General features: G+C 39.5%; 4 protein-coding genes and 7 long non-coding RNA genes across 17 annotated transcripts; 8 read left to right on the top strand and 3 right to left on the bottom strand.

Moving 5' to 3' along the window:
- Nucleotides 1-38,282: 38,282 nt before the first annotated feature.
- Nucleotides 38,283-89,148, top strand: LOC145442095 (uncharacterized). Of its 3 annotated transcripts, none has more exons than XM_080320079.1 (5): nucleotides 38,283-39,036; nucleotides 80,035-80,124; nucleotides 86,424-86,567; nucleotides 87,949-88,051; nucleotides 88,798-89,148. In XM_080320079.1, exons 1-5 carry the CDS (start codon nucleotides 39,018-39,020, stop codon nucleotides 89,054-89,056), a joined length of 615 nt encoding a protein of 204 aa, XP_080176205.1. In that variant the 5' UTR covers nucleotides 38,283-39,017; the 3' UTR covers nucleotides 89,057-89,148. The 3 variants fall into 3 exon arrangements, with proteins under 3 accessions (XP_080176205.1, XP_080176207.1, XP_080176206.1); XM_080320080.1 differs by having other exon boundaries at nucleotides 38,286-39,036; nucleotides 86,433-86,567; XM_080320081.1 differs by lacking the exon at nucleotides 80,035-80,124 and having other exon boundaries at nucleotides 38,284-39,036; nucleotides 86,433-86,567.
- Nucleotides 44,750-68,413, top strand: LOC145442042 (uncharacterized). The gene is made up of 10 exons (XM_080320038.1): nucleotides 44,750-44,875; nucleotides 48,011-48,111; nucleotides 57,352-57,498; nucleotides 57,557-57,622; nucleotides 57,719-57,985; nucleotides 58,048-58,156; nucleotides 58,218-58,414; nucleotides 58,653-58,766; nucleotides 59,857-59,961; nucleotides 67,079-68,413. The coding sequence occupies exons 1-10, from the start codon at nucleotides 44,818-44,820 to the stop codon at nucleotides 67,406-67,408; spliced, it is 1,494 nt and encodes a 497-aa protein (XP_080176164.1). The 5' UTR covers nucleotides 44,750-44,817; the 3' UTR covers nucleotides 67,409-68,413.
- Nucleotides 48,150-50,136, top strand: LOC145442263 (uncharacterized). The gene is made up of 2 exons (XR_013915997.1): nucleotides 48,150-48,556; nucleotides 49,748-50,136. It is a non-coding gene; the product is annotated as an uncharacterized LOC145442263 (long non-coding RNA).
- LOC145442236 (uncharacterized) lies at nucleotides 53,648-57,139 on the top strand. Its single transcript, XR_013915990.1, has 3 exons — nucleotides 53,648-53,809; nucleotides 55,355-55,470; nucleotides 56,672-57,139. It is a non-coding gene; the product is annotated as an uncharacterized LOC145442236 (long non-coding RNA).
- LOC145441129 (uncharacterized) lies at nucleotides 60,521-62,526 on the top strand. The gene is made up of 3 exons (XR_013915749.1): nucleotides 60,521-60,736; nucleotides 61,287-61,346; nucleotides 62,279-62,526. It is a non-coding gene; the product is annotated as an uncharacterized LOC145441129 (long non-coding RNA).
- On the bottom strand, nucleotides 68,649-72,409 carry LOC145442248 (uncharacterized). Its single transcript, XR_013915995.1, has 3 exons — nucleotides 72,336-72,409; nucleotides 71,373-71,479; nucleotides 68,649-69,372 (listed from the first exon to the last, which is right to left on the bottom strand). It is a non-coding gene; the product is annotated as an uncharacterized LOC145442248 (long non-coding RNA).
- LOC145442274 (uncharacterized) lies at nucleotides 72,665-74,338 on the bottom strand. Of its 2 annotated transcripts, none has more exons than XR_013916005.1 (3): nucleotides 74,105-74,338; nucleotides 73,454-73,562; nucleotides 72,665-73,393 (listed from the first exon to the last, which is right to left on the bottom strand). It is a non-coding gene; the product is annotated as an uncharacterized LOC145442274 (long non-coding RNA). The 2 variants fall into 2 exon arrangements; XR_013915998.1 differs by having other exon boundaries at nucleotides 72,667-73,411; nucleotides 73,471-73,562; nucleotides 74,105-74,337.
- A 3,599-nt stretch (nucleotides 89,149-92,747) lies between the features above and the next one.
- LOC145441106 (uncharacterized) lies at nucleotides 92,748-95,395 on the top strand. Of its 4 annotated transcripts, XR_013915740.1 has the most exons (5): nucleotides 92,748-92,940; nucleotides 93,007-93,220; nucleotides 93,302-94,059; nucleotides 94,357-94,689; nucleotides 94,758-95,395. XR_013915740.1 is itself a non-coding variant. In XM_080318912.1 (3 exons), the coding sequence occupies exons 1-3, from the start codon at nucleotides 92,775-92,777 to the stop codon at nucleotides 93,636-93,638; spliced, it is 717 nt and encodes a 238-aa protein (XP_080175038.1). In that variant the 5' UTR covers nucleotides 92,748-92,774; the 3' UTR covers nucleotides 93,639-94,346. The 4 variants fall into 4 exon arrangements, 3 of the variants coding, with proteins under 3 accessions (XP_080175038.1, XP_080175053.1, XP_080175045.1); XM_080318912.1 differs by lacking the exons at nucleotides 94,357-94,689; nucleotides 94,758-95,395 and having other exon boundaries at nucleotides 93,302-94,346; XM_080318927.1 differs by lacking the exons at nucleotides 93,007-93,220; nucleotides 93,302-94,059 and having other exon boundaries at nucleotides 92,753-92,940; nucleotides 94,621-94,689.
- Nucleotides 95,396-98,068: 2,673 nt separating this feature from the next.
- Nucleotides 98,069-112,818, top strand: LOC145438697 (uncharacterized). Its single transcript, XM_080316047.1, has 4 exons — nucleotides 98,069-98,135; nucleotides 101,751-101,903; nucleotides 104,832-104,939; nucleotides 111,359-112,818. Exons 1-4 carry the CDS (start codon nucleotides 98,069-98,071, stop codon nucleotides 112,816-112,818), a joined length of 1,788 nt encoding a protein of 595 aa, XP_080172173.1.
- A 5,553-nt stretch (nucleotides 112,819-118,371) lies between these two features.
- On the top strand, nucleotides 118,372-120,267 carry LOC145441101 (uncharacterized). Its single transcript, XR_013915733.1, has 2 exons — nucleotides 118,372-119,082; nucleotides 119,821-120,267. It is a non-coding gene; the product is annotated as an uncharacterized LOC145441101 (long non-coding RNA).
- On the bottom strand, nucleotides 119,612-122,973 carry LOC145441096 (uncharacterized). The gene is made up of 3 exons (XR_013915732.1): nucleotides 121,194-122,973; nucleotides 120,961-121,119; nucleotides 119,612-119,787 (listed from the first exon to the last, which is right to left on the bottom strand). It is a non-coding gene; the product is annotated as an uncharacterized LOC145441096 (long non-coding RNA).
- Nucleotides 122,974-144,179: the final 21,206 nt, after the last annotated feature.

Below are 144,179 nucleotides of genomic sequence, written 5' to 3'. Positions count from 1 at the left end.
AAATAATAAGTTCTACATAGGTGCATGAATATGAGAGTGAGTATTTTATTTTATAAATGTCAGTAATGGACTTTCAGAAAAAGTCATTAGATGTGATGATGGACTGGCTAATTGGAGACAAATTTGTGGAGTCTGTTGGACGCTTCATTGCAAAATCCGGTTTCGAAGAATTGGTTATTATCGATCTTAATTCACTTTATCCCGATACTATCGCTTGGCTTGGTAAAGGACTCGGACGATATCAGGTATATATGTATTGACCATGTGATAACTCATTTAAGTTCTTGTTTTCCGTTCCTACTAACTGGTTCGTTCTATTGACTTAGATCGAGCGAGTGGCTGTTGCTACATATTCCATTGAGGCGTTATTGCATTTGGTGACATTTATTCGAATGAGAAATATTTACGTCGAAGAATCCTGCGATATTGTTACAAAAGGAATTTTGCGGCAGGGTGCCAAAGTACACATCTTGTCTCAGGCGGACTGGAAAATGGAATTTACAAATAATTGATTCAAACGATGTTTTGGAAGCTATTACTGTTAATATTACTATCACTTTACCCATGGAAGTTTATTTACAATCTGTAGCATTGGAGCCTCTGCTAAATTCCTAAGCTCTTGTTGATAAGTATATATTAGTCGTAATATGTCGAATCATTATGAATCTGCATATCCTAATATACTCATTTGCATATCGCTGTCATGTAGCCTACGTGTTCAGGGTTGTAATGACTCGAGTCATCACTCGACTCCAGTCACGATTTTTTTGTGAATCGACTTCACTCGAGTCATTTTCTTGAAATGGGAAAATGACTCGACCACAGTCAGTGACTTGGCTTCTTTTATATGACTCGAAGACGAAGAAATTTGCGAATCGTAATGGCTAGATCAACGCATCTGACGAATTCTGCCGACATCGCTATTTGTCACCACTGCTTTCGTTGCACTAGTCTAGATAGGTCGCCGTAAAAACAACAGACAATGGTGCATAGTAGCAATCATTGTAAAAAATCATCCAGTGATTGAAGAGGTAATAAATTCTCCGCAATCAAAGTACCGTGCTCAAGACTTTTCAATTATACAAGCAAAGTGTTATGTTCTTGATCTTGTTTGAACAATAACTCAATACGACGAGGTTGCAATACAGAATCAGTATATTATCAGCAGAATAACTTTACGGCAGCGACACGATCCAGAGTGCAGTTAAATGAAAATACGACGAGACAACAGAACACAGGGTATAAATACAAAGCACGACACATGAGGAAATAATGATTGGCGGTAATTACTAATCCTGGACAAATACGAAACAAACGATACCAACGTAAAATGCACGAACATAACAGTCCTCCCCTGCAAGTTAGGAGTACAAGGTAATTTAGGTTGGCCGAATAGAAATCAGTTTGGGTTCTAATTCTAAGCGGATAACGTCTGCCCGACGTTCGAGCAGGACTAGCTGCAGGGCGTTGTGCCCTATTCCTGACCAATGGTTGCTCAGCTTGGGACTGTTGAGGGTGAGCAACTTCCTGTGTGGCTTTATCGTGACCAGTGGAAATCAAGCGTGGTTGGAGTTGGTTTTTGTGCCTCGTCCAATACCCATGATCTGTTTTTATAATGTACACAACACGCCCCAGTATTTCCGTCACTACGCCAGCAACCCACTTTGGTCCGCTTCGGTAACTGCGAGCGTAAACCGAGGAACCAATCTCAAAATGAGTGACTGATTGTCCAGACGTAACGGGTTTCGATTTGTCGAAGGGCGAGCACAAACTTAACAAATTGCGCGGCTGTCGACCATGTAAGATCTCGGTAGGCGTTTTCCAGTCTATGCCCGGGTGCGGTGCACATCGGTACGTAGCGAGAAGTGTTTGGAGCGCGAAGTTGAGATCTTTTCCCCCGTCGCAATTTTTTATCAATCCAGCTTTTAAAGTCTGGACGAAACGCTCCGCTTCCCCGTTCGAGGCAGGGTGAAAAGACGGTGATACGATATGGCTGATTGCCATATGCGAACAAAACGTATCGAATTCATTGGATGTGAATTGCGGCCCACCATCCGTGACAATTGTTACGGGCAAGCCTTCGATAGACAAGACTTCCCTCAAAGCGTCGACCACACACAAGGTTGTGGTAGCTCCGACATTCATTACTTTAACGAAAGGATATTTCGAATGCGCATCGACGAGGACAAGAAACATTTTATTGTTTATTGGACCTGCGAAATCCAAGTGAATTCGGAGCATTCAGAAGTTTTAGTCCATTCGCGATACTGACGATCAGGCGCTTTCATTACCTTACGGCAAGCGTCGCAACTCTTCACGAGATTTTCAATGTCGCGAATAATGGAAGGCCATGCGATGTAACGTCGAGCCATCTGCTTCATTTTCGCGATACCCCAATGTCCTTCGTGCAACAATGATAAGACTCGCGAGCGAAGTGACTGCGGAATTACTACGCGCTGAAAACCAACAATATTGAGCATGACTATGTCTTCGTGCAGAGAAAGCGAATGTTTGCGAGTCGTAAACCAAGAAAAATCATCAATGTGCGTCTTTGGATTCCAATTACCATGAGTGACAGATAATTTTACTAGTTTCATGGTTTTGTCCTTCAGCGTCGCGTCGCGAATTTCATTGCGAGTTAACGGTAAGTTATCGAATGCCATATTAATAGCGTGAACGATCTCCGCGTTTTCACGAATTTCCAGTTCGTCAAACTCAGGGTCTGGACCCTTTGGTAGGCGAGATAAACCGTCGGCGTTTCCGTGATGATTAGTCGGTTTATAGCGAATATCGTATTGGTAAGCCATGAGCGTTAGTGCCCATCGCTGTAATCACGGGAATTTTCTTGTCTGGCGAGAAAATAGCTAAAAGCGGTTTGTGGTCCGTTACGAGCGTAAATTTTCTACCATACAAGAATTGACGAAATTTAGTGACTCCGTAAATGATTGACAGAGCTTCCTTCTCTATTTGAGAGTAGGATTTTTGCGAATCGGAAAGCGTTTTCGATGCGTGCGCGATCGGTCTCTCTTCGCCATTGTGCTCGATTGAGAGGACAGCGCCGATTCCGAATTGAGAGGCATCCGTTGACAAAATGAGATGCTTGTTTATATCATAATGAGCTAACTGCGTAGCGTCGATTACGTCGTTTTTGAGAATGCGAAAAGCTGCGTCACAGTCGTATTCCAAATGAATTTCGCGTCTCTTTGAAGAAGGCGATACAAGGCAGCGGCTTTATTCGTGAAATTAGGAATAAACGCGCGATAATAATTGACTTTGCCCAGGAATGCCTGTAGCTGGCGAACATCCTGAGGCTTAGGCAACTGTTTGATTGCTTCAACGGATTTGTTAGACGGGCGTTTGCCATCTTTGTCAATTATGTGACCAAGATACTCGATACTACTTTTGAAAAATTCACATTTCGCGAAGTTGACGGTGAAACCGTATTCGGTGAGGCGCTCAAAGAGTAGCGATAAGTTGCGAAAATGATCGCGTGCATCAATGCCAGTAACGATTATGTCATCGATAAAACTAGCAACACCGGGTAAGCCGGCGATCATGGCATCAATACAACGTTGAAAATTTGCGGGGCTAGATGCGACTCCGAAACACATCCGTCGATAACGGAATAGACCGAATTGCGTGTTGATGACACACAAATTCTTCGCATCATCATCTAATTCTAGCTGGAAATAAGCGTCGGCAAGATCAATTTTCGAGAAAATACAACCACCCTGTAACTTGTGAAGGATTTCATCTAAGGAGGGCAGGGGATGTTGATCTATTTGAATTTGTTGATTCAATGCTTTGAAGTCACCACAAATGCGTACTGATCCATTTGATTTAGTGACGGCAACAATTGGTGCTGCCCAATCACTGTAATTGATTGGTTCGAGGATACCTTGATTGACTAATCTATCCAATTCGGTTTGAACAGCGATTTGCCTTGCGAAAGGCAAAGGGCGTGGCTTGTTGAATACGGGCTTGGCATTAGGTTTCAAGTGAATTGTCACCTTTGTCTTGGTGCATCGTCCTAACACATTAGAGAAAACAGAGGGAAATTTGGACTGAAAAGATACCAATTTGTCGTTCGAATCACAAATGTCAACAGTATTACATGATTGCGATTTGACCATCTGCGAGGAAATTTCATCCAAAGCAGACGTTCCCTTAGCGGTCATGGAGAAAGCATCGCTCCAATCGAGACCAAAAATGTTTTGCCCATGGTGTTCGTCGAGAACCACCAATTTTAAGCCAACTCGAACTTCGCAACCCAGCTGCACGGTGACGGTGCAAATACCTTTCACTTTCAGTGGCTTGTCGCCATACGCTACGAAAGAGCAATGGTATGCCGAAAGTTTCGGAGAGCCCAAAGTTTTGTACCCAGTCAATCCCACCATGGCGGAGGGTGCACCAGTGTCCCACTGTGTCGGCAACGGAATGCCGTTGATGCTGGAGTTGATCCAGAGCTGGTTTCCTACGTGTCGATATAGTTGATCGATGTCGAAGGAGAGGAGCGGCACTGAGCAGAAATTGACGGATGTGACCTGTTGCGTGATACTAGGTTTGGTAGACATGCACACAGGTTTGATATGACCTTTACGACCACATTTCTGACATACTGAATGTCGATATTGACAGTCTTTTCTCTGGTGATCGATGAAACAGCGGCTGCAGGATTTCAGTCTTTCCGGGAAGTTGCCTTGGTTGGATTTGGAAGGTTTTCTCCCCATCTGATAACTTCCCGTCATTTCGTTGACGATGGAAGTGTCTTTAGCGTTACTCTCGCCCTGGATAACCCTATCGGTTTCCAGCGTTCTCACGTATGTTGCGGCTACTTTGAGAACGTCGTCAAGGGATGGATTGGTTTGTGTTAGACAATGCCGTCTCACATCCGCGTGCGGCGTTTCTTTAATGATGAGATCGCGCATTAGCTCATCAACGTAGCTCTGATCACAGCCATCTCTTGAGCATATGAAGTTGCAATCCTTGGAGATTCCGCGTAGAGTAGCGATCCAATCGGCGTACGATTGTCCCGGCTGCATTTTGCAATTGTAAAATTCGTACCTGGCTGCTTGCACATGAATGGAGTCCTTGAAGTGTGTAGACAACTTCTCGGTCAACGCGTCGAAGGTTTGTGCACTGACATCAGCAGCACCGAACAAATTACGTAGGAGCGAGTACGTTTCAGGTCCAACCCATGAGAGTAGACACGCTCTTTTCTTCTCCATATTGGAAATGCCGTAAATTGCAAGGTGGTGGTTGAATCGTTGCAGATATTGGTCCCATTTCTCCTTTGATTTGATGAACGAATCAAACTTGGGAGCGGTAGCTTCAGATGTTGACGCACCGGGACTCAACCTCTGCGCTGATTGCGATATGGCTTGCTCATGCTGCAGCTTTTGCTGTGCCATATCTTCTTTATGCTGTGCGCGTTGTTGGTCCAAATCTTCCCTGTGCCGAGCATTTTGCTGCTCCATATCTTCTTTACGCTGTGCATTTTGATTTGCCATTGTTTCTTTACGCTGCTTTTGTTGCTTCGCCATCATTTCTTGCTGCTTCTCTAGAAGCTTCAATATACTTGCTTCTATGATATATGTTCGTCGCAGAAACAACTATGAATCCGACTTCTGACACCAATTGTTATGTTCTTGATCTTGTTTGAACAATAACTCAATACGACGAGGTTGCAATAAGAAATCAGTATATTATCAGCAGAATAACTTTAAGGCTGCGACACGATCCGGAGTGCAGTTAAATGAAAAGACGACGAGTCAACAGAACACAGGGTATAAATACAAAGCACGACACACGAGGAAATAATGATTGGCGGTAATTACTAATCCTAGACAAATACGAAACAAACGATACCAACGTAAAATGCACGAACATAACACAAAGAATCGAAGCAAAGTTCAATTAGAGCCAATGTAATGACTCAGGTGGTCAAGTACTTGGAAGAGACTTATAAGCTCATGTGTAGATTTGAAGGCGATGATTATTTGCAATTTTGGGCGACTAGAAAGAATGAGTATCCAACGCTCTTCAGTGAAGTTCAAAAATGCTTGTCAATTCCTGCATCTAGTGCACCAGTGGAAAGTGAGTAGACGTGGATTTATTCCAAGGACATGCCGCTTTAATATATCTTAGGATTTTCTCTCCACTTTGGTATTTTTGAAGTGTAACTCATCATTCATTTGATCTGCCGTCTGTGAAAACACACCATACCCTCCGCCCTTTTGACGTTTTATTAGGTATGTGCATTGTGCACGTTAGTAATAATGAATGGCTAATGTTGTGTGATGTTTGTACAGTAGGGCTATTCAAAAATAACTTCTTTTTTTATTTTACTTGATGGCTACTTGGTAAAATTGTTATGTTGCGCTAAAAGAACACTGAATCTGGTTAAATTTTAAAAAGTAGAATCAATGATATGAGAAGAGAAAATTTTGGATTTGAAAATTAATGGATTGTTTTTAGTGAGAAATTCTTTCATATAATATAATTACATACTAGTGGTAAGCCGACTATTTTTTCATATCCAAAATATCCTACTCTAATAACTTCGCTTCTCCTTGTTGGAATTGAACAATCTAACAATATCATGAGGTAGCCAGTAAAATTAGAAAATCTGTATTCGTAATGAATCCAAAATTTTCTCCCAGAGCATTACTTTCTACCGGTCGGAATTGAGCCAAATTTGAGCTTTTTTTCAGGCAATCTAACAATTCTAAGAAGTAGCCGGAAAATTGGAAAAATTGTTTTTTAACAGCCCCAATTATTTCTCCAATGCTGTAACTGCGATGTAGTCTGTAATGCAATTGGGAAAACCTTTAGTTATATCAAAAGGTATCTGTTTTTTGTCACTGGGCATAGCTGCATGCACCCTTTTACAGCATGCTGGCCTGGTGAAAATACCCGTACACAAACATGCATCTGTTGATTCTCTATCAGCTGGTATCTAGACGTGAATTCGTTGGTTCTCTATCAGCTATTTGTGAGCTGTCGTCGATGTGCTCGTAATAAAAACTGAATGCTTGTATTTGTAATGTATCAGACTGACAAGACAGATAATTGATTTTAAGTTTTAGGATTAGTAAAGTTATCAGATTGGCGGCCTGTCTCGTCTATCTGTAGCATCGGTAAATGAGACCAGGAACTGACCGTTATCTGCCTAAATAAGCATGTACCATGACTCTGATAGGGACAAAATGAGCATGTTTGGCAAGCAAGGAATTCGATATCATCCAAGCAGGATTGAAAATATGAGTTGAATATGATTTCAATACTGTGACTTGGACTCGGACTCGAGTCATAACTAGGGCCATTTTTATATGACCGTAAATTCAATTATATGACTTTATTTTATGGAAAATATGACTTTATATGACTTTATGAAAAAATAGTGAAATTTTACATGTAACCAACGTCACTCATGTAACTGACGAGTAACACATACACTACGTAACAGTAATACGCATCCATTTTTATTTTAAACCACTGTTGTAGTTCAGTTTCATATAGTGTGGAATGTTGGAGTCTTTAAAGTGACAATTTGGACGTAAAAATGACTTTAGTAAGGAAAATGAGCGCTTCACAGATGCTGATGTGGGTTGACACTTCTGCAGTTTTGCATTCAGCGCTGGTGGAATGTCTTGCCTTTGTAGCTCCATAATTTGTTTAACATCGTTTTTGTCCAATCGCTTCAACCGAATGGCATCGGCTGCAATTTTCGAAAAATTTTACTTCAATTTTCAAAATCGAAAAACTGTACCTTAATGGGATTGGAGCACGGTAAACAAGGTAGCGTTCGATTCAGAATTTCAACGCGGATCCGATTGCGCCACTCAAATCATTTTGAGCTCTGTGTCTGGCCACTTATATCAACAGCAAGCCGAGAAAACGTTGGTTGGGAACAGACATGCTAAATTGCGTACTTTATGAACCTTGGTATAGGTATTCGACGACGATACAGTCTGGTGTATTATATAGGCTTAGAATTCATCGTTCTAGAGAGCCCTGAGTCGACGGTCTACGTCTAGCAGGCGCTAATTTCTAATCAAAACTATGCCGACCGTTTTAGTCAGCTCGCGGCAGACCGCCGAGAGAGTGAGTCATGGTTCGTGATGCGCGCGCGTATGGTAAGTTCTAAGGCTTATAACTCAAACTGTTGTGACCCCATATTAGTCATTTTAGTGTTCGTAGACGGATATTTACAGTCCTTACCATAATGATTTACTGCAAATGCTTATCATTACTACAACGTAAGATATATATCGATGTACGACAGCTCTTTGTATACCCAGACGCAAGTAGTGAGGGTATCGACCTTATAGACCGTCCAATCAGAGAGCGCCACGTCATCCTAATTGCCACACCCATTTTCATGCCCTGAGGGTACATTCATCTGCTACGTCATCTGTGCCACATCATCAAGCGCCACGCCTATAGTGCCACATCATCCATCCATTGCTATATCATCGCTGCATTGATTGCCGCATCTTGATACTTTTCTCAGATATTGTATTATGTGTATTTAGGACTAATATCATCCGTCCATATTTTTTAAACTTTATTTTATGTGTACAAGTTACGGTTTCTGCAGTTTCCACATTTTACGACTTATGATTGCCGCGTCAAATCTTACCTTGGCTAGAATCGACAGATTTTCTATTATGTGTATTTAGGACTATGTATTTAAATTCCTATTCAGATTATACATAAATGCGAAAACTATGATGTCTATGCAAGGCTATATTCTCCGGATAATATTATTAATATCAAAATTCTACACATCATCACTAATTACTTAATATAAAATGCGATTTTGAGCGCTGCGACTTGATAATATGAATCCCTACGCTTCTGATGCATGATTTTTTGTGATAAGGACCTAGGTAACATTCAGAGTCTGCAACGATTGTTTGGATATACATTATAGCAATACCCCACTAAACTATAGGCGGTTATATTACTCTATTGGTCAGAGATAACTCATCCGTCCATATTTTTAAACTTGATTTTATGTATACAAGTTACGGTCTCTGCAGCCTCCACATTTTACGACTTATTTTCATTAGACGCAGGCAAGCGATTCTCCAGTTCGTAGCTACGGAAACAAATCACTCGCATGTGCGCGTTCCGAATAGTCTTGTAGAATTTTCTAAAGTCGTAACAGCTTAGCAGCAATACGCGAATCCCCAGGCGAAAATAATCGAACGAACTATAGCCGCAGGCGTGCGATTCGCGGGGCTTTAATTATATAAACACTTTCGATACCTGTACGCGAACCCCAGCGTTATAACGATTAGGTCTAATTAGCACGTTCTGAAGCCGTAAATTTAGTCAACATCATTGAGATAGCCATGAATTAAAGATGGTAATCGAGTGTGACAATAGCACTCGTCAAGGTTAGACAAACATAACCTTAAACTACTCTCTACTTCACAAAATATAAAGTTATAAAAGTAAGCAGATTTCTATGAAAACCCGTTATCGTTACGTAGAAGTGGGGTTAGTCTACGAACATAACCACTTACTTACTTTGAAATCTCTACTTGTATTCGAGCGGAATTGCGACCGATGCATTAATGACTTTAATACTCTATATTTTAAATTATCATCGCAAAGTGCACGAATTTCCATGTTGATCAAATAATACGAACTTTGCTTGCTTTCAGAGTAGAGCTTTGTAAAGTAGATCTTTTTGGTGTTGGACTCAAGTTCCAATGAACAAGTGTTCACGTAGCTTCGAGGTCTGAATGAGTCTTTTAAAGTAGATAAAAACGACAAAAACTAACCGAAAGAATTTACGAAGTTTGGATGCGCCATATTTAGGTTTTTAAAAATTATTCATACCCATGATTCGAAATATTGTTAACTAACTTATGTTTTCGACATAAGATAAGCGTCAAGTGTACAAATTTCGATGTTGCGCAAATACCACAAACTTTGCTTGCTTTCAGAGCCGGCAACTAAATGCAAGACAGACTTTACGCAAAAAGTTGATATTCTGAACATTTTATCAAGTTAATAGTTTAAAAACTTATACTTGAGCACTACGAAATGTACAAGTACTTTACCTTTACACGACGTTTTTTGTAAAATGAATACTAATTTTATTAAGAAAACTATGGGAATGAGGTATTAGAAAATACCAATTCGAGAGGTTCTCTACTAGATAGTGCATAGCTTTCTCCATCGCCTATACCTGATGCTGTCGGATAAGTTTATGACACTGACACCTCTCATCCAGAGCAATGAAAAAAGTACATTCCAACATTTTATTATCACTAAATTTCTACTAAAGTACAGGAAGTGCAGATCTCCAACAAGTGAAAAAGTACGTATTAAAGGTATAGTTTGCCAGATAACTGAAAATAATAAATAAAATTAAAAAATTAAAAAGCGCGAAATATTACATTTTATCCCGGAACGCAACAAGAAAAATCGTATGAGTTTTGTAAAGTAAATAGAAAACTATGCCTGATAACTGAAAATAATAAAAAATAAAATTAAAAAGCGCGAAAATTACATTTTATCCCGGAACGCAACACGAAAAATCGTATGACTTTTTTAAAGTAGAAAGAAAACTACACTATTCCGATGCACTAAAGACTTTCACACTCCGGATTTTGTATAGTATATAATAATTTTACATTGCGGGGTATTCAGTAAACTTTAATCCAGTGATCCTCCGTCTATTTTCAATCACGCTCCTCTTATTAGTATAGGTTTCGAACCACACATCCAGTACGTTTTATGGGGATTAATATTTTTAGACTCAAATACATTTCCAATGTACCAAAGTCTTACAGTACAGATTTTGTAGAGTAGTTAGAAAACTACCTTTTGAGTCGATAGCGAAGTACTTGCTCATTTTAGAGTACTCAAGTATTGGTTTGGCCTTGGTAGCAATGTACTCAATCAAGTGATTATCTATTTACAGCGCACTAAAAATTTACTGATACTAAAATGTTAAAATGTACTTTTTCAATGCCCTCGATGAGCAGCGCCAGTTTCAACTATATCCTATCATGCATTTTCGCGCTGCAGAATGACTTATCGCAACGAAAAATAGCAAAAATACATCGAGAATCTGCAAACTCTCACTGCGAAATATTTGACTTTTGCGAATTATCCTTCAAAGTGAGCTTACATATTGGATATTATCAAAACCTTCTCCATATCGAAATAATTGTACATTTGGAGTACTTAAGTATAGGTTTTGCCTGCTTGCGCTATACTTAATCAAGTGATTATCTATTTAGACTTCATCTACTTCTATTTATATTTCAGAGTTTTCAGTTATCAGACAAATAATACATTCAATACTTACTTTTTTACTCGCTCGGAAATCAGCACTTCATGTACTTCAGAAGAAATTTACTGGTAATAGAATGTTGAAATGTACTTTTCCATTGGCCTTGATTAGCGGGCCCAGTTTCATCTATATTGTACAATGCATTTTCACACTTCAGAATGACTTATCGCAATGAAAAATAGCACAAATACATCGAGAATTCTCGAACCATCACTATACGATAATTGAGTTTTACAAATTACCCGTCAAAGTGAACCTACATGTTGGGTATTATCCAAAACCTCGTGGAATTTTGCTCCGAGCGACAAATCCTTTGAATTAAGGTGGAAGTACCTATTTCCGACTAAGTAAAACGTCAGTATTCCAGGTCTATTTCTGCTCAATTCTGAAACTATAACGGATTTGAAGCAGTACAATATCATAAACACTTGAGAGTATTTGTTGCATGTAGGCAAAAAACGTACTTGAGTACTCGGAAGAAGTCAATGCTTACTTGTTTAGCCGCTCGGACATCGTCACTTCTTGTACTTTAATAGAAATTTACTGCTGATAAATGAGTAATCGACTTTACTCGATATTCGCGTACCATGAAACTGAAGAATGAATAGACGCGTTTTCAAACTATAGAATGATATAGTCTCTGCAAAATGTTTTTGATATCACGATAACTTTTTACATGAATGGTCACGTATCCTAATATTCAAATAACCCAACACAGAGCTCGTACTTACAGGAATATCGTAGTTCTTGTAACAAAGTTGTATGTGCACAATATATATTTAAGGTAAGTCCTACAATTCATGATTTCGTCCGATGAATAGACGCGTTTTCAAACTATAGAATGATATAGTCTCTGCAAAATGTTTTTGATATCAAGATAACTTTTTACATGAATGGTCACGTATCCTAATATTCAAATAACCCAACACAGAGCTCGTACTTACAGGAATATCGTAGTTCTTGTAACAAAGTTGTATGTGCACAATATATGTTTAAGGTAAGTCCTACACTTCATGATTTCGTCCGAGTTTGTATTTTAGAAAATATTATACAACAATTTACTTTACTAACGAGAAGTGTCGAGTTATCGAATGATTTTCCCTTCCGTCAAAACAAATAGAATGTGAAACTATATTGCTAACGTTTCTAACCCTTTGCACACCAGTGGTAAATCACACAAGCAACAAGTTTCGAGAATCGAGTTATTGAATGACGTGAAAGCGTTTTTCCAGTGTCAAGTCGTTATGTTGATTAAAGCGTATATTTTAATACCCCGAAGTGAGACTTCGAAACTATCGTCAGTTCTCCAAGAGCAAATATCGTGCTCTACAAGTGTTAAGTTGTTGTATTATGTAGCTGGTAATTGATGCACGTAAGCCAAGCATCGAACCAACTTGTGTTAACTTGCGTTATTATGTACCTAGTAATTGGTGCGAGTAATCCCGCAACTGCTGCTGTTCAATGGCTTTACCGCGTTCTTACCAAGTACCTTAATAAGGATAGACAGCCCCAAGCAGATAATGTAAGTATGTATGTATTTATGAATGATGGGTCTTATGGTGCTTGATGATAGAAGCTGGTCTTCTATTCTATATTCCGAAATAATCAAGCTGGTGGTTTTACCAGCAGCGCGCCACATAGAAACTTTAGTAGAATCACTTATTATAACTCCTCACGTTCACTCAAGTAAATCTAATTTGATACTCGAGTACTGAACCTTAATTTTCCAGCAGTGTGATAAACGCCGTCAGATGGTACTCAACATCGCGCAATTCCGCTCGAATACAAGTAAAAGTACAGATTTCGAAGTAAGTAAGTACGTGAGTAACTGGTTATGTTTGTAGACTATATCTCCACTTCTATCGTTCAGAGATGTTGCGCAGAGAAGTACATGTATTTCTTCAAAGTACTCAAGTGATTTTTTTTCCTACATGCACCAACTACTCAAGTGTTTATGATATAGGCCTGCTTCAAATTCAAGACAGTTTCAGTATTAAACAAAAATGGACCTTGAATATTAACTTTTACAATGTGAAATTTTATATGCATAAACTAAGAAACGTCACTTTTACAATCGTTCGGTATGATTTCTATATTATTCCACTCTCGTTATTGGACCGCGGTGTGACGCCGAGCTATATCTCGATGCCTAGGCTTCCGCATTTATTGTTTTTTCGATTTATTCTGCCCTATGTAGATTTAACATAAGGAAGGTTATTTCACTCATAAAATTCGGAATACGTATTTGCTCGAGTTAAAGCCATAACGTTTGGAGTGAAATTTTACGTGGTTTTCGTTGATATCCAACTGGGCTAATTTCGAAATGTAAATTGAAAAACTCAAATATCGCATAGTAGGACTTCCCAAATTTTCGGTATATTTTTACTATTTTTTCACGTTGATGATAAGTCGTTCAGGACAGCGAAATGCATTATAGGAAATAGATGAAACTGGTACAATTCATCGAGACCCCTGAAAAAAAAAGTACATTTCATTTCAACATTTTATTAGCAGGTAATCGAAATACCACAAACTGTGCTAACCTTTGGAGTTGTTAAGTAAAGAAGTACTCGTACTTTTTCAGAGTATACCAAGTAGGTTTTTTGCCTACATGCACCAAATACTCTCAAGTCCTTATGATATCGGAGTGCTTCAACTTCATGATAATTATAGTATTAAGCAGAAATATATCTGGAGTACTAACGTTTTACTTACTCGGAAATGACTACTTCTATCTTATTTTGAAGGATTCCTCGCTCGACGCGTAATTTTATGAGGTTTTGAATAATATCCAACATATAGGCTCACTTTGAAGGGTACTTCGTAAAACTCAAATATTGCACAGTGAGAGTTCGCAAACTCTCGATGTATTTTCGGTATTTTTATTGCGGTAAGTCATTCTGCGGCGCGATAATGCATCGTAGGATATAGATGAAACTGACACCGCTCACCAAGGCCACTGAAAAGAAGTACATTTCAACATTTTAGTAGCAGTAAATTCCTAGTAAAGGACAAGAAGTGATGATTTCCGAGTGAGGTAAAAAGTAAGTATTGAAGGTATAGTTTGCTCGAAAAACCGACAACTCTGAAATAGAAGTAGATGCAGTGTAAATAGTTAATCACTTGATTAAGTATAGCACAAGCAGGCCAAACCTATACTTGAGTACTCCAAAATGTGCAAGTACTTCGCTATCGACTCACTCCACGTAAAAAGTGACTTGGTTTTAGAGTACTTTATCAGTTCTTGACAGTTTCAGTTTTAGACAAAATTTGGAATAAAAAACTAGCTCATTCACCCATTCGGAAATCTTTTCTTTAACCTGTACTTGAGTGTAGCAAGTAAATCTCATTTATTATTAATTCTACATGTACTTGTACACTTGACCATGTGGTATGACTTACATAATGACTTTTCGCTATATTTGAAGTCTGTCAAATAGCAGTATATGTTACGGTGAGCTTCTATTCGTTCTGTATGATCATCTTGACTAACGATATTCATTCGACGAGCTCTTCAGTGATAGTCCTGGGACTTGGAACAGTGTTATATGACATCATACCGATACGAAGTTACGACAGTTTAAAATTATCTACCAGGACACCAAATTTCGTTAGTTCATCTCCACCTTCAAATATCGTGTTATACAAATATTGTGTATACGGGATAAATACATATATGGCTATGTTGTTGCAATCTTCAAAAAAGTACCTCCCTCAGTAAGCAATTGCTCGTAGGCTATGCATACATATGAGGACAGTTACATTAACGAGTGGTAACTTGTTGTATTTTGTAGCTAGTAATTAGTGCAAGTAAGTCCGCAACTACTGTTCAAGGCCTTTTCCTCGTTTTTACCAAGCATCCTCGTAAGGATAGACAGCCCCAATCAGCTAATGTAAGTGTGTACTGTGTATGTAGGCCTATGTATGAGGGGTCTTATGCCGCTTGACAAATGAAGTTGATCGTCTATTCTATTCCGAAATAATCAAGTTAGTGGTTTTTGACAGGACCTCACCTCGTAGAAACTCCAGTAGAATAACTTATAACTCCTCACGTTTACTCAAGTAAATCTAATTTGATAATCAAGTAGGCATACTGAATCTTATTTTTCCAACGAGTTCAAATTTAGCTCTAACTTATGAGAATAAATATAATAACTTTTCACGTTGCAGTGTAATTTACAGCGTGAGCCAAGTGATTTCATAATTAACACAAGATAAATAAATGAATTACTAGAGTATTATAAGATAATCGTGTCATCCGCCTTCGTATATCATAAAAGAATACCTACTGCAGGCGATTTGTAATTATTTGCGCTGTGTTTGATTAATTCAATCATGTTGCAGTGTTTTTTAATAGCGAAACTCAGCATAATCCAAGTAATTTCATGATAAACACAAGCTAATTGAATGAATTAACATTAAAGTAGCTTGAACTTACGTTTGTATCACCTTGACAAGTGGCATTATCAGACATGAAAATGATATTATCACCTAATACCAGAAGTTAACACACGTCAATGTGGTTCGGAATTCACGAGAAATTGGTTACTAAGAGAAGTATATTCTTGTATACACAATAGCGGAGAGAATCTTTAAAATGTAGTAAGCAGACCGATGGGTATTTGAGTTGTACAAGCATAAAAAACATTCCCGCGCGCTCATAAACCTAATTTTTTCTAACCCTACCACCTAATCCTAAGACGCGCGCGGGAATGTTCAACTTCATTTGTCAAGCGGCATAAGACCCCTCATACATAGGCCTACATACACAGTACACACTTACATTAGCTGATTGGGGCTGTCTATCCTTACGAGGATGCTTGGTAAAAACGAGGAAAAGGCCTTGAACAGTAGTTGCGGACTTACTTGCACTAATTACTAGCTACATAATACAACAAGTTACCACTCGTTAATGTAACTGTCCTCATGTGTATGCATAGCCTACGAGCAATTGCTTACTGAGGGAGGTACTTTTTTGAAGATTGCAACAACATAGCCATATATGTATTTATCCCGTATACACAATATTTGTATAACACGATATTTGAAGGTGGAGATGAACTAACGAAATTTGGTGTCCTGGTAGATAATTTTAAACTGTCGTAACTTCGTATCGCTATGATGTCATATAACACTGTTCCAAGTCCCAGGACTATCACTGAAGAGCTCGTCGAATGAATATCGTTAGTCAAGATGATCATACAGAACGAATAGAAGCTCACCGTAACATATACTGCTATTTGACAGACTTCAAATATAGCGAAAAGTCATTATGTAAGTCATACCACATGGTCAAGTGTACAAGTACATGTAGAATTAATAATAAATGAGATTTACTTGCTACACTCAAGTACAGGTTAAAGAAAAGATTTCCGAATGGGTGAATGAGCTAGTTTTTTATTCCAAATTTTGTCTAAAACTGAAACTGTCAAGAACTGATAAAGTACTCTAAAACCAAGTCACTTTTTACGTGGAGTGAGTCGATAGCGAAGTACTTGCACATTTTGGAGTACTCAAGTATAGGTTTGGCCTGCTTGCGCTATACTTAATCAAGTGATTAACTATTTACACTGCATCTACTTCTATTTCAGAGTTGTCGGTTTTTCGAGCAAACTATACCTTCAATACTTACTTTTTACCTCACTCGGAAATCATCACTTCTTGTCCTTTACTAGGAATTTACTGCTACTAAAATGTTGAAATGTACTTCTTTTCAGTGGCCTTGGTGAGCGGTGTCAGTTTCATCTATATCCTACGATGCATTATCGCGCCGCAGAATGACTTACCGCAATAAAAATACCGAAAATACATCTAGAGTTTGCGAACTCTCACTGTGCAATATTTGAGTTTTACGAAGTACCCTTCAAAGTGAGCCTATATGTTGGATATTATTCAAAACCTCATAAAATTACGCGTCGAGCGAGGAATCCTTCAAAATAAGATAGAAGTAGTCATTTCCGAGTAAGTAAAACGTTAGTACTCCAGATATATTTCTGCTTAATACTATAATTATCATGAAGTTGAAGCACTCCGATATCATAAGGACTTGAGAGTATTTGGTGCATGTAGGCAAAAAACCTACTTGGTATACTCTGAAAAAGTACGAGTACTTCTTTACTTAACAACTCCAAAGGTTAGCACAGTTTGTGGTATTTCGATTACCTGCTAATAAAATGTTGAAATGAAATGTACTTTTTTTTTCAGGGGTCTCGATGAATTGTACCAGTTTCATCTATTTCCTATAATGCATTTCGCTGTCCTGAACGACTTATCATCAACGTGAAAAAATAGTAAAAATATACCGAAAATTTGGGAAGTCCTACTATGCGATATTTGAGTTTTTCAATTTACATTTCGAAATTAGCCCAGTTGGATATCAACGAAAACCACGTAAAATTTCACTCCAAACGTTATGGCTTTAACTCGAGCAAATACGTATTCCGAATTTTATGAGTGAAATAACCTTCCTTATGTTAAATCTACATAGGGCAGAATAAATCGAAAAAACAATAAATGCGGAAGCCTAGGCATCGAGATATAGCTCGGCGTCACACCGCGGTCCAATAACGAGAGTGGAATAATATAGAAATCATACCGAACGATTGTAAAAGTGACGTTTCTTAGTTTATGCATATAAAATTTCACATTGTAAAAGTTAATATTCAAGGTCCATTTTTGTTTAATACTGAAACTGTCTTGAATTTGAAGCAGGCCTATATCATAAACACTTGAGTAGTTGGTGCATGTAGGCAAAAAAATCACTTGAGTACTTTGAAGAAATACATGTACTTCTCTGCGCAACATCTCTGAACGATAGAAGTGGAGATATAGTCTACAAACATAACCAGTTACTCACGTACTTACTTACTTCGAAATCTGTACTTTTACTTGTATTCGAGCGGAATTGCGCGATGTTGAGTACCATCTGACGGCGTTTATCACACTGCTGGAAAATTAAGGTTCAGTACTCGAGTATCAAATTAGATTTACTTGAGTGAACGTGAGGAGTTATAATAAGTGATTCTACTAAAGTTTCTATGTGGCGCGCTGCTGGTAAAACCACCAGCTTGATTATTTCGGAATATAGAATAGAAGACCAGCTTCTATCATCAAGCACCATAAGACCCATCATTCATAAATACATACATACTTACATTATCTGCTTGGGGCTGTCTATCCTTATTAAGGTACTTGGTAAGAACGCGGTAAAGCCATTGAACAGCAGCAGTTGCGGGATTACTCGCACCAATTACTAGGTACATAATAACGCAAGTTAACACAAGTTGGTTCGATGCTTGGCTTACGTGCATCAATTACCAGCTACATAATACAACAACTTAACACTTGTAGAGCACGATATTTGCTCTTGGAGAACTGACGATAGTTTCGAAGTCTCACTTCGGGGTATTAAAATAAACGCTTTAATCAACATAACGACTTGACACTGGAAAAACGCTTTCACGTTATTCAATAACTCGATTCTCGAAACTTGTTGCTTGTGTGATTTACCACTGGTGTGCAAAGGGTTAGAAACGTTAGCAATATAGTTTCACATTCTATTTGTTTTGACGGAAGGGAAAATCATTCGATAACTCGACACTTCTCGTTAGTAAAGTAAATTGTTGTATAATATTTTCTAAAATACAAACTCGGACGAAATCATGAAGTGTAGGACTTACCTTAAACATATATTGTGCACATACAACTTTGTTACAAGAACTACGATATTCCTGTAAGTACGAGCTCTGTGTTGGGTTATTTGAATATTAGGATACGTGACCATTCATGTAAAAAGTTATCTTGATATCAAAAACATTTTGCAGAGACTATATCATTCTATAGTTTGAAAACGCGTCTATTCATCGGACGAAATCATGAATTGTAGGACTTACCTTAAATATATATTGTGCACATACAACTTTGTTACAAGAACTACGATATTCCTGTAAGTACGAGCTCTGTGTTGGGTTATTTGAATATTAGGATACGTGACCATTCATGTAAAAAGTTATCGTGATATCAAAAACATTTTGCAGAGACTATATCATTCTATAGTTTGAAAACGCGTCTATTCATTCTTCAGTTTCATGGTACGCGAATATCGAGTAAAGTCGATTACTCATTTATCAGCAGTAAATTTCCATTAAAGTACAAGAAGTGACGATGTCCGAGCGGCTAAACAAGTAAGCATTGACTTCTTCCGAGTACTCAAGTACGTTTTTTGCCTACATGCAACAAATACTCTCAAGTGTTTATGATATTGTACTGCTTCAAATCCGTTATAGTTTCAGAATTGAGCAGAAATAGACCTGGAATACTGACGTTTTACTTAGTCGGAAATAGGTACTTCCACCTTAATTCAAAGGATTTGTCGCTCGGAGCAAAATTCCACGAGGTTTTGGATAATACCCAACATGTAGGTTCACTTTGACGGGTAATTTGTAAAACTCAATTATCGTATAGTGATGGTTCGAGAATTCTCGATGTATTTGTGCTATTTTTCATTGCGATAAGTCATTCTGAAGTGTGAAAATGCATTGTACAATATAGATGAAACTGGGCCCGCTCATCAAGGCCAATGGAAAAGTACATTTCAACATTCTATTACCAGTAAATTTCTTCTGAAGTACATGAAGTGCTGATTTCCGAGCGAGTAAAAAAGTAAGTATTGAATGTATTATTTGTCTGATAACTGAAAACTCTGAAATATAAATAGAAGTAGATGAAGTCTAAATAGATAATCACTTGATTAAGTATAGCGCAAGCAGGCAAAACCTATACTTAAGTACTCCAAATGTACAATTATTTCGATATGGAGAGGGTTTTGATAATATCCAATATGTAAGCTCACTTTGAAGGATAATTCGCAAAAGTCAAATATTTCGCAGTGAGAGTTTGCAGATTCTCGATGTATTTTTGCTATTTTTCGTTGCGATAAGTCATTCTGCAGCGCGAAAATGCATGATAGGATATAGTTGAAACTGGCGCTGCTCATCGAGGGCATTGAAAAAGTACATTTTAACATTTTAGTATCAGTAAATTTTTAGTGCGCTGTAAATAGATAATCACTTGATTGAGTACATTGCTACCAAGGCCAAACCAATACTTGAGTACTCTAAAATGAGCAAGTACTTCGCTATCGACTCAAAAGGTAGTTTTCTAACTACTCTACAAAATCTGTACTGTAAGACTTTGGTACATTGGAAATGTATTTGAGTCTAAAAATATTAATCCCCATAAAACGTACTGGATGTGTGGTTCGAAACCTATACTAATAAGAGGAGCGTGATTGAAAATAGACGGAGGATCACTGGATTAAAGTTTACTGAATACCCCGCAATGTAAAATTATTATATACTATACAAAATCCGGAGTGTGAAAGTCTTTAGTGCATCGGAATAGTGTAGTTTTCTTTCTACTTTAAAAAAGTCATACGATTTTTCGTGTTGCGTTCCGGGATAAAATGTAATTTTCGCGCTTTTTAATTTTATTTTTTATTATTTTCAGTTATCAGGCATAGTTTTCTATTTACTTTACAAAACTCATACGATTTTTCTTGTTGCGTTCCGGGATAAAATGTAATATTTCGCGCTTTTTAATTTTTTAATTTTATTTATTATTTTCAGTTATCTGGCAAACTATACCTTTAATACGTACTTTTTCACTTGTTGGAGATCTGCACTTCCTGTACTTTAGTAGAAATTTAGTGATAATAAAATGTTGGAATGTACTTTTTTCATTGCTCTGGATGAGAGGTGTCAGTGTCATAAACTTATCCGACAGCATCAGGTATAGGCGATGGAGAAAGCTATGCACTATCTAGTAGAGAACCTCTCGAATTGGTATTTTCTAATACCTCATTCCCATAGTTTTCTTAATAAAATTAGTATTCATTTTACAAAAAACGTCGTGTAAAGGTAAAGTACTTGTACATTTCGTAGTGCTCAAGTATAAGTTTTTAAACTATTAACTTGATAAAATGTTCAGAATATCAACTTTTTGCGTAAAGTCTGTCTTGCATTTAGTTGCCGGCTCTGAAAGCAAGCAAAGTTTGTGGTATTTGCGCAACATCGAAATTTGTACACTTGACGCTTATCTTATGTCGAAAACATAAGTTAGTTAACAATATTTCGAATCATGGGTATGAATAATTTTTAAAAACCTAAATATGGCGCATCCAAACTTCGTAAATTCTTTCGGTTAGTTTTTGTCGTTTTTATCTACTTTAAAAGACTCATTCAGACCTCGAAGCTACGTGAACACTTGTTCATTGGAACTTGAGTCCAACACCAAAAAGATCTACTTTACAAAGCTCTACTCTGAAAGCAAGCAAAGTTCGTATTATTTGATCAACATGGAAATTCGTGCACTTTGCGATGATAATTTAAAATATAGAGTATTAAAGTCATTAATGCATCGGTCGCAATTCCGCTCGAATACAAGTAGAGATTTCAAAGTAAGTAAGTGGTTATGTTCGTAGACTAACCCCACTTCTACGTAACGATAACGGGTTTTCATAGAAATCTGCTTACTTTTATAACTTTATATTTTGTGAAGTAGAGAGTAGTTTAAGGTTATGTTTGTCTAACCTTGACGAGTGCTATTGTCACACTCGATTACCATCTTTAATTCATGGCTATCTCAATGATGTTGACTAAATTTACGGCTTCAGAACGTGCTAATTAGACCTAATCGTTATAACGCTGGGGTTCGCGTACAGGTATCGAAAGTGTTTATATAATTAAAGCCCCGCGAATCGCACGCCTGCGGCTATAGTTCGTTCGATTATTTTCGCCTGGGGATTCGCGTATTGCTGCTAAGCTGTTACGACTTTAGAAAATTCTACAAGACTATTCGGAACGCGCACATGCGAGTGATTTGTTTCCGTAGCTACGAACTGGAGAATCGCTTGCCTGCGTCTAATGAAAATAAGTCGTAAAATGTGGAGGCTGCAGAGACCGTAACTTGTATACATAAAATCAAGTTTAAAAATATGGACGGATGAGTTATCTCTGACCAATAGAGTAATATAACCGCCTATAGTTTAGTGGGGTATTGCTATAATGTATATCCAAACAATCGTTGCAGACTCTGAATGTTACCTAGGTCCTTATCACAAAAAATCATGCATCAGAAGCGTAGGGATTCATATTATCAAGTCGCAGCGCTCAAAATCGCATTTTATATTAAGTAATTAGTGATGATGTGTAGAATTTTGATATTAATAATATTATCCGGAGAATATAGCCTTGCATAGACATCATAGTTTTCGCATTTATGTATAATCTGAATAGGAATTTAAATACATAGTCCTAAATACACATAATAGAAAATCTGTCGATTCTAGCCAAGGTAAGATTTGACGCGGCAATCATAAGTCGTAAAATGTGGAAACTGCAGAAACCGTAACTTGTACACATAAAATAAAGTTTAAAAAATATGGACGGATGATATTAGTCCTAAATACACATAATACAATATCTGAGAAAAGTATCAAGATGCGGCAATCAATGCAGCGATGATATAGCAATGGATGGATGATGTGGCACTATAGGCGTGGCGCTTGATGATGTGGCACAGATGACGTAGCAGATGAATGTACCCTCAGGGCATGAAAATGGGTGTGGCAATTAGGATGACGTGGCGCTCTCTGATTGGACGGTCTATAAGGTCGAAACCCTCACTACTGACGCACGCTTTTGCGTAGGTATTATCGCTGAGTAATATTGTATGTATTCCGAATTATACTTTATCATTAGCCGTTATTTAGAATCATATAGGCTACAACAATTCACAGACACAATCTATGAATGTTTATGGCTATCAGAACACGATATATTTCACGGTATGTGACGGGTATTCAGCCATGTGCTTGAAGCTGGTACGGTAGTCTGACGGAATTCGCTTCCCGGTTTTCAAATGAAACCTTGAGCGGTATAGAACTAACTAGTATAGTTGCTTTAGCAAAATATAAACAGAAACTGACAATCGCTATTCATTGCAACAAACTACAGCTGGTTATGACGAATAAAACCAACTAAACGACAGTGTATATGGCGGGTATGAGGAACGCGCGTGTCTGCGAAATGATGCGTCGGCGGATATTTTTGTCACGCGGCCTATCACATAGCTTTTGATCAGCTTAGGTGTAACTAATATCAGATATGAAGATACGTGTGGACTTGTATGGACACTAGCTATTCACATAATGAAACAACTATGCCCGAAGACGGCTAGAACGAAACATACAGAACGTTATATGAGAGTGGTCAATGACGCGCAAATTGCCGACACAGTGTATTTTGCAACATATTTATCTACGGCGTTTGATATACGATTTTGACGTCTTCGATATAATAAATATCAAATTACAAGGTATCAATGAACTTGTACGAACAATATCTATTCACAGAAATGAACAGCAACGACCTAGAACGATTAATATGTAATATATCGTGGTTTCAATTACGGTACTCTTCTCTCGTACCGGCATGTCGAAAAATAGACACGCCGGTGCGAAACGGTTAAATAAAATTTTTCAGCTCAAGCGGATTTTTTTTCTGAAATCAAGGGCATTTAGATCAGCATTAGCCTCTCTGATGGTGTACTTACAACTTTCCATTTTCAGTATCAAGTTTGAAATATTGTTGTAGTGGAGGCATATTTCGGTGACCAATTCTTCAATTATTTATTATAGCAGTGCCCACCGTAAATACTATTTTATTCAAATCCGAATGTATTTGTATATAAGTAGACCAAGATAGTGCCTGTTAGCCTGTCTACCCACTGACTGAACTTCAAATGACGTCCTACTTCAGTGCACAGAAGTACAACAGATTGTATAGCAACACAATGCAATGTGTGACCTCATAGGTCTGTGACTGTGGTGCTATGTAGGCTAACCTTAAAGCTTGCCTTCGTTCAATCAGAAATTGCCCTACTTTCTTAGTGCTTTAGTGCTTAATTGCTTCACCGCTTAAATTGGCACTTTTTATTTAAAGTATACAACAATATGACTTTATAACTCAAATATGACATAACCAAGAAAATATGACTTTATATGACTTTATAACTTTCTTAATATAACCCATAGGGACGTGGTTTTCGCGTTAAAATTGATTTCACGACTTACTGATGCATAGAAAAAAATATGAATTTAATGACTTTAAATGGCCCTAGTCATAACACTATGACTCGGACCTGACCCTTTAAACGATGACTTGGACTCGGACTCGACGATGAATTGAAAGTGACTCGACTTGACTCGAGTCAAAGCCACAAAAGTAAGATTGACTCGTGACTCGGAACCATGTGATTTGGTTACAACCCTGTACGTCAGGGGTTCTCAACTTTCCTAGCATAACGGGCCGCATCTTAACAGCAAAAGACGCTGCGGGCCGCAGAATATTATTACCATATATTTGTGGACTGCTAGGCTAACCAGTCGTAAATGTGTATTTTAGTACATTTGTATGCATTCTACAGCATTAAGGGACAGCGTTCGTGAGCTTTCCGTTGCTGTTTCTAGTGGGATTATGTCATCCTCCGACGGAAGTAAATCCCTTCATGAAGCGTGCATTGCATTCGTTCCTAAGACGGGTGCACCTTCAAAACCTTGCAGCAGAGAACTGAACTTTTTGTTTCAATGCGTGAGCGAGCAAGTACAAAATTACGGTACCTATTCGTTACAGAGGCCATTGTCACTTTGAGCTCTCAGTGATATGAGAAGAAGTCTCATGTTCGGGATAATTTCTGAGCAAACCAATCAACCCTTCTCCTTTCCTTTCCTGGCTTATGCCCTGCACCAGTAGTTACAGAAGCCAGCTTTGTCAAGTTGATGTCGTTTGCTAGTCCCCTCTCCCCACGTTTACCCGGCCAGCATTACCTCTACAAATATATCCACTCCGATAGAATACTCCAATACAATTAGCGTTGCAATGTCCGTGGATTCTGTCCAATGCTTAGGTTAAAGTAGTCTACGCGGCAACGTGTTTCAAAGCGTGCGACAAAAGATCAATTGACATTGCTGTTACTCTTCTTGTCACGGTTGAATCAGACAACTGCAGCTTCGAAATTTGTTAGGTGAAGTTGTCATTGCTGCTAAATTCCGGAAAAAGCGGAGATTCGCACAGTATAGTAACGTTTTGTTGAAAACACACCTTATCTAGCAGATTTCGTGGGCTTAGCGATATAACAAGCAATTTTGAACCATGCGTCTTTAACGTCGTCGGCAATCTCAACAATGCCTCAAAATAAGGATTGCTGGACCTGAGACCTAGCTAGCAACGCTTTTTTCTAAGATCAGGTGATATGTATAACTCCAGATGGAACTATCCGAAGACCTATTCAAAACAATGAGAATCTAAACCCCACCATATATCAAGAAACCAGAAGAGATTGAAGAATGAGAATAAATCAAACGAAACAGAGACGGTGCGATAAGAGAGCTTAAGTAGCTTGCGATCATATCGAAATATCTCGCGGGCCACAGAATAAGCGTCTGCGGGCCGCATGCGGCCCGCGGGCCGCGGGTTGAGAACCCCTGCTGTACGTGTTATATTGCTTTGATTGCAATGACAATCATGTGGGCGTGAGTCGTTTGTTTTGATCAGAAAGAGCCATTATCTTTCTATATGAATACGCGATAGCTTGTCAGGATATCATTCAATGAAATATGAAATACTATGTGCGAGATCTATAGGTGAATCCTTCATGGTAACTTATTTTCTTTCATTATTAGTAAATACCCTTACCCTCATACCGTCAAAGTACGTACCTTTACATTGTGAAAGGATTTTCTTTGTTACGACAAATTGAATCTCGAACGACACCTTATAGTTTAACATCGTCTTCCATCTAGTAATATCACCCAGGCTACTTTGATGCGGATTGAGACTACACCGTTGCAATATTATAATCGATGCAAGTTTGTAGGCTATAGACCAGGGGCCGGAAACAACTCCAGTCAGTGGGCCGGATATGAGAAAATGAAGTATTTGGCGGGCCCGCTCGATTCCTGAATCGACACATTAATCGTATGTTCATCCACCTGTACAAGCAGTAAATCGTATTTAATGTAAAGTTCAAGTTTAAAGCAGACCATATATATACCAACAGTATTTAATGAATTTATTGACGCAATGTACTTCAATAGCTGTTGAAGGCAAAGAGACATCTGTTATCGGTCAAAGTCGTCAACAAGTTCTTTTACCTCTGGCTCCATGTCGGGCGTATAGAAACCGTTAGTAAAGACTGCGCGTAAACATCACGCTCAAAAGTTTTTCGTAAATCGACATAAACAATATTATTTTTAAGCAGATTTATGCTATTCAAAACTCTTCTTCGCGCCGCGCGCGAGGTAATGCATCGTATAATGATATTAGTATGGGCATCAGGCACCACCCTCGTCAAAAATGCAATCAAAATAAATAACCATCATTTACTGAAATAAGTCTGAGTGTAATCGCAATTGTAAGCTAACGGTTTACTCCTAGAGTTGGTTAAGGCCGATTGGATGCTTCAGTCACAGACAGTGATGGTTCCAAATCTTGAGGTCGTTTGCCTTTATCTGGGGATCCCGAAGACTTTGGACGTAATCAGCTTGCTAGGCCTTAAGTTTAGGCAAGCTGAACATTCTTTAGTAATCAGCTTATCAAGCTTCGAGCTTTGCCACGAAACATTGTCAAGTTGGAAATGAGGACGCGACCACGAAAGGTTGGAAATCACCGGATGTGCAACCTGCTGGTGCATTTTATAATAGCCTAATATATGGAAGAATACACATTATTGACAGAATTCAAACATAAAGTTCAACAGTCAATTGCATATAGTAAGTAGGGCTGGGCAAAATCGAGTACCTGAGTGATTCGATTCTGAATCACGTTAAATGCTTCGAGTCGAGTCGAGTAATCGAGTATCACTCATTATGACGTCATAACAGAATGTAAGTTGTCAAAGTTCAAATACATATCTTTTATGCGACCACAAAAAATATAATGCCTGTTATCCATTACATTAAACATACCTTGGTATTTTTTCGACGACAGCGATTTCATTGCAATTGGTGACAATGCTGTGGGAAGATCATGACTTCGAAAATGTGCTATTTCCAGTAGCGTTCGTAGCTTTGTACTATATGTTTCGTATGCTACGATGCGGCCAATCAAGGTTTCAAGGCATCAATAGCGAAAATTAGTATTGAAAATACAATTCTCTTTGAAAAATTACCTTTCAGTGGCAAGGAGCGTATAATACTCGAAAAAAATCGTGTTTTAGTACTCGACTCGAATCATTAAAATTAATACTCGAATCAGATTCGAGTACTCGAATCATTGTGCCCAGCCCTAATAGTAAGCACACGACACGTTACATCGACTACCCTATGGTGGCCAAAGATCAGTGCTCTTTTGGGCGGAAGGGGTCAGAAAAAACGTTGTTTCGGACCTGAATAAAACACATAAACAGATAGTCGCACCGACCTAACAGTATAGCAGGGCTGTCAAACAGAATCCTGACAGGCCAGACACGGTCCGCCCGACGATTTCATCCGGCCCGTGGAAGAAATCTATTGCAGATCTTAGCAAGTAGCAATCACCAAAGCTCACATTACAGATGGTCCAATTCAAACAGTCGATGGGCAATGCTTTGCTATTGTGACGTCATATTGACGGACAATATGTTACAACTCATTTTAAAATCCGCTAGTGGGTGCTAAAGAGTGTCCGGAATTGACTTCGCAAAAATATGATGATCCTAGTTTAGGATCAAATCAAGGTGGGCCCGTGTGAGAGTAGTAAAAGGTGGATGTTGTAAGTACACCATGATTAGATTCCAGTTATATGTAGGAATTGCGTAGGATCGAGTCGACAAGGATTAGCCCGTATCTATTACCATCGCGCCCGCCGGTATCGTAGCTTATCTAACAATATGGAACAGCTTTAGTGTGTCTCTAGTCTGAACCTTGATATTGCGAAAAAGTAAAGACTTCATAAGCATCTTACACTCGTTAGATAGCCTGAACTTAGGACTAAAAGTCACCTGCCATCAAATTCGTAACCAAGTCACAAGGCTCCGAGTCACAAGTCAATCTCACTTCAATGGTTTTGACTCGAGTCAAGTCGAGTCGAGTCGAGTCACTTTCAATTCAACCCCGAGTCAAATCCGAGTCCAAGTCAGCGAGCAGAGGGTCAAGTCCGAGTCATGGCATTATGACGCGAGTCCGAGTCCAAGTCATTGTGTTGACTGCTCAGTTTCCAGTTGAAGTCTTGTTAAGCCGACTTATTATAACTCTGTTTGGTTATATCGAATGGTTCGCATTTATGATAAAGTATTTTCTTCACTTTAAGCGTTTTCAAGTACCAGTACCAACAGACGAAATCTCAATAGTGTGGTTACTATCCTTTGAAATTACAATGAAATGTCGGTCTTGGCCGTCTGAGTCTCGAGTCATATGACTTGGTTCGAGTCATGCGCCCAGAAAATGTCATGAGCCAGTTAGTCTATACTAGGGTTACCATATTCTTGTGAAGCAAATTCCGGACACCCTTTAGCGCCCACTAGCGGATTTGAAAATGAGGTGACATATTGTCTGTCAATATGACGTCACACTAGCAAAGCATTGGCCATCGACTGTATACAGCAGTGGTAATGTTACGCGAAGGTCTTCGAGGTGGTACGCGAGTAGATTCTGTTTTTTTCGACCGAAGGGAGTTATTGGTTAAAGTCGGGTTGATTTTGAGTTTTCGAAGCCGCCGTCGTCGTGGTAAGGTCGTCGTCGTTGGTAGGGGCTATCGCGCAAGTGACGGCCTACGGCGAAGAGATCTAGTCGTAAAGCATTGGGTTTCTTACCTAACCAAATTTCGTTTTAGTATATTTGACCACAATAATTTGAAATGGATCCACTACAGAAATCATCTACTGCGCCTTAAAATGCACCTCAACACGGTGGAAACATTTTTACCACATTCGGCGCGCTTATCTTATGTAGGTGGTACGCGAGCACTGCATAAAAACTCGAAATGGTACTTGGTATACAGGAATGGAGAGGAACATTTGTCATGAATTGGGCCATCTGTAATGCGGGCTCTGGTGATTGCTACTGGCTAGGGTCTGCAATAGATTTCTCCACGGTTCGGATGAAATCGTCTGGCGGGCCGCGTCTGGCCTTTCGGGATTGTGTTTGGCAGCCCTGCTATGCTGTTAGGTCGGTGCCGCTATCTGGGTATGTGTTTTAATCAGGTCCGAAACAACATTTTTTCTGCCCCCTTACGCCGTAAAAAGAACACTGATCTTGGGCCCCACATACGGTAGTCGATGTAACTTCTTGGGCTCTTACAATATGCATTTTGCTGCTGCATTTTTTGAATGACTTCTATCAATATTATTGATTATTCCATATATTAGGCTACTATAAAATGCACTAGCAGGTAGCACATCCGGTGATTTCCAACTTTTTATGGTCGCGACCTCATTTCCAACTTCAAAATGTTCCGTGGCCCAGCTCCAAACTTGATAAGCTGATTACTAAAAAAATCAGCTTGCCCAAAGTTACGGCATAGGAAGTTGATTATACGTCCAAAATCATCGCGATCTCCAGATAAAGGAAAACGACCTCAAGATTCGGAACCACTGTCTGTGACTGAAGCATCCAATCGGCCTTGTAACCAACTCTAGTAATTTACCGTTAGCTTATAATTGCGATTACAATCAGACTTATTTCAGTATATGATGGTTATTTATATTTATTTTCATTGCTAATTTGGGAGGGTGGTGCCTGGTGTCCATACTAATATCAATATATGTTACATTAACTCGCGCGCTGCGCGAAGAAAGAATTTTGAATAGCATAAATCTGCTTAAAAATGATATTGTTTATGTTAGCCTTCAAAATTCCGGACATTTAGGCATATTTTAGAAATTCCTCCCGGACGCAGATTTTTCAGTGAAATTCCGGACATGTCCGGGAAATTCCGAACGTATGGCAACCCTAGTCTATACTAGCCAGTCTATAAACATCCCTTCGTAATAAATTGAAAACCATTGTCTCTTGGTATTGTTCAATCCACCCGTCCATCTTAAGGGATATCAAGTAGAAAGCAGTGTTTGGATCAAGTCACTACCTTCGAGTCACGAGTCATTTCGAGTCATTGCACATTTTGACTCGAGTCAAGTCAAGTCAATCGATTTTCGAAGGTGACTCGAGTCAAGTCAAGTCACTCGATTTTTGGAGGTGACTCTAGTCAAGTCGAGTCAAGTCAAGTCAAGTCAAGTCACGAGTCAAGTCATAATTCAAGTCAAGTTGCCTTTTCGAAGTACAAGGCATGCTTACGTCATTGCATTTTGCTAGCTGTCAGAAATAAAGATTGGGTGGTCATTGATTCTGGACTCATGAACGAATATAGAGTTAAATATAAACGCAAGAAGACGCTTTATTGCTCACATATACGTAGAAATGCTAAACTACATAAGTAGTAGCATAGCCTCGGATTATAGTTACCAGCCAAAATCGAGAATAGAGAAACAATACATTACCCAGTTACAGATTGATATGATAAAATTCGGGCCTGCGCTAATGGCTGAGGACTATAGAAACTATATTGGAATTCAATTTCAATAAAACAAGAGGTTTGGTTAAGTTAAGAACAGAGAACAGAAATAGACATTTTGCTATCAAATTACTTTACTATACTAGTGTACAACAGCGTAAGCTGTAAGCTTCGATCACTTCGTTTCCGATCAATTTATATGTGTGAGAATAATGGAGGTTCCAGTAAAAAGCACGACCATTGAATGATTGGTCGCTTTCACGGGCTACACCAGCGTTTCGCGTACAATCCGAACATATGCAAGACACAATGATTTTTATCGATGTCGATTGCTTGATGACTCGAAATTGACTCGTGAATTTTGCTCCGAGTCACGAGTCAATCCGTTTTTCTGATACGCCGAGTCAAGTCAAGTCAAGTCAAGTCATTTTAGCAAAGTGACTCGAGTCAAGTCAAGTCATACGAAAAAGGTGACTCGAGTCTGACTCGAGTCAAGTCATGACTCGAGTCATCCCAACACTGGTAGAAAGTAGTTTGTTGAAAGGTTTGCATCCCTGTCTCGCGTAAACGTGCCATAACAACTAGGACATGCAGACCCACAATTAAGCTATCTCACCCATCCCCAGCGTTAGTCACGAAGATGCTTGAGGTAATTTGAATTGTGTCATTACTGCAGCAAACAATATGTTCATGTTTCCAAATTTATTCCACTCGAAGCTTTTCGACTGACTCTCTTCAGGAATGAACGCCATTGAATGAGGCCAAGTTCGAAATATAGAAATAATTTTGTCGTTGTGACGCAATAATGGCAAGTACACTGAGTCGCGAACAGCAGTAAACAACGCATGGTTACGGTACAACACACACACAAAATCAGCTGTAAAACAGCCGAATGACAAAACAGCACTGATGGAAGTTTCCCAGCGGGTAGAGATGTTCCTTCTGACGACAGAGGATCGAATTTTGCAGCTTTAAATGGTTGATTCAAGGACCTTTAAATGAAAAAGAGAACGACCACGAGAAACTATGGAAAACTGATTGTTATTGTTATGTTTCGCACACTCTGGGTGTTTCAAGAGGTGCTGTCCGATGGCAGAATTAGCCTACACGCTGTTACTTGGTCATAATCACGCATGGTAAGTAGGGACTGTGATGATGAAGAATACATGTCTTCACCCTGCGAATTCCTTATTTGACGTGGGACGTGTTGACAAACTCGTAGCTGCAAGCGCTGAGATGTGCGACCAACATACCGACTGTCGAATCGGCACGTGTATTGGTAGATTATGCTACTCTGATCAATCGCAGGAAGCACATGCTTACGCGTTGCTGGTAGAAAAGATTTCGTAGTAAATATGACACCAGGTTCCACTTGTGGAAAACAATGACTCACGGAGGACTTGATCTGTTTTTCAAACCTGTTACAAGCTGTGCCTATCCACGGCAACATGAACCTGTTACAAGCTGCGCCTATCCACGGCAACATGAACGTATTGTTTGCTGCAATATTGAAGTTCCGTACTTCGAAAAGCCTAATTGTATCATTGCTGATATACTGATACATGCCTGCGATGACTTTCTATACTGCTTACCCGGACTACATAGGCCATACCTGAGTATGAGTACTTTCTTGTTTTTTATCCGCCCGGTAGAGTTTATGCATACTTTAAAAGTCACCACATCCACTTCTAACTAGGTATGGATTTTCAACATTACTTCTACTTCTATACAATTTCAAAAGTTACCTTCGGAATGGCAAAATCACTAAAACAAACAAATATATATCCTAATTTAAGTTAAGTCGCTCTCGACTTTCGAAACTCTCTCGGCATACCACTGTACCACGGACCACTGATTGCAGAGCACATACTCGAGAGGACTCCACCACCACCTTCGACCAAATTATCTAATACTTTTTCTCCTTGTTCGACTTCCCGATCTTGTGACGAGCCCTAAACTGGTATTGCAGAGGCCTCTGTGAACCAGCATCGTTCGAAGATTTGTTCAAACGAGTACGTTCGTATTAGTAGGGAATCAAACATCATACAATGTATATTGACGCAGAACAGCAATATCGACTCTTATTATGTTAAAGGACACGAAGACATATAGAACGATAATCACGACACTACACAGTCTGGTCAATGGGAATTCACATCAATTATCAGAAGTAGTCACTTGGTGATAGCTTCAATTGGTTTATTTGCGTCGGTTGGTAATTCGCTTATACTCCTAGCAACCTACTTCAAACTACAAACTGCATGAAGGTGCTAACTGTGTTAAAAACAAACAAAACCAGTGCAAACAAGGACAAGAAGGGATTGTTCTTTCGCACAAGGCTCTTGCATTGCGCATATATTATACATGTACATTTTAGTCACGGTATTTTGGCATCGTATTGTCATCATTATTGCACGTCAACAATATGCTCACACGTTATTCAAGCTTATGTACAGTTAATGTTCATTGTATTATTCAATCAAGGTGATGCACCGATCCTCAACGACCCACCTATCCCCAAGAACGTGTTTCGTATCTGCAGAGTACAGACCACTTTCACTCTGTTACACGTTTAATACGTGATTCTGCGTTATATTTCAAGTTGCAAGGTACGAGTTATGAATGAGACACGTATTAGACAGTCACTTTCCAGCTGATCTATTTGTTGCTATGAGCTCCAATACACGACATAAAACGTCATTCAATACATCCTGCCTGGATTCGCTGTCTGTAGAGGAGATACGCCGCTGCCACACCAACGAGTTGCTAGCTTTAACCCGAGTGCATGAGTTGATCATTGAGTCCATAATTTTATCGAACTAAGGATTTAGGCAGACAACCTATCCATGGTAGGGACTAGAGCAGGGGTTCTCGACCTGGGGGGCGTGCTCCGCTTGGGGGGCGCGGGAGGCTCTCAGGGGGGGGCGAGAAATTTTTGTAAATTTTGTCAATGTCTGTATAAATTGTGACTAAACATGTGTTTCACAACCATTCTGAAGAGACGATTATTGAAGATTAAACTTAATTCCTATTGTAGAAAGCTTGCCAAACTTAAACTCTAGCAGTCGCGCTCAACGGAGTATAGGCTGGCTTCAACTTCATTTGAGCAAATTTTGATATTCTTTGAAGATTTAGAGAAATTCCTACGTGCATGTCATTCATTACTTTATAGCTTTGGCAGTAGCCTAAATCTCTGTGCGCTAGGCAGCTGTTGTTGATAGCTGGCGAACTGCACTGCCGAAGACATACTTAGATCCAATATAGGTTGCCCGGCATCAGGACTAGTCTCAGTGCAACCTACCTTGAAATTGATTGATGTCTTTTTCAATGTTTTTTTTGTTATTTTCAAACAAGTTTGGGGAAGTTTGTCGGCAATGCAAAAGACTAAACAACTGGAATGCGGATTCAAAAGTGGCGTATGATATACCTCATGTATACTATTAGATCAGGGGTGGGCAGCGCGTACGGCCGCATGCGGCCGTGGAAGGGAATTTGTGGGGCCGTCGACGCCTAATTCAATTAGTATGTCTTGGCAGCCATAGACATGCAAATTGCAATCATGAATTCACTCCCGAATTTTCGAGAGATTTTATTTAATCTTGAAATTTTCTTCGCGCTCCGCGCAATTCAACAAGACTTCATTTTTCGATTTTATTGCAGTAGCGCCCTTCTTCCTTGGAGTAGGAATGGGAATCCTCAAAAAATAACAATTCATTCGCGGCTCTGAAAAATTTTCGCGCAAAGCGCGACAAATGCACTACCAGCAACTATTCATAACATTGCCACTCGCGATTTCGGTGCGTACAATAGGCCGCTGTGAAAAGTAGAATAGTCCGGAGTTCACCGGGAATGGATATGGACAGTTTACCATAGGTATTTTGCGTCCAGATCGTTCATTGCGGCTATGCCCTGGAATGCGGCCGTAGGCTACATAAGTAATCGAAATGAGGCCATGATTAGCAAGAAGGTTGCCCACCTCTATATTAAATGACGTGCTCTTTTTGACATGACGATAAATGTAAGGCGGGTCATGCGAGGGGGCGCGATTTTTTTGACCATCGCCAAGGGGGGCGCGTGTCGAAAAAGTTTGAGAACCGCTGGACTAGAGGTAAGACTAAAGTTGACATTTTTTACCTGCCGTTGTGCAAATAACTATTTATCCGAAATATACCTGTTGTGAATCCCGAAACCATCTTTAACCTTAGGAATGGTAGCAGAAAAACATCATGGTCCACTTCAGAAAATTAGTCAGCAACAAATTGATTGTTCTTTCATCGTCCAGGATATCACAATGCATATGTAGCTTTGATACTTTATCTCGTGTGTTGGTTGATAGCTATGTATGCTATCAATCGATGCAGCACAGCACATGGTTTGTTTGTTTATGAAATGCATGGTGTTTGTCGATTACTATGGTCATTTACACCAGGTCGATATTGTTCTTTTTTATTTCGTAACTGCCGACTCATAGCACGGTCCACGTCTAGGATTTTTATAAGACACCGCATGCACGGATGAGATGACGAGGAGGAGTCTGGATAAACCTCCAAGACATAGGCAGCAATTCTGGAGTCGACCTCGGTCGGACTCGAACCCGCAACCAATTGGCGTCGCAGCTGTGGATTATGCCATTACGCCAGTGGTTCCCAACATGTGGTACGCGTACCACTAGTGGTACGCAAAGGTCTGCCAGGTGGCACGCGAGTAGATTCTGTTTTTTTTTCGACCGAATGGAGTTATTAGTTCAGGTGGTGTTGAGTTTAAGTTTTTTGTTGTTATTTCATTATGTTGTTCTTTTTGCGACTAGTGACGAAAAAACAATTCCACGCATTCCATCAACCCTGGCTGATCACGCCAAGTTCAGGGCTCGGCAACCTTCCGTATGCAGCTTTCCAAAATGACAAAATATTACGAACTCGCGTGCCAAACATTTTCAATTTTGTCATATTTAGCGTTTTAAGCAAGGAATCTCACCAACCGCTTAATTCCAGCTGGCAACGACATCAGTTACGCCAGTGAATCTTTAAGTATTGGTCGCGAAGGGAATAAATTTTGGTCGCTCCCGCACTATATGTAATATGCCTAATATACGTAATATTTGCATCATTTAGTTTTAGTCGCGTTGTGATCGATTGCCTATTCTGTGGTTGCTTTGATCGTTTCCAAGTCCGCTGTATTCGGTTCCATGTAGCCAATAAATGACAGGCACATCTATGTTGTTACGATGATATGGCCTGATGATGAAAAATGTTCCCACCCCTGTATCATACATGTCGGTTTGATGTCACATTAGGGTTGGTCTGGCTATAGATTTGTCTGCAAAGCTCGAAAGGTTGCGCTAAAGCGGTCAAGGTCGTTGCTCCAGATATATTGGAATCGATAAGACATATCAGACGAAACTAAAAGAATATCTTCTTTCGTGAGACGAACACGATTCCAAATTCGAATTTCGACACCGGACTCATTATTATCGTCGGTGGGCCTCATTTGATACGCGGGGACCAAGCTGGTGCGAATTTACCATTCGGCGCCTGGACAGTGGACACATCAATGTCGAACGTTTGGGCCGGAATGTAGCGGTTATTTTATTCATTATCGCCGCCATTCAATTTGACAGCGCACTAACCGCACGGAGTCGAATGGTCGCATGTTTCCCCGAAACGTTATGTCCAGGTCATGTCTCCTAGCGTGAAAATGCCCAGCGCCGAAATGCCGGTTCATATAGCATACTATAGTCGTGCTCCCGCAGGCTGCACCAACGCGTTCGAACGTTTTCATACGATATGATAAATTGCCGTTCTTTCATAACTGCTAATACGGGTGGACTCATTTCCGTACATTATGCATATTTAAAAAAATATGATAACGAAATCAGGTCCCAGTAAATCACGCAAAGCGCGGAAAATTTTGCTAGATAAATAAAATCTGCCAAAAAGACTCTATTTCATGTAGTTTGCGAAATAATTTGGGGTCGCCTATACGAGCTTTGTACATTTGAAAAACTTTTGTTTCACTTCTTGCAAAACATGGTTATAATATCTTGTTTCCGGTCAAATGATTTGGCGTGCCATGAAAAATCATCTCGCGTGCCACAAATGGCACGCGTGCCGGGGGTGGCCGATCCCTGGCCTATAGTTAAATATAATTTGTAATTACACCTCGCACAGGACAAATACGTGATTATTACGTAATAAATGGCAGAAAAATTTTGACCGGCTTCGGAACGCGTAAGTTATGTAGGTGGTACGCGAGCACTGCATAACACCTCGGAATGGTACGTGGGTGGAAAAAGGTTGGGAGCCACTGCATTACGCTATCTCGCAACATGGTTGTAAATGAAGATAGAAACATCATTTCTTTATCCAAACAAGACTACAGTGAACAATACGAGTATACGAGATCGAATCTGATCACTTCCGATAGCAAGTGGGCTTGCTCTGCACGCATTTATGACCTGATTGTAATATGAGATTTGAATGAAAAATACATCCTTGGTAGCAACAATAGGTATAATAGTATACGTGAATAGGAGGAAGGAAATATGAAGTCGAGAGCAACTTCCGAGTAGACGTGGCAGCACAGAGGTTAGAAAGTCTCTGTCTGGTTATAAATATTTGGTGACGGTGGGCTTGAGACTAGGCTATTGTTCGCGAGTATAATTCCAATTGATGAGATTTTGTGCGTGAACGGGCACTATAGTAGCCTAATAGTTAATATATATATATGGCACATGTCTATTATGCGATATCGACGACAAACTATACAAATTTACGAATATCTCTAGTCTTTCTCAATTTCAATCACTTTCCTCTTTTACTTCCAAGTCAATCAGCAAACAAATCTAGATTAAATATATATGCGGGCCAGCTTTCAGTGATCAGCGACGATAGTTTGAATCCAACTGGTTATCAGCTTATCACTCTTAAAGTTTCAAGATTTCCCGATATCTCTAGATCAGTGGTCTCCAACCTTGTTGACTTCATTCCCCACTTCAGATTTATTCCGAGTCTTCATTCCCCACTACACAAAACTATCCTCGTATTTCCTTTTTTCTGTCATTGCAGAGAAGCTATTTGCTTGTTTGAGAACACAAGACACACAACCACAACAGTACGCAAGACAATCGCTTATAACCGCAACGTAAAACCTATTGTGAACCGATACGAGTAACCCTGAAAATTTAGCGAAAGCGTTATTTCACGTCATACTGGTCGTGCTGGATGCGTTTGTGACGCTATCGTTGACTGTCCAGAGTTGAAAACAAATTTTTGTAAACAACACGCAATATAATTTTCGATACATACGTTCGACAGGCCACAGCAGTCAACTGGTAAAGGTAATCGCGCATGTGTCTCCGTATATAATGTTAAACAGTTACGTCTATTCCTCCACCAGAAACCATTGAATTCCCCACCAGTTGGGAACCACTGCTCTAGTCTAGATCGATCTCCAAATATCGCTCATAGCGAGGAATCATATCGAGCCATGCTATACGCGAGCAGCTCAGGAATCAATCGGTTCACAGTTTCTTCGGTGTCAAGCATATTCGCGAGGAATATCATGCACTGGAAACGATGTAAAAAGCTATTTATAGCTTGTTATTATAGCATATCGCCAATTCCAATACCCACATTGTTAACGCAAATCGTGGATTTCTTCCACCTTAAACCATAGCGGAAAATGCCACGAAATCTTGCTTTCACATGCATTCCAATGAGGTAAAACGGGCCAAATAAACCAATTTTGAAGGAGAAATATCCCAGGAATAGGCTGTGTTCTGATTTTCTATGGCATACCCAGAAGACACAACAAGTTGGTATGCGCACGCGAAAACAGCGCACTACAGCTCTCGAATATATCGCCATAAGGATGTATGTATTTTACTAGTTCACCATTAAAATGGGTATGAAATTAAAATTAGGTACCTGAAAGAGCTTATAGTCTGAATTTAACCAGGAGGTATGGTGAATATCTGGTAGGCCTACATACGCATAATTCCCCCGTGTATATATTATACAGTGCATGGTTTTCATTTAATAAATATTAGATTTGTTATGGCAATATCCAGAATTATGCATCAAACATCTACTACATAACTGACGAAGAGCAATAAGTAATATCGGAATAAAGGCACATACTACTGCCTGGCAAAGATGGGAAGTCTATTATCTGGTAAGTGCTGGCTTTTAATTCTTGTTGATAAACTTCAGTTTCATTTAACTCTATATATGGTACACATAGGGTTATAAAATGTGTTATTCTACACTTGCCATACAATCGAATTTGAATATAGTACGGTATTGACAGCTTAGCTTCACACACTTTGGGTTACTTGCTTATGTGTTGCACCCGGAGGGGGTTCGAAACCCCGCGAATTTAATGCAAAGTCAATGTTCTAAAATAAAAAATGTACATGCTGTGATATCATAGTGCAGATAAATTCGGAGTTTCAGTGCTGCGCTTAACAGTGGCAGTAAAAACTGCGTTGTTTTTTGCGTTTTCGCTGGTAAATGCCGTTCCGAGCAGACATTTCCAGCCTTAGAACGCGTTTCTATATGATGACCGGCCAACACCTAATTCATGCCCAACGGATAAAAGGCTTTATCTATGTGCCGCATTTGTCGTCTGGTCGTGTAACACACTGCAGTTGTGCGAGAAACACTTTTGAGAAGTGGATAATAATGCACAGTATTCCCAGCCTTCTTTAGGACAACTGGTAGCCTACCAGTCAACACCGGGCAATCATTGTTTTGTACCACAAATCTGCATGTTTTTTCGATCATCGATTGACGAAAGAAATCTCTTTCCCTCCCTCGTCAAGACACGGAGCCGTATAGGTTGTCAAATCAGTTCAGAAGCGCAGCAAAACGTGATAAAACTACCGAGCATCGTGTAATAAAAATATCACCATTTGGATTTTGTAGACAGTTCAGTGCTCATGTCATGCGGCATTTGAAAAATCGCTACCACGAAATCGGTAACCCATAGTAATGGGTATGAGTGCGCCGTGGTGATTTATTGGCATACAGTTTTTACCCATTATCATCCGACTCTGAACTGATGGACTTCTGCATGACATCGACTTTACGTACGATTGTCTCTTGCCGCAAAATTGGTAAAATTATCATTTTAAACAAATAGCAATTGACTACCTCTATGGCAAATAATCTTACGTGTCGGCACATCTGCGAATGTCTCACGGTACACTGACTCAAAAGCATTGGACTATATAATATTTGACTTTCAATCTTTTCAGCATGCCGAAAGGTAAAATATCAAAACCTATTTTGCAGACCGGTTCACTCTCAACATTCATAATTAATTCAAGACTGTAAATACAAAATTTTCTGTTGTCTTTTGATATCACATCTGTTATACACTGTAAGCTTAAACGCGTGCATTTATGCACCTAAAAAACACACAATACTCGAATTTTTTTTAGATGCCACGTTGTGTGGTAGCGATGTATGTCATAATAATATGTGTTCTGAAGTGGCATGTCCGTACCTATCGCTGCAGAGCTCGAAATTATGTACCTGAAACACCTCCACATGCTCTTATCGAAAAAATATTTTATTTCAAAAGAATTGGTTGTAGAATGTACAATAATAGAAACAGTGTAAGTTGCCGTTAAATATGACAATACAAATTGAAAACATAACAATTTTTTGACACAGTAAGACAGGATTTTATAGAGTAATAACAAAGCTTCATTGAGGTACAGAACTTCAATACACAATTGAATAGTATATGTTCATATTGAAATGAACCCAAATATTTTCGGATGACACTCGTCAGAGGTAATCGTCAGCAACTAGTGGAGAATTGGAAAGAACATTGTATATCAACAATCGTATCTAAAAATATGTCTTCACCAGCATGAAATTTCGAGAGAGTGAGCGTTCAATGCACTATTCCATTGCAGGTGGTACACGAACTCCTTCTGTTGACAGAGTGTTGGCTGGTGTATTTCTCCCTCGAAATTTCATGCTGGTGACGTCATATTTTGTGATACGATTGTTGATATACAATGTTCTTTCCAATTCTCTACTACACTGTAAATTCATAGCGTTGAATGAGACACAACATTGTGCATAGGTATATACAATATTTGGCTGACACGTATTATTGACTGAGATCTGACATCGAGAATTCGTCATGTTGTGTGCACGTCCACACATCATCAGGGAATGTTATAAGATGTGGGTTAATGCTCATATGATGCGTCTATAAGCTCACATGCATATCAGCAGTCATTCCGGACGAATGTCATGCGGTGTCAAACATTCATACCGGATATCAATTGAGAGGGAGTTTGAGAGATCGCCGGCCAAGCTTCACTCTGAAACTTCGCGAAGTTACTATTGACGTGATATATCATCCCAGGCAGCTTAAAGAGCGTTAATCATGATGCACGTCGAAAAGCCTCGCAAAATGTGATTTGATTGGTATGTCCTAAGCTATAGATTTTTCTTCAGGCTGCAGTGTTTAATTACCAATATTATTACAGATATAACTAACCAAGGTTGTAACCGACGGTGGTACTGGGCTTAAAGCAAATAGGTTGGTGATCAGATATTATTATGGTCGTGCTGTACCAATACCTGGCTGACGATTCGCTGTTTTGAGGTTTGCTCTGATCTGACTTTACATACCTACGATAGTCACGTTACTCCTTATAGTTAATCGCTTGTTTCTCATTTCAGTTTATTATAAACAAATTATCAGATCAACATACCAAGAGATTGCGATCAAATAGGAAGGTGATAATAATATTTTTCTACCGAACTTACTGAAGAAATTTGTGATACAAACATGTATGAAACACCCCGACGTTGAACATTTTACTTGTATTCGGTACCGCTGTCATTGTCATCGAACTACAGTATAGCAATCATTCAGTTATTAATAGTACCCTTTCCATTTTAATATTGATGAAATGAAAAATTGACTTTGTTGCTCTTTTACGCATGACTTACTGAGTCACGTGACTGTATGACGCAATCGGAGCGGTAAACTGAGTCTCGTGACTGTATGACGCAATCCTGAGACGATAGATCGATACCACGCAGGGAGAGAGGGAGAGAGTCTTTTATTTTCATCCAACCAAAATACATAACACACGGCAGTGATGGAGGTACAGAAAATATGCTTGCACAGTATTCGGTATTAGATAGGAATGATCGATAAGACCGTGAAGGTCATCTAGTCCAGTGCTCTTCAACCTTTTTCGACGTGGTACACCCTTTTAACGTTTGCTCAAAACTCGTACACCCCTGTTCATTAGGGGTCTGCAAAAATGACTTTTTTTCTCAAATCGTACTGGCTACTTGATAAAATTGTTAGGTTACCTAACTTAAGCCTACACACCAAATTTGGTTCAATTCCAACCAGTAGCCGCCTTGCTACGGAAGAAGAAAGTTTCTATTTATTATATAAAAATAAATAACGAAAAATTTGAAATATTTCTGTTCACCCCATGAAAGTATTAGGTTGTCTATAAAAACGATGTTCTTCAAATTTGGTTCAATTTCGACCAGTAGAAGCGGAGTTATTGCCGTCAAAATATTAGGATTTGAATAAAATAGTATTTGGTCACAGAGTCTATTCGCAGCCAGTTATGCCCCCCGCCACGCAAATTGGAATTTACTTCGTGTCAGAGCAAAAACAGCATGACATTACGAACGATAATCAACCTAAATATAACAGTATTGGGGAGAGAGTAGGTAAAGCTACTGCTGCAGAAGCGGTAATTCAGATCAGCGATGATAGCAGGCGCACCAGCCTACTGCGTATCAGGCCTGCTCCACACCACACACAGTCGATAGTAGCACATGGGCTGCAAGAGATGTCAGTAACCTCAGATCGTATACCGCTATACACAGTCTGTTGTCGCTGATTTACATCACTAATAACAAAATACTAAATTGCAAATGTACGGCGTAATATTGGACATACAATCGGCATTTTAAAACAAAAGGGTTTCGATTTCAACATGGAAGCTCTTTCGACCCTGGGTGGCTACGTCACTTCATTTATGTGCATTGCGGTATTTATTACCGTCGGCTAGGAAGTGCAGATTCAAAAAGTCTGAGCTATCGCGGCGGTTTCCTCAAAAATCACTAAAAGACAAATGACTAGCTAAACCAGAGGTCTCAAACACGCGGCCCGCGAGAGCATTTTTTGCGGCCCGCGACGGCATTTTGGAATTTCAAGTATATGACAGTATCTTTAAGTGACATATATCTTTTTTAGATATAACAACTTGAAGTTAACCCTAAAACTACTATAAAAATCACTGAAATCTCAACAAACTTCACTATCACATCACTACCATGCGGTAGAAGATCAGCTATTACGTCACATTTCTAGTTCATGATGATAAAACATGACCCGTTGATGATTCGCGACTAAAATTGTGGTTTGGTTTGGTCCGCCCTTTCGCACAATTACTCGATTTCGGATTGACGAGAGGATTAAATATAAATCACTCGAGTTGAGTTAGATCAAACGTTAAAATCAGAGAAGGACTTGCGACTCGGAACGGTTACTTGGAATATTGTATTGAAAATGGACAGAAGCTAGAAATCTTATTAGAAGCGCAAGAGGTGCGATCTCTAAAAACGTTAAGAAAGAATGCTATTACTATGGTCAATGACTATATTTAGATTTGTTATTGATATGTTCAATTATTAAGCGAAGGCAAAATCCAACGCTGATATAATTTGACTTTGGCAAGGACAGTAACAATAGCCTACTTATCACGACTATATCAAAACCCGGATTAGGCTACACTGCTCAAATGCTCTGATATCAGATACATCTTCAGTAGATTTTAAAATATTCTACATCAAATTTGTGGCACGTAAAAAGTCCACTAGCTGAAATATTATAACCCGACAGTTTTACGACTCATGATGCACCCTCTTGCATGATGTCTATAACTCATTATTCTAACAAATTATGCCCGCAACAAAACCAATTTATTCAAACATTGGAAATTATGTGATTTTTTCGTGTCGAGCGTGAATAGTACAATAGTAAATTACATTTTCACGATGTTTGTGGAATGCCTATCGGCAAGGTCCCGTCAAATAAGGCCTATTTTCAAATTCTGCATTGAATATTCCAATCCTTTATGCTGCGGCCCGCGGCGTCTTTAAAAACTAGGAAATTGGCCCGCGAGTAAATTTGAGTTTGAGACCTCTGAGCTAAACACATGTTTGTTAACTGCATACTTGCCAACACCAAAAGGAACCATTGGTCTATTGCCGACGGCTAATATTTGCTTATGACATCACAGTGGTGTACAGCATTACACTTGAGATAACATCGTACCATATTGCTCATCAACCTGTGCGTCAACCTGTACTGACCCGTAAACCTGCCTTTGTGATAGCAAGCCATCGAGTCATTGTAATTCGGATCTGGTACACCCCTGTACACCCCATCCGAGTGGTACACCCTTTGCAAATTTTGGTACACCCTAGGGTGTACGACCACCCCGGTTGAAGAGCACTGATCTAGTCTGATCACACCAGCATCAAACAGGTACACTTGACTCTAAGCAGTCTGGCTGTAAAAAACGTTAGAGTAGTTAAAAAAATAAAATAGAAGAAAAATTAAACGATGGTAGCAAATGATCAATGAAGCAATGTCTGGTCTTATCTGCATTCAAACTTAGTTTGTTTGCTTGCAGCCATCTCGACACTTTTGGGAGTTCCCTATTCACAGATGCATGCAAATCATCGACAGTGTTGGAGGTAATGAAAAGGTGAGTATCATCAGCAAATAGCGTTGTGCGGAATAAAGATGCATTAACAATGTCGGTAATATAAATGAGGAAAAAATTCGGTCCAAGGACTGAGCCTTGTGGCACTCCACAAGTGAGTGAGATATATCGTGAATCTGTCGGTCAATGTTACGTGAATCTAAGTAGCATATAGCGAGGAAATGGAGATATTTTTAGTGCAAAACGGAATTAAGAGGGAGCATATTGATTTACTACAAGGTAATTCGTTTATGTAAATTTTCAACATCATCTGTAAATAATGTCATGTTCATGTTTTCGAGTTTCACACACAGCACCAGCGCCCAGCGGTATGAGTATATATATAGATTATCTATTTTCTATCTAGCAGCTTAATGCGCCATAAGAGCAGACCATGAAAATGGGAGCTAATGCTGTTTAAGTACTTCCTCTGAAGATATCATAATAGACCTAGTGATGAAACCTCACTTGCAGATTAAGTTACGTACATCTTTCTTTGCAGTTGACCAGTTTCAATTACTTGATATGGTTCGGTAGAATGTCTATGTCTAATGGAAAGTGTTGGTTGTGCCCCTTTATCGGAACTACCGATTTGCTGTCAACACATTTATTGAGGCGTCACAATCAACATCCGAGTGTTCTCATGTCATGCAGGATCTGTGGCATAGTGTATTCAAAATATGAAGATATCCGTAGCCATTGTAAAAGGAGACACAAAAATATGAAGACACTGGACTTGTATTGCTATGAAGCACCATCCTCTCTTGACTATGACCTGCTGCCCGAATCCTATTGCAAAATTGGAAATGTTGAGAAATCAAGCCCTTCACCTTGCTCTGAACTTACATCTACTTTACCCATGCAGAATGAAATTGCTCGTGGATCAGGTTATACACCTTGTTCTGAGCTTACCTCCATTTTACCCATGGCAGCTTTATTGCTGAGACTGTAAACATTACATAAATTGAGTGATGCAGGACTTGATGATATAGTCAATTCAAATGGTGGTGGCAATTTTTCTCCTTTGATAGGTACCACTAACACCACCATTGACAGCCCTTGTACATCCTATCATTCGGGAGAACAGGGATTGGGATTTTAACTATTACAAACTAAAGCCGGTAGAAACAAATTCTATCGAGAGCATTTTGGCCTAATTAATCATGAAAAAGTTGTATTAGGAATGCGTTTTGCAAATGAATATCATTGTGGAAAGAACCAGCTGATTGAAAAACCTGCCACAGGTTTTTTTGTTCCTTTTCTCAAGCAGCTTGAAACGTTATTGTGTAGCCTTACTTTGCCATCACCACAATCACCGCGTACAAATGGTATAATGAAAGATGTCACACAAGGAAAATTTCTTGAATCACATATAGGGTTTAATCGTAATGCTGACAGCCTGCTGCTTTCGCTGTATCATGATGAATTTGAAATTGTGAATCCAATCGGTGCCCATCGCAAAAAGCATAAAATGTCTGCATTTTACTGGTCCCTTCTGAATATTCCACCCGAATGCCGTAGTCAGCTTGGTAGCATTCAGCTCTTATGCATTGCAAAATCTATTGATTTGAAGGAATTTTCTTCTCGTAATGAACTTTTGAAGGATTTTTCTGAGGCGATGCAACAAATGGCCAGATGTGTTACTCTCACAGTGAATGGTATAAAAAAACTATACACGGATACGTTCTGTTTTGTGTTGGTGACACCCCTGCCTCCCAACTAATGGCTGGTTTTAAAGAAGGTGTTGGTGGCGCTTATAAGCCATGCCGCACATGTAATGTTGCTAAAACAGATCTCTCAATTTATTCTATCCATGAAAAATGCCCAATTCGGAACAAAAATGAGCATGAAATTTGTCTGCAGTCTCTTGAACAATGTGAGAGTGCTCAAGACCGAATCGCAATGTCACGTCAACTTGGTGTTAACGAGAGAACTTTCCTATCGGAAATCCCTTATTTTGATGTGACCAAATGTATGGTTCATGACGTTATGCATATTCTGCTCGAAGGAATAGTGAAAATGGAGTTTAAGGCATTTTTGCTACGTGAAATTGAACATGGCACATTGTCACTTCCTCGGCTGAACAGTCAGCTTCGGAATTTTGAGTATAGTAAATCTGACCGTAAAGATCAACCTCAAATGATCGAGAGAAAACATTTGCAACCCTCAGCAAATTTTCCACAAACTGCTGCTAACATGCTTGTGTTGTTTCAAGTTCTGCCTTTCATTATTGGACCAGATATTTCTGAAAGTAATGATCATTGGTTGAATTTGCTGAGGTTACTTCAAATAGTTCAGCTGTCACTATCTACTGTAGTATCTGAGGAAACTTGTGTTGATCTCAAATATCTGATTGCTGTTCACAATGCAGAAATTATACGCCTGTACCCCGATATGCCATTCACCCCAAACTACATTATCTTGTCCACTTGCCAGAACAAATGATTCAGTTTGGGCCCTTGCGGATGCAATGTGCGATTAGATACGAAGCAAAAAATGGCTTTTTTAAATCAAAAAGATGGTTCAATTTCAAAAATTTGGCCATGAGTTTAAGCTCATACCATCAACATTGGATGTGCATCTATAGCGTGCTCTGTCGTGAGCGCGCGTTCTTCTTGGTCCGCGGCTCGATAAGTCAAAGTATACAAGTCAGCATTGCTCTTTTAATAAAACAACTAAAACGTGACGATGCTCGTCCGACGAAGACTAGGAGATCGACTGGCTCGGACGGTGACTAAAAGCGACTGGATCAGACGGTGACTAAAGGCGACTGCATAAAAGAGTACATACAACAAGACGTAGCAGTAACATAATCAGTAATCAGCGAGGGTAATTACAGGTTAATCATGGAGCGGTACGCTACACATCCAAATGATTGACAAACAAGGGGAAAAGAAGACTAATTATTTGGAACCCAAAATAAATCTCCATGTGGCATCCAAAGTTCCCATATCTGACGTTCCTGAGATTGAAAGGCATATTTCAAATTCTAACAGTGATTATATTTTTTCTGTTAAAAGTGTGTCTTATCGTAATATCTGCTACAGTTTGGGAGATGTCTTTGTGTATAAGATACCTGACTTCGAATTTATCAATTTCTTTGTAATCACTGATTTGTTTTCTGTTGATGAATGTATCATCTGCCGCTATCAGAAATTAGAAGTGCTCTTTTTCAGCCCAACAATGAACGCATTTGCTGTTAAAGAAACATCATTGTATTGGGTACCGTAATATTCCTGATTTCCAATACCCCTGGCCACAGATCACCCATACGATAAATGGCGTTCAGTATGTTATGACCAGACACATTGGTCAGAGTTGGCCTTTGTAACTTTGTGGTGGTGCTACAAGATATTTTGTTTCTTTTTCTCACAGAAAATGAGATTGATGAGAGTGTCTTCGGGACATTGACTGAAGGCGACTTGCAGAAATTATTCACTGTGGGAACTGCTCGGCGCCTACTGAATTTACAGATGGTAAATTGGTTTATAATTGATTTTCGGGGTAAGTATGGTGATGTACACTCTAAATTCCAAGCGTTAGATTAAAACACGAAATGACTTTTTTCCCTCTCTCGAGTTGCGTGATATCGAAGTAAACACCGTTCAAGCGAGAGAGCGAGGTCTGTTTTCGCGGGAGTGACATATATCGGGCTCATTCCTCATTTTCCTCTTATCTCCTAACATAAACTCACAAACGAAATGCGGTATCACGCGCTCGCTGGTGTGTCAGGCGCGGGAATTCAGAGAGCGTTGATCGCATATTCTGTCGCATTTATCACGAGTGTCGAGTTGCGAGTCTTCTGTGCTAAGTGTCGAGTCGAGTGCGAGTATTATTAGTGATCGTTCGTGATGGATTACGAATTAGCTGAATTCTTATTGGGAGACGGCATAGAACAAAGACATGTCGACGTATTGAAAGGTAAGTGTTAAGAATATCCATTACCTGAATCAAAGCTATAAGACAGTTCATATTTACTACCGATATGCCAAAGTGCTGTCTTCAATTTCAACAAGTCGACTGTTATTCGTTAACGTGCAATAACGCATTTTGGTTCATTGTAAGCTTTCACATGCAGATATAATACAGCACGACAACATAGCAGCACATGACCACGTTTTTGTAGCAATCGGCAGAATGCAAAATTGTACAGTAAAAACTGGCTTAAGTTCCTGGCAAAAACAGTGTAGTATGGTATGATAATCCTTTACATTGGAATATAACATCATGAAAAAATTACTAATATTGATTTTATTTAATATAGAGCCCGCGCAGACAAAGTTCAGCAGCGCCCTATCGAGTCGGTATTCTGGCTCAAGCAGCTTTACTGTTGCGACTAAACTATTCATAAACTGAGTGATTCTGGGCTTACTGATGTTTTGTCATCCAATGTCAACTTGTTTAGTAGCATTTCTGCAGATACACTCATTCATCCTCAGATGCACTGTGCTTGTTGCAAATAAAGGAAGCAAGAAAAACTTCTTATAAGGAACATTTTGGTCTTATTGAACCTGAAAGTGTCGAATTTGGGAGATGGTTTGAAAATATTTTAACTCGAGATGGTTATATGCTCCAGACTGCTTCTGCATACTGCTACTTTGTACTTTTTATGCAGCAGTTGGAAGCACTGTTAATGTCACTGCCGAATCTCTCATTTCAAAGCCTACTCCGTTTCACGGGTGTCATACCATGACAGATGCTTACATGGAGATTATCTTAAAAGTAATCTTGGGATAGCCAGTCACCCTGACTGCCTGCTATTCTCCCTGTATTTTGATGAATTTGAAGTAGTTGATCCAATCGGATCCCACCGTGAAAAACACAAAATATCGGCATACTATTACTGGTCGCTTTAATGTTCTGTATTTTGAGTCCAAATTCAATGCATTTGCTGTAGAAAGTAGTCGCGTTGTTGAGTTTTGTAAAGTTTCCGACTTAACCTATCCACGGCCACAAATTAGTCCCAAAATTGGCGACATTCAGTATATTATAACCAAGTGTGTTGATCAGGTGTGGTGTCTTTACAGGTAGTCCTGCTAAAGCTAGTAGAGTATTTGCTCAACATGCCATACATTTGGAAGTGAAATGTATATTTGTATTTTGTTTTCTCAGAAAATGAAGTATGTAGCATGGTTTTCGGCTTGCTGGCTGATGAGGATTTCGTTAAAATGGATTTCAAAGTTGGCTTGATGTACCGTTTGATTGCCCTGAGAGATGTGAGTACGTTTTTTCCGCATTCGTAGCTATGAATTTCCCATCGTAGAAAGGGAGCGATCTGCATCATCTAATCTTGTCTTGCAAAAGTGGTTGGGGTCGATCAAACACAGTGGGACCGATTTAGTGCCGCATGTACCTGCTCAGAATAATGATTTCGAAAATCCAGTGACATCTACTCCTGATGTGCGTAGAACTTATTAAAGGCAATATTTCATGCACTGTTACATGGAACTATATTTTACAGCAAATTGAACCCATGAAGATGCAAGTAGATTTATTACGAAGGACTCGCCTGCATCAAATACTGACGTTTTGGTATGAACATTTACATCACTATAATCTACCAATCAGTGTTGGATCATTTTGAGTCATTGTACAGTACATTTTGACTCGAGTCAAGTCAAGCTATTCTCGAAGGTGACTCGTGTCAAGTCAAGTCACCCGACTTTTGGACCTCGAGTCATCCCAACACTGCTACCAATACACCTAAATTGAGTATGATATTTCATTTTAGGTCGGATATGTTCAAACGATTCCAGACGACACTGAGCTGGGAATTGCTCCTGTTTCAGACGATAGTGAGCTAGGAATTGCTTCAATTCCAGAAGATTGATAGTCTCCTGGGAATTGCTCCTGCCTAAAAGAGATTTACATTACCGAAATTCAATGCCCGTGTTGCATCCGCATTGCAACATCTGTTTTGACGAGTCATGTTTTTAGTTACTGTTCTTAATTTTCATTCCGTTATTCTCCTCGACAACTCCTAATTGTTTTGTTTGATTTAATGATTGGTTGATTGAATTGTTGCATCGTCCGTTTTCGTTTACCTTTATATTGCTCTGTTGCTGCTATTTCGTTCTCCATTCAACTGTTATCGGACGAGCAAGCAATCTTGCGAATCTCACCATTTACATGTCTTCATTCTGAACAAGCTGTTTCCGTATAATTCGTTTGGACTGCTTGAATTTGAGATCAGAAGAAGATTTGATACGCAACGGTTTGACTATAGTCCGAGCCAGATTTAGTGTGCAGCAGACAGGATCCCGACACCTGATATAGCGCCACTCATTGATTTCAGTGTCGCGTCGGAACAATTCGCAAGAAGCCCATTAAAGCCGATATCTTCGATACGCTCTCAAATTCAGGCACCGCATGGTATCAGTCTACATTCAAGACTCTGCTGTCCAACGAAGATCTATCGACTCTGCTTGGCACTAAATCTGCTACATTTAAATAGTTGTTATATTCAATCGAAAGATGTCGTTTGTGAAGTCTCCATCGGAATCCCCCAAGTCTCCAGCCTTGGCACCGACTTGGAAGCCATTAGCTAAGATGGCGGTCGACGATTTACGACCCGAATTGCAAGAACTTGGCGAAGCTACAAGTGGGAGCGAAGCTGTATTGACGGACCGATTAGGGAAAATCCGAGATTCCGACAAATCTTCACAAAAGAAAGAACTGCAGTCCTCTCCATTGAGCACCACCGGGAGTCCATCTGAACTAGTTATGATTTTTCAGATGATGAAGCATCAGCAAGATCTCGATCGTCAGCAGCACCAATTAGATCGTGAAGCTGATCGCCAGCAGCAGAAATTAGATCGTGAAGCTGATCGCCAGCAGCAGAAATTAGATCGTGAAGCTGCCAACCTCAAGTTTCAGTTGCAGCTCGAAGAGCTAGAGCTGAAGCATGCCCAAGACCGTGAAGAATCCGAAAGACGGTTTCAACTGCAACTGGAAGAAATTCGTCAGAAGTCATTAGAAGACCGACTCAGCTTGCGTGAAATCTTGAAAGACGCTGTCAAGAAGCCCGGAAACCATCCATCGGCAAGCATTGGAGATTCATGTCTACCTGATGTTATTATAAGGAAATTCAGACGCCTGAATGCCGAAGTGGTCGATTCTTTGCAAGCGCTTGAAAATAAATATGAGTATTCCACCTCTGCCGAAGAAATCAACGTCTTCATACGGTCGGTAGAAATGTCAATGACCGATCTCAAGACATTCGTGGATTCGAAAATCGATCAGCTTGACGATGATGATATCAAGACCGAAATCATTGATGGCAAGAGAAGATCAAAAGAGATTTATTTTGTTCACATTCCTCTTGCCAAATCAAAGTCCTCATCACTTAAAGCTGCCGAGGAAGCCGAACACGCCGCTGGATCTCTCCCGAGTGGGATTGTGCCGCCTACATTCAATGGTGACATTTTGACCTTTCCTCAATTCTGGGAGTCGTTCGAGCCGCTGGTTCATAAGAATCCGAAGGTCAGTCACTTCTACAAAATCTCTTATTTAAAGGCGGCTCTTAAAGGATCGTCATCCGGCCTTCTCAATGGTTTCTCATCAACAGCCGTGAATTATGAGCCTGCAGTGAATGCCGTTCTTAAGAGATACGGCAAGAAGCAAGCTATAGTGAGAAATCATATCGAAGACTTGCTGCAAGGTGAGAAAGTGGAATTTAAGATCGACAAAGTCCGACGACTTCTCGATGCCGCTACTGCTAAAAGGGCTATTTTATCGCAGTACGACGTCTCTTGGGACCAACTGTTTACACAGGTACTAGAGTCCCAGTTGCCGGGTACGTTGCATGAGCGTTGGATCAGGAAAACCAGTCCCTTGATCGAAGCCGATGAGGTTCCTGATTCTGATCTTTTGTTTGAGTTTTTAACAACCGAGTTGGCGACGATGGAATCTCTACATAAGTCGCGTGATGGAAGCCGCTCTGCTTGTGATAAGTCGCAGCATAAAGATGAACGGGTTAGTTGTGATACCGAGAAGCCTGATCGATCGTTTTCAGTCCAGTCTCTCGTCGTTCAATCTCGTCCATTATCTTGTGCCTATTGCTCCAAACCTCATCTATTGAAAGATTGCTTCAGATTCGTGAAATTGACTCCAGCCCAGCGATTGGCTGACTTGGTTTTGAAGCCCGGGAAAGTGTGTTTTAGATGCTTAGCACCGAAAGGACACAAAGGCCATCCGAAACACTTTCATCAATGCAAGGAGCGTTGTACCATCACTGGTTGCGGGAAAACCCACCACAAATTGCTACACGTTTCTGCGGAACCATCGATCAACTCCAAGTGTATGGTAGCAACTATTGACGTTTCCACCTCTGCATTGCGGGATTCAGATTCAAACACATTATTGCCTGCTGCGTTGGGACGAATCAACCACAACGGTGATGGTAAACCGGTTAGAATCGCGTTTGACTCTTTTTCCCAGAAGAGCTTTGTAACTCGTGATCTAGGTGGTTCATTGAAGCTATCACCTAATAAAAGCGATTGTCTCGACATTAGCGGGTTCGGCGGTCATTCTACATCTATTCGTTCGTCTTTTGAAGTTGGATAGATTATGAAACATCTGTTGACCGATCATAGTCGGTCAAGTGGGGGAGTGTTTTGACGAGTCATGTTTTTAGTTACTGTTCTTAATTTTCATTCGGTTATTCTCCTCGACAACTCCTAATTGTTTTGTTTGATTTAATGATTGGTTGATTGAATTGTTGCATCGTCCGTTTTCGTTTACCTTTATATTGCTCTGTTGCTGCTATTTCGTTCTCCATTCAACTGTTATCGGACGAGCAAGCAATCTTGCGAATCTCACCATTTACATGTCTTCATTCTGAACAAGCTGTTTCCGTATAATTCGTTTGGACTGCTTGAATTTGAGATCAGAAGAAGATTTGATACGCAACGGTTTGACTATAGTCCGAGCCAGATTTAGTGTGCAGCAGGCAGGATCCCGACACCTGATATAGCGCCACTCATTGATTTCAGTGTCGCGTCGGAACAACATCAAAAGGCTGGACATTTACTAAATGCCGTGGTGGAAGAATGCGCATACCACATCCGATTACATGGTGATATGACATGCAAAAGAGCATATGCCGAATTCTCCAGGCATCTGTGCGAAAAGTATCCATGCCTACGATATGATGGAGTTGGGTGCCCTCACTGGGTAAGTGTTCATTGCATGTTTTTCGGCCTATGATCATGATCATGCAACGACCTTCTCAATTACAGCCATTACATATATCAATACCGGGATTAGGCTACACCGCTCAAATGCTCCGATATCAGATTTATTAAGTAGAGTGTAAAATATACTACGTATAATTGTGGCACGTCAAAGGTCCACTAGCTGCAATATTATAGCCCGACAGTTTTACGATGTCATGATGCATCCTCTCGCACAATGTCTATAACTCATTAATTTGAAAAAATTATGGCCGGCACAAAAACAATTTTATTCAAATATTTGGAAATGTAATTTTTTCCTGTGTCGAGCGTGAATAATACAATAGTAAATCACATTTCGATGAGGTCTGTGGATTGCCTGTCTGCAAGGTCCCGTCAAATAAGATCTACTTTGAAGTTATACATTGAATATCCCTATTATTGATACTGCGGCCCGCGGCATCATTAAAAACTAGGAATTGGCCCGCGAGCACATTTGAGTTGGAGACCAGGGCTCTATAGGGCATGGGTGTCAAACTCAACTGGTGTCTCGGGCCGGATTCAAACCTTCAGATTGCTCGCGGGCTACACCAGATGAATGATTTTTATACGTAGCCGCGAAATTCATGTCATTGTTTTCACGTGTATACTTTATCAAATCATCTAAGCCAGTGGTTCCCAACTTTTCTCGGTGTCAGGCCCAAATTGGCATTGTTCCGATCGATCGACGCCATTGGCCGCGAGCTATAGGACTATATCAGGGTTGTAACCAAGTCACAAGTCAATCTCACTTTTATAGTTCAGACTCGAGTCAAGTCTGAGTCGAAGTCATCGTGCAGAGATTCGTGTCCGAGTCATGGTATTATGACTCGAGTCCAAGTCATTGTGTTGACTGCTCAGTTTCCAGTTAAGTCTTGTCGAACCCACTTTTTATAACCCTGTTTAGGGATATCGAATGGTTCGCATTTATAATATACTAATTTTTCTCACTTTTAGCAGTTTCTGGTCGCATTTTCAAGTACCAGTACCAATAGACGAAATGCCATTCGGGTGGTTACTTCACTATTCTTCGAAATTACAATGAAATGTCGGTCTTGCCGTCTGAGTCTCGAGTCATATGACTTCGTACGAGTTATACCCAAAGATTCGAGTCCAAGTCGAGTCAATACACAGATTGACTCGAGTCGATTTATTATGTATTTTGAGAAAATGACTTGAGTCAATTCGAGTCATCAGAAAATCGACCCGAGTTGTTACAACCCTGACTATATGCTGCTTCTGCCGGTTAAGCAGTACTCATCTTGGCGTATTCAACAGTGAGTCACGTGTTGCACAACTATCGGTAGATTAGTTATCAATACCTATGTCTATCTATAGCTACTGCTCGCTCAACTGGAAAGTTAGAGCACATTGCATTGACACAGCAGTGACGTAACGTTAGCAGTCTACTCTACAACTTTCCTGCAATCCTAAGTTAAAACTCCAGACCTCGAGCCAAGCAAGAGTATTTTATAAATATAAATTTTGTTTGAACAATGTTTTCCAGGGAGAAGATGAAAGCAAAGAAGTCAAAAGTCTGCTATTTCTTCAGAAACAATTGACTGACTTGCGATTAAGATCAAAGTCAACGTTGCTGGGCTGCTGGCTATCGACGCAAAACAGGTATAATTCTATATAGGTCACAGGGGACCAAACAGTTACCCACTATGTGTAGCGGCCACATGTATTCTGCGAGAAGGTTTTGTGTGCATGGCCAGCGAGGTATAATTAGTGATAACATCGGGTGAAATTGTAAGGTCAACCAAAATTTGATCAGCCTGACTGCGAAATTTGGTAATGATTAAAACATCAGTTCTGACGTATTGTTGTACACAGGGCCTGCCTCATTTACCGCAGATCTTGGTATATTCATGTTCATGAAGTAGAATACTTCGTAGCAGATTTATTTTAACTTGAAATTTTTATTAGCGGTTCGCATGATTTATTGTCAATCGATTTATTGCATTCTGGCTTTCATCCCCCTACTTCTCGTTAGCACAACACTGCGCTCACTTGCATGGACCATGTGCATGGTTACCACTAAAGAAGTAACTAGGGTTAGGGTTAGGTTTAGATACAAGGGTTAGGTTTAGATACAAGAAGTATTATGAACATAAACTTCATTTTATTTTGAACTATATATGAGCTGCGTACAATAACGGATCACGTTTTTCAGCGACTAATGAATCGGTATTGGGACTAGTCATGCATGCTAATAGCTCGAAGAATATTCCATCCTAAAGATTGATTATGGGAAAGCCTTAGGCCATTTTCTCGGCGTCTCAGTCTTGGCATCAGTGGTCCAAGTATATAGTCATCGTCAGACTGCCCAGTTTCAGGGTGCATTTTTGCGACTATAACATGCTAGGCATGGATGTGTTCGCAAGAAAATTTGTTCTAAACCCCAACAAAACCTCTCTGATAAGCAATATCAGCAAGCTATTGGAAAATTGACGATTAAAATGGGTTTGCACAGTAGAATATTTCATCTCAGACAGCCATCTGTAAGTTTTAATAATTATGTAGTAAAATTGCTTTGTGAATTCTCTTTGCAAAAAAAAATGATATTAAATTATTATAAATTTTGCAAATTTGGAGGATTCGCAAAACTCTGGATTTGCTTTGTGGATCCCGGTTGAGAACCACTGTTGTATAGAAATGATTGAAACTACTTCGATACAAACGTTATTCTGAGCGTGCCCTTTTGAGCTTTGTGGATTGAAGTTGGAGCTTAGAGTGTTCTTTTTTATTCTTGCTCAGCAGCCCCTTGAACAGTCGTTTGATATGCTGACTATATGATTTATATGCATTCGTATTATTTCAGGCGCATGATGCTGAAGTTGCATGCTTGACATTGGATCCACTACACCTACTGATCGTCTGCCACGAGTCGGGCGTACATCAAGGATGGGCATTGGTTGACAATACCTCTATATCATGCACAAAAGGGCAAGGAATCCTAAGCATGGTCATTGACCTCATGTCTCGTTACTATGCCTGGGACCTTGGATACCCTAAAACGTTCATGGTCCTTGGATTTCTACAAAAGATGATGATCGAGGACGAAAGAAATGGTTTTCACTAGAACTCCAAATATGTTCAATTCGAAAGAAAATACCGCGAAGCGTGTTAGTAAGATTGCCAGAAATGCAATAAGGTTGGTGGTTCACCAACTGGAGGGCATGTGCATCTGAAGGAGGCGCCTGTTGCCTGACATTTGAGCGCGGGACAGTATTTACTGTGCATGCAGCATAATAACCGTATTTTGCAATAAAATTTGTTATCATTTCAAGCTCTGTGTCGTTTTTCAGCATGCCGGCGTAGCTATTTTCATTTTGAGCTCTGCGTCGGTATTTAACGCATGAGCGTTTAATTAAAACGTAAAAGTGTGAGACGTAATATGAGACACAATCGGACAGTTAAAAGGGGCTCACTTTTGGCGTTTAATTTTCCGTCTCATAAACGCTTTTGAAATTTAGAGTGTAGTTATGTATTTTCTTAAAGACTTGGAGTACGCTTCAACAAACTAATGCTGACATGGATATCCCATCGTCTTCGGCTTGTCGAAGCAATAATAATCCTGAAATCGTGGAATTGGATAACTCTAAAGAAATGGATGCGTCTATTCAAGATTTGTCTGCTCTGTCACAAGTACGGTTTTTATTCATGAATCCTTCATTTTTATTTATTAGCCATGCTTATTTTGCAGTCCCCATTACGGAAAAAGGCAGTGACAGGAATGAATGAAAAAGACGCTGCAAAAAAGTCGTCTCATGTAAGTAATTCAATTTAGAGATTTAGTTTCATGCTCGCAGAATAATCGTGTATTTTCAGCCATCATCATTTTGATAACGAAACCGCATCTTTTTAGAATGATGCATGTGAGACGAGCTTCACACCATCTGAATATGCTGAACCGCGTAGAACGATGCCGTTGCCGATGTTCAGTGAGAAAGTTCAAACGGCTCTTCGAGCGAACTCTATTTTCGCTCTAGAAAATAGACTCGTAGAGGAATGTGCTTATCATGTCCTTCGAAATGGAGACATGAAAAACAAAACGGAGTACTTCAGATTTTCTCGGGCCATGTGCGAAAAGTATCCGTGCATTCAGGTCAATATTGACGGGAAACAACCTTCGGTTAGTTTACTGAACTCGATATATTTTGTATTAAAGTGCATTCATGATCAAATGCTTTTCAGTATTACTTCTCCAAAAAGCTGTCGCAAAAGTTGAGGAATCTCAGACAAAAGACAAAGGCATTTGGTACGTCTTCTTGGAGAGCGCCGGCTTTGTGTCTAGGCTCATCAGGTGATTAGGATGATTGTTATTCGTTTTTTTTATTATTTATAAGTTTCATGTTATTCAAAAGGTCACCCTAATATAACGATTGAAGATGCCAGGGTGCAGTTGGAAACAGAGTTCAATAGACCTGGTGTCAATTGGCTGAATGTCATCACTCTCATGAAGTTCACTCATCACGACAGACGCAATCAGTTAAAGGTGCTAGAATTTCGTGGCGTTGCCGAAATTTTGAAGAGCTTTCCAATGCTGCAAGATATTAGACTGGTGAGTTCTTTCATTCCTTACAGATGACTTCAATTTGCAGTCATAACTTCGAAAATCAGTAAATTGAAATTGTTTGTGTGCCTCGGCAAAATAAGCAATTATATTGCATATTTATCTTCCTATTATTTTTTTCGCGTTATTCTGAATAATATGGATGAATTTACTTCAGCTAACCAGTTTGAGTGATGTGCATATTCATGACTAACAGAACTGAGTAACGCATTGTTATTCTCAATAGATCAGACATGAGTTTCAACTGCTTGTTGATAGAAGTGTTGCAGAAATGCATGAGAAGTACATGGAAATGCTTCTCTCTCTTGATAAAGTTTTTGGAAATCAGACTGATCAAGAGGTTGGTATCATGTTTGATAATTAACAGTGCTACAGTCATAGGCGCTGACTTTTATTTTTGCATGTGGTGGCGGCAGGCGCGGAACCAGGGGGTGTCGAAATCCCTCTTTTTGAAACGTTAAACCACGATCTTTTAAAATGGCCATTCTGACTCTAATATTCAGTTGCAATTCAAGAAGTCGTATTATCAAGCGAGATTCGTCTGGTCACGCATATCGCATCGCGCAATGCTACGTAACGCGATTTCCCGCTGAAATATTTTAAACGCGGCTTGCGGCCCTCACCGATGCAAAGAATGCACTTTTATTTGTAGAAGGTATATTTGCTCGTCAAATCACTGACTGAGCCTCCATTGTTCTCTCACTAATAAATTGACCGCAAACGAAGTGATCGAAGCTTGCAGCTTACGTTGTCGTAAACTATAGTAAAATTATTTAATGGCAACATGTCCATTCATGTTTTCTGTTCTCTGTTCTCATGTCAACCAAACCTCTTGTGTTATTGAAATTGAATTCGAATAGTTTATATAGTCCTGAACCATTGGCGCAAGCAGGAATTGTATCATGTCATTTTGTAAATGGGTAGGCCCTAATGTATTGCATCTTATCAATTCGTTTCTCAATTCTCTATTTTGACTGGTAACAATAAACTGAGGCTATGCAATTACTTACGTAGTTTAGCAGTTCTACGTATATGTGACCGATACAGCGACTTCTTGCAATGACGTAATCATACCTCATACTTCGACAAGACAACTTGACTTGCATTGTGACTTGACTCGTGACTTGGCTTGACTCGACTTGACTCGAGTCACCTTCTAAAATCGATTGACTTGACTTGACTCGAGTCAAAATGTGCAATGACTCGAAATGACTCGTGACTCGAAGGTAGTGACTTGATCCCAACACTGACAAGAATTAGTAGCCTTCAGATGATAGCAAACGAGATAGCGCTCATTTAATCAGTAATTCCACAACTTGCGTACAGCCCAAACTTGCCTTTATCTGAAATGGAATGTGATGGATGGAAGAGAAACTTTTGAATTGCAGGAATGTCCCTCACCTGTCTATTATGGCTCTAATTGTTTGCAGGGAAATGAAGACGATGAAATTCATATCCTGCTCGAACTCCAGAAGGCTCTCACAGACAAGAAAATAAAGTCGAACCATGGTTTGAGTGCAATATGTCTTTGTCAGGTAAGATTTGCTACCTGTCTAGTATGGATCTGCTTCAGTTTAGATCAGAGGTCTCAAACACGTGGCCATTTTATGCAGCCCGCGACGGTATTTGGGATTTCGTAGTATTCGACATTATTTAACTGCCAAATATCCCTTTTTACTTTGAAAACTGGGAATTTGCCCCAAAACTACCCCAGAAGCCTGAAACGATCGCTAAATAGACTAAGGGTGGAGGCCAAAAATATAGATCAAATAAAAGATCTGGGGATTTTGCACGTTGCTGGATTTTCTGCGGACCAGAAAGGTAGATTAGTAAGATTCTGCCAGGACCGACTGAGTATAGACTGCTGCTTCTTGATCCTGGTCGCCACAAGGATTAAAGTCTAGATTAAGGTAAACAAGCATATAAATTTGGCGAGGTTTGTAATAGTTATGACATTGTAGATCGAAATTGCTTATCTGAAGCTCATTATAAAGATAGTGAATATTGCATGTTAGCGATATTTTGTTACCGGTACTCAATTGTGCATCTCCTTATTGACTGATGATCATGTTATTACAGAATGTTTGATGATAATTGCATACAAACTATGTAATAAACGAGTTCTGCCGTTGTCTTGTATTTGAAACAATCAACCAAGCCGTGAAATGCCACATCACCAAACATGGCAAAAAACGGAACAGCAATTGAAGGTTGCTTCAAAACAAGAGAAAGTCTCAAAACTGAAAATGACAGAAGGTCTTCAGAACATTCAATGGTATCTGACCCAGTGACGGTGCTATTTATTGCAAGGTAAGTTTGTAGACATTAATTATATCCATAATATGGCGCATATCAGTTAATTAATGGGTAAAGCTGTCATACCAGCACAGGTTCAGCCATTTGAACATCATTTTGAAAGTGATTCCACCATATTGTCTGTAGTTACTGCAGAAAATCAATCATGTAAGTTATTTTGCGAGAGAGTAATGAGAACTTGTTCGATACACTGACCACATCGAGAAATGTTCCCCATGATGAAGATCGGTTCGTGTCAGAGGCAACTCTTCTCGTTATTTTCATAACTACTTTTTGCTAACATATCAATTGTACAAGTGTAGATGTATATTATATCGATTTCTTACCCGGTGGTGTATTGAAGGGAACGCATTCACAATATCAAACGTTCTTGTCATACATTCAGCGATTTTTAATGAGATTATTTGCTCGTCGTCAAATTATCGGTTTCAGTATTTTTCACCATCACTAGCAAATATGCATGTGCAATTGTGCATTGTACATGTGTAAACATACGTAGCCCTATAGCCTCAAATCCTTCTGAAACATTCACATTTTTTTTCAGAAACTAGCTACATGGAATCGCAGTCAACATGCGTGACAAAGACGAGTGATCTGCCACCTGGTATGTAGCTTCTACTCATTTGGATTTCAAGTCGAGTTGATATTTTAAAATATACAATCTTGCAGTTTCGGAGGGTTTGGCAAACTTTTGCTCCACTGCCCCAACCATTGTTATGTAAAAATTTCCCACTTTGTACTTAGTTTTCTAGTGAAGTGTATCTGCGAACGATAGAGTTGGAAATGGTGTTTGACTGCTTGAAAGATTGCTGATTACCAGTGCAATGCACATAGTTACAATCCTGTAACAATGGATATAAGATGGTGTACAATATCACTCTTTGAAAGAATTATTGGTATCGGCCATTGGAAATGAATATATATGGGCAGTTTTCGTGAGGTCACAGCATGGTGATAGGAAGTCCATAAACTATAATCTTTTACCACTAGACTGAGAATATTGATATATTTCACATATATTACACTCTACAGGTGTCCTGATACAGCCTTTCTAGTTTATTTCCTGTCCAAGTATAGCATTGGCTGTAAAGCTGTTCAAATAGATGCCCTGAAGTTTTTCAAATGCGCATTTTAAGGTATTCCACACCATTTGAATATAGGTTATAGTGGTTATCGGTGAAGGAGTTAGATATTGGTTTTATCGGTATCGGCCCAAAACTCCAATATCAGTCGGGCTCTAGTATACAAATACAATACAATGAAAACTACCAATTCTGCACTTTGTGATCAGCTGGTTGCAGAATACAAGTTTTTAATGACTAGAGACTGACCGATTATTGGTTCACCGCTCATATCGAATGGATACCACACTTGGAAACAGATATTGATATCAGGCAGTAGAGGAAAAAATATCAGCCAACAAGTCAAAGAGAATTTCCAAATGATTTCTTTGTGATTGGCTTCCTAATACAAGTTTTAGTTTAATCATAGGTTACTACCTCATCGCAGAGTCAATATGAACTTCTTTTAATTCAGAAAAACAATGAGCTGAGAATTAAACTGATGGTGTCCAAGATTGAGGACCTCAAAGGAAGAAAAGACATGAGAGACGAAGAATGATATTTCAGAAAGCAAGAATTCGAAATGCGTATTGAAGAACATGCAATAAAAATGGAAAAATATAGATTAGAACATGGACAATTGAGGAATTAGTGACATATGTAATGCAATATTTCTTTGTTCAATTATGTCAAGTTATCTAAATAGCCGACTACGCGTTTTCTGAAAAGCAACATTTCTTTATAATATTTCACTGTGCCTGCCTGCCGAGTGTTCCTCGCCTTATAGGCAACTTGGATTTTCTGCGCGCAGAGACCATGTCAGCACTGCGCATTTGCGCACGTGAGTAGCTTAGAGGGAACATTGCTTATAGGTATTATCGACGGTGCACATTTTTTGAAATGCAACATTTCTTCATAATATTTCATTGTGCCTGCCTGCCAAGTGTCAAGTGCCAAGTGTCGACGGTGCACATATTTCGGTACATATTTTTAATTCATATTTGTCAATTTGAATACAAATAATGGGACACCTGCTCTTTGTTTATTATCTACAGTGCAATTGTAGTTGAATCTTTCATTCCACGAAGATATGCACATTTCATTCTCTTTATTATTTTTACACCAGCACGGTTTACTGTGTTCGTTAAAATTTTCAAATAAACATAATTAGTAGAAATATGTGTTGATCTTATTTTCAAGATAGGCTATTGCGTCATTGTATCCAACTTCAGATATTATATCCGTAGCTTCCTCGGGAGTAACTGCAATATCAGGAACTGGCTCATTGGTTTTTGTAGCAAAATTGTGCAAACATATTGTTGCAATGATTGCCAGGATGGTGTTTTCGATTTGCATTCGCATAGGATTTAGCAACATCTGGAAACGCTGTTTGAGAACGCCAAAGCATTGCTCGATCAACACGCGTGTCTTTGAGTGCATATAGCTGTATTTTTTTTCTTGTGCAGCCTGTGGATCTGTTAATGGAGTCATTGTATTTTTTATGGCCGAGCTTGTATATTAATCTGGAATTTGAAAAAGTTCTTGAGTCATGAGTACTCCCTGGCCATCTCACAACAGCATTAGTCACTACCGGTATTCTCTTGGCATTGCAGTCCATTTGACAGTTCGAAGAAAAATATCCTTTCCTGCAACGATAACATTTTCTGGTACAGAGTCACCTGGGGACTTTATTGGGATATGGGTACCATCAATGCAACCGATGACATTTGGAACTCCACCTATGTCAAAGAAATCACTCTTTGTTTGTAACAAGTCATCCAATCGTGGGATAAATTTTCTCTATTCTCTGATAATGCCCGAGAAATGCACTGGATGATTCGGCGTGCAGTTGTCCGGCTGCCACCAATCAAGTCAGCATCTGTTTGTTGAAAATGACCGTAGCAAAAATCGGAGAGCACAGAGTAATTGCATCATGGGGTGCAAAGCTTGGCACCGTACATCCAACCAAGGGCTGTCTTCAATCATGTCCAATAGAATTACCGTAGCTCCCTTGTAAAATCTGTAGCGGTCAACGAATTCATTTTCTGGGTATTTTACAAATGAGTCCGATATGTTTGCCAAGTAATGCCTGGGCATGACAATTGTATTCTAGTCGTCCGAACTGCCATCTACGATGTTCAAAATATCCATACTACAGACAGTAATAACAACAGTACCAGTTTGCAATGCCGTCTTTAGAACTTATAACTGTGAATAAACTATAGAGTAATATGCATTAAAGCTGCAAAGTGGCTTCAAATCAATTTCATAAGTCTACCTAGGAAACGATGGCACTCGTAGCACATGACCAAAATCGACGACATTTCCAATCACTCAATCAGCATTGCCAAAGCATAATATTTACTACCACGAAGTCGATGGGTTGACATGGCAACCTTCCACGGATCACTACATTTTGCGTCATTTTGACGCAATAGCGTCCTACATCCTGGATTTGTAGATCTACTAACTTCGCATGAACATCAAATGTTTTGGCGTGCGGATCATCTACTTCTAAATCGGGAGATCTTGGAACTCGCAGATTAAGCGAAAATCCAGGATGTTTTTACTCAGCTTTTTGGCCTCCACCCTAAGATGCAATGGTATTACTGTGGCTCAATAATGATTATATTCAAGTTGTTATTGATATGTTCCAATAATAATCGAAGGCAAACTCTAACGCTGATTTAATTTGAATCTGGCAATGACAATAACAATAGCCTATATTTATAACGACTTTATCAAAACCAGGATTAGGCTACACCTCTCAAATGCTCTGATATCAGATCAATCTTCAGTATATTGTAAAATATACTACAGAAAATTGTGGCACGTCAAAGGTCCACTAGCTGCATTATTATAACCGACAGTTTTACAATGTCATGATAAATGTTCCCTCGCACGTGCTGCGCACGGTGCTGACACGGTCTCTGGGCACAGATTATCTAAGTTGCGCACAAAAAATCCAAAGTAATGACCTTTTTTTAGTCGTTTCGCACTGTTGTCGTAGGGTCTGCGCACTGAGTTGGTGAGTCTGCGAAGACTCGTCAAAAATTAGAGGGAACATTGGTCATGATGCATCCTCTCGTATTATGTCTATAACTTATTAATTAGAAAAATTGGGCCGGGCACAAAAAAGATTGTTCAAATATTTGAGAATGTGATTTTATTTCGTGAAAAGCATGAAAAATGCAATAGTAAATCACATTTCCACGATGTTTGTGGAATGCCTGTCTGCAAGGACCCGTCAAATAAGGCCTAGTTAGAACCTTTACACTGAATATCCCGATTATTCATGCTGCGGCCCGTGGCGTCATCAAAAACTAGGAAATGGCCCGCGAGCACATTTGAGTTTGAGACCTCTGTGCTATGCTAAACACTGCGCTCGACGTAATGGAGCTGCAGAATTTCGTACTAAGACCAACTGACGTGGCTGCGAGTCATCGATTCTTGACCCGTTGCGAAAATATAGAAGTCACAACGAGTAAAGCGATGGTGAAGTTAACGCACCATAAATTTCGCAATGGGTTAAGAAACGCGGGAGCTCGAGCGTAACGGGTCTTATGCAAAATTCATTTAATTTATATGTTTGTCATATTTTGGAATCGGGAGAGGATTTTCACACTAACAGTACTGGAGTTGCCAAAAAGGAAGACATTTAGGCGTCCTAGGACGACAATTTGAAAAACCTGAAAAAGGAGGACAAATCCTCTTAAAGCAGGTCGTATGTTAACCCTAAGTTAATTGCAGCACCATTACGGTGGCTTTCTGAAGACGATGTCTGTGGCAAATTTTTTTTCAACCTGCGAGGTAATTTGAGACCTCATAATTTTTATAGCGCAGTGCCCCTTTGAGAATAAGCAGCTAACAAGTTATGATCGAACGAGGTCTGTGGTTCATTGGTACCCCTGAAGATTCTGATGATGTTGGTTCATTGGTACCCCTGAAGATTCTGATGATGTAGAGAGAAATTTATGCATCTGAACACAATTGGTGCATAAATCAATGCTTCAATTAATAATCGAATAATATAATAACTTGTAATATATTTTCCCTTTGGAGCTAAGCTTGTTAACGGTGCACTGCACTCTAAAAATTATGTGGTCTCAAATTGAAGGGCGAAACGAGAAAATTTTTTAGGCCGCAGCCATTTTCTTCAGAACACCACTGTAATGGAGCTGTAATTTATTGAATTTTCCACAGGGGAATCATGCTCCAGCAGTCACGCAGAAATCCAACTTCATATAGTTGTCAGCCGATGCTCTATGAAGGAAATATGTCGTACACACCCTAAGTCCCCAAAAAAATAGACTACACTAGGCCCGATTTTGACATAAATCTCCTGACTGAACATCTTCTGTTGCACGGGGTATTTGAACGATTTTTGCTTATACGACATATTTCCTTCATCGGCTGACAACGATATAAAGTTCGATTTCTGTGTGACTGCTGGAGCACGATTCCCCTGTGAAAAATTCAATAAATTGCAGCTCCTTTATGGTGGCGTTCTGAAGAATATGGCTGAGGCATAAAACTTTTTCTCGTTTCGCCCTTCAATTTGAGACGACATCATATTTAGAGAACAGTGCCCCTTTGAACTGTTAGCCGATTCAACTACATTTATATCTTTAGTATGAGAAGCAGGGTCGTAACCAAGTCACAAGGCTCCGAGTCACAACTCAATGTCACTTTTATAGGATTGACTCGAGTCAAGTCGAGTCATTTTCAATTCATCACCGAGTGAAGTCCGATTCTCAGTCAACAAGTAGAGGTTAGAGTCCGATTCATGGTGTTATGACTCAAGTCCGAGTCCAAGTCATTGTGATGACTGCTCAGTTCCCAGTTAAAGTTCTGTTGAACCCATTTTTTATGACTGTCTGGTGATACCGAATTATTCGCATTTATAATACACTGATTTTCCTTTTAGTAGTTTCTGGTAGCATTTTTTAGTGCCAGTACCAATACAAGAAATGCCAATAGTGTGGTTATTTTAGTAGTATTCAAAATCACGGTGGAAATGTCTTTCTTGGCCATCTGAGTCTCGAGTCATGCGCAATGACTCAAGTCGAGTCAATACACAGATTGCTTCGAGTCGTTTTTGTGTTTTGAGAAAATGACTCGAGTCATGTCGAGTCAAGAGAAAGTCATGACTCGAGTCATTACATTATGGGAAGTCTCAAATAAGCATTTCTTGCTGAAGTTGGTCATGTGCTCTGGATTCGCACATGAGTATTTAGCGATATAATTTGAAGCTAACATATTGTTTCAATTCCAGGCACATACAGTCGATTTAACGACATCAAAGTTGACACCTCCACATCTTCTGATTGCACGTCATGAGAATGGAGATGAACAATCGTGGATTGCTGCCAATGGCATCACCATCAAGCGCAGATACGAAAACGAAAGAAGACCGTTTGAGATGATTATTGATCTCGTAGCATGCTATTACGCATGGGATCTTAGTTATCCCAAGGTCTTTCAAATATTGCCATTCATCCAACGTGTCCTTGTTGGCGATAAAAATTCAGGATTCCAGCCGAACAAGTTCGTCAATTTTTGGAAAAAATATCAGAATGCCCAGCAATCGATTAAAAAAATGTAGGCTAATTAATCTCCCTTGCTCCAAGTACTTGGACTGTGAGTAGTGCTTTCTTTTGGTATGGAATGTACCTGTACATAGTGGATTTCGTTATTTTTTGCCTTTGCACAATAATTCGTTTTTTTTTGTGGCTAGACTTTTGCTATGCCTTCAATTAGTTAACTTTTCGTTTTTAGTGGCACTGTACATTAGGGCTGTTTCAAAATAACATACTGTTGAGCCAAAATTGGTTTACTATGGCATTTTGGCAATTCAATCAATCATTTGATCATCAAACCAGTCAATTTGTGAGAAACAATATTTATTGACAACATTACTGTACATACACCTTGCTTTAGTTCCGAATCCAGTTCTTTTATACTGTTATTACTGTTGAATAGTATATTCTTATTGGAATGAACCCGAATATTTTCGGTCGACACTCGTCAGCAAATCTAGTAGAGAATTGGAAAGAACGTTGTATATCAACAATCGTATCACAAAATATGATGTCACCAGCATGAAATTTCGAGAGAGCATTCAATTCGCTATTCCCAGGTGGTACACGAACTCCTGTTGACAGAGTTTCGAATGGTGTATTTTATATCTTATCAAAATACACCATTCGAAACTCTGTCAACAGAAGTTTGTGCACCACCTGCATGGGAATAGTGCATTAAACGCTCACTCTCTCGGAATTTCATGCTGGTGAAGGCCTATTTTGTGATACGATTGTTGATATACAATGTTATTTCCAATTCTCCACCAGTTGCTGACTATTAACTCTGACGAGTGTCATCCGAAAATAATTGGGTTCATTTCAATATGCACAGCACATACTATTCAGTTGTGTATTGCAGTTCTGTACCTGCAAGAATCTCTGTTATTACTGTATAAAATCCTGTCTTACTGCGCCAAAAAATTGTTATGTTTTCAATTTGTATTGTCATATTTAACGGCAACTTACACTGTTTCTTTTATTGTACATTCTACAACCGATTCTTTTAAAATAAAATATTGTTTCGAGAAGAGCCTGTGGATCCACAGTGTGGAGGTATTTCAGGTACATAATTTCGAGCTCTGCAGCGATAGGTACTGACATGCCACTTCAGACCACACAATATTATGACATACATCGCTACCACACAATGTGGCATCTAAAAAAAAAATCGATTATTGTGTGTTTTTTTGGTGCATAAATGCACGCGTTTTAGCTTACAGTGTAGATTTGCTGACGAGTGTAGACTGAAAATATTCGGGTTCATTTCAATATTAATATACTATTCAACAGTAATAACAGTATAAAAGAATTGGATTCGGAACGAAAGCAGGGGGTGTATGTACAGTAATGTCGTCAATAAATATTGTTTCTCACAAATTGACTAGTTTCATGATCAAATGATTGATTGAATTGCCAAAAAACCATAGTAAACCAATTTTGGCTCAACAGTATGTTATTTTGGAACAGTCCTAATGTACAGTGCCACTAAAAACGAAAAGTTTACTGATTGAAAGCATAGCAAAAGTCTAGCCACAAAAAAGACAAATTATTTTGCAAATGCAGAAAATAACAAAATCCACTATGTACAGGTACATTCCATACCAAAAGAAAGCAGTACTCACAGCACAAGTACTTGGAGCAAGGGAGATTAATTGGCCTACATTTTTTCAATCGATTGCTGGGCATTTTGATATTTTTTCCAAGAATTGACGTACTTGTTCGACTGAAATCCCGAATTTTTATCACCAACAAGAACATGTTGAATGAATGGCATTATTTGAAAGACCTTGGGATAACTAAGATACCATGAGTAGTAGCATGCTACGAGATCAGTTATTATCTCAAACGGTCTTCTTTGGTTTTCGGATCTGTGCTTGATGGTGATGCCATTGGCCGCCATCCACGATTGTTCATCTCCATTCTCATGACATGCAATCAAAAGATGAGGAGGAGTCAACTTTAAAGTCGGTAAATCGACTGTATGTGCCTGGAATTAAAACAATATGTTAGCTTTAAATTATTTTGCTAAATATTCACGTGCAAATCCGGAGCACATGACCAACTTCAGCTAGAAATGCTTATAGGAGACTTCTCATCAGGGATGTAATGACTTGAGTATTGACTTTCTCATGACCCGAGTCATTTTCTCAAAACACAAAAATGACTCGTTTCGACACAATCTGTGTATTGACTCGACTTGAGTCATTATACATGACTCGAACCAAGTCTTATGACTCGATACTCAGATGGCCAAAAAGACATTTCATCGTAATTTCGAAGAATACTAAAATAACCACACTATTGGCATTTCTTCTATTGGTACTGGCACTTTAAAATGCTACCAGAAACTACTAAAAAGTAAGGAAAATTAGTGTATTATAAATGCGAACCATTCGATATCAACAAACAGTCATAAAAAGTGGGTTCAACAGGACTTCAACTGGAAACTTGAGCAGTCAACACAATGACTTGGACTTGAGTCATAACACCATGAATCGGACTATAACCTCTACTTGTTGATTTGGACTCGGACTTGACTCGAGTCAATCCTATAAAAAGCGAGATTGAGTTGTGATTTGGACTCGGACTTGACTCGAGTCAATCCTATGAAAAGCGAGATTGAGTTGTGACTCGGAGCCTTGTGACTTGGTTACGACACTGCTTCTCATACTAAAGATTTAAGTGTAGTTGAATCGGCGAATAGTTTAAAGGGGCACTGCACTCTAAAAATCATGTCGTCTCAAATTGAAGGGCGAAAGGAGAAATTTTTTCAGGCCGCAGCCATTTTCTTCAGAACGCCACCGTAAAGAAGCTGCAATTTATTGAATTTTCCACATCGGAATCATGCTCCAGCAGTCACGCAGAAATCGAACTTTATATCGTTGTCAGCCGATGTTATTATGAAGGAAATATGTCGTACACTCAAAGGTGGTTTGGATACCGCGTTCAACGGAAGATGTTCAGTCAGGAGATTTATGTCAAAATCGGGCCTAGTGTATTCTATTTTTTGGGACATAGGGCGTGTACGAAATATTTCCTTCATAGCATCAGCTGACAAATATATAAAGTTCGATTTTTGCGCGACTGCTAGAGTATGATTCCCCTGTGGAAAATTTAATAAATTGCAGCTCCATTACGGTGGCGTTTTGAAGAAAATGGCTGCGGCCTGAAAAATTTTCTCGTTTCGCCCTTGAATTTGAGACCACATAGTTTTTAGAGTGCAGTGCACCGTTAACAAGCTTAGCTCCAAAGGGCAAATTGATTATAAGTTGTTATAGTATTCGATTATAAATTGAAGCATTAATTGATGCACCAATTGTGTTCAGATGCATAAATTTCTCTACAGCATCAGAATCTTAAGGGATACCAATGAACCTCGGACCTCGTTCGATCATAATTTGTTAGCTGCTTAATCTTAGAGGGGCACTGCGCTATAAAAATGTGGTGGTCTCAAATCAAATCGCAGGTCGAAAAAAATTTGCCGTAGACATTGTCTTCAGAAAGTCACCGTAATGGTGCTGCAATTAAATTAGGGTTAACATACGACATCCTTTAGGAGGAGTTGTCCTCCTTTTTCAAGTTTTTGAAATTGTCGTCCTAGGACGCCCAAATGTCTTCCTTTTTGGCAACTCCAATACTGTTAGTGTGAAAATCCTCCTTTCCTGATTCTAAAATATGATAAACATAACTTGAATGAATTTTGCATAAGACCCATAACGCTCGAGCTTCCGCGTTTCTAGTGCGTTAACTTAACCATCGCATATTTTCGCAACGAGTTAAGAATCGATGACGCGCAGCCACGTCAGTTGGTCCTAATACAAAATTTTGCAGCTCCATTACGTCGAGCGCAGTGTTTAGCATAGCATAATATACCTTCGTTTTGGGACGGCTAAAGAATTTCAATCATATATAAAGATTCTATTTGATAGAACTTCTATTTATATCTAAACTGAAGCAGATCCATACTAGACTGGTAGCAAATCTTACCTGACAAAGACATATCGCACTCAAACCATGGTTCGACTTTATTTTCTTGTCTATTCGAGAGTCTTCTGCAGTTCGAGCAGGATATGAATTTCATCGTCTTCATTTCCCTGCGAATAATTGCATTCATAATAGACAGGTGAAGGACTAACAAGAACCATAATAGACAGGCGAGAAGCATTCCTGCAATTCAAAAGTGTCCATTCCAGCCATCACATTCCATTTCAGATAAAGGCAAGTTTGGGCATTAGCGCTGTACGCAAGTTGTGGAATTACTGATTAGATGCGCGCTATCTAGTTTGCTATCATCTGAAGGCTACTAATTCTTGTCTGCTTTATAGACTTGTATTCCCTAGGTGTCACTTGTCAGTGTTTGATTTGTTATTAGTACTGCGCATTCTGCAGTACACGGGGTCGAATTACGTTGTCGAAAATTGATGCAACGGGAGATTCGCGATGGCGCAAATTCTTAATTTATTCGATTAGTTTGAACGACAACATTCTATGCTGATTTCCTAATTAGATGTACAAATTCGACCTCATCGTTAGAAACGTAGATTTCAGCGCGCGCTCTGACAAACACCATCTCCTATCGCGATTTGACGAACAAATACACCTTCTGACCTTCTACAAATTAAAGTGCATTATTTGCATCGATGAGGGCCGCAAGCCGCGTTCAAAATATTTCAGCGGGAAATCGCGTCGCGTAGCATTGTGCCTTGTGCGATATGCGTGCACAGACGAATATTGCTAATTGGTCGCGGCCCCGCGTAACACCGATAATACGACTTGTTGAATTGCAACTGAATATTAGAGTCAGAATGGTCATTTCAAAAGATCGTTGTTTTGCGTTTCAAAAAGAGGGATTTCGACACCCCCTGACTACGCGCCTGCCGCCACCCAATGCAAAAATATAAGTCGGCGCCTATGACTGTAGCACTGTTAATTATCAAACATAATACAAACCTCTCGATCAGTCTGCTCTCCAAAAACTTTATCAAGAGTGAGAAGCATTTCCATGTACTTCTCATGCATTTCTTCTATCAACAAGCAGTTGAAACTCATGTCTGATCTATTGGGAATAACAACGCGCTACTCAGAGCTGTTAGTCATGAATATGCACATCACTTAAACAGGTTAGTTAGAGTAAGTAAATTCATCCATATTATTTATTTTAAAATACATAGTTATTCACTAACTTATCTTGATACGAACATAATTAGATTTTCTTTATTTAATCATCACAATAATTGAATTATTTTCAGCATATGGTATCACGAAATCTCATTAATTTAATTATAACCCAATTAGTTGAATGTTTCCATATTCTTTCAATTCTGATCATATTCATAATTCTTCTGAAAATGTCCAATTGATTATGGTATTTGGTAGTAAGCTAACAAAAATATCCGTCTCGTGCAGCATCACGTCATACTTTTCAGCTATGGTGCACAGACGCTAACCAATCTCATGCTCGTTCCTATGAACTAAGCTTGAATTTGGCTGGATTCCCTTGTCATTCATAATTTCTGTCTATTTTCAAGTTTTTGCAAATTGAGTAATTCTAATTGTAATCTAATTTGGAAAAAACTGCGCTTTAATTCTAATCTAATTCGATTTGGAAGAGCTGAAAATCTACTAGTTGTACAAGGCTGGTACAGTGTACACATGTTGTGTAATAGGAAAACAGTGTATATTAATACAATAGGAAGATACATAGGCAATATAATTGCTTAATTTGCCGAGGCACACAAACAATTTCATTTTACTGATTTTCGAAGTTATGACTGCAAATTGAAGTCATCTGTAAGGAATGAAAGAACTCTCCAGTCTAATATCTTGCAGCATTGGAAAGCTCTTCAAAATTTCAGCAACGCCACCAAATTCTAGCACCTCCAACTGATTACGTCTGTCGTGATGAGTGTACTTCATGAGAGTGATGACACTCAGCCAATTGGCGCCAGGTCTATTGAACTCTGTTTCCAACTGCACCCTGGCATCTTCAATCGTTATATTAGGGTGACCTTTTGAACAATATGAAACTTATAAATGATAAAAAAAAGAATAACAATCATCCCAATCACCTGGTGAGCCTGGACACAAAGCATGCGCTCTTCATGAACACGTACCAGATGCCTTCGTCTTTTGTCTGAGATTCCTCAACTTTTGCGACAGCTTTTTCGAGAAGTAATACTGAAAAGCATTTGATCATGAATGCACTTTAATACAAAATATATTGAATTCGGAGAGGATTCGGGCAGTCTTCATATTTTTGTGTCTCCTTTTACAATGGCTACAGAGATCTTCATATTTGAATACACTATGCCACAGATCCTGCATGACATGATAACATTAGGATGTTGTCTGTGACAATAAATGTGTAGACAGCAAATCGATAGTTGCGATAAAAGGGCACAAATAACACTTTCCATTAGACATTCTACCAAACCATATCAAGTAATTGAAACACACCAAGTGCAAAGAAAGATGTACATAACTTCATCTGCAAATGAGGTTTCATCACTAGGTCTATTATGATATCTTCAGATGAAATTATTAAACAGCACTAGCTCCCATTTTCATGGTCTGCTCTTTTGGCGCATCAAGCTGCTAGATCGAAAATAGGTAATCTAAATCTACTCATACCGCTGGGCGCTGGTGCTGTATGTGAAACTCGATAACATGAACATAACATTATTTACAGATGATGTTGAAAATTTACATAAACGAATTACCTTGCAGTAAATCAATGTGCTCCCACTCAATTCCGTTTTGAACTAAAAACATCTCCATTTCCTCGCTATATGCTATTTAGATTCACGTAACAAAGACCCACAGATTCACGGTATATCTCACTCGCTCTGGTCCTGCATGAGTGCGTGGTAACGATCGATTGTCTCAGGATTGCGTCATACAATCACGTGACTCAGTAAGTCATGCGTAAAGATCAATGATAAAATACAAAGGGGACTACTAATTGTTGTAATGTGAATGATTGATGATTAATTGATTGTGCTAGACAGCAACCTTTAGTGTTGCCCCTTTTCGTTACTGTGCACGTGCTACTATGTAATCTGGATTATTCCTTGTATTCTGCTGCTGTGTGAGGAACTCGCGTTCCTGCCTTGACAATAAACCAGCTCACACTTGGTAGTTGTGGCGTGTCTGCTGTTAGAATGCAACAGGTTATGGGACCAGCACGCTCCCGCTGCGGCAAGTAACGAGTTTGGGGATCCGAAGAAGAGATATTGAGAATATTGGATCGTACGGAGAGCTTACAGTTTCTACAATTTGCGTTGGAGCATAATGACTACTATGGCGTCCGGTGAAGTACAGAAATTCACGGCGGACAAACTGCATAGTGATAACTGGCTGACGTGGAAATACCAGATAACTTGTTTGCTGAAGGCGAAGGAATTATTCCAATATGTTGATGGACCGGAAGTGTTGCCAGGAGGCGCAAATCAACAGCAGACAAGGGAACATCAGAAGAAGTTAGATAAGGCGTTAGCCATCATTACTTTGGCTGTCTCTACGTCGCAACTGTATTTAATAACATCCTGCAATACGCCTGCGGATGCTTGGAATGCCTTGAAGGAACACTTTGAAGGTGACTCCGCCGGTAATAGACTTTTGCTTATGAAGTCGTATTTTCGATGTGAAATGAATCAGTATGACTCAGTCAAGAGTCATTTGAAATATATGAAGAAATTGACTGATCAAATAGCTGCTCTTGGCTCGCCAGTAGAAGAAACACTGCAAGTTGTAGCGTTGCTGGGAAGTTTACCTAAGCCTTCCGCAACCTTGGTCACTGCCCTGGAAACTCATAGCGAACCAGGTCTCAAGTTGAAATTTGTTCAAAGAGCAATTTTGAATGAAGAAGATAAGCTGTATGGCAAGCAAAAAAGGAGTAAACAAAATCGCTATGAACTGGAAGAATCAGCAATGGTGTCGATAAAGAAATTACGATGCTATAACTACGACAAATTTGGTCACCTGTATCACGAATGTCAAGAGTCTGATGACAGTGATGAAGAATACACATTTTCTGTTGGTGGTCAAGAAGTTTGTGATGATGCTGATCCTGATCCAAGCTGGAATGTAGACAGTGGTGCATCAAAGCACATGTCGAAAGTGAAAGAATCAATCTCGGACTACAAAGAATTTGAGGTTCCTCGACCCATTCACTTAGCCGATGGTAGCACCGTTTCAGCCTTTGGAATTGGAAAAGTAAACCTTGAAATGTTTCTTGAAAATAAAGAAAATGTAACTGTGACACTCAAAAAGGTTTTATACGTTCCGAAGCTGGCAAGCAACCTTTTTTCTGTGCGAGCAGCAAGTAAATTTGGTGGCAAAGTTGCATTTATTGGATATGAATGCAGAATCTACAATAAGCATGGAAGGCTTTGTGGAACTGGCTCAGTGGCAGGAAGACTGTACAGACTGTGTTGCCGTCATGTTACATCTGACACAATAAATATTGCCAATGGACATGTTGAACCAGTGGGAGAAATGATATCTGAAAACCACCTTACTAGAAATGGATATAACCAGTATGATGATGTGCCTGATGAATCAACTGATGGGAGGACTGGTACTGAACACACTGCATTTGCAGCTGCTGGAATATGTGAACCTATAATCTTTGATGAGGCTATGAAATCACCACATTCAAGTGAGCGCAAAAATGCTGCTGACAGGGAATACGCTTCTCTGTTGAAGAATGAAACCTGGAGTGTTGTGGAGCAACCACAAGAAACTGCACCAGCTGAATGCCCCTCGGTATTCGAAATAAAATGCGGCATAAATGATAATGAGACATATTCACCAGTTGTCAGATTTGTCTCGAATCGAGCTGTGCTATCTGTAGCACCTGAAAACGATATGTTACATCAGATGGATGTTGATACTGCATTCATGAATTGTCTGCTTGAAGAAGACATCTATATTAATCGAACACCTGGTTATATTGCATTTGGTTCTGAACATTTGGTGTGTTATCAGGCTTTGTATGTATTGAAACAGCCGCAAAGCTGTTGGAACATTGTGCTTAATCAGTACTTTGAGTCGATCGGGTTCAAACACTGTTATTCTGACTCATGCGTTACATGCACTGATAAGAATCTGTTCATTGTTGATGATGTCATTTTGGCTTCGCCGTCTTATGATCGACTAACTGAAGTGAAGTATAACTTCGGCCCTGAATTTTGCATGGCGGGTATCGGTGAATCGCATTACTGCCTTGATGTTTGCATTAAGCAAGAGCACACTGAGAAGTGTATCTATTTGCATCAAAAACGATACATTTGCAATTTGATTGATAGATATGGTTAGTCTGATACCAAAATGTGTTTCCACTATCTGTGACACTTTCTGGAACTAGAAAGGGATAATGGCTCTCGAAATGCTTTAGCATTGAAATATCAATCAAGTGGGAGTGTTGTAATGTGAATGATTGATGATTATTCTGCTGCTGTGTGAGGAACTCGCGTTCCTGCCTTGACAATAAACCAGCTCACACTTGGTAGTTATGGCGTGTCTGCTGTTAGAATTCAACACAAATATAGGCTTACCATACGTCCTCTTTTAAGAGGATTTGTCTTCTTTTTTGACTTTTTTGAAAGTGTCCACGGAGGACGCCCTTTTGTCCTCTTTTTTGAGATTTTGTCCTCTTTTTTGAAAATTTAGGCAGATTTAGAGCAAATTGCGAATGATATGCCGCATATTAGCACAGAAGTGAAGCTCCGGCGGGTATTTCGGAGTGTAAAAACGGTGATTTCAGATGACCTTTTTTTTTTAGTTAAGACCTTTTTTTTTAGTCATCCACCTGGTAATGTGGAGAAAAAAACGGTACTTTGAGCTCTGAGCGGAAGTGATGACCTTTTTTTTTTATTTTTTTTTAGTCAACCGATCACAAAATGGGAAAAATTCACCGGTTTTTGAGAATTCTACTCCGCTTTTGCATCTTGCAAATTTCTGAAAAAGTGTCCTCTTTTTACATTTTCAAAATATGGTAAGCCTAACTAATAGCTGAATGATTGCTACACTGTTGTTCGATGGCAATGACAGCGGTACCGGATACAAGTAAAATGTTCAACGTCGGGGTGTTTCATACATATTTGTATTATAAATTTCTTCAGCATGTTCGGTAGGGAAATAATATGATCACCTTTTTATTTTATCGCAATCTCTTGGTATGTTGATCTGATAATTTGTTTATAATAAACTGAAATGAGAAACAAGCGATTAACTATAAGGATTAACGTGACTATCGCAGGTATGTAAAGTCAGATCAGAGCAAACCTCAAGACAGCTAGTCGTCAGTCAGGTATTGGTACAGCACGACCATAATATCTGATCACCAACCTATTTGCTTAAAGCCCGGTACCGCCGTCGGTTACAACCTTGGTTATTTATAACTGTAATGATATTGTTAATTAAACACTGCAGCCTGAAGAAAAATCTATAGCTTAGGACTTACCGATCAAATCACATTTGGCGAGGCCGCGCTTTAGGCTGCCTGGGATGATATATCACCTCAATAGTAACTTCGTGAAGTTTCAGAGTGAAGATTGGCCAGCGTCCTCTCAAACTCCCTCTCAATTGATATCCGGTATGAATGTTTGACACCGCAGGAAATTCGTCCGGAATGACTATACTGATATGCATGTGAGCTCATAGACACATCATATGAGCATTAACCCATATCTTATGACTAGGGCAATTTTTTTTTGACATGTCAAAAAAAGTCAAAATTAGGTCAAAATTGTAGCGTTAGGTCAAAATTTGTCAAAATTGTTTACAAATTCAAACATTTTTTGACCTCTGCATTTCGTTTGTATCGTAGATTTTGCGCTGTCGGTGAACTTATCATTTGATATTTTACAGCTTGTAGCCTACTTTATAGGCCTACCGTTGTAAACGGACCATTGTCTGCTCATTGTGAATCATAAATGGTCAAATGAAACAAATAGTGACATGGTTTTATGGTCAACGTACCGCAATATCCTAGCTGAAACAAGACTGCTTGGCCATTGCAGGGTTCTTATATCAAGAAGCACAAGCTGAAAAATTGCTTCATGAAGCAACACGGTTTGTCACCAGCAGTGTGCCCACAAGTTGAGTGTTGGCAGCCAACAACTGCTGCTGTTGAACGTTCTTTCTCCGTTCTTGGCAAGATACGTAGTAAGGACAGACACTTTCTACCCGAGAATGTAGGAAAGGATCTTTTGTTGTACTACAACAAATTTTAATTATTTCCACCAGAATACGTAATGTAACTAGTGGAATTCTTCATAGGGCCAGATTTCGTTAAAATACTAGTTTTTCATGTAAAAATCAGTCAGTTTTTGAGCCAAAAACGTTTTTTCAGGCCAATCTACTTTGTAAGGACAGACAGTTCCAACCAGAAATGACGATAAGTAGTACAATTTTAACATTATATGCGAAAACACCTAATTTGCATACGTGAGGTCAAAATTTGGTCAAATTTCAGTTTTTTTAGGTCAAAAAAAGTCAAAATTTAGATTTTTTAGGTCAAAATCTTCCGTTTTTTAGGTCAAAAAAAAAATTGCCCTACTTATGACATTCCCTGATGATGTGTGGACGTGCACACAACATGGCGGATTCTCGATGTCAGATCTCAGCCGATAATATGTGTCAGCCAAATATTGTATATACCTATGCGCAATGTTGTGTCTCATTCAACGCTGTGAATTTACAGTGTACGTGCGGTTCTGTAGTAGCTTTTGCAAGGCCAAGACCTGTCAAAACCATCAACTCTATTTTCACTTTTCGACTGTTTGCTTGATGCTACTACACTGTCAAACGATGCTAAATCGTACCGCCGAATTTTCGAAACTTTTTTAAAAAATCTTCTCGTCTTTCATATAACACTGGTTTTTAATGAATTGCAGGCTACCTTTAAGCCGTATAGGCCTACAACTTGCGGAAATAAAAACTTGGTGAACCATGTACGTCAGAAAGCGTTCTAAATGATGTTCTAAATTTCTAACGCTGTCCCAAATTAGTTGTTTTAGCTATCTAATTAATTGAAAAACCTTCAACCTCTTGCATTTTGCATATGAGAATTACATTGAAATCTATTTGTCGGACTAGCTGAAAACTTGACACAAATCGACGGTTGAAAACCACTGCTGTAGGGTAGGGTATGCTCGTGTGCACAACTATTTGAGTAGTATATTCCGATTCGAGTAATATTTATATTTATCAGAGTCGAAAAGTCGTTGTGACCTATAAATATACGTCCTTTGCCAATAAAAGTTTTAATAACAACGAAAATACAAGTTTCGGTACTTTTTGTCAGTAAGCCAGCATTGCAGCCATCAAAACATGGTACAAAGCTACTCATGTTTGCAGAGTTGACATTTCTGCGAAGTGATCGATCCACAGCGGGTAGGGTACCTCTGATCCTTAGTTCGTTGTTCAGAGAGGTGCCAGCTAAAAAGAGTGTGGGAAACACTGTCATAGAAAATTGTGTTCGGCCCTGTCAACCATCATCATATCGACGCCCGCAATGTTAAACCAATGCCGCTTAAGAATTTGAACTTAATACAAGGATTGAGGTATAGTTAGCAAACTGACAAGACTGCGTCGGTTAGATTATTATTATCAATGGTCACTTCATGCATCAATTATTCAAAAGGTCGAAGGAAAACTACTACAACTACCACCACAACCACTACTGCGCCAACGACGACAATAACAACAACGACGACGATAAAGGAAATACCCGGTATAACCAAACTAGGCCGATCAGATTTCACTGGAATCAACATAAATAGGCTAGAATATAATAGCACTGTTATTGAAAGAAATGGCCAGTATTAAAGTGCACCTATTTCGATTCAAGTATTCATGTAGTTTTTGACAATCCACTATTCATGTAAAATTTCATTGTGCGACCCACAATGAAATATGACCTAACGAAAGAGAACTTAATTCAACGTACAATGCGTCCATAGTGGCCTATTTGGTGTGGACCAGACATGGGGTGGTTACTTCATGAATGTAATCGATTGCGATTACGATTACTTCCGAATGACGCGATTACGATTACGATTACAGCAAAATCAGGAAGTAGCCGATTACGATTACGATTACATTGGAAAAGTAATCACGATTACTCACGATTACATTATTTTGCATCTTAGAAGTTATATTGGAAGACAATATATGGATTGCGCTGAAAAGGCCTAATGAGATTACAAACTTCCTTTAAAAAAGATGCGTCATTTGCTCGTTGCGTCATAATGGAGCCTGCCTATTGCCCATTTTTATAGAGGACGATTTATCGCACCCACCGATTTGCATTCTTGCCAGGTCCATGACTGCCGCTCCCCAAATTTCCTAATAGGGTGAGGAGCGAGATTGAAGATGACTCAAAGTATTTTGTAGAACAACATAAATTATTGAGTATTTTCGAGAGAATAAATTGACTTGAAAATTCTCTCTAGATAAGCTTGATTTGGAAATGCATACGTCTTCCCCTCAACAAAAAAACATAGCCTACATTATTTATAGTAGGGCTGCATTTTTTAAAAATGGTTGTTTAAAACACTTTCTTTAAAATATGTTTCGAACAAAGACTTAAATGTGTTTTTTTAGGTTGTAAAATTATGCCATATTTCTGTAAATACTTTTCGAGAAACATGTTGAATGAGCCTATACGGACAGTAACCATCCGATTTAGCCGACGTACATCGATATGGGATGGTTGGAACCCTCAAAATAGTCGGTTCAACAGTTATACGACAGATATTTCGTCAAAGGAGCTATATTTACCCTATATTTTTTATTGTCAATGTCAATACACATTCGTGACGTCATGGCTTAAAAAAAACATGATTCAAACATGTTTGCTTTAAATTGATTTTTGTTTTAAATGCAACCCTAGTTTATAGTAATAGGAATTTAGGTTCCAGTCAATACCGTGCCACGACACGCCAAAATGCAGTTTCGACCAACACGCGACTTCACGAAGTGTGCTACTAAAGAAAGACCTTGACCGAAACTTAGGGTATGTGTCCATTGCCAATAGCCGCTATGGGTGGGTGTGACTAATAGTCCACAGTTCTTCCAATCTGAGCCCACAATGAAAATGCCACCCGGGCACCCACAGAGCATTAAAGACGTGACAATTTGTGTCTGCGTCTCACGAAAGTTTTTCTTTCAGTCTGCTACGTTTGGGATACAACAATATCTTTTGATTTTATAACAGACCGGAGGTCACGAATTAACAACATACACTAAAGTAAAACAGGATACCAGACGTTATAATTGTGAATTACGTGCCCCCAGCTCTACAGGTAAATCTGAATTTTGGAGCAGAGAAAGGATTAAAAATTAAAAATAATAAAATGCGATTACCAATATTATTGAAGAAATTCAGTCTTCTACTTGAAAATATCACCCTATGAGGGCCAAAGACTAACGTTTGGACTGGGGAACGAGTTGCTGTTTTGGTCCTGATTCTAGCTACAACTCACGCTAACATGATATATAAGCCCATGGCTGTGACGGCAGGTCCCAATGTTGAGTAAAGAATTGTGAAATGAGGATTGGCGCCCGTTTCAAGTAGAGTCATATGAGAATAAGATGCAGAGAACACGAAATTTTGCCTTCAACTTAATACAGATAATGTACTGCAAGCTGCCGTTACGAGAAACGGCGAAAACGGCTCGGTTATGATGCAGCTGTTGATTTTCAATGCTTCGTTGTGGAAACCGTAATGTTTTATTTGACGAGTACAAAATTTCAAATCTTTGTCCGGTGTACGTACGTACTACATAGGCCTACTGCTCGCCAAGCAGCATCGGTCAAACTGCGTTTAACTATAAGCATAACCAAGCATCAATACACAAGTTACTATTTTAAACTAGGCAGAGTGGTGATTAATTAACTGCTGAGAGGTACTGGCGTGTGGAACGTTTTGATAATCTGATATATAGCACGGCGGGTGTTCTTACAATCAGACTAATGTACGTACATCGAATATATCTATTTGCTGTGGATACTTCTTACGCAATGACTAGCAAAGCTAATAGGCTACTTCTGACGTAATAATGAGCAATGGCATTTGAAAATCAGACGTTTGTGATATCACGAGCCTGGTATATTATATCTTCATTGTTCACGAATGCTCAGTTTATGTCATAGTCGTTGTACAAATAAAAAGTAATCGTTCTTTCACAAAGAAATCGATTAGATATGGGAAGTAGTCGATTACGATTACGATTACTTCGGAATTTTTTCGAATGTAATCGATTGCGATTACGATTACTTGAAAATGCTGTAATCGTCGTAATCGATTACGATTAGTAATCGCGAATACCCCATGTCTGGTGTGGACACAAGCAAATCTCACAGAGCAGTGAAATTGGTCTAAGTCACACTTTCAATTTAGTCAAAGGCAATTTGACGGTCAATTTTGACCTGCTTGCCGACCATTAAATTTGACAAAACTGTTATCAATCGGAAGCTAACGCGGTACTGATTGTGAATATATAAATTTTATGCTGCTCGTGGTTCTTGAACCCCCCAAAATCAGCCTCAAATGTTGCATTATAACATAATTTGGTATTGTGATGTAAACTAAGGCCGCCTAAGCAGCTCAAGAGCAAGTGCTCACGATAGTCAGAGTGTGAATGCTCCATCGGTTGCGCAACAAGGGCCAATGCGCTTGCGGTTTGCGCTGTTCTTCACCTGCTCCCAGAGGGAATGGTAGCGTCACAATTCCAAACTGCGTTTCAATGCATTATTCGAGGGAGATTTTGGGAGGCTCCAGGACCACGCGCAGAATAAAATTTATATATTCGCAATCAGTACCGCGTTAGCTTTCGACCAATACCAGTTTTATTAAATTTAATGCTCAGAAAGCCGGTCAAAATTTACCGTCAAATTGCCTTTGCTCAAATGGAAAGTGTGACGTAGACCAATTTCACAGAGCCGTGAATTTGCTTGTGTCTACACCATACAGGACACTATGATGCATCCTGTTATTAACAAGTGAAACTAGACGCAGACAAGTGAAATTGTGCGAAGATTCGGGAATACGAGCAGAGAAGAATTAACACGTAACAGATTATAACGAGAAAGTCCGTATTTAATAACTAATTCGTCTTTTGCGTGGTACACAAATGGTTTTCATTAACTTCGCGTCATTAGTTAACTGATTATATCTATAAACCGGGCTGGATTGCTGCACTTATATTCGAAAATCCTTCTGGAGGAAAGGATGAATTCAAATTATCAGGCATACACAACAACACACTTTCCAACTTCGTGCTCTAATCAACGTCACTGTCACGAAAAGCGGGCTCATAAATTATTGTGAACACGGTAACGCGGCTTTGGGAGCATACGGGAGCAATAAAAATTTAATTTAGAGGATTATGTCTTTGACAAATTGAATAGAAAGCTGCAACATTTATAAATTTTTCGAAAACCACCTGAAATAGCTTCGCGAATCAGTAATTGGGAGCCATTGCGTGCACTATCACCGGTATTTTACTGGTTGTTTTTGCTATATTTTCAGACTTCTTTTCTAGGCACATACTTCCATTTCCATTTGTTATTTTGTAGACTAGAAAGTCATTTTATGATAGCTTTGCATCACATACATGAGTGTCATGGCTATAGCAACTGGGCGATACAAGCCGTATATCACGTTAACCGAAACTATAGTTTCGAGAATTACATCTATTTCTAGTGTTATCGCCCGCTATGCGTTAGTTGCAAAGATGCATCTTGCAATTTAGAAAGTCGCCATCGATTACACTGGTCAACACATATTTTTAGGCAAACAGAGTAAGAGTGGTTTTTGGGGTTCGGAAGAGCACCGATTCCGAATATGACCTTAGTTTTTTTCCAATTGGTTCTTTATCTGGAGATAACGAATTGGGCCATTTTGACCAAAATCTCCTATTTCCGCTGTAATGGCTAGACAGAAAATTGGAACAGACGTACTATAAAGTTTGGAAATTCAATCTACCTTTTATTTTTACACATGGAGGACTCTTTTAAATAAAAGTACAGCAGCAGCACTATATTTAGGGGTATTAGATTTATTATAGTTATAGACTTTCACGGATATCAAGTACATAAATAAACTGCAGTCATGTATATAAGTATTTACCTATACTCAAATAACGTGGCATTAATTCAATCAGCTTTACGTCATCCACCTATTGTAAATGTGAAATAATCAGTTGGAATATATTATTATTAATTTATTTTGAAGCACAATTGTTTTTTTGTACGATTTTCACCTGTACGCAATTTAGTGCAATTTCTCGAAAGGTTCCAGCAATGGTCTGCCATAATATGTTCATCTCATCAGCCCTAATATCTTTCTTTTGTTGTTTTGATGTCTTGTTGGAACCTCACCCCTTGCTAATCGACAAGATGCTCAGGCAATATATTAAGATCACTAGACAGGAAGTGAACTTCTACGCTCGTGTTTGTTCAAGTTTTCCATATGCAGATACGAATTTTCGGACCAACTGTTTGTAGTTGGGTGCATTGTGATCATCGAAAAAGTCTTATTTGCTACATCTGCGGATAAATTCCATGCAGTGAACTCCTTCCTAATATGTATTCGAATCTGAAATCAATCAAAGATGCCAGATTTAAGCTTCTCGTTTGATAGGGATACTATATCGGCTTTTTTGACTCAGCGGGAAATTATTCGTTTACAAGTCAAAAGTGATGCGATGCATTCGAGTATTTTAGTTAAGCTTTTCAAGAACAATGTAGGATGACCAATTGATACAGGATAATGTGTATTTCCGTTGTGCAAAAGTACAATTGTTAGACTTGAGAAACTGCTTTTTTGACAAACAAATACTTCGCATCAGGTGATGTTAAATTGATAGAATAACTGAGAACGACATGAGGGTTTTCATAGTCAATTATCGATATATGCACAGTATAAAATTAAAGAAAACAATGATTTTCTTCATACCAAGTGAAATGTTCAAGGGTAAATACAGTAATTCGTAATTAGCAACCTCGAAAACCCCAGAAACGGCTCTCAGATGTTCTGCTAGATTTTTTTCATTTTGTTGACCAGTGTTATTGACCGCGCTATAAGTACGCGACCCTGTGATCAAATCAACGACATTTCCCTCTTGTCCCAACAACAAGGAAAAACGTAACCAGCGCTCGGTCATCTGTAATTATGTAGCTACAGGTTCGAAATAATTCCCTGACGTCACATCACTGACGAAAATGATGACCCAATTACTTTTCGTTTAGTAATTCAACCCCCGTGGCCGAAGCGCTGGTATACCGACGACTTTTGGCTTTCATGTTACATTCTGCCACTGTTTCTAGTGTAAGTCGACGTCACGAACATGGTAAAAGTCTTTCGAAAATAAGTAGGACATAATCACAAGGTTTTGCATGAAAAAACATTCAATGTTATTTTTGAAGGCTTTTGTTTATGAAGCATTACTTAAACCACGTTTCGAGCAATTTTATCTTAAAACACGATACCTTCTAAATGAGACCGTACCGTTTCAAGAAATCAATTTCTTTATAAGTGTACGGCAAATCATTATTTTGATATGTCAACGGAATGTCTGCAAGCGCAAAGTCATTATCTCTGGAAGTTGCAATATTATTCCTGTTACGGATTGTGTGTTAGAACCGTCATTTGTCGCAGTTAGCCTTCGCTATTAGTGATATTATATATCTATAGGTTATTGTTGCGGATCCTTGTTGAACATTTAGCGGTCCGACAGCTCAATAGCTTTGGAATAGTTTCTTTCTGACTTCGTGATGAGGTTCTAACCATTTCTTCAAACTATGACATATGGATATGGATATGAATTTGATTAGAAGGTTATTAGAAAACGCTTAACGAAACTAGCTAAAAGAATGGCTCAGAATGTGATCATAAATTGAAGTCATGCGAAAGTTCATTCAAATTCGAACATGAATGCTTTCCCTCCCAAGAAGACGAGTTTCGACAGATTTCATGACAAATCAAAACTGAATGGACGTAACTGATATACCTGGTTCTTATACTAGATATTTTAGTGTCTTCTACTTCAGTGGGAGAGAAATCAATTCCGTCCGTGTATTACAATAGTAGCATGCACGTAGACTCAACAAGAACAAGCGTTACCACAGCAAATCATGCCACAAACGGCTTGGATACGACACGGTTACCAGGTTGGTAATGGAGTGATGCTATTTTGAGGAATTAGTTATCATACTTTTGGAAGCAGGTACTTGATGTAATGTATTATTATGACGTATTTCAATGATAGATACCAATACAATAAGAAAAGTCCCGTGCTCAACCATCTGCTACAACTTTAACTCAGACTCCAGACATTATCATTATTCCTACTTAAACTTTTACTCCGACTCCCAAAACTTCAATCGTTAAGACTCGAAATCCAACTCGTACTCCTACCCTCATGATTTTCCCCCTCAGGGTATGCGGTTTCTGCCGCTACATTTATCATTTTGTTTCCGTTTAGTGAGTCAGTTTGTGACGCATGAACTCGCGAAGCCAGAAACATTTCTATTATTCATGATTGAATCGGCCAATATGATCGAGGATTGGATATATATTGCTATCGATTTCTATCCACCCTCTATTCACGTAATCAGATTTACCGGTAGAGCTGAGTGAGATATGTTGGAAAAGTACGTATAGAAGCCCTGAATAATAATTAAACATCTTCGGGCGTACCCGTTAGTAATATAACATCGTTACATGATGCTATTTCTTGACCTCCTATCTGCTATTTCAAAATATTTTGGAATCGCCCAAATGTACTAAACTAAAGGACGTACACGATTTCAAATTGGTATTTCTTTATTGGTAAATAATGTTCCCTGCGGGATGGCATTTGTCTTGTGGGGCTCAGATCACCAGGAGAGTAACATTCGGCGCCAAACATTTAGGCGACTATGGGCAATTTAACACATGTATATCGAAGTTTTCGGTCAGCACAACGGCAGTCCTTTTTGGTTAAGGTCTTCTCGCTGCTGATCGTCCTCGCACAATTCTCGGAGTCGCATGTTAACTGGCCTATAATTTCATTTGTCTTGGTGCGTGATGGCGCGACAATGGCCGGCGCCGAAGTGCCCGTTTCTATAAATCATGTGTATTTTCTGTTGAGGGAAGGGTACCCAAGAATCGATTTTTCTTTAATTGCATTAATTTCCGAAAAAAATAGCTCGGCTCCCTCTAATTGAGGGTTTGGGGTACGGCAGTTGCGGTCCAGCACATAGCCCGCAGACGGTCGCCGATCGGTAGTCTAGAAATCCCAGAAAGTCAATTGTAATACCGAGTTGAGGGAATGCGATCGAACTTAAAGAAATGATCGAAGATTCAGGTTCGAAATATCTAGGTTGAATGGATTCAATCTGACCGGAGAATAAATTTTTTCCGTGGATCTTTGCGCATTTGAATATATAATTATTTGGCGATATCGAGTCTATTGTGATGTCTCTATCGTACACACCGTGAATCAGCTTCCTGTAAGGGGGATCGTCTTGTAAATTTAGAACCTATGCTATGTGTATTGATATATTGCAGACGCGATACCGCAAGACCTCAGAAATATCATTATTATCATTGCATCTACAACAAGCCTGCTGCTGATCATTTTCGTAGCAGTCTCCATAATAATGTGTATTAGGTAAGTGTCGGCAGCAGCTGCCAAAAAGGTTTTGCGAACCCTTGCGACGTGAACTACGTCATCTTCAAAATCAATGAACGCTCATTATTTATGAAAATTACTTACTCATGCATATCATTCGGAATTATGAAACAAAGAATAAGATCATATTGGATTTCGACTGACCCGGTCGGGGAGCGAATGTGAGTAAATGCGGTTGATCAAACTAAAAACGTTGAAAGTGTTTGTCGTTGTGACGTATAAGTGACTAGTAAACAAACCAACGAAGTATATCACCAGTGATGCAAAGGTGGTCCATACTCTTGCAGAAGTGTGAGAATAAGCATTGACGTAAAATTCCACTCAATAAGGATGGATGAAGCAATTTCCAATACATTCCCAAATATACTAAGTAGAAGTAGAGGACTGAGGGTCCGAATATAACTCAAGTGAGTACTTTTGAAAAGTAAGTTTGGTCGAGGTGTCGCATACATTCAGTTGCGAGTCATAAACGGGCTTTATTATCCGCAAAAAAACCCAAATGACGACTACACTAATAAATGACTTGTCGAAAATATATTCTGCTACCATGATACCTGTGTGACAAACGAAAATCACGTTCAATCGCCGCTGTACTGTTTAAATTGTAAAAAGGTGTTCCTAAAAATTGTCAAGTATAGAAGTGGAACTAGTATAAAACATAACCAGTTGAATAAGCAGTACAAGAGGAAAAAATCTCGAAAATGTCTACTTCATTCTTCACTAAGGAATGGACGCAATAAAGACAGAAACCAGCACGCTATCTCACAATTGAAAGAAAATGAAGTATACGAAATGGATGGATCAGGAAAGCGATCGTCGGATGTCACAAGATTGAACGAAAACGACGGGACATGTTCTGAAACGGAATGCGACGCTAACAGTGCAAATGCAACTGCGACCGATTCGACTTACACTTTTGCACAAGCCGACGTCCAAACCTCCGGGTCGGTTCTCAAGGAGAATATTCTGTACGGGACTCGTTGACTTAGTATCAGTATCAGTTTAATAATAATTTTGTCATTTAAAAACATGATTACACTGCGATATTATGAAGGAATAGGAAGGCGTGGAAACGACTTAGAGTAGTTTTTGAAATCAAAGACAAACTGCAGCCCCCATGCCGCATGCGGTCCGTGACAACATTTCATGCGGTCTGGTAAGGCATCGAGTAACGTAATAAAAATATTGATAAATATTGTATTGTAGGCATAATAGCCCGTCCTGGAGGCCAAAGTATTTCGAAACGTTTCGGTTTCTGAGCATCCAAGGAAGTCAAAACAGAAATGACTTATTTCTGATCACAATCTTGATTTTAGTGCAGAACTCATAGTTTCAGTGCTGGAAAACACGGTTCATGAGTGCGTTGTAGATTTGTCCTTTATGCGCAGTTGGGTGCAAATCATTCACTTCGGTCTCAACTCATTCATAATGAGATGTACAAATCAATACAAAAAGCGAAAATTTTTTTGCAGTAATTTTGAAACACCATTTGATTCCGACCATCCAAATTACAGTCACACTTTATCCAATTATAAGATGCAAAATGAATCAACGGAATTAATCAAATGTTTGAGGCAACAGTAAATTATGTCGTATATATATGTCGTCCTTACAAAAGTACGCGAAGTTTACCACGGTAAGCCTTTAACTGAAACGTATTTAAAGGTGATGTGCTGGTTAAGACAGTGTCAACCTTGTGCGTTCTGAAGTTGACCAATAGCAGAAACAGCATACATCAATGCGAGCTGATCGCTTATCCCATATTCAAATTTCCATCCTTTCTTAAAAATCACAACCTGCTTTCGTCCCTAATTTAGACGAATTTATTAAGGATCGCCAGCTTATAAAATCTTGTTCATGTTTCTGACGCATTGTGCGCTCGTAAATCAATGTTTATTTTTTGTGTATTGTGCTCATGTCTTCGGTTACTGTATGCTGGTTACTTACTATATAATCAAATAACAGCTTGCGTCGTGGCTTATAATTCCAATCATACTATAATGCGTCCCGCGAAGGGATACAGACAGGGTTGTAACCAAGTCACATTGTTCCGAGTCACGAGTCAATCTTACTTTTGTGGTTTTGACTCGAGTCAAGTCGAGTCATTTTCAGCTCATCACCGAGTCGAGTCCGAGTCCAAGTCACCGTTTAAAGGGTCAAGTCCGAGTCATAGTGTTATGACTCGAGTCCGAGTCCAAGTCACAGTATTGAAGTCATGTTCAACTCATGTTTTCAATCCTGCTCGGGTGATATCGAATTCCGATGCTACAAATAGACAAATAGCCAATATGATAACTCTACTAATCTTAGAACTTAAAATCGAATATCTGTCTTGTCAGTCCGACAGACATCACAAATACAAGCATTCAGTTTTTATTTCGAGCACATCGACGACAGCTCACAAATAGCTTATAGAGAACCAAAGAATTCACGTCTACGTGCTATCTGATAAAGAACCAACGAATTCGTGTCAGAGCTAATAGAGAATCAACAAATGCATGTTTATGTCTGGAGAGGTATTTTCACCAGGTCAGCATGCTGTAAATCCGTGCATGCAGCTATGTGCAGTAACAAAAAATAGATACCTTTTGATATTACTAAAGGTTTTCCCAATTGCATTACAGACTACATCGCATTTACAGCATTGGAGAAATAATTGTACAACGGGGCTGCTCAAAATCATTTTTTCAAATTTTCCGAATACTTCTTCAAATTGTACATAGTAATTGTACATAGTAAAGTCATGCTCATGTCACATCGATAGGATTATTTATCAGCCTAATGCCTGTGCTCAATGCATCACTGAGCTATATAAACACCGCACACCTGCTGGTTTCCAACCGTTTATGGTCGCGACTCCATTTCCAATATGAAAATGTTCCGTGGCCCAGCTCAAAATTTGATTGGCAGATTACTAATTAAAAGTCGGCACATTTGCCCAGACTTATCTACGGCATATTTGGAAACTGATTTGATTGCATTCAACATCTTCGCGAACCCCAAAATAAAGGCAACCTACCCCCAGGTTTAGAACCTCTATCTTTGAATAACGCATCGAAACGGCGTAAACCGACTCTACGAATATACCGTTATCTTGTAATTGTAATTGCGATTACAATTAGACTTATTTCTGTAAATGAATGTTATTTATATTCATGTTTGATCGCAGTTTTTGCAAGGGTGGTAGTCCCCATATTAATGCCGACATACTAAATCGCGAGTAGCGCGAACAAAAATTTCACGTAGCATAAATCTACCCAAATTTCATATTGTTTATGTTGATTTAGGAAAAACGTATGAGATTACTTCAAAATTCCAGACATTCCGGCATATTTTCGAAATTCCTCTGGGACGCAGTTTTAACAGTGAAATTGCGGACATGTCCGGGAAATTCCTGACGTCTGGCAACCCTACATTAGAATAAACCCTTCTCTACTGAATATACGTTCCACTGGTGCAGTATAGATGCAGGAATGGAAAAGCATTTTTGAACCACACTGAAGAGCATTGGATACTCATTCTTTCTAGTCGCCGAATCATCGCCTTAAAATTTACACAAGAGCTTATCAGTCAAGCTCTTCCAAGCTAGGGTTCTGGTAAATATCAGGTTGATTTAAATCAGTGTGATTTAAATCATGATTTTTCCTTTGATTTTTGATTTTAATTTTACCGTTTTGATATAAATGATTTTTCGGTTTTTATTTTTTATTTTTAAAAAGACGCGTGAATATATTTTTTGGACAACCATTGTATATTGACACAACCCGGACATCGTTTTCGTCACCGGTACCGTCACGGTTTAGCGAATCGAGGGCAAGGCGGGAACACAGTGCTCGCAATAGGCGGTGAGTCGGTGACGGTGATCAGCCAGTTCTTGAGCATTGCTGTGGATTCGGTGTGTCCGTGGTGCTGCTGTTTACAAGGCGATGGTGGGAGGGCGAAAACGAAACTCAATCTGGAGTATATATCGGGAGATTCCCGCATCTCTAATGCCGTAGCGATGCAAAAGAGCTGTTTGCATTTATTGCGTTGCTGATATGATGGGTCAAGTAAGCAGAATGAAAACTCTTACGCAGGTAAGATACCATGTTACTGTATTATGAGTGAATCCAATTCATGTAATCGCTTGAATACTGTATGTGCATGGTGATACGTTGACAGGGTATGGGCACAGCACTGCTACCGACTTCTCTTTGCATATCTAAAAACCCTTGCTTATGCTTGATGTGGTAATATCTGATCTGCAACGCGTCAACCGAAAGATACTTAGCACATAGTCCTAGACAACATCTTTTGAGCCTACTTCCTTATCCACAACTACAAGATTATCAATAGCTAGTGTTCCCCATGAACATGTCTCAGCTTATGGCGTCAATAATTATAGGGTTATGATGTTACGTATCATCATGCAATTATGGCTGGGGTATTGTAGATAGCATAGGTTTGGGGCTAGGCCCTAGGGTAAGGTTTGGTAGTCTTCGGTGCAACGGGTATGGGTGATAAATGATCGCACTATACCGTAGTGATGAATCAATATTAATATCGGCAACCGTGGTTTGTCATGGTCATGCTGTGTATAAGAAAGTACACGCTCCCTTGACGGCTTGAACATTCTCAGTCATGGAGTCTAATAAATCAAGTGTGGAATATTGTATCAGATTTACGTTGAATATATCTTTAGACTTGCAAGAAGACGCGTCAGATGTTGAGGTCAGAGTTCCAAGAATCTGATGAAGGCCCAGGCTCTAGTAATGCGCTGCAGCAAGATTTTTCTGGACAGAAGACTATAACCAACTATGTGACTAGACCCTTGACGAAGAACCAAGAATATTCCAGTTACGAGTCGCTTGTTCTGTCATTTATCTCAGGTATTCATGCATTTGGACATTCATTTTTTAGTGATAATATCCCACATCATGTTTTATGTTACACAGGAAATATACCTTGGAATCAGCTAAACAACGAGCATTTCAGGCGATTTTGTCATTCGTTGCGACCAGATTTTAATTTGCCGAGCGTAGAACAGGCATCCGGCTCCATACTATGTGGTCTCAACTCAAAAGTATCCACTGCAAATGAACAATTTGTCAATAATGCTCATACTCTGACGATTGTTAGTGACACATGGACAAGTAGTTCCAGTCAAAAGTATGTTGCATAATATGCATGCCTGTCTGATAGCAAATCTCATCTAGGTAATATAAAACATGCTCAAATTCTATTTTGCAGCTTTTCAAGTTGGATCATTGTTAATGAGTTGGGTTCAAAGAAACTGTTAGCGGTTGAACCCTCTGATCCAACCAAACGAAGTGAAGACATTGTGCAAGATGTCACTCAAAAAGCAAAAGAACTGCTTGGAATGAAATCCAATGGAAAACTATTGCTCAACTTTGTGTCTGATAGCGCCAGCGCTTATGTGAAAGCGAGACGATTGCTTGTGCAGGTATGTCTGTATCATTTGGTTTTAATAGTAATCATTGTTTTTGGAGTTAGTCTAACCATGAGATTTGTTTTTCAGAATTCTGAATCGTGCATAACCTTGACAGGTGCATGTCTGGCTCACTAGTCGAATCTTCTCGTTAAAGACCTGATGGGCATCAGTCGTGTGTGGAATATAGTTGAAATGGTGATCACTGTTGCATCTTTCATCCGACGATCAGTTGCTCTCCGTAGCTCAATCTCTCGATATATGGGCCGGGAAAAGATCCCCATGTGGTTACCTAGCGAGACAAGATGGTATTCCTTCTCTGAAACATTGAAGCATGTCATAAATGTTGAAACAGCAATTCAAGTAAGTAATTCATAGATTTCTGTGACATTTGCATGAAGTCATCTTATTTTCAAGGTTGTGTTTGTTCAAGAAACGTCGAAACTGCACTTGAATACAGCGAGTGCATGTACTGTCCGAACAATCATCAATGATAAGAAATTTTGGGAAGATACTAAAGCGATCTATGGTCTACTCAAGCCATATTATGTCATTACTGGTTAGTTGCTGAAAAACTTCATATTGAGGCAGTTGAACAACACTCTGAGCAAAAAAGTAACGAGACGACTGTTCGACACTGGCAATCATAACTATGCTACTTCATTCAAATTATATTGTAAATAATTTGCATTCCTTGATGATAAACTGATATTACCGCTACACCACAATACATGATCAATTTGAACATCTTGATTCTTAATGGAAACAACAAGGATTGTAGTTCTTTTTACTCCCCAACATTTAACTAAGAGTTAACAGGTGATGTGTTTGAATCGTAAATCTTGCATTTTTGCAGCCATCTCAGAATTGGACAATACTTCCGCTGGGCTAATCCTATCAGGCTGGATGTGGCTCAAGCTTGAGATAAAAAAGACTACCGCTCTGGATGCTGATGAGAAGAGTCTGATTTTATCAAAGATGCAACGAAGAACAGAAAACTATGTCGAGGACCATCATCTAGTGGCCTGGGTTCTAGATCCCCGAGTTAGAGGCTGTGGCTTGAACATGACTGGCAAAAGGCTTGTTCGGGATCTGGCCAAAAAAATATTTTCAAAAATAGAACCAAGCTTCAATGATGAATCTGCTTCTAACCTCATCAAACACTGGTTCGACTATGATTGTAAAGAAGGTGAGTCTACCAGTGCACACTGCACACCTATCACTGCACGTTTCTGATATTACCCTGATTTTTTTTAGGAGTTTTTGATGCAGAATCCACTATCTGGGTACCGTTTTTTAACGGCACGGCCGGCATTATTCTGGAAGGATTTAGCTGTTGTTTCTCCGGAACTTTCAAAACTCGCCAGGACTGTTCTTTTGTGCGTTCCACATGCTGCGTCTTGTGAGAGGCTTTGGTCATCTGCGGCAGCAACTGCAACCAAGAGTCGCAATCGCCTAACACAAACAAATCTTGAAGTTATGCTTCGAGTGAAAGATCACTTCATGGATACTGACTCTGGAACTGGCAAAGTGGAAAAGGCGATGAGAAAAATCAACGCCTTGCTGGCAGAGACCACTCCAGTCATCAACAGCTATGCTCATAATGAAGATGCTACTGAAGATGCAACCGTTACGGATGCTGCTGATTTGACGCAACATGTCGGATTGATACTAGAACAGATATCGGACAATCCTAGCCACCAACATTTCTCTGCTGGGTTGAATATTTTCCAGTACGCAGATGAAGATTCAGAGCCTCGAATTATTCAGTTGATGAGATTTGCCGCAGCACCTTCATTTAGATGATTTTCAATCGTCTCAAACTCATTGTTGTTGTTGTTTCAGTTGTTCTGTTGTTGTTTCAGTTGTTCTAAGTAAAAATAGTAATAAAAAGCAAAAAAAATCATGGTTTTTATTATGGATTGATTTTATCGCTTCGAATCAGAGGCAAATTGATATTTACCGGAACCCTATTCCAAGCACTTGACAATCTGAGTCATTGCATTGGCTCTAATTGAACTTCGCTTCGATTGTTTGCTTGTATAATCGAAAAGTCGTGTATAATTGAAAAGTCTTGAGTACTTTGATTGCGGAGGATCTATTACACCTTCATTACTGGATCATTTTGTGCAATGCATTGCTAATATGTATCATTGTCTGTTGTTTTTACGACGGCATATCTGATATCAGACAAGTGCATCGGAAGCAGTGGTGACAAATAACGATGGCGGCAGGATTCGTCAGATGCATTGATCTAGCCATTACGAATTGCAAATTTCTTCATCTTCAATATAATAAGCCGAGTCAATGACTTGGGTCGAGTCATGCGTAATGACTCGAGTACAAGTCGAGTCAATCCAAATATTGACTCGAGTCGATTCGAGTCATTTTCTCATTTCAAGAAAATGACTCGAGTCAAGTCGAGTCACAAAAAAATCGTGACTCGAGTCTGACTCGAGTCATTACAACCCTGGATACAGATGATGAATGCGACCCGTGTGCTGAAACGTTTGCCCACCCCTTGCCTAGGCAATGTAAAGAGTAGGCATGCACAATGAATGAAAGCTATAATAAGACAACATAAAAGGACAAGCGATAAATGAGGCAGCATGTGACTGAGGGTGAGATCGATTTGTCAGATCGTGGTCCGGTAATCAATGGCTAACATGTACATTGTCCTGTAATTTGCGTCTGGATATAGAGTAATTTGGATGTCAACTAAAATAATAAATAAATGAAAAAGTAACTCTAAAGAAACTTTCAAAATCTGATGAAAGTACAAAAACGGATTTATCATAAGCAGTTACTTCGTGATGGCATCAGGAGATTTATATGAGCGGTATTTATCGCGTTTATACACTGCTCGAAGTACCCGAGCTGAATTATAAATCATTCCACTATCATTTTTACGGTGGTAAAACAACAATGCCAGTGAAATCAAAACCAATTGTTCTTTCGAACGCACGAAAAGGCTCTTCTGTTGTCAAAGCACAATTTTTACCAGCTATATCTAGATATCCATGAATTGTACGCCATTGGACGGACTTTTGAATTTCAGCCTAGCATAGGGTTGCCATACGTCCGGAATTTCCCGGACATATCCGGAATTTCACCGAAAAATCTGCGTCCGGGAGGAATTTCTAAACTATGCCTAAATGTCCGGAATTTCGGAGGCTTGAAGCAGGCTCCCAAGGCTCCGTAAATCAACATAAACAATGTTATTTTCAAGCAGATTTATGCTATTCAAAATTGTTCTTCGCGCCGCGCGCGAGATAATGCAACGTATAATGATATTAGTATATGGGCTCCAGGCACCACCCTCGCCAAAAAATGCAATCAAAATAAATATAAATAACCATCATTTACTGAAATAAGTCTGATTGTAATCGCAATTATAAGCTAACGGTATATTCCTAGAGTTGGTTAGAGCCGATTGGATGCTTCAATCACATACAGTGGTTCCAAATCTAGGGCTCGACCGCCTTTATCTGGAGATCGCGATGATGTTGGACGTAATCAGCTTCCTAGGCCGTAAGTAAGTTTGTGCAAGCTGAATCTTTTTAGTAATCAGCTTCACAAGTTTTGAGCTTTGTCACGGAACATTTTCTAGTGGTAAACGAGGTCGCGAGCATAAAAGGTTGGAAATCACCGGATGTGCAACCTGCTGGTGTATTTTATAATATAGCCTAATATATCGAAGAATCAATATTATTGACAGAATTCATACATAAAATTCAACAGCCAAATGCATATAGTACGTGCCCAACAAGTTACTTCGACTACCCTATGGTGGCCCAAGATCAGTGCTTTTTGGGCGGAAGGGGGGGGGATGTTGTTTCGGACCTGATTAAAACACATGAGCAGATAGCCGCACCGACCTAACTGTATAGCAGGGCTGTCAAACACAATCCTGACAGGCCAGACACGACCCGCCAGATGATTTCATCCGGCCCGTGGAGGAATCTATTGCAAACCCTAGCAAGTAGCAATCACCAGAGCTAACATTACAGAGGGCTCAATTCATGACCTATGTTCCACTTCATTCCTGTATAGTGTATATAGTCGATGGGCAATGCTTTGCTAGTGTGACGTCATATTGACGGTCGATATGTTACAACTCATTTTAAAATCCGCTAGTGGGCGCTAAAGAGTGTCCGGAATTTGCTTCACAAAAATATGGCAACACTGTCATAGCAGCGTCACCATTTTCGCACGCCACAAGATGCTGTCTCGATCGTTTACCACAGGCTTTCTTGTGATTAATGTACTTTGCATAGTAGCCTACTTAGAATGAACAATATCTTCTTGTCTCAAGGCGATTAAGATTGCCATGACTCACAATGCCGTGGTAACGTACCGCTTATCCACAAGAATTTACTCTTTATGTAGGGCAACTAGGCCTCTTCCGCGCTGCTTCACGCTTGATACGTGTTCGCGCATTATGTTTCAAATTACTGAGTGCGTGTTATGACGGAAGGACACATTAGTAACCCGTTTCCACCAGGTCTATTCGTTGCTATGAGCTCGAATGCACGTCATAAAACGCCAAGTCATATAGTATGACAAGTATGGCTTTGGTGTTCCCAGACGGCATGCGCTGCTGCAACATCGTCAACCATGCAGGCTTGACCACGCGTTGGTTGATGAAAATTCCATACTTTTGACGAGATAAGGCGTTCGGATAGCCTATATACATGGATAAGACCGGAAGTGTTATTCAAAACTTGCCGTTATCCAAACATCTGCTTTCCCACAACTATTTCTGACTGCAGTCGCAGTGACATGAAAAGCCCAGTCACAGTGTGCCGAGTTGTAAGTCGGCAGCAAAAAGAGACGATAATAAAGTGCGCGTGACAGAGACTGCCCGAAAAGAGTGCATGAGAGAGTGCAAGAACGAACATTCAAGATACGAAGAAATGCATATTCATTGTACTGTATAACTTGTAATGCCGTGGAGCACAAAGCCCTAAACAGGCTATAAGCGCCACTGATGTTAATATTAATAATAATAATTTGGCGGGTCATAAGAATTCATCTCGCATGCCACAATTGGCACGCGTGCAAGGGATTGCCGACCCCCGGTTTAGACTGAGGATTGGGTTAGGGTACTGTATAACTTGTAATGCCATGGTGTACAAAGCATTAAACAGGCTATAAGCACCACTGATGTGAATAATAATAATAATAATAATAATTTGGGGGGCCATAAGAATTCATCTCGCATGCCACAATTGGCACGCGTGCTAGGGATTGCCGACCCCCGGTTTAGAGTGAGGATTAGGTTAGGGTTAGGATATATATTAGTGTTGATTTCGGGGTTAGGGTGCGGGTTAGGGTAAGTTTTGGCGTTGTGAAACCGTATGCCAAAGTGACGCATGCTAAAGCGTCACATGCTGATCTATCGTTTTTCATTGTGTCGGATACTCCTAATTCTGGCAACCATTTATTACGAGGTCCGCAAGTATTGATGGCTGTATAGAGAGACGCGGAAATTGTAAATCGATTTCATGCCAGACAGAAATCCGATTGTACCAAAGTAGTAATGTCAACCAGTTATTAACATCAGTACAATATGAATAGCAAGCAAGTTAGGTTTTTGCATTTAGGTTTTATTCAATTACAGTCGGTAAAAGCGAGTATAAAATTCTGGATGTAATTAGGAAAATAATTACCTTTTCAAATTTCACATGGGCAATAAATGGATAATTCAATTTGTGCGAAAATTTATTGACTCGACAGATTTAGCGTTGTTGGGAGAGGCCGTATATTATTTTATTTGTGTACCTTGTAGTCGATTTTTCTCAATACTCACCAACCTTTATACTTTGTGCCGACAGAAGGACTTTGTGTACAATCAAAAAAATAGTATATTGACCGGACCTTGCACGATCTATTCGCCCCGATTATTCAAATTTTACGAGTCTATGATCTCATATTTGCTGATACAATTGTTGTGATATGCAAAGTCCATTTCAATCGTTTAATATAGTTGCTAACGAATACTTCTGACGAGAGTCAACTGAAAATATTCATGTTTATTTCCACATTAAGTATATTATACAATTGTTTATTTATGTTTTGACGATGACGGATTATTATCGCTGAGACATTGTGTTTGAATTTATGATGCCATCGATAGAGGCGAGACCCTACCATTTGTATATGTCTCGTATCGAATACAAGTTTTGGACTCAAATCAAGATTCAATATCAGCGCTCATCTTTCGTCCTGGGTCCGATTTATGCCATCTGCGACATAGCCATACAGCGATATATTTCGTACAAACAGGTGTCGCGTAATTGAGAATGGTAGGACGTCTGGTTCACGTTCGTCCGGCTTGAAAACAGTAGCTGACAGAATTACTGGAAATAGTCTGATAAGTTGACACTGTTGCATATAAATCACATTTCTGTGTAATCAATGCTTTTTCGTTTATACAGTTTGTTCTTTTATACATATATTTACACTACGACCAACACGCCGTCAAAGTTTCCTGTTCATAAAATTATGGATGATTGTGGCAATATATCAGGTACTGCATACAAAATCCCAACATCAAAGGTTAAAAATGATATCAACTGGCATCAAAATAACCACATTTATGACGCAGGAAGAAGTGCGTACCCTTGCGTTTTCGGATGCATATGACAGCAGATTTGGATATCTAGAATATGATTCCCTTTGTGAAATTAGATTAGAATAGGAATTGTGGTTACACTGTTTTTTATATTAGACTAGAATTCTATTAATAGCTGCACAGGATTTTCCAAATTAAAATAGAATTAGAATTACTGAAGTTGCAAAAACATGGAATTGATTAAAGTTCAGTTGGTATCTAATTAAAGTTTATTCTCGTAAGCATGAGAACGGCAAATGTATGTACTTGTACACTGTACAGCAAGTTTGCCGCACTTTGCACTATACAGTTCTCCTGGAGCATTTTCATGAAAACCAGAACTTATATTTGGATTAAAATTAGAGCAAAGAAACATTTCACAGATTAAATCAGACTTAAACTACTGGCATTTCGCTATAATTAGTTTAATTAGATAATTATAATTATCTAGTCGTTCAAGGTTGAATCACAGCGTTCATGGTGATGGGTTGTGACTTCGTTCAGGTGGTGCAGCGTGTGGTATATCTGTGGTAATCACAGGACACGCACAGCGTGATTTGATCCCGATGGTGAGGACATCGGAAATGAATATTATTTAATGAAGCATTTAATTGTGAGCTCAAGAAATATTTCCCGGCTATAGATGTAATATAGACTCATCCATCCATCGACCCACCCACTCAACATTTATTATCGTCTAGGTACGCCCCTGAGCAATATGCAACAAAATTATATTGTCAGGACATTGACAGACATATGAATTTGTCGATTTCCATTCCCGCCAAATTTGGCAGAATTCAGCGGCTATGTACAATAAACATTCTACAGAGTGCCTGTCTAAAGAAAAGGAAGGTCATGATGAGGCGCTAGAAATATGTTGCTTCAAATAGCTGTGTATGCAGATGATTATTACACACATCGTAAAATTGTGATTTACTATTGTAGCGATTCACCCGTGACCCGAAAAAAAATCGCATTTATAAATATTTGAATAAAATTGTTGTTATATTTCTACTTGGTATAGAGTAAACAATCATCAGATATAGACAGCAATCCGGAGGACAAATGCATGATGTCGTCATAAAAGCTTTAGTGTTGTAATTTTGCAGCTAGCACTCTAGCAGGCATTTGACGTGCAACCTCCTACATGGGATGTGATAGTAAATTTCAATGAGTATAGTTTCTGTTTTAAGAGCAATATTTGTGTAAATTGTTACTTTTCAAATCGAAAAAATATACGTGGCACTTGAATAGGCCTATTGTCGAATCCTGAAAATCCGAAAATCCGACTCGGACCGTACAAGATATTGTCGCGGACCGCGTGTAAGTTATGTACCATTGTACCTCCAAGAACCAGCTAGTTCTTTCTTTTTAAGCGCCCCATCATTTACTAGTGTACCAAGTGTATTCAAATAACGTGCCTCGGAATTCCAGCAATCCTGCATATCAGGAGGTATCTACATGGAAATTGAATGAGCCAAAGATACTTATCATTGGCGAATTTCTATTGGATTATCACTTTTGGAGCTGAGATACTTGGTTTCAGCAGCTCCATATATTTTGGCATAAGTGTGTCATTTAAAATATTAATCTGTGGGCAGATCATTTCAGCAGAATTTTTGTCTTATTTAAAGGGTCCGCAGCCCTCGCCGAAGCCGACTATGTCCAACAAAACATTGCGAACGCAACCATCAATGTTGTAGGGGGAAATCAGATCTATGAAACCGCTACTGAGATGGAGCGCACACCTGCAGATGAAAATGCGAGAAGATCGCATAGAGAGGGAGGTATGTTCACCAGAGTTTCCTAGGTGACGTGAGCCCTAAAGATTACTGGGACGCAACAGTCGGTAATGTTATAATTCTGTGTTTATTCAATATCAATTCCCATCACCGGGATGGTGGTCATCCTACCAATAAGCGATTTATTAGGCTGCAGATGTAGCAAAAGAGCTGCGCAAGAAGCAGCAATCACAACGTCGGCACCATGATAGAAGTGTGGCGTAGTTTTCTCTTAGTGTTCACGAGAGTAGGGATCAAGTCACTACCTTCGAGTCTCAAGTCTGTTCGAGTCATTGACCATTTTGATTCGAGTCAAGTCACTCGGTTTTTGGAGGTGGCTCGAGTCAAGTCCCAGAGTCATGTCGAATTTTAGAAGTTCGAGTCATGATTCGAGCCATTACATTTCGCAAGATGATTGGAGTAGCCTACAGATTGATTTTCTCATAATTATGAATTGCCTGACGAAATTGAGTTAATTACATCTTCAATTGGACGTTTCATGGCTCACATATAAGTAGAATAACTAGGCCACCTTGGTAACTGTCCGCCAAATAGATAATAAAAAGTTTGAACAAATCGATATCATGCAACACACTATCCACCTATACCAGGGGTCCCAACCTTTTTATGGTCGCGACTCCAAACTTCGATTTAATAATATGTTGCCTGACCCCACCTCTCAATCTGGCGTTCTGATTACTAAAAAATACAGTCGGCCCCTTCGCCCTAAACTACTTACGATCTCGTCAACCTACTTCAATCAAGAATATAGCAACGTCTTTTAGAATGATTTCTATCTATATCCATTCGAAGTGAAATTCTGCGTCATGTGAAATATAGATAATTATCTACAAGTTATTCGGTCACGCCGAGCGTGTGTGTATGTATAATACTGTTAACACATGTAGCACTAGCTTGAAGGAAAAATTACCGTCCTATTGATTTCAAGAGGTGGTCAGTAACGAAGTACTTCTACTTTTTCGAAGTACTCAAGTAGTTTTCCTCTACTTCTGCTACGTACTCAAGTGGATCCTTTTTTTTCGCTACTTCTACTTTGTAATATTTTGTCAACTACTTACTTACTTTTCGCTACTTTCAGTTTGTCAAGTAGAAGTAGTTTAATCCCCTCAAAAGAAAGATAGCCTAAGGAATTTCGGGGCTGTTTTCACGTGGTACCAACATTTAATTTTCATAAAATCATGTAATTCCCAGAATTTTCGTTGCGCTTCGCGCCAGTTGATATACTTAGACCCTCCCATAGATAAAATACCACTAGTCTACAACAGCGTAAGCCAGGGGTTCTCAACTTCCCCTGTATAACGGGCCGCATTTTAACAGCAAATGACGCTGCGGGCCGCAGAAATTTATTACCATGTATTTGTGGGCTACTATTAAATTAGGCTACTCTAGCCTATTTACCAGTCGTATTCGGGCCGGTATGCACCTTTTAAACCGTTCCAACAGAGAACTGAACTCTCTGTTTCAAAGCGGGAGCTGGAGCGAGCATGTATAAAATCACGGTAACTTTTTCGTGACAAAGGCCACTATCACATTGAGCTCTCAGTGATATCAGAAGAACTTTAGCGTTCGGGGTCATTTCTGAGCAAACCAAACAACCCTTCTACTTTCATTCCATGGCGGAGGCCCTTCACCATCAGTTACAGAAGTTAGCTTTTTCAAGTTGATGTTTTTCGCTGTCCCCCTTCCCACGTTTGCCAAATCAGTATTTTCTATGAAAATATGTCCACTCCGATAAAAGGCTCCCAGATAGATAGCTATGCAATGTCTGTTGTGTCGGTGAATTCCTCCAATGCTAGGATAATGTAGTCTACGAGACAACGTGTTTCAGAACATTCTATAAATGATCGACTGACATTGCTGTTACTCTTTTTGGCCTAGGTTGAACCAAACAACTGTAGCTTCGACATATGTCAGGTAATGTTGTCATTGCTGCTAAGTTGCTGCGGCAAATACTCGCAGAGTTTTATTGAAGTCACACCTTCTCTAGCAGATTTTGTGGGTTTAACCCTGCAATTTTGAACGATGTGTATGTAACATCGTCAGCAATTTTACAATGCCTCGAAATATAGATTGCTTGACACCTAGTTAACATTTGTTTAACTGTCGCGGTATCGTTTTAAGCTTCTACGCTTCGTTACGACTTAGAAAAACTGTTTTTCGTCAAGTATGACGCATCAGATTTCCATTTATATCTGAAAATGCAAATTAATTGTTCCACGCAGAGTTACAAACTCAGTTCTCGCCGTTTAATTTCCCTTTCCTTGTTCTTGTTTCCGTCCATACCAATCTAAACTCGAGCATATGTCAAAAAAACAGAACACAACAAAAATGAGTAATCAAATGAAATAGAGACGGTGCGATATGAGATCTAAGCAGCTCAATTAATGTGCAAAAATACCGTGTCACTCAGTAATAATTGCGCTCATAATGAAAGACCTCACGGGCCGCAAAATAAACGTCTGCGGGGCGCATGCGGCCCGCGGGCCGCGGGTTGAGAATCCCTGGCGTAAGCTATAATCAATACTTTTGCGGTCAATTTATTTGCGGCTTAGCGACAGAGGCTGAGTGAAACAAGGCTGTGCAGTGTGCACTGTGTAGTGTGCAATCGTGGAATGGCTGGCTGCTCGCGCACATCACATCAGGGTGTCGAAAACATGTACGTAAGGTAGAGCGAACTAGTTGACACCGATTACTGGATGACTCGAAAAATTTTGAGACGCCGAGACAAGTCAAGTCATTTTTTCAAACTGACTCGAGTCAAGTCATCTGAAAAAGTGGACTCGAATCTGATTCGATTAAAGTCATGACTCGAGTCGTCCCCACACTGGTGTCATCACCACCTTGAGAACACGCTAGTTTCAATGTAAACACGAGTGATTGTAAATTGTAATATTATAATATACTTCATGAAAGGTACAGGCGCGTTGGCACAAGGCCACCACGTGAATCAGGAATTCGTCAACGCAAACGTTAACGTGGTTGCTGGAAATCAGTTTAATTACACTATTCACCAGACTCCAGGTATGTGATATGAATTTACGATATTGTTGGGATTCGTCGATACGTTACGATCAGAGATCGGATTCAGCCGGTTCATACCGGATCTATAGAACCGTCTCACTGAATTTTATGCGACCTGCGAACCGGATAGCATTACTGGTAGGGATGGTTTGAACTTGAGGTTCAGGTTCGCGTTCTGGGTGAGAACCTTAGAAAGTTAGAGGTTCACGTTCACAAACGAACCTTGGTAGGTTCTGCACTGTGAACCTTTTTCATGTATTACATTTTTTCACGTCATTATATCATTATTGACTTAAATTCTTTGCTTTTAAACTTCGGACCACTGCATGCAAGGCGATGACAGCATAAAAATATTAAGAATGAAAGAGCATTCACCTTGCCAATGTCAAAAGTTTAATTGCTTTGTTACAAAGGTTTGCTCGAAATATTCAGCTTTCGTATTGCGAATATTTAGTGACTCTCTGCTGTGAGCTTCACCCGCAATCACACAACATCGCGAACGAAATACACTACATGTAGGTACTAGGTAGTCAGCGAATGATGCTTATTCAACCGATCATTGAAATTAATATAAAGAGTCCGTCGATGTCTAAGGTAAAAGAATCCAGTGGGCGTACGGGATCCAACTAGATTTAATATGTTTATTGTTCCATGAAGACCAAATATGTGCGATTGGGGTGTTGGCTACTGTATAACTTGTTTATGGGGTAACACCGGTAGCAAGTATAGAAACCCGTCTTATGCTGTGCTCAATATCGATGTAGCAATAGTCAGACGTCGAATACATTGTTCGGTCTGGATTCGACCGTTCATGCGTAAGCTTATATTCCCTTGCAAGTTCTGGTCGAAATGGTTGGCAAAGCGACCAAAGATTTTGATTTTATGGGATTATTATAGCCTTTGCTTCAGTTGATACATTTGGTGACGTTTAAAATCTCAGCATGTAGCCTACTTCAGCATTGTGGCATAATGCGGTCTGAGCCGTCGCGAGGTCTCGTGTACATTAATATTAAATTAAAATATTATTGAAATGTGTGGTTGGAATCAGGACCGTAACTGCCGCACCCCAAACCCCCAAATAGTGGGAGGGGAAGCTCGAAGGGGGCCCAAAATTATTTCGTGAATTAACATGAATTATAGAGTATTTTTTATTAAATTTATGCAACTTTTTCAAAAAATTTTCGCATTGCGCGCGATTTAATCTTCCTGATTTGTTGATTGTTGGGTACCCTTTCTCAAGAAAAAATACGCATGATTTATAGAAATGGGCATTTCGGCGTCGGCCATTATCGCGCCGCGACGCAACAAGACATATGAAGTTTTAGACCCGGTAACATGCGAGAAGTGGGTCAGAACGATCGGCAGCGAGAAACCTTGGCCGAAAAGGACTGCCCTTATGCTGACTGAAAACTTCGATATAAATACATATATGTTTAATTGTCCATATAGGCGCTAAATGGCTGGCGCCGAATGTTCCCATTCCAAGCAATCTGAACCCCACAAGACAAATGCCATCCCGCAGGGAACAATTAGTTGCCCGTGAAGAAATACCAATTTGAAATCGGGTGCTTCTTTTTGTTTAACGTAAGGCCTTGGTAGCTTTTACACTCTATTTAACGTCCACTTGGGACTGAATAATAACTTTATTAGTTATTAGTTTAGTCAAAGTGCGTTTCGGTGATTTCAACGACGAAGTGCTGTTACGGTCCTGGTTGGAATTACCGTGAAGTCATGAGGTTCACGTTTGCGTTCACACAGAACCTTTCAAAAAGGATACAGTTCAGACAAACCCGAAACTTTCAGGGGTTCACACCATCCCTAATTTCTGGTTACTTTATCAACAACTTTTTCCAACAGAACCGGCTGAAAACCGTGACATTCGTGATAGAACGAACTGATAATCTGAATCCGATGGCTGGTAGCGTTTATACAATCGTAACAGAGATATCTGTTCAAATACATTTCTATAGCACTATCTTTCATATTTCTTCATCGCTGAATGATACTGTCCTTAGGAACTACTTCGTTACATTTATGATCCATCGACGACGGATTTTAACGTATTGGCTTACGATTTATTGTTATTTATTCCGACAAAACACATTGGTATCTCATAAACAGTGAAGCCGTGCCTATTTATTCAGACGCAACTCTAGAAACTGATCATACCTCTAAGGTTGATATGCACAATAAAAAGAAACTACTTTCCCTGTTGCCCTACCTCGCCCAGACATTGCTTCATTGATCATTTGCTACCATCGTTTAATTTTTATTCTATTTTCCTATTTTAACTAAACATTTTTTGCAGCCAGACTGTTCAAAGTCAAGTGTACCTGTTTGATGCTGGTGTGATCAGACTAGATGACCTTCACGGTCTTATCGATCATTCCTATCTAATACCGAATACTGTGCATGCATATTTTCTGTACCACCATCACTGCCGTTTGTTATGTATTTTGGTTGGATGAAAATAAAGACTCTCTCTCTCTTGGAGCCGTTAATTCATCGGTACTCGGTCCCAAGAACAGTCCCTGGACAGTTAAGTTGATGGAGAAAATGACAGGTATGGATTTCGCGTTCCTTCGCAGCTGTGCAACGACTGAAAAGTCACAATATTATATTCTCAAATCAATGTATTGACTTTTATCGAATGAGAATAAAAATCAAAATGTAATATAACGAATCTCCCGACGACCAACTTTTATAGATAAAGCCCAACAAACGCAATATTAATTATTGCTTTATTATTACCCGATGACGATGACTAAATTGCTAGCAGGCGGTTAAACGAGTTGGCTAGATATCTTATCTAAAACGGCCATTCTGCTAAAGTTTTATCAGTTATGAAGCGAGATTGCTTCACATCATCAATCCTCAGAGCTGACAAAATCCCAAAGTAGACTGTTATCAGTCATGTTGCAAATTTAGAGGTTTCGCGGATCGCTTGAAATGATTCGTGGGCCCCCGTTCAGAATCTCTGCGTTAGGCCGTGGTCCGGTAGTCTCCTTATCGTCATATCCCAAAATACAACCAGAATGCTGGCAATCCCGATGGATAGATTGATGACATGGAAATTCATCATGACTGATGATGAGAGAATTCTCTACTATGGAATTCGGACTATACGCTGAGCAATAACTATGAACTGTAGGCAAATCGCGCAGAGGGCTAATGTTTTTTTTTCAGTTGACCACAGCTTCGCGCCCTCTTCAGATGCTTTCACGCCCCCAAGGGGGACGCGCCCCCAGTTTGTGAACCGCTGTCTTAGGGGAATCAACTACTATATAAATAGTTGCCAGGAATCGCCAACCCGGAGTACACATCAAGCTGCACTGTTTCAAAAGGAATGTAACGTGAATGTATTCTCTGCCTTCAAGCCAATGGCTGAACCGGCAAAAATGTTTCTTAGAATCGCGCCTAATATGGAATGGTAACGGTTTGTCGGTAGCTGCAGAAAGTTCGGAGTGCCGTATCAGCGGTAAAGTTACCATTTTATTCACTTGAAATGGTGAAAGGCTCAAACAATTACAACTTCGCTAGAGTGGTTGTGCAATGCGTACGTCTGCATATCGATTCATCTTCATGACAGCATCATATACGCTGTGTTGTACCCTTTGATAGAACTCAATACGATGGGCTCCTAGGCTTTTAATAACATAAAAGTAAGGTTGTGTATCTGAGTTAACGTATGTACAACGAACAGAAGCGACACCGCAGAATAGTCCCGACGTGAAGGTAATCAGAGGCGATCAGTATAAACACCCACTAGTGGTCAAAAGGAACTGAATCACCACACGCTGTGTCGAGTTCCAGTGATGGCATACCTATGAATCGTTCAGTTACACGTTCCGCAGCACCACTTGTAGGTAGCTCTTACATAGTTACTGTTGGAAACTGCTTTCATCCATTCTAGTTCTTGAAAAGCTCATGCGGACGGGCCATATTTCAATATTTTCACGACACCTCGTAATACTGCATTAAAAAAAGCAATTCCAAACACGCTCTGTACTTTTAGATTAAGTAACTCGCCACTAGTAATCAATTTCCAAAACCCTACTTCGATTCCTCATTTATTTCCGCGATTCGAACTCGCCGCACACATTCATGTTTCTAACCGAGAAAACTTGCATGACTATAAATAAATAAATAAATCGGACACAGACTTACTTGCTCAAGCTTGGCGAAATAGGGTTGTCCAAAATTTGGAAAATCTTAAAAAGTCCCTGTGATTGTTTCTCATTCTATAGATTATTGATAAAAAACAACAATTAGCCCGAAAGAAGCTCACAGGAAAGCCGTTAAGATTTCGGGCAAAGCGTTTGAAAGTAGAATGGGCGTGCCACCGACCATAGAACGGCTAGAAGACTAGTAATCACATAACCACGGCTCTTGATTGGCTAATCGACTATGCTTCAATGATCACGGCTGCAACAGCTTGCTGATTAAGTGTCCAAGCATTCTGCTACCGGCCGGGGTTCTACAAGCTCATTGTTGGTAGGTTCGCAGATGATGATTTAAGAGTAATTCAGAACATGTTGAGGTATGAAATACACGATGAACAAACAGCAGTGTCTCACAAAACCTTTTACAGCATGACTGCTTTATTGTGAAGTAAGCAGCTGTAGCCTACATGCCGTGTTTTCATCACGGAAAAGCCAAGGCGCTTATGCAAGTGGTGAACGAATTCCCCGTTTAAGAAGGATCCATCATCAGTGAATACAAATATAAAGCTTGACTATAACACTATACTATATGTGATCTTATTGGACCCAAGTTGTAGTATATAGTTGAAGTTTTGAAGGTTCTAGGGATCGACTGAATCGGCCGGTTATGCTGGGCAGTTATACTTACAGCAAATTGAATTCACTTATAAGAGTTGTCAAAGTCCTTAATGATGCTGCAGAAAAGAGGTGTAAGGTAAGCACAGGCTATGCTGGATATGATATCCAAACTGTGCTGGATACTATATGCAGCATAGTCTGTGCTTTTCTTTACACCTCTTTTCTGCGCTGTCATTAAGGACTTTAACAACGCAACAAGTGCATTCAATTTGCTGTAAGCATCTGATAAGTGCCAAGCATAACCGGCTGATTCCGCCGATCCACAGAGCATTCAAAACGTCACCTATATACTACAGCTTCAGCCCAATAAGATAACACAAAGTATAGTGTCATTGTTAAGCTTTATATATTTGTATTCACTGATGGTGGATCCGTACTGAAACGGAGAATTCGCTCAACACTTGCAGAAGCGCCTTTGCTTTTTCTCGATGAAAACACGACATGTAGCCTTCAGCCGTTTCCTTCACAATACATCAGTCATGCTGTAAAAGCTTTTGTGAAGCAGGTGTTGTTTGTTCATCATGTATTTCGTAACTCAACATGTCCTGAATTAAACTTAAATCATCCCCTGCCAAACTACGACATATGAGCATGGATTAGGATTAGGATTTGTAAAAACAGGATTTGTGTTAAATAATGTCGGATTTGGATTGGATTAGGATTAGAGATTTTTTTCTGAACGGATTAGGATGGATTTACCGATTTTCTAGGAGATTGATATGACGTGTGGCGAATGGCGACAAACTTTAGTCATATCAGTTAATAATGTACTTATGGAACACTACACTATGGTATACTCGGTGTCGATGAGCAATTGAGCATGTGAGGTACAGCCCTATGCCAAGCTATCTTAAATCAAGAGGACTGTTGGTTTTGAAAGAGAATTTCCTTGCATAAATTAGCATTTTTTCTGAATTAATAATTGGAATCGGATTAGGATTGGACATGGAGTTGAATATACAAAAGTTCTGGATTAGGTTTTGTATTAGGATTTGAAGTTTCGGATTTTGATTGGATTAGGACATAGAAATTCCAAATCCGCTCATCTCTGCAAACTACTAACAATGCGGACTCAGAATCCCCGAAGGTAGCAGACTACTTGAAAACCTAACCAGCAAGCTGCTGCAGCCGTGATCATTGAAGCATAGCCGATTAGCCAATCAAGAGCCGTGGTTATTTGATTACTAGTCTTCTCGCCGTTCTATGGTCGGTGGCACGCCCATTCTTGAGCAGCTACTTTCAAACGCTTTGTCCGAAATCTTAACGGCTTTCCTGTAAGCTTCTTTCGGGCTAATTGTTTTTTTTTTATCAATAATCTATAGAATGAGACACAATCACGGAGACTATTTGAGATTTTCCAAATTTTGGACAAACCTAGGCGACATATATCAACTTTTATAACGGGATCAAATCGTCCTTTACAAACTGACTTAGGCAAGTGACTCACTTGTCTTAGCCCCGCCCCTCCGCCGCCATTAGGCTAACCTTTTTTAATCCCACCTTAAGACCTGACCGCAAGCTCAATGCTTAAAACTTTATTTCGATCTGTGTGATTCGCAAAAATATGTTAATGTTTAGGCAAATATCTCGCTGCATTTACGGAGAAAATCAAGCATCTCTCGTGGAATAATGTGCAGGGTCAAGTTTTGGAATCGTATGAAGCTTTATCAGAACCAGACGTGGAATTTTATCCCCAATTGAAAACAGGATTCGAATTATACAAAGGCGAATATTTGCCACAAGAAGGATTCAGCGCTCACTGCAAACCGAAAAGTGGAAGTTTTATAGATTACAAAGCTTGTCTACAGCGCATCCAAGAAAATCGCGCGGGTCCGTCCGCTATTATAGGACAACCGGGAAGTGGCAAGACCGTCATGATGAAAAGATTAGCAAAGGAGTTGATCATTGCAAATAACCTTCAAAGTCAAAAACGTTCTACATGGAAGAAATTTGTTAAAGTGTTCCGAAATGAAACTACATTTACACAATATCATGTCGTAATGCACATGAATATCAGAGATATTCCAAACCAGGAGAGTATTACATTAGCTAATGTTATATTCAGTCCGATCGTAACTAAGTTGTCAGTACATGAACTAGCATATGGTTTGAAGGCTATAATTGACGGGGCAATCAAAATTATTATGTTCTTCGATGGATTGGATCAAGCCACATGGGATCCAATATGCGACAGAAAAATTGAGCCATGGGAAGTTTCAAACACGCCTACGATATTTGGTAACATTCTGGCAGGGAATCTGCTACCTAACGTTCCTATCATCATATCATCTAGAGAACATTCAGTAGCCGGCCTGACTAAAGAGATGCGACCTAAGTTTATAGCGGCCTTGGTAGGATTCAGTGAAGATGAAGCAGAGAAAATGTATTGCGAATTGATGGGACGTCATTCAAAAGAGGATTGGCATGAAATGAAGTTATCCAACCCAGCTATGCACTACATGTGTCTGACACCATTGTTTCTGGTATTTTACATGATAACAAGAAAACAGGCTTCATCGAGCCCCCCTAATTGCGCTTCCGGGGTGATGGTTGCCATAATACAAATTTTATTGGAATGTGAGAATACAAGAAACCTCAACGACGCCATTGAAGTATTCGATGTCATCAACAAGTTGAAGGTAATGGCATTCAACGGTACCATGAACCAGAAGGTCACATTCACCAATGAAGATCTATCCAACTATAGCCTTAAATACAGCGATATCAGTGATATTATCATCAAAATTCCGGGACTGATGATTCTTGGCCAGAAAATACTTGCTGGAATGTATAGATATTTTTTCAGTCATCAAACTCTTCAAGAAGTGTTAGCGGCATTTTTCGTGGTGGAAATGAGACTGGATGATTTCAAGCGAATTGTGGATTGTGAATTCTGCAAACCCTACTGGGCCGTTGTTCGCAATTTCACGGCTGGTATTCTGAAAAATGAGAGCGTGAGAACAAATATGATCGCTCAAATTCTCAAGAAAGGTCAGTACAATTTTTTGGACTTAAAAGATGTTGATGTGGCTGAATGAGCTAAACCAGTGATTCCCAACCGCGGCTGTCAGAGCCGCATGTGGCTCCAAGCTAGACTTTTAGCGGCTCTGATTGACCTCCGAATATAGCACAAAAATATATTAGACAGTTGTTGTTTGTTTCCATGAATAGTTATAGTCAATTTCTGTATATGAATGCTAAAATAGCCGCCAAAGGTCGCTTCTAAAAACAGGGAAAGAGAATTCTTGCAGACTAGAGTCAACAGATGGATGAATACCTGTGAGACAAGGATATATCTTGCCTTCTGCTGGTCATAGACCTTTATAGATCGTCTCTGTGATGAGTAAATTTCGACACGATTTCACTGATAGTAAAGTGCTGACGGCTCATAGTCAAGTGTAAAATTGCAACATTCTATTACTGATACTACTCAGCGTATAATTCCCCTCAAACTTGTAGGGCCTACATTAAGTGCTGGAATGTATGAAAACTGAAGAGCTATCACTACGGCGTTTTTTCTTATCTAAAAAACGAAAGATTTTGACCTAAAAAATCAAAATCTTGACATTGTTTGACCCTAAAAATCTTAGTTTCGTCCAAATTTGATCTAACGTATGCAAATTAGGTGTTTACCCACATAATGTTAGAATCGTACTACATATCTTGATTTCTAGTTGAAAGTGTCTGTCCTTACAAAGTAGTTTAACCTGAAAAAAACACCTTTTTTGCCTCAAAAACTGACAAATTTTTACATGGAAAAACTTCATTTTACCGAAATCTGGCACAATGAAGAATTCCAGTAGTTACATTACGCATTATGGGTGAAATAAAAAAGAATTGCACTACAACTAAAGATACTTTCCTACGTTCTCTAGTAGAAAGTGTCTGTCCCTACTAAGTAGCCTGTAGTAGCAGTTGTTAGCTGACAACATTGAAGTTGTGTGTAGGCCCACGCTGCTGGTGACAAACAGTGTTGCTTCATTCTGGCAATGGTGTCTACATCACAATTGTTCACCATGCGCTTCTTGATATAAGAACCATGCAATGCCCACGCACTCATGCTCCAGTTGAGATATTGCGATACGCTTGCCGGATCCAGATAAATCCGATTTTACCAGACGCGTCTCTTCAAGCCGCATATGACGGTACCCGAACGGTGATACAGGGACCAGTGAAACGGATTCTATACCCCGGTTACTCATATCTCCGTAAGGAAGCGTTGCAGAACTCTGAGAATAGCGTTTTCGAAATGTGCACTGAGTCTGGCAACCATTGAAAATAGGTCGAAATTTCGCGTTTTTTTGAACGCCGACACCGACACCACATCTAATCGTATCGGGTCGTATCGTAAATCGGCGTAAGCGGCGCGTTAAGACGAGCGCGACGGTATCAATAGCACAGGGGTGAGCAATTATTTTTCTCCGCGGCCAAATGAGAAGCAGAAATATGTTGGCGGGCCAAGTCAGAAATTCTAGAATATCAAGCGTATTGATTTTATTTCTCAATTGGGAGCAGTGATTTACACGAATTTGTGCTCAGTGGATGTGTTGATATTGGGGAATGACAAAGTGACGGTTAATTACTAGGGCCATTTAAAGTCAATAAAGTCATATTTTTTTCTATGCATCAGTAAGTCGTGAAATCAATTTTAACGCGAAAACCGCATCCCTATGGGGTATATTAAGAAAGTTATAAAGTCATATAAAGTCATATTTTGCTGGTTAGGTCATAAAAAGTTATAAAGTCATATTTTTAGTATAGTTTAAATAAAAAGTAACAATTTAAGGGGTGAAGCAATCAAGCACTAAGAAACTAAGGCAGTTACTCGTTGGGGTAGCTGGTCGAATGCTGCTCAATATTATGCCGAGACGTAGGAAGGTGAAGTTATTGTAAAGAGCATCAAAAATTCAGTCAACTATCCAAAGTTGACTATTCAGTCAATTTGCCTCCAATATAACAATATTTCAAACTTAATACTGAAAATGGAAAATTATAGCCTACGAGCGAGATAGTGTCCGGCTTATCGAGCGGTAGGTCGTGGGTTCGATCCCCGGTCGGGTCATACCAAAGACTCGAAAAATGGTATCCGCAGCTATCCTGCTAGGCGCTCAGCAATCACGGATAGCATGGAGGAGAAAAAAAAACGGGGGCGCAGACTAGATGACCTCATGGGGCCGTATCGCAACTCCGTCGCCATAGCATCTCGATGGTGCATATCTCTCTCTCTCTCTCTCGTACACCGTCAACCTGATGTGATGTTGTAATGGAAAGGTATAGCTTACGACTCTACGTACACGCCCATGCTGATCTAAATGCCCTTGATTTCGGAAAAGATCCGCTTGAGCTCAAAAATTACATAAGAAGCAAATGGACAAAAACGATGTGAAAAAAATTATGGAGCTACAAAGACGAAACATTTCACCATCGCTTTATGCAAAACTACAGAGGTGTCAACCCACATCAGCGTCTGTGGAGCGCTCATTTTCCTTACTAAAGTCATTTTACGTCCAAATCGTAACTTCAAAGACTCTAACATTCCGCATTACATGAAACTATACTACGACAATGGCTGCAAATAAAAATGGATGTGTTATGTTGCGATTGCTTTACTCCTTAGTTCCGTGAGTGACGTTGTTCGCATGTAAAAATACACGATTTTCACATAAAGTCATATAAAGTCATATTTTCCGAAAAATAAAGTCATATTATGGATTTTTTAAGGTTATATAAAAATGGCCCTATTAATTACCCAAAAAAATATTTGTTTGCCGTAATATTTTGAAACTATGTTAAACATGATACATTTTAAAGTCTCTTTAAACCCCTATCCGCGTTTTTCTATCAATACATTAAAATGTATTTGGAATGGCGGAAACAACCCGTCGTCATCCCCCCAAACGTTGGTCTTGCCCCCTCCATAGAGTTCTAAACCAAGCTCCTGGGGGCTTCACCCCAAGATCAGCCCCCATCAAGATGCACGATGCACGTGATGTCTTGTATACAGTACACTAATTGGCAAGGGTAATGCCCTAATCGCGAGAAGCGCAGAATTTTTATCATGTTTCATGATTCAATTGATTAATAATATTGGTCATTGCATATATATTGCAATATTTTTTAACCTCTCTCAACCCACGTAGTGGCCTACTTAGTTTTACCGCTGGAGCTGAGTGAGGTACTGTCTTGGAAATATTCGCGAGGTCCCGTTGGTATAATTACTTTGTTACATGTTGTTATTTCGTGACCTCCCGTCTGCTACGAGAAAAGATATTGAAATCACAAAAGAGTACCAATCTAAAAAAAGCACCCGATTCCCGATTGGTATTTCTTCACCGGCAAATATTGCCTATGGACAATTGGACTTCGTGGTTTTCGGTCAACGTAAGGGCAGTCCTTTTCGGCCAAGGTTTTCTCGCTGTCGAGCGTTTTTTCCCTTTACTTAGTTAATTTGATCAGCAGTTGCAATTACAGTGCCTTCTAACGCCGAAATGTCCAATTCTAAAAACAATTTACCTCTAAATCGCGCCTAGCGCCAGAAAAAATTGAATGAAGTTGCATAAATTTTCAAAAAAAATATCCAATAATTTATGATCATTCATGAAATAATTTTTGGCGCCCGTCGAGCTCGCCATCTAATTGGAGGGTTTGGGGTGCGTGAGTTACGGTCCTGAGGATAATATATAGCTTATTGTCTTGGTAGCTGGTTTCCGAGACGTGTGCACTGTTCAGCTTGCCGAAATAGCCTCGTCGTTTAGCCAAGGTTGCAGTTATTAACCATCTTTTAATTTCAACTTCCGACTTTCTTTTTTGACATCATTTGTGGGTGGTGATATATTCATAGAAATGATGAGCACTGATTCACTTGTTTTACGAATTATGGATTTGGAAACACATCATGTAACAATTTGAAACACAGAACTTGTAATGCGTAATGTGACAATGGCAACAAAGAAGGTTTGGTGACTTATTGTGGCTTTAATTCTAATGGTATAATTTGGTACATTGACTTTACTTTGAATCTGGATTAGGTGAGCTACGTATAGGCTGCGTAATCACGGTATGTTAATGAACAGGCTTAATAGTAAACGAATTTCCGGTTCAGTTTATACTTCCTATGGTTTTAGTCCACGCAGCAACGTTAAAAAGTAGGTTTTATATTTTAAATTTCAAGCAACCTTTGATGGGCGGCATAGAATCGCTCCGCGGGCCGCACTTTGCACAGGCCTGCAACAGCATCTCGATTGGGCTTGTGGTCGAGAAATTATTAACGAAGAACCACCCTATTGCTTGTGGGGGAAATGTAGATGGTTTTCTACTATGGCAAATCGCATACGGGCCTTTACTATCCCGAATCGCACAATGGCTTCTACTATGGCAAATCGCATATGGGATTTTACCCCGAGGAATCGCGTGAAAATAGGTTAATTGGTATTTAAAAAGCGACACATCAACAATGTATTCAGCTATACATGCATGTATCTATTTATGCAACGAAGGCATGTTATGCCTATGTTCAGATCGTGTGTAGGTGCACCTCGGCCTTGCCACTTTCGGTGTCAATTCTCAGGCATTAATATTTCGACACAGTGATGGGATCAAGTCACTAACTTCGAGTCACGAGTTATCTCGAGTCATTGAACATTTTATGAAGTATGAGTGAGGATTCAAAGCCATTACATTTTGCTAGATAAAGACAGATTGATTGGTCATATATCTTGAATAAGAAAACGAGTAGAAAGTCAAAAAAGGCGTTGTATCGCTCACGCAGACGTAGAGCTGGCTGCTAATAAAATACGTGAGCTAAAATACAGGATCGAATACGAAGCGTCGAAAAGTTGAAACAAATTGATATGGTATAATACACTACCCATCAACACATCATTGATAATATAAAAGCATAAACTATATTTGTTCGATTCAAATCATGTAGGAGGGTTGTTTAAGATGAGCATTGCACGATGTAAGCACTGAGCCGTCTAAGAAACAGAGATGCGTTGCTATGAGATTATTCTACTGCTAGTACATAAACGTGAGCTGTCATCACTTCAATAGCTGGTTTGTGGTACAGAACTTGAATATAGCTCTCAATACAACATCCATTGTAGCAGTATATTTATTAAACTCGAAGACTTTTCGGGTGACTCTTTTCAAGAGTTATCGGCACACTAAAGGGATTTAAACAGATTTAAAAGCAAAACCGAAAAGGCAAAGTATGACGCAACAATCAAAATCACAGACCATGAAATTCGCATTGTTCCAATGGCAACAATAACAAACTATGAAGTATACGGACACACATACGTTAACACGCTTGTAGTGTACACGACGAAACCCTTGTTACCAAACTCTCGTAAAGATGTACTTCCTGCCTTTGATGCAAGTAATGTTGTTTACCAATACAAGTGCCACTGTGATAGTAGGTATGTAGGACGTACATCTCAAAGATTGTTTGAGCGTATTAAGCAGCATATCCCAAAATTGATTCGGTCAAAACATGCGCAAATAATCGCACGGAGCTCGCACGTCAGTGCAACTTGGCTGAAAAAACAGACTGCTATGATGATTACCAAGCATATGCTTCGTCAATAGACACTTACGTGACCTTTGACACGAACCAATCAGGTTGCAGTAGGATGTAAACAAAGAACAAGCCCGGGCAAGCTTACTATGAGCTCTTATGGAAAAGGGTTGAAAAATATAGGTTTTTAGCAAAATTACATTGAATTGGGAATAGCTGGCTTTGGTGAATGGTAATAACGTAGAGCTAGTATGTATATGCAGTGTTATAACCTACAATAAGCATGAAGGATGGCAAGCACGCATCAGCATGGTATGTCCAAATGAATGAATTTCTGACAACTTTTCGGATGAAGCAACTATTGCTGTATTATCCTTAGTCGTATACTATAGGATTGTCGTAGCGAATAGAATGTATTAGAGGAATATTGAGTCAGGATATGTGTGGTATCCATTATGTGGCGTTATATGCGTTCTATTTATGGAATCGACATTTGTATATAGTAGTCTACAGTCTGTATCATTATCTAGCAAATTACTGTTACACTGGACACTTGTCTGCATATTCAATGATCATATTAATATGATATATGTTAGGCAACATGATCTGTTCCCGGCTGAAATCGTCATTTTTTGTTCTAGCTCGTGTATTGTATCTATCAGGATAAATACTGTGCTAATAGCCTGCGTAACATGGAGATGGCTACCCAGACCGTTCCTGGTGTGCGCTTTTACCTTTCCCAGAGCCAATGACATGCATGGAAGAATGTAAAATCTGGATAAAGGCATGTGGACTTCCTTGTAGTCATCTGAATTCTCATTTTATTAAGAAAATGACATCTATTATTGTACCAAAAATATTGAATCGTGACATAATCTAGAATCTAGATCAGTGGTTCCCAACATGGGCGATTTGGCGTTCTAGGGGGGCGAAAATGACGAAGGGGGCGAAAATGGACAAAGGGGGCGAAAATAGCGAAGGGGGCGATTCGGGGGGGCGATGACGCGTCAAAACGGCTGACATTTTATTTTTTTTATTTTTTTTTAGTCAACCCACGGAAATTTAGTTACAAAAGTGTGTCAAATTAGACATCGAGCCGAAAATTTGACCCTTTTTTTAGTCAACCCGCCGGTGATTACAGGTTTGTATGCCCAATTTTCGGTACACAAAATTTGGGGGGCGATGATTGGTATTGACCTTGAAAAGGGGGCGATAGGTCAAAAAGGTTGGGAACCACTGATCTAGATGAAACAATTCTGTGTTTCAAAATGAGTCCAATCTGAAATGCAGTCACACTTGATGCCACAATCGACTTGGTGTGTGTCTCATTTTATTCCACTCCAGTTTTGTTGCTTGATGGTGTGTAATGTATTGAAATTGTTGAAAACAATATATTCAATAATGAGACGAATAGTTGAAATTGGTAGCGGTGATACGTTGTACGAGTCGACGAGTACGCCTTGATAGGTGCCTGCACAGCAGTATTGCTCTGTAAAATAAACATATTATATATTTTGTGCAGGCTTGATGGATATCTTTTATGAAGCTGCAGAAAGAGGAAGTCGATGGATAAAACGCAAGAAAATCAAATTTCTGGAAGAAGTATAGAAGCACAAAACAGTAAACTTGTCCAGGAAAATTACAAATTGGCGGACAATTATTGCTAGTGAAGTTCAGTTCTCAGAGGAGCATGATAATGTCAAAAGATGCGGAGAAGCAGAAATGTTATGCTAGACTACATTAAATTCTTTCTGAATTGCCCGACTTATCCTACTGACGTCAAATTTATAGTATTGCTGTAAGCATAGTATTTAACTATTGGGTCAGCCATATGTAACTGCTTCATTAAATCGCGTTTTGGCCATGTAGATAAGTGGTTCTTAAAAATGCACCATTTGCATTCATTCATGATTTCTCAAATCTACAATGATTATTGACTGTCAATAAATCACATACAACTTTGAAAGGATTGATGGATTGTGGTACACTTACTTTTGTGCAGGAACTATTTACAGGGAGCATTTAAGATCGAAATATTAGTTAAATATGTGGATTCGACAAGAAATGTAAGAAAATGATGGAGTTCAGCTATGGTGAGCCAGGCAATGCTATCATGGCAGAAAAGGGATTCACCATTGAGTCTGAAATCAAGAAATTGAATCTAGATTTAAATATTCCTGCACGTGATTTACACTCCTTCAAATGCCTGAGCCAGACTGTTCCACAACAAGAAAGATGGCGAGAGAACGTATTCATATTGAACAGCTGATCGGAAGAATCAAGGAGTATAAAATTTTGTCTGGTGTCATACTATGCAGCATTGTGTATCACAACTAACCAAATATATATGGACTAATTGCATACTCTAATTCAACATTGAAAATTAAAAATGAATGACGCAACATATTCGGCAATTGTGCAAATTCAGTTCCATTGTCAATATCGTAATGCCTAATAGCATGCTACGGATCGTAATTGCGCGGTGCCATGGTCAGTCTGTACCAACAGTGCATGTCTAGATATTCCAGTGGTGTGCATTATTGAAGCTCATTCAGATGCCCAATTTGTTGAATGAACAATTCTCCAGATGAAAATGTTCTAGGATCATTTGTGTTTGATGGAATGTTATAAAACTGAAAACACCAGATACACCAAAATCTACCTTGTGGCAGGAGTTGATCGGTTGCGAGTACAGTGGAGAGATTGCTTGTCAATCACGATGGAGCTCACTGATGCTGATGCAAATCACAATGTAGTCCTTTTAGCTTCAGGTGCTGGATTGTCTTAATCAATGCATATGCATGAGAGCATATATCAGAACCTAATATGAAAATAAATCATGGTTAAAATATCTATTGAAGAAGTCTCTGAAAAAATGTCTTTTTCCTTACTTACCCTGTCTTACAAGTGCAAGACGAATCAATAATGGATTTTCCGAGAACGTGTATTTCCATTGAGTGTGTTATCTCACTTTTCCGCAAGTTGCCATAACATTGGCTGTTCACTAGAATATTGCTTCTAAAAAGAGTGGATTGTCTCCTCAATCTTTATCCCTAAATCGTGTGCATAGCAGTGTTGGGATCAAGTCACTACCTTCGAGTCACGAGTCATCTCGAGTCATTGCACATTTTGACTCGAGTCAAGTCAAGTCAATCGATTTTCAAAGGTGATTCGAGTCAAGTCAAGTCACTCGTTTTTTGGTGGTGACTCGAGTCAAGTCAAGTCAAGTCAAGTCACGAGTCAAGTCACAATTCAAGTCAAATTGGATTTTCGAAGTATGAGTGATCATTGAAATTCATTATATTTTACTAGCTGTGTAAAAGAGAGATCAATTGGTCCATATCTTGAATCAAATAACGAATATAAAGTTAAATATACATGCAAAAATGCGTTGTATCGCTCACGCACGCGTAGAACTGCTAACAAAATACGCCAGTAACTGTATATAGCTACATCAGGGGTGTCAAACATACGACCCGCCAAATAATTTCATTCGGTCCCGCGCGAAGCAATTCTGAGTATAGGTTGATTTTATCCAACACATTTCTCGAATTTGTGGTATGAAATACTACTAATAAATATTCCTTCAAGATTGCACATTTCTAGTCTGTTCTTAGGCCACATTATAACCACCCGACAGCGGAGTTGTGATTTCTAGTCATCGTCAGGAGAAAATCGCTGACAGTGACACCCAATTCAGAGAATGCGAAAAAGTGCATATATTGAGTTAAGAGTTAGTAATATTTTGGAATCATTTGACTGGTGCGGCCCGATAGTGATCTGAATATTTGAATCCGGCCCGCGACGTCAGTTGAGTATGACAACTCTGAGCTACATGCTACATTCCCTTATTATCAGCCAAAATAGAGTATCGAATACGAAGCCTCGAGAAGTTGAAGGAAATTGATAGTACACTAGCCATCTATACACATCCGTGAGAATATAAACGCATAAACTATATTTGTTCGATTTAAATCATACAAGAGGGTTGGAAAAGTTGTGCAATGTAAGGAAAAAGCCGTCCAATAAACAGCGATACATTGCTATTAAATTGATCTGCTACTACGAAAACGCAAGCTGTGCTCATTTCGTTTGTGGTCAGTGTATTTGTGATGTAATAATGTAGAATCAGTGAAACATACAATCAGTGAATGACTGGTTGCTCTCACAAGTGACAACGGCGTATCGTGAATAATCCGAACATGCACAAAATAAATTGATTTAGTCGACATCGTTTGCATGATGACTTGAAATTGACTCGTAAATTTTGCTCCGAGTCACGAGTCAATCCACATTTTTGAAGGACCGAGTCAAGTCAAGTCAAGTCATTTTTGCAAAGTGACTCGAGTCAAGTCAAGTCATACGAAAAAGTTGACTCGAGTCTGACTCGAGTCAAGTCATGACTCGAGTCATCCCAACACTGGTGCATAGCGCTCCATGAAATACTTCGTAGCTTTCTCCGCGGTGTTAGAAGAAGATGCTGTTCCACTCAAATCCATAAATTCGATAGAATCTCCATAGCTTTCAAGTTTCATATTCAATACACAAAAATTGTGATGTGTGGCAGCAGCTATATTTTATAGTATATATATTTCTGAACATGAGATATGCTTGAAAATTTTGCTCGAGACCTGGAGCCTATGAAATCGTCAAAATATGCATTGCCACAATCCTATAGTATAGTATACAACAATCGTCGCTTAATCAGAAAAGTTGTCAAAAACCCGTGCATTTGAACACAGCACGCTGGTGCGTACTTGCCACCATTCATGTTCATCCTAGATTAAAAGCTGCAACCACATACTAGTTCTACGCTATTACTATTCATTAAAGCCAGTCATCCCCAATGCAACGTAATCTTGCTTAAAACCTTCATTTTTCAACCTTTTCCCATAAGAGCTCATAGTAAGCTTGCCCGGGCTTGTTCTTTGTTTACATCCCGCTGCAGCCTGATTGGTTCGTGTCAAAGGTCACGTAAGTGTCTATTGGTCAGCATCTGAGTGAAAACCTTGCCTGTGCACAGCACTATGATGACAATATGTTCACTGTCATTTCGCGTGGTAGGTCTGTGTTTCATTTAAAAGTGTTGGAGTCTACTATTATTCAGTTGAGCAAACCTATTTTATGCAGACAAAAAGATTTCCTCTTTAACCTACAAATTTCTCATTAGTGCGTGTTGTTCCGTGCGTGTAATTGTTTATTTACAAATTGTGCTGCTACTATAGTACCGTTTACCGTATGTCCGTATACTTCATAGTTTGTTATTGTTGCCATTGGTACAATGCGAATTTCATGGTCTGTGATTTTCATTGTTCCGTCATACTTTGCCTTTTTGGTTTTGCTTTTAAATCTGTTTAAATCCCTTTAGTGTGCCGATAACTCTTGAAAAGAGGCACCCGAAAAGTCTTCGAGTTTAATAAATATACTGCTACAATGGATGTTGTATTGAAAGCTATGTCATCACTTCGTTTTCGGTCAATTCATTTGTGATGTAACAAGGGGGATCAGTGAAAGGTACAATCAGTGAATAAGATATTTCTCTCACAAGTCACACCGGCATAGCGCCATCGCGAATAACATAAACAAGATGCAGAGATTTAATCGGCGCCGTTTACTTGATGACTTGAAATTGACTCGTAAATTTTGCTCCGAGTCACGAGTTAATTCACATTTCTTAAGAGCCGAGTCAAGTCAAGTCAACTCATTTTTGCAAAGTCACTCGAGTCAAGTCAAGTCATTCGATAAGGTTGACTCGAGTCTTCCCAACACTGTTCGACAACGTCCGTCTCAGTAAGTTAGATTCTCGGCATTGGCCATTCTCGGTAATGTCCGTTCTCAGTTGTGTCCATTATCGGTAATGACCATTCTCGGTGGTATGCATTTTCGGTAATGTCCGTTATCGGTGGTGTCCATTCTCGGTAATGTCTATTCTCGGTGGTGTCCATTCTCGGTTGTGTCTATTCTTGGTGGTGTTCATTCTCGGTAATGACCGTTCTCGGTGGTGTTCATTCTCGGTAGTGTGCATTTTCGGTGGTGTACATTGTCGGTGGTGTCCGTTCTCGGTTGTGTCCGTTCTCGGTCATTTCCATTCTTGGTAGTGGCATTCTCGGTACGGGTTTTTTCTCGGTATTGACTGGGCACCCTACTGGTTGGCAATGATTTTCGCTCGCTCACACACTGGCCCGGATTCGGCAGTCATCAAGGCCAGCGGTGCAATTATTGTTCCATCTTGGTTGTCTGACCTATCACTAAACAATGGGCATAAGATTTGTTTTTCGTTCGGAATAGTTATTAGGAAGTTGGAAACATACACTCCACAAGTCCACATAAATTCATAGAACTGTTTTACAATGCTCTCTAGTGACGGCAAACATTTGTCTTCAAAAGTCCTTCTCTATCACCACGCCATTGGAGCGGTTCTGCCGATTATCATAATTTTATATACATTAAAACAGATGATTTACCACTAAAAGCGGAATATCTTATGGAAAATTTGAAGTTTCAACTAAAACAAGACATAACTCCTGCACAAAAATTGGATATTTTCACATCTTTGAAAGAAGCAGCGGCCTTCGAAATACTAGAAAGTTGCGCACAAGATCTTGACTTCTCGAATTACCCCCTGACGCCAGTAGTGGTGAATACGTTGTGCTCGGTGATTGGAAATCTCGGAAGAGTGAAATCATTATCGTTCAACAATTGCAATATTGACGACTATTTGCTAGGCGTTCTGGCCTCCGAGACGAAAAGACGGCATATCAAGGTAAACTTTTGACTTGACCATCAATAATCGTAGCAATAGTATCAATTTATACATGGTGTTTCTAGTAGATATAATCGCGTTTTACTTTTACTAAGTATTTCTTGCATATATTGCAGACGATCAGAATACTCATCATTGGGTATGATCGCAACATATATGGCACCAATATTTGGAAACAGATTTCAAATAAACATAAAACGTCCAGCCTAGCCATTTCTATCTAGCAGCTCATCTTGAAGATATTCTGTAATAACGGTTATACATCACTGGAGAAAATGAATTTTTGCAAACAACTTTTTTCCAAAACCTCAACAAAACATCTCTAAACGACAACATGTTGTTATCAGTAGGCTATTGGCAATTTGGCAATTGAATGGAGTTTACACACTAGAATATTATATCTCAGACGTCTATTCCGTTTATGTGAGTCCCCAACTTTTAGCAGTTATGAAGCAAAACTGCCTAGTGATTTTATCACAAAGTAGGTTATCAACCATTTTTCTAATTTGGAGGTTGAAGGTTGTCTTCTTTCTAAGATCGACAGATTTGATATGAGAAAGAATACGAGCTGGTCAAACATGCATTCTTGGCAAGAAGTTTTTAAAAACATGGAAGTTACTACTTTACTCATGGACTTACCTCGCATCGAACGGGTAAAGAACAATATTCTGATTTCGAATGCTCAATTAGTTTGCCATCTCTGTACCTACACCCATATATTGTTTAGAAATTCGAAGATGTTGTTTTCGATCTACTAAAAGCTACGGAAGAGACTGTTTCTCAAATCGATATTGGTAACTTGAAATGCCTTCGATTGGACATTAAAGAAGTTGAAGAACTTGCCAAGTTCGATTTGAGTTTGACAAGAGTATGTATTGACCAGAGTTGGATCAATTACATTATTTCAGTTCAATTACAATTACAATTACAATTACTTTCATGAATGTTTCAATTACATTACAATTACAATTACTCCAAGCTAAAAATATCAAATTACAATTAAAATTACAATTACTCCTTGCATGCTTCAATTACATTACAATTACAATTACAATTGCTGCTGTTGAACATGTAATTGAATAATTATAAATTCAACCGTGCTCCTTGACAACCGTAGCGTCGTATTTAACAACAATTCAAGATTGTGTAGTAATAAATGCGTTTATGTGCGTACATAGTATGCTATGTAAGATGACATTGTGACGTAATATAAGCGTGTTTTGTATGCTCGGTAATTATGGCTCACGTAATTGGAAATGTAAAATGTTATTTACCTAATTTCCTATGGGTCAGGATTAAGGATAGGGTGCAGTATGTCGTTGAAAAAGTATTATAATATATTCATGTGTTGGATTTGCGTATATAGTATATAATTAAAGAAATAATATTATTTTTATCGAGGGACGTAGGAATTAGGATGAGGAGTAAAAACAAAACCGTGCTTTGTCAGATAAGACGTTATATAATATCCAGTGGTCTGGTTAGCTAGCCAGACGAAATAACGATGCAGCATCGTGATCTGAAATCGTATTGTAGATTGCCAATCCACGGATAGATGCGCAAGATGTGAGTCACGGATGAATGCACCGACAAACGTACTGCAGAGCCGGCTAAAAGCAGCCAACTTTGTAGTCCTAGAGCTGGCGATCCAAGCGTCCAAATTTGATGCATTTGGTCTTTATCGTAAGCTATTGATGTACTAATTCCGAAAATACAAAATAAAATCTCGTCAGGGCGATGTAACTGCTCCAAAATAGCCGTTTAAGGCCGACTGTTCTGAAAAGTGAGAGCGCTGCAGCAGCATGACCACAACAATTACCAATTACGCCCAGCGATTGTTCAGAACAATGCCGATTCCCAGACTTTCACGACTATTTTGGGATGGTACCATTTCCTGGAAATATACTTTTATTGCGGAATCAGTGCGACACTAGCTTTCGATTAGGACCATACATATCAAATTTCGACGCTTGGATCGCCAGCTATGGGACTATCAATTCTCCTGCTTTTAGCCGGCTCAGCACTTCGCTTCTCGGCGTATTCAATCGTGAGTCACGTGTTGCGAATCCATCCGTTGGTTAGTAATCTAAAAATTGTATACAATGGCAGCCGAGGCCAGCATAGCGGTAAAAATAAAAATAAAACTTCGCCCGCAAGGGCGCAGTCAACGGCTTCCGCCAATGGATCCACCAAATTCCTTGTCGACATTTAAAGAGAATGCATTATAAGTCAATTATTTTATGCTGTGCTTGTCAGGTCTCAATAGCAATTTAATGTAATTTAAATTGTAATTGAGCAAAATTTTTGTCAAATTACAATTACAATTACAATTACACAAAATAAAAATGCTGCAATTACAATTACATTACAATTACATTGAAAAATGTAATTAATTACATTCAATTACAATTACAAATTACAATTGATCCAACTCTGGTATTGACTACTTGTAAAATTAAAGAAAAGTATATTCATGCATACTCTACAGATATCCAAACAGTTAGCAATATTCCCAAGTCAGTATTAAATATTCACACCCAAGGTAATATCAATGGGCTGGCACTTTGTTACAATATTATTTGGAAGAACGGCAACGTTATCGTTTTGGATTTCCACATCTTTTGCAATCAATGTGGTAACTAATGATTTCAAATTATGTTAGATCGAAGAACTATGGATAAGATCTGACGAGGTATCATTCGACAAAGAACTTTGGGAAAGTACATTCCAACGGATTTCGATCGGTGTTGATCATTGTTATGTTAAACTTCCCGAAGTTGAAGAGGTATTGTGGCTGTGAACTCGAAGTAAGGTATTCTAAACTTTAAATCTTCTTTGATTCAGACGAAGATAATTCATCTCGAATCATGGGCCGACGTAGCAGACACTGTTAAAATCGCCAACGTGGAAGAATTATCCATATATTCGGACCATTCTGTGTCATTTCAAATCAATGAAATAAGAGGAATTCGAAGAATCATAGGACTGAATTTTTGTGGGACGGTATATTTGATTAGCTCTGCGACCAAATCAATTTTTTCAGACCTTGTTATGACTTCGATTAGATCACCCATTGAATCGACCGAAATAGTAAATTGTAATTATATAAGTACCCAAGAATATCTCGATGCATGGTTTCTCATTTGTTCGACCCAACCAGCTAAACTACACTACAAATATTTCATTACTTAGGCGTCATCGGAGGACATATCCGATTTCTTGAAAGAGTGGGACAAATCCTCCTAAATGAGGACATATGGTAACCCTAAATACAGAGGTGGTCGGTAACGAAGTACTTCTACTTTTTGGAAGTTCTCAAGTAGTTTTCCTCTACTTCTGGTACTTACTCAAGTATATCTGGTTTTCACTACTTCTACTTCGTAATATTTTTTGATCTACTTACTTACTTTTCGCTATTTTCAGTTTGTCAAGTAGAAGTAGTTTAATCCCCCAAAACGAAAGATAGCCTGCGGAATTTCGGGGCTGTTTTTACGGAGTGCAAACATTTAATATTAATAAAAGTCAAATAAAGTCCCAAAATTTTGTTGCGGTCCGCGCAAATTAGTTATGGAGTCACAAATGTGTTAATTCACAAAATTATCATTGAATATAATTTAGATAGCGGATTGCTTCGCTCCGCTCACACCGCATTGTCGCCCATATCAATTATTCAATCACAGTAAATCTGGCCCCCATAACCTTTGAAACTACCGTTTCGCAATCTAGCAATTACCTATCATATCGTAATCTAGCAGCCCATGTCGTGTCCTGCTAATCTGGAAAATCGGGCTTTTTTTAAACTTTACACCTGTTTTAGCAGATCACCTTTGAAGCTTTATGGACAAAAGATATGAAATATTTTTCCGTCGTTTAGAAGTGGTATTTGTATTTCACTTTAAATTCCGAGTATCATACTTTGAGTTCTAATTACTTTCAGTTCTTTTGTCTGCAGAACATACATGTTGAAGCATAAAAGCAAGTGTAGTATGCCTCTATTTTCCGAAAATAAAGCAACACTTAATATAAATTTCACGATCCACAATATTTGTTATTAACGTATAGGCCTACTAATCGCGCAAACTGTTGCAGCCGTATCCGATACAACTTCTCAGTATTGCTCTTCGCCTAAGCTTTGGGTCTTATAATATGGGGTAAGGCGCCATGCCATGATATTCTCTAAAACGGGTTCTTCTAGTAAACAAAGGGTTGGCATCGCATTTTCATATCAATACTATAATTTTCATCCCATGACACGAAAGAATGCTTATTCTGTCGCAAATTGATACATTCTGTGATGCATCAATACGAATCAAGCTCTCTGCACCTTCCGCATAGCTCAATTTGCAGCTTTTGACAGTCCATGCCAACGAATTGAGACTGTATCAAAACTACTTACCTACTTGAGTAGATTTAAAGTCAGTCAATTCTACTTTTACTTCAAGTAGTTTTAGGTCGCTTCTGGAATAAGTACTTCTACTCTTACTTGAGTAGATTTTTTCGTCGCTACTTCTACTTCTACTAGAGTAGCTTTCTAGAATACCTTGACCACCTCTGATTAGAATTAAGTGCGTATGTTGGTAATACTAGATGCGAAAGGGAGGTTTGGGAGCGGAGCTCCATAATCTACGATTGCATACTTCTAGGGGACCCCTTGACGTCTCGCCCAGAAACCCCCCTCAAATCGTAGGGTGACCACTTTATACAGGGTGCAGAAATATTGAGTCATCAGTCTGGCTGATGGTCATTGGTCTTATAAGTAGGTGACGCGAGAAAGTTCCTATCAGAATTCAATTTAATTGCTCAATGTCACCCAAAGAAGCATCAAAACGTCAGCACAAAGGAAATGGTTATATAGTGCATGCCCTACTGCAGGAGAGGCCAACCCGTTGCCCGCGAGTGGGTTTTGAGTGGCCTGCCGAGTAATTTTCAAAATTAGTTTCTATTATCAAAATGGATTACCCAGATTGTGAATTTGCAAGGCCGAAACACTTGGATGTTTGTTTTGTTTTTGAGGTATTCATGGTGTTTGTCGACTACTATGGTCAATTGGTCATTCACACGAGGCTGATATTCTCAATTTTTATTCCGTAACTGCCGACTTATAACACGGCCCACTTCTAGACTTTTTGTAAGACATCGCTTACGCGGATAAGGTGGCGAGGAGGAGCCTATATAAACCTCCAACACTTAGGTATAGGAATTCTGAAGTCGAACTCGGCGGGACTTGAACCGCAGCCGCGAATTATACCACTGCGCTATCTGGCCACACCAATCTTGGGATGTTGATGACTAAAATATCAGTTCCGATGTTTTGGCAGATCCATGGGCCAGTCACATTTTCGGTGGATCTTCGTACATTTCAATAAAGTGGAATAATTTGCGGTAGACTTATCTAAAGTAATAAATTTTTCACGCTTCGCGCAATATGTTGTCACTCGATTTCTTGCTTTTTCTATTGTTACCGCTCCTGAATATGAAAGAACGCCTAATGTACCAGACTGACTCTAACTATATTCGCAATTGCGAGACAAAGTGTCATCCAACACGCAACCTAGCATTTGCGCTCGCAGAAATACCGTCAACGATGAAACCTAGGCTCAAAATGATTGATGCGTGATGGCAGAAGCTTTATTCGATATCGATATGTCCACGCGCCGAATAGGCCTACTCCTGTCCTTGCTAACTGCTAGCCCAGCGATATACAGTAGACAAGCAGTATACTCAAGTTATAATATTATTGACCAATGTTCCCTCTAAGCTACGCACGTACGCAAAAGCGCAGTGCTGAAGCGGTCTCTGCGCACAGAAAATATAAGTTGCGCACAAAAAATCCGAAGTGATGTTTTTAAAGTCGTTGCCCACTGTTGTCCAAGGGACCACACAGGCGCGCAAACTCGTGAAAAATTATAGGGAACATTGCCAGGGGCATATAGTGTTATCACTGAAGTCTGACACTGAGGTACAAGTGCGGCCCGCAAAGGTAAATATTGCGCTCCGTGAAGAAATGAGACTTTGCAACCACGTGCGCCTAACGAAAAATCTTTTCTTTTAGTATGGTCTCGTCGGCGTGAGCGATACTGATATCATTTCAATAGCGCATTATTTTCTGGGAATGACTTCGCCCCCCAGACGTTCGATTTATCACCTTATGGGGGGACCTGGTTGCGCACTATTTTCCAAGGGCCTGCGCAGTGAGTTAACGTGTTTGCGCAGAATCGTGAAAAATTAGAAGGAACATTGTTATTGACCCTTAAACTTTGAAAAATTTCCGCGCTTGATCCGGTTAGTGGCTTGCGCATTGGCTCGTCAATTGCGAGTGACCCTTTGGCCGAAAAAGTTGGCAACCCCTGCCTTATATTGGCAACCTGGTTTCTTGGATCCTTGACCGCAGAAACTTGGGATTTGTTACGTTATCCATTAAATGTTGGTCTTATATGCAGATAAGTATTTGACTTGCCAACTAAGATTACTTAATGTAGGAGCAAAACAAGACGTCTGTACTCGACGGCGTCTCGAGCGGAAATGAGCCCACCTGGTACTTTATATGGTCCATAAAAAAAACTTTTTCGTATAATTGCTATAATATGGGAGGGGGTGACGAAATGTTGCTTCTGCCCTGAGTATAAGGAAGGCAAATTATACGATGAATGATGCAACGGTTTTCAGATATCAAACCTTTGGATGAAGATTTCGTTCGATTCGTACGACGCAGATTCATGGCGAGAAACATTTGGAAACTTGACATTCAAAGTCAATCGCTGCTTTATTTCGCCGGTAATACCAGAGGTAATGTTGATTTAAATTCCCTGTAATGTAACGTTACTATATCGTATACATTGCACATTAGCATGGACGAATAAACGTAACTAAATGGATCGAAGCAGCAAAGATCGCAGAAGTAGGATCCGTCGAGGAAGTAACTCTCTCTTGGGTCGAATCGATCGTCCTGCGGATTGAAGATATCCGATTACTCAATACAATAAAATATCGCGAGAAGGTGAATCTATTTTCATATTTGAGCAGTAACAAACCAGTGATTTGTGATTTCAATTTTGTATTCCATCTCTGTATAATGGTATCTTACACATTCACCGCGTTTACGACATGTGAAAGACCGATTGGTTCTACATTAAAAGGTGTTAAATCTATGGATCGAAGTTGATTTGGATTCGTTCGACGTCGATTTGTGGCGACGAACATTTCAAGATATTTCATTTTCCGTTTCGCGCTGCATTGTTTCGCCTGTAATACCAGAGGTAATGTTGAATTAAATTCCCTGTAATGTAACGTTACTATATCGTATACATTGCACATTAGCATGGACGAATAAACGTAGCTAAATGGATCGAAGCATCAATCATCGCAAAAGTAGGATCCATCGAGGAAGTAACTCTGTCTTGGGTCGATTCGATCGTCCTGCAGATTGAAGATATCCAATTACTGAATGCAATAAAATATCGCCAGAAGGTGAATCTATTTTCATATTTGAGCTGTAACAAACCAGTGATTTGTGATTCGGATTTCGTATGTGATCTCTGTACAATGTCAACTGACACATTCACCGCGTTCACGACATATGAAAGACCGATTGGTTCTACATTACCAGGTGTTAAATCTATGGATCGAAGTTGATTGCGATTCGTTCGACGTCGATTTGTGGCGACGAACGTTTCAAGATGTATCATTTACCGTATCGCGTTGCATTGTTGTGCCAAAAATAAAAAAGGTTACACTAAATTAAATTTCCCAAATTGACAGTATTTGATATTCTGCTTGGCATTTTCAGCACGGAATAATTGGTGTTGCAAATTGGATCGAAGCAGCGAAGATTGCTGACGGGAGAGTCATTGGAGAAGTAACGTTGTCTTCTGTTGATAGGATTGTCCTCAGCATTGAAGATATCCGATGGCTGAATGCAATAAAATATCGCGAGAAGGTGAATACAGTTACGTTTTGAATTCCCGAAATTATTGATTTACTTTTGATTTGTTCTAGCTCACCTTTATTCTCCTAGCATATAGGATACGATACCAATGATATCTGGTATGATATAGGCTAGGGTTACCATATTTTCGTGACTCAAATTCCGGATACACATTAGCGCCCCTAGCGGATTTCAAAATGAGGTATGAACACATTTTCGGTCACACCAGCAAAGATTTGCTTATCGACCAGAGGTCGTCACGATCCGGTTCCGGAGTGTGTGACTGCGTGTTGTAAGTTGTAATCAAGACCGAAACCACATTTTTTCAGCCCCCTCCCGGCCAAATATACACTGATTTTGGGCCCAGCATAGGGTAATCGATGCATCTTGTAGGGTTTGCTATATGCATCTGATTTTTATATGCATCGGGTCATTAAACTTTTTGAATTAATTCTATCAATATTATTGGTTCTTCCATATTATATACTATACTATATAATTTTGATCCTCTTTCCGCCCACATGATCAGATGAGTATATATTGCCCGCCCCTGGCCTTTACCGACTCTATGAATTTACCGTTATCTTGCAATTGCGATCACAATTAGACTTATTTCTAAGTAGGTTCCTTGTGGTACAGAATTTGAATATTGCAACGAACAACACAATCATATTCGCAATTTATTCACTCTAAGCTTTGCAACTGACACTCGTCTGTAGCGGCAGTCAATAAATACGGAGATTGCAATTCGAAATATAAAGATGAACTTATTTTTGTAAATGAATGTTATTTTTATTTATCTTCGATCGCAGTTTTTGCGAGGGTGTTATAGTCCCCATATTAAAACCAATATAGATAAGATATTAAATTTCATGTAGCATAAATCTGCCCCAAATAATATTGTTTGTTCTGATTTACGAAAAAATTAGGAGCTTACTTCAAGCCTTCAGAATTCCGGACATTTGGGCATATTTTAAAAATTCCTCCGGGCGCAGTTTTAACAGTGAAATTCCGTACATGCCCGGGAAATTCGTAGACGTATGGCAACCCTAATATAGGCGGAACTGTCTCCTGACTTAGATTTCATCTTCAACGACCATGAACGGAGAACACTGAATCCAATATTTACTTTAAAGTTAGCGCGACATGCAACCTAACAGCACCTCGGCAAATAAGGAATGGCTATACCCGCGACCGCGGGTGCAGTGGGCGGCAGCGTGATATTTACCTAAACAATGACAACTGACATCACAAGTTGTCAAGTAACGAAGTACTTTTACATTGTCGAGGTACTCAAGTAATTTTCTTCTCTTTGCAGTTCTTACTCAAGAATATTCCAATTTGGGCTGTAATATTCTGTGATCCACTCACATATTTTCGCTATTTATAGTTTGTCTAGTAGAGGTATAATATTTTGCAAGTGAGACTGTTTTCACGGAGAACCAACAATACTTTAATTTTCATAAAAGTTAGGTTGAAGTCCAAAATATTCATCGGGCTGCGCACGAAATAGGTATGATGTGACAATCATGTTTTCACAAAGATATCGGCAGTATAATATGAGTTGCGGGGTTGAATGGTTCCTATCACACTGTATCTTCATACACATGACATGTCTCGTCATAATAAATATGCGTCAGCGAAATCTTTGGAACTATGGTATAATAATCTAACATCTAACTATCACAGTAAATCCATGGCTTGGAGAATAGGTGTATTCTTAAGATTTCCATCACAGTGTGGGGTGTAAATCAGATGAACGGCACTTTTAGGTACCAACTTTGGGGAAGCGAGTGGCGCAGTTGGTTAAACACTGCTGTCACGACACCAATGGTTGGTGGTTCGAGTCACGGCTCTGCCATGTTTCTATGTGTCGGAGGTTTATCTGGGCTCCTCATCGCCGATCTCGCTGTCTATACAGCGCCTTGAAAAGCCCAGAAGAAGAGAGAGCCGAACTCTGGAAAGATGGCAGCCAATGACCAGAAAAAGACGAAACAAGACCGCAAAAGACATTGTGTTATTCAATTCATGTACTGGGCGCAAATAACCATATGTGCGATAAGCGCCAAAAATGTAATAAAACAAACAGGTACCAACTTTGCTTTCACACACCTTCCAACAGAAAAAATTAGTTAAATACACCAATCCCTATGGAGAAATCGATAAGGCCGCAGTGTATAAATTCACTTGGTTTTTCTTGGTGGAAAGCTGAAAATACACTTATTTTACCACGCATGTATTTACAGTATATAGTTCCGTAATCTAGCAGCAAAGGGCGGGCCCTAATAAGGAATAAATGGACCCTTGAAGTCTCGTCCAGCGCCCCGCCCCCCCCCCCACCAATCGTACGGCCACCTCTGTATACAGGGTGCAGAAATATTGAATCATCAGTCTGGCTTATGGTCATTGGTCATATATGTAGGTGACGCGAGAATATTCCTATCAAAATTCAATTTAAATTGCTCAATGTCACCGAAGAGAATATCAAAGGAATGGTTCTATAGTTCCTGACCTACTGCAGGAGCGGCCAACCCGTGAATCGCCAGTAGATTTTAAGTGGCTTGCGGAGTAATTTTCGAAATTAGATTATATTATCAAAAGGGATTAAACAGATTGTGAACTTGCAAGGCCGAAACATTTGGATGTTTGTTTTGTTTTTGAAGTATTCACGGTGTTTGTCTACTGCAGTGGTTCCCAAACGGTGGGGAATTCAATGGTTTCTGGTGGGGTATAGACCCATTTGTTAAACACTATATACAGGACAGTCTACATATTTACTGAGACACATACGCAATTACCATCACCAGTTAACTGCTCTGGAATGTATACATCGAAAGTTAGACAGCGTGTTGTTCACAAATACTCATTTTTAACTAAGGATACCAATGATGGCGTCACATACACTTCCAGCACGACCGGTATGATGTGAATTGACGTTTTAGCTAAATTCTGAGGGCTAACGGTATCGGTTCACAATACGTTTTATGTTGCAGTTACAGGCGATTCTCTTGCGTTCTAATGTGGTTCATCATCATCATCATTGGTTTATTAGCAATTTTATCAGTTCAAAACACCACAAAATGTGATACAATGAAAAGATAGGAAGGTGTCAAAGCGACTTGGAGTAGTCTATGGAATCAGACACCCACCTTGGCCTAGGCGATGTAAAGAGGAGGCATGCACACTGAATGAAAAGCAAATAAGATAGTATAGGGAAAAAGCAAGCAACAAGAAATGGGGTGGTAGGTCATGGAAGGCGATATCGATAGGTCCGTCGTGGTCCGGTAATGTTGGTTGTGTATCTTGTGTACTCAAACAAGCAAATAGCTGCTCCGTAATGACAGAAGTTTTGGGTAGTGGAGAATGAAGGCTTGGAAAAAATCTGAAATGAGGAATGCAGACAAAAAGGTTATTATGGTCACTTACAGCAGGCCGATATTCTTCATTTTTATTCCGTAACTGCCGACTTATAGCACGACCCACTTCTAGGCTTTTTGTGCGACACTGCTTACGCGGGTGAGGTGGCGACGAGGAGCCCAGATAAATCTCAAACACTTACGTATAGGAATTCTGAAGTCGATCTCGGTCGGACTTGAACCGCAGCCGCGAATTATACCACTGCGCTATCTCGCCACACCAATCTGGGGATGCTGATGACTAAAATATCAGTGCCGATGCATTGGCACATCCATGGGCCTGTCACATATTTTGTAGATCTTCGTACATTTCAATAAAGTAGAATAATTTGCCATAGACTTATCTAAAGTAATAAAATTATAACGCTTCACGCAATATGTTGTCACTCGATTTCTTGCTTTTTCTATTGCTACCCCTCCTGAATATGAAAGAACGCCTAATGTACCAGATTGAGTCTAACTATATTGCCAATTGCGAGATAAAGTGTCATCCAACATGGGACCTTGCATTTGCGCTCGCAGAAATACCGTCAACGATGAAACCTAGGCTCAAAATGGTTGATGCGAGTTAGCAGAAGCTTTCGATATCGATATGTCCACGTGCCGAATACTCCTGACTTGCAAACCGCGAGCCCAGCGATATACAGCAGACCGCAATATAGTCAAGTAACAATATTATTGACCCTTAAACTTTGAAAAGTGTCGCGCTTGGCCCGGTTAGTGGCTTGCGCAATGGTTCGTCAACTACGTGTGGCCATTTGGCCGAAAATGTTGGCAACCCCTACCCGATTAGTTACCTGGTTTCTTGGATCATTGACCGCAGAAACGTGCGATTTGTTACCTTATATATCAAATGTTGGCCTTATATGCCGAAAACTATTTGACTTGCCAACTAAGATTACTTGATTCAGGAGCCAAACAAGACGTCTATGCTCGACGACGTCTCGCGCCGAAATGAACCCACCTGGTACTTTATATGGTCCATACATAAAACAACTTTTTCGTATTATTGCTCCATAAGTAAGAGGTGAAGAACACCACCAATCATTAAACTCCCTATCCTCTGATATTGTTTATAAAACCCATGTCATTGAAAGCCTGACGAAACAAAGCTTACGTATGACAGCTGAGATTGAAATTCGCATAATAAGTTCGAGTAGCCTGTTACTTTGAACCGTTAGAAAAATGAGTAAGTAGGCTATTACGGAAATTTAACAAACAATGGTAAAATCCTACGCATTACTCGTGGTGTCGTTAAACCAGCATGGAAACGATCCACTACGAGCCCAAAAAATTCACTTTGTCTGTTACAGCACTTCGCTACATTTAAATACCAGAAGATAACATTGTATTACTGTATTTCAGTATAGATAGTGACATGTTTATTTATTGACACATGTTTCATGCAATCAGTATAATCTGGACCGTAATTGCCACACCCCAAACCCCCAATAACGGCTGTCGAGCGCGGAGGATCCCAAAATTATTTGGTGATTGAACATTAAATATGGAGTTTTTTTTTTAAATTCATGCAACTTTATTCAAATGTCTTCACGCTGTTTCCAAACATATTGATTATTGAGTACCCTTCCCCGCAAAAAAACACACATGATGTATAGCAGAGGTCTCAAACTCAAATGTGCTAGCGGGCCAATTTCGTATTTTTGATGGCGCCGCGGGCCGCACCACAAATATTAGGGGAATTCAATGTATATCAAAGTAGGCCTTATTTCGGGGTTTCGAGCATAGGTCTACTCCTTATAACTAGGCTATATTGACATATCATTACCGAAGTCAAATAGAATCAGCGTTTGATTTTACCTTCGAATGTTGGAACAGATCAATAACAACTTGAACATAATGGATCTGTGTGGATACCAATAGAAATGTGCCATCGCCGAAGAATCCGTTGGTGTTACAGCTGTGAAGCGTAGGCTACGACTAGTTAATACTCGTCACATTAAATTGGCGACAATAAAATATATAGAGATACCCAAGATGACACGGGATGTAACCAACTATACATCAAAGGGGCAACATAATGCCAATGTCGGATGCCATACCTACATGCTTAGATATCTAAATAAGCTACGCAACGCAAGCTACGACCTTTTGATATTTTACTATTTCTCCTACCAGTTTGATAGTTTGTTCATAGTGTCCTATATGGTGTGGACACAAGCAAATCTCACGGCTCAGTGAAATTGGTCTTTGTCACACTTTCCATTTGGTCAAAGGCAATTTGACGGTAATTTTTGACCGGCTTGTCCTGCATTAGCCTAAATTTGATAAAACGGGTATCAATGGAAAGCTACCACGGTACTGATTGCGAAAATATAAATTTTATTCTGTTCGTGGCCCCGAAACTCGCCAAAATAAGCCTCAAATGTTGCATTGTAAGTGAGTTTGGTATTGTGACTCAACCATGCCGTCTGAGCAGCTCAGGAGCAAATGCGCACGAGAGTGACAGTGCTCAATTGCTCAATCGCTTGCGTAACAATGGCCAATACGCTTGCAGCTTGCGGTGCTCCTCGCCTGCTCCCAGACGTCATTGCAAAAACAGACTGCAAAAACAGACTGCTATGATGATTACCAAGCATATGCTTCGTCAATTGGTCAGCATCTGAGTGAAAACCTTGCCTGTGCACAGCACTATGATGACAATATGTTCACTGTCATTGCGCGTGGTAGGTCTGTGTTTCATTTAAAAGTGTTGGAGTCTACTATTATTCAGTTGAGCAAACCTATTTTATGCAGACAAAAAGATTTCCTCTATAACCTACAAATTTCTCATTAGTGCGTGTTGTTCCGTGCGTGTAATTGTTTATTTACAAATTGCGCTGCTACTATAGTACCGTATGTCCGTATGCTTCATAGGTTGTTATTGTTGCCATTGGTACAATGCGAATTTCATGGTTTGTGATTTTGATTGTTGCGTCATACTTTGCCTTTTTGGTTTTGCTTTTAAATCTGTTTAAATCCCTTTAGTGTGCCGATAACTCTTGAAAAGAGGCACCCGAAAAGTCTTCGAGTTAATAAATATTATTCTACAATGGATATTGTATTGAAAGCTATATTCAAGTTCTGTACCACGAACCAGCTATTTAAGTAATGGGTATATTTCGGTGTCGGCTATCACCGCGCAACGACGCACCAAGACATATCATTTGTTAGGCCATGTAACATGCGACTCCGAGAAGTGTGTCAGAACGATCGGCAGTCAGAAAACATTGGCCGAAAAAGACTGCCCGTTTGACCAAAAACTTCGATATATATAGCTGTATGTGAAATTGTTTATATGCCCCAAAATGACTGGCGCAAACTATTCCTGTCCTCGCAATATGAACCCCACAAGACAAATGCCCTGTCACTGCAAAGAAAAATTATTTGCCAGTGAATAAATACCAATTTGAATTCGTGTGCTTGTTTTAGTTTAGTATGTTTGAGCGATTTTAATATCCTTTGTCATATCAGACAGGAGGTCACGAAATAACATCATATAGCTAAGTCAATATACCAAGGGGCCCGCCCGAATATGTTCAATTGTTATTTACGGACCCTGCCTTTTCCAAGACAATGCCTCACTCAGCTCCACCGGCTAATCTGATTACGGGGGCAGAGAAAGGATATAACAATTTATAGCGATATATATGCAATTCCAAATATTATTGATCGATTAAAATCATGAATTATAAAAAATTATTGCGATTGATCAGACAATATAAACTGACTCGCTAGATCGTATAATAAATCTCTCTCATATGTAGCAATGAAAACGCAAGTCTTGATAGGGGTCTGGTTTTCAGTCTGATATATCCCGCTATGGGGGACGGGGGGATGACGAAATGTTGCTTCGGCCCTGAGTATAAGTATGGCAGATTATACGATGAATGATGCAACGGTTTCCAGATATCATCTCTGTATAATGGCAATTTACACATACATCCCGTTTACGATAGATGAAAGACCGATTGGTTCTACATTACCAGGTGTTAAATCTAACGATCGAAGTTGATTTCGATTCGTTCGACGTCGATTTGTGGCGACGAACATTTCAAGATATTTCATTTACCGTTTCGCGCTGCATTGTTGTGCCGAAAATACAAAGGGTGATACTGAATAAATTTCCAAAATTTAACAGCATTTGATATTCTGCTTGACATTTTCAGCATGGCATAATTGATGTTGCAAATTGGATCCAAGCAGCGAAGATTGCTGAAACGAAAGTCATTGATGAAGTAACTTTGTCTACGGTTGATAGGATTGTCCTCAGCATTGAAGATATCCGATTGCTGAATGCAACAAAATATCGCGAGAAGGTAAATAGAGTTACGTATTTGAACACCCGAAATTACTGATTAACTTTTGATTTGTGCTAGTTCACCTTTATTATAGCATACGATACCAATGATAACTCTTATGATATAGGCAGAGTTGTGTCCTGACTTAGATCCTATATTGAGCGACCGTGAACGGAGAACAATGAATCCAATATTTACTTTAATATTAGCGCGACATGCAACCTAACAGCACCTTGGCAAATAAGGAATGGCCATACCCACGACCGCGTGTGCAGCGCGCGGTAGCGTGATATTTACCTAAACAATGACAACTGACATCACAAGTTGTCAAATAACGAACTACTTCTACTTTGTCGAAGTACTGAAGTAATTTTCTTCTACTTGCAGTAATTACTCAAGGATATTCCAATTCTGGGTTCTAATATTCTATGCTCCACTTACTTATTTTCGAAGTTTACAGTTGGTCAAGTAGAAGTAAAATGTTCTGCAAGTGAGACTGCTTACACAGAGAACCAACAAGAATTTAATTCTCACAAAAGTTGAGTAAAGTTCGAAAATTTCGTCTTTGTGCATCTAACTATCACTGTAAATCCATGGTTGGGAAAATAGGTGGGCGTGGAGTCTGATTCGTGTAAATCAGAGAAACGGCACCTTTAGGTACCAACTGCGCTTTCACACACATTCCAACAGGTGGAAATGAATTAAACACACCAATGCTTATGGAGGTATCCATCAAGCCGTAGAGTATTCCCAGTGCGTGAACCACTTTTTGTTGTACTTGGTAGAATGCTGATAAATACACTTATTTTACCGCCCATTTATTTACAGTGTATAGTTTCGTAATCTAGCAGCAAAGGGCGTGTCCTAATGTGGAATAACTATTGAGCTTTAGACCACTTTAAACATACCACAGTTGGAGCATACTGGACACACATAACATTCTGAAATATATTTTCCGCCTTTTAGGAATATTTGAAGAGCTTCTTGGATGTACAGAACTTTAATATACAATTGAATAGTATATTCATATTGAAACGAACCCGAATATTTTCGGCAGACACTCGTCGGTGGTAATCGTCAGCAACCAGTAGAGAATTGGAAAGAACATTGTATATCAACAATCGTATCACAGAATATGACGTCACCAGCATGAAATAGAGAGCATTCAATGTACTATTTTTAGGTGGTACACGAACTCCTTTTCTTGACAGAGTTTTGGTTGGTGTATTTTGATAAAAGTCGACTCCAAGGCACACAAATGGAATTGTGAGCGGCCCCGCCCAACGATTCGAAATTGGTCGTCTCGGTAATTTTTCGCACAAATCTGATGATCTAACAAATGTATTTATATTTATTTTTATACAAGGCACTCTTACTTTGTGATTTTCCAATTGACTTGAAATTATTTTGTCTCGATCGCATACATCTTGAACTCTAAAACGGAGTGTTTTCCTTGGTGCGTCTCTCTCTCGCGGTGACGAACACGCAGGTAATTTAGTTCATAGGTGCTGCGCTTATAGTGCTAATCCTGCTGGAATATTCGAAGTTGCTTGCGAGACAACCAGGTCGTTGATATGATTGGCCCATAGCCATTTCATGTGCCGCTTATTTTCGATGTATTCTATTGCATCGTCGTGGTGTCAAAAAAATATCCTGCTCTGAACTTTCATTTATGAAATGTCTCAGACCTCACATCAATAAATTACGTGGTAGAAGTTGTGCGCTATTACACGCTGTCACACACGCTGTAATAAATTAAATATATATTCTATCAATCACCGAAGGAAATTAAGCCAGGAAAAATCGGTCACACGCAAAAAGTCTGTATCAGATTCTCACGTACAGGACATTTCGCGAAATGGCGGTGTAATTACAAAACGAGATTGACGACTGTGTAATATATTGCAACAACTCACGGAGTTCATGGTCGGTTGTTGAACGTAAATTGGGAAATGATGAATTTTGCAACGGAATCACACTTCAGTGCTTTAGGATGTTTGATTAGGTCAGTGGTTCCCAACCTTTTTCGGCTAGTGGACCCCTTGGCCGATATTTGAGCCGGAATTTCCCCCCTAAGAAAAAGTTGCCCGGTTACCAAAAAGGTGCTTTTTAACGCACAGCCATTTGTTGACTGAGCAATATATGCCAAAACGTATTCAGATATGTCCTAACTATGTTGAATGCGGCCTGAATTACACTTTCATGAAGTACCGCTGACAACTTCCATATCAATTATTTGACACTAGGTCTGTTGTTATCAGTGGTGGCTTTTGGTGTGGGCGGTCGTCCAGGGGCCCTTGGTCGAAGGATCCCCCCATCTTTGGTTTAAGTGCTTTTTCAAGGATTATAGCGAATAAACGTGTAAATCCGTGTACCATTCAAGAAGATGGTTCCGTACAGATTCATCAAATCTCTGCATTTGTTAGAAAAGTTTCATAACCCGATAATCAAACTTTGACGTGGTGTGGTGGCTTATTACTATTGTCACCCGATAGCTTGCCAAATAAATGTGGTCTATTAGCCTGCAGCAGTGGCTATCGCTGTTTTGTTATTTCACGCTTCATGCCATACATCTTCAACATGAAGACATGAGATATATTTAACTGGGTCACTTGTTTTATAATTTTACAATGTATAATAAAAGAAGGCTCAAGAGCTACAACAATTCAAGCCTGCTTCAAAACCGTGTTACAGTGTCATACACGTGAGTGGCGTAATTCCGGTCCACATGGCGCATTGATTTAAGTTCGTAATACTAGAAGCGAGGAGGTCTAGGGGTGACGTCCCACAAAAGCTGCGATTACATACTTATAGGGCCCCCTGGAAGTCTCGCCCAGGACCCCCCAATCGTAGGGCCACCACTGATTGTTATCAAAAATTTATCTAAATCAAAAGAAATTAGGTCATCACTTTCCGTTGCGGTCAAATTACTCTAAATTTGGCATGTTTTTTACTGCATGGTCGGGTAGCTCCTGACTACAAATAAATCACCAAATTCGCTTTTCGATGGCCTTGAGTTGAATCAATTAATTTCGTGTTTTTCACTTTAGCAGAGATGTTGGTTTAAAAAGGGAAACATTTTCCCCAACGGCCAAATGCTGAATTCTCCCCGACTTTTCCCTGCTTGGTAGCAATTTGGTCGAGAGGCTGTCGCGGGCCCAACGACATCGTCTCACGCGCCTCACTGCTTGGAATATTATAGAGGCATATAAACATATATCTAGCTAAGAATCCGCCAAAAGAGACCTTCAAAGAACTAGTTTCATACTTTGCAGTTCTAACATAAAAGTCGAAAAATGTTGCGAACCAGGTGTATCTTGCGTTACAACGCTAAAGCCAAATTCCCCCCTAAAAGTTTCGAATTCCCCCCCGGTGGGGAACCACTGGATTAGGTTGTCACTTTATTTCTGCTTAATCAGTAGGCGTCCTGTCATTGAATCGAATGGTGAATAACTGGCAAGCTTCTACTTGGCGTCA

Source organism: Botryllus schlosseri, chromosome 1, assembly GCF_051294905.1.
Source record: "Botryllus schlosseri isolate E-star chromosome 1, Bs_hap1, whole genome shotgun sequence".
Classification (NCBI taxonomy): Eukaryota; Metazoa; Chordata; class Ascidiacea; order Stolidobranchia; family Styelidae; genus Botryllus; species Botryllus schlosseri.
This window is presented reverse-complemented; position numbering and strand designations above follow the sequence as displayed.

Excerpts from the sequence above, each read along its gene's own strand:
- LOC145438697 (XM_080316047.1), top strand. The coding sequence starts at position 98,069 with ATGGCTTTGGTGTTCCCAGACGGCATGCGCTGCTGCAACATCGTCAAC. Across the intron at positions 98,136-101,750 it reads CCATGCAGGCTTGACCACGC|GGTCCGCAGCCCTCGCCGAA; the intron begins GTTGGTTGATGA and ends TCTTATTTAAAG. Across the intron at positions 104,940-111,358 it reads CACTATTCACCAGACTCCAG|GCAAATATCTCGCTGCATTT; the intron begins GTATGTGATATG and ends GTTAATGTTTAG.
- LOC145442042 (XM_080320038.1), top strand. The coding sequence starts at position 44,818 with ATGGAGATATTTTTAGTGCAAAACGGAATTAAGAGGGAGCATATTGAT. Across the intron at positions 57,623-57,718 it reads CTGCAAAAAAGTCGTCTCAT|AATGATGCATGTGAGACGAG; the intron begins GTAAGTAATTCA and ends GCATCTTTTTAG. Across the intron at positions 58,157-58,217 it reads TTTGTGTCTAGGCTCATCAG|GTCACCCTAATATAACGATT; the intron begins GTGATTAGGATG and ends GTTATTCAAAAG.
- LOC145442095 (XM_080320079.1), top strand. Across the intron at positions 86,568-87,948 it reads GGATACGACACGGTTACCAG|ACGCGATACCGCAAGACCTC; the intron begins GTTGGTAATGGA and ends GATATATTGCAG. Across the intron at positions 88,052-88,797 it reads TCCATAATAATGTGTATTAG|GAATGGACGCAATAAAGACA; the intron begins GTAAGTGTCGGC and ends TTCTTCACTAAG.
- LOC145441106 (XM_080318912.1), top strand. The coding sequence starts at position 92,775 with ATGTTGAGGTCAGAGTTCCAAGAATCTGATGAAGGCCCAGGCTCTAGT. Across the intron at positions 92,941-93,006 it reads TGTTCTGTCATTTATCTCAG|GAAATATACCTTGGAATCAG; the intron begins GTATTCATGCAT and ends TATGTTACACAG. Across the intron at positions 93,221-93,301 it reads ACAAGTAGTTCCAGTCAAAA|CTTTTCAAGTTGGATCATTG; the intron begins GTATGTTGCATA and ends TCTATTTTGCAG.